Source organism: Fistularia commersonii, chromosome 10 (genome assembly GCF_037954325.1).
Source record: "Fistularia commersonii isolate RoL2024-O1a breed Wild chromosome 10, RoL_Fcom_v1.0, whole genome shotgun sequence".
Taxonomy (NCBI): domain Eukaryota; kingdom Metazoa; phylum Chordata; class Actinopteri; order Syngnathiformes; family Fistulariidae; genus Fistularia; species Fistularia commersonii.
Window position 1 is genome coordinate 18,002,861 of NC_141293.1, and position 143,372 is coordinate 18,146,232.

At 40.5% G+C, this 143,372-nt stretch overlaps 6 protein-coding genes and 1 non-coding gene across 19 annotated transcripts in view; 2 read left to right on the top strand and 5 right to left on the bottom strand.

Moving 5' to 3' along the window:
• Positions 1-1,507: 1,507 nt before the first annotated feature.
• On the bottom strand, positions 1,508-21,417 carry mvp (major vault protein). 3 transcript variants are annotated; one of them, XM_086154171.1, is made up of 17 exons: positions 21,332-21,417; positions 16,170-16,347; positions 13,102-13,297; positions 12,773-12,896; positions 12,537-12,668; positions 12,337-12,431; positions 10,560-10,796; positions 10,343-10,468; positions 7,025-7,231; positions 6,719-6,954; positions 6,438-6,635; positions 5,388-5,532; positions 4,515-4,726; positions 3,589-3,705; positions 3,329-3,455; positions 2,681-2,869; positions 1,508-2,577 (listed from the first exon to the last, which is right to left on the bottom strand). In XM_086154171.1, exons 2-17 carry the CDS (start codon positions 16,331-16,333, stop codon positions 2,455-2,457), a joined length of 2,628 nt encoding a protein of 875 aa, XP_086010297.1. In that variant the 5' UTR covers positions 16,334-16,347; positions 21,332-21,417; the 3' UTR covers positions 1,508-2,454. The 3 variants fall into 3 exon arrangements, with proteins under 3 accessions (XP_086010297.1, XP_086010298.1, XP_086010299.1); XM_086154172.1 differs by lacking the exon at positions 21,332-21,417 and adding an exon at positions 18,818-18,926; XM_086154173.1 differs by lacking the exons at positions 16,170-16,347; positions 21,332-21,417 and having other exon boundaries at positions 13,003-13,136.
• A 1,890-nt stretch (positions 21,418-23,307) lies between these two features.
• Positions 23,308-95,766, bottom strand: caskin2b (CASK interacting protein 2b). 4 transcript variants are annotated; one of them, XM_086154174.1, is made up of 22 exons: positions 95,496-95,766; positions 90,668-90,973; positions 64,501-64,552; positions 54,824-54,921; positions 54,598-54,743; positions 47,547-47,642; positions 47,261-47,391; positions 46,429-46,537; positions 44,424-44,532; positions 41,594-41,688; positions 39,977-40,094; positions 39,599-39,772; positions 37,742-37,816; positions 34,111-34,247; positions 33,309-33,360; positions 33,111-33,208; positions 32,070-32,180; positions 29,538-29,639; positions 29,326-29,464; positions 27,580-29,244; positions 26,422-26,680; positions 23,308-25,956 (listed from the first exon to the last, which is right to left on the bottom strand). In XM_086154174.1, exons 2-22 carry the CDS (start codon positions 90,759-90,761, stop codon positions 25,863-25,865), a joined length of 3,954 nt encoding a protein of 1,317 aa, XP_086010300.1. In that variant the 5' UTR covers positions 90,762-90,973; positions 95,496-95,766; the 3' UTR covers positions 23,308-25,862. The 4 variants fall into 4 exon arrangements, with proteins under 4 accessions (XP_086010300.1, XP_086010303.1, XP_086010301.1 ...); XM_086154177.1 differs by lacking the exons at positions 39,599-39,772; positions 95,496-95,766 and having other exon boundaries at positions 90,668-90,907; XM_086154175.1 differs by lacking the exons at positions 37,742-37,816; positions 95,496-95,766 and having other exon boundaries at positions 90,668-90,907.
• trnak-uuu (transfer RNA lysine (anticodon UUU)) lies at positions 26,953-27,025 on the bottom strand. The gene has a single exon. It is a non-coding gene; the product is annotated as a tRNA-Lys (tRNA).
• Positions 95,767-100,213: 4,447 nt separating the features above from the next.
• LOC147230698 (uncharacterized) lies at positions 100,214-119,905 on the bottom strand. 5 transcript variants are annotated; one of them, XR_015106728.1, is made up of 6 exons: positions 119,651-119,905; positions 113,243-113,837; positions 110,379-110,478; positions 106,240-106,308; positions 103,068-103,586; positions 101,253-102,124 (listed from the first exon to the last, which is right to left on the bottom strand). XR_015106728.1 is itself a non-coding variant. In XM_086154181.1 (5 exons), the coding sequence occupies exons 1-4, from the start codon at positions 119,903-119,905 to the stop codon at positions 106,275-106,277; spliced, it is 984 nt and encodes a 327-aa protein (XP_086010307.1). In that variant the 3' UTR covers positions 100,214-100,367; positions 106,240-106,274. The 5 variants fall into 5 exon arrangements, 4 of the variants coding, with proteins under 4 accessions (XP_086010307.1, XP_086010305.1, XP_086010306.1 ...); XM_086154181.1 differs by lacking the exons at positions 101,253-102,124; positions 103,068-103,586 and adding an exon at positions 100,214-100,367; XM_086154180.1 differs by lacking the exon at positions 103,068-103,586.
• Positions 119,906-123,282: 3,377 nt separating this feature from the next.
• Positions 123,283-129,447, bottom strand: jmjd6 (jumonji domain containing 6, arginine demethylase and lysine hydroxylase). The gene is made up of 6 exons (XM_086154183.1): positions 129,007-129,447; positions 127,347-127,735; positions 126,686-126,972; positions 125,855-125,990; positions 124,768-124,906; positions 123,283-124,132 (listed from the first exon to the last, which is right to left on the bottom strand). Exons 1-6 carry the CDS (start codon positions 129,133-129,135, stop codon positions 124,001-124,003), a joined length of 1,212 nt encoding a protein of 403 aa, XP_086010309.1. The 5' UTR covers positions 129,136-129,447; the 3' UTR covers positions 123,283-124,000.
• Positions 129,448-129,646: 199 nt separating this feature from the next.
• On the top strand, positions 129,647-133,705 carry mettl23 (methyltransferase 23, arginine). 4 transcript variants are annotated; one of them, XM_086154488.1, is made up of 6 exons: positions 129,647-129,877; positions 130,426-130,530; positions 131,023-131,281; positions 131,733-131,817; positions 132,587-132,794; positions 132,894-133,705. In XM_086154488.1, exons 1-5 carry the CDS (start codon positions 129,776-129,778, stop codon positions 132,753-132,755), a joined length of 720 nt encoding a protein of 239 aa, XP_086010614.1. In that variant the 5' UTR covers positions 129,647-129,775; the 3' UTR covers positions 132,756-132,794; positions 132,894-133,705. The 4 variants fall into 4 exon arrangements, with proteins under 4 accessions (XP_086010614.1, XP_086010613.1, XP_086010615.1 ...); XM_086154487.1 differs by lacking the exon at positions 132,894-133,705 and having other exon boundaries at positions 132,587-132,859; XM_086154489.1 differs by lacking the exon at positions 132,894-133,705 and having other exon boundaries at positions 131,044-131,281; positions 132,587-132,859.
• A 393-nt stretch (positions 133,706-134,098) lies between these two features.
• casc3 (casc3 exon junction complex subunit) overlaps positions 134,099-143,372 on the top strand; it is a 13,736-nt gene continuing 4,462 nt past the window's right edge. The window contains exons 1-8 of the mRNA XM_086154184.1: positions 134,099-134,296; positions 136,110-136,134; positions 136,267-136,322; positions 136,471-136,692; positions 136,979-137,127; positions 138,731-138,904; positions 139,215-140,089; positions 142,987-143,160. Coding sequence (XP_086010310.1) covers positions 134,111-134,296; positions 136,110-136,134; positions 136,267-136,322; positions 136,471-136,692; positions 136,979-137,127; positions 138,731-138,904; positions 139,215-140,089; positions 142,987-143,160 — 1,861 coding nt within the window. The 5' untranslated portion in view covers positions 134,099-134,110. The remainder of the gene's footprint in view (positions 134,297-136,109; positions 136,135-136,266; positions 136,323-136,470; positions 136,693-136,978; positions 137,128-138,730; positions 138,905-139,214; positions 140,090-142,986; positions 143,161-143,372) is intronic.

Consider the following 143,372-nt stretch of genomic DNA (forward strand, 5'->3'; position numbering starts at 1 on the left):
TGCTCTTAATTTCTTATTATTTTGCATCATGTTAGCCCGAGTGCTTGCTAAATTTGCACGACTTTAACTACAGTTTTGACAAGTTTAAATTGTTTATTTTTTTTAATCTTAGCCACGAACAGCCGCGTTTACTTGGAACAAAATAAAAAGCGCAGCGGATGCAACAGAAACGTCGGCCATCTTCACGCAAGACCTTCCGCAGGCTGAAACTTTCAGCTTCTTTCCCTTTCCAGGAAAAAAACGGTATATTTCAGAGAAAACCAAGGCGGAGAGGTCAAAGCGGAGGCCGCAGATCAGGGGCGATAAGGAGGAAACTGGATGAGAGGGGACGGCCGAGGGGAGGGCGGCCAACCTGGAGGGATTTCATTAGTTGCGCTGACTGAATTATCCGATCAATGGATTGAATTAAACGGGAGTCGCCTCCTTTTGCCCGATCTGGATCTGCATCTGGATCTGCATCTGCATCTGCTCGCCCTCCTGCCGTCCTGACGCCTGAGCAGGGGACGGTTTCACTTCGACCGACCCCTCGTGCAGATGGAGAAACACTCTTTTTTAATGATTAAAATCTACATTATAAACTTCGGTACGGGATCAAGATGGTAAGCTAATCATTTAGGCAACATGTTATTGCAAGAGATTCTATTTGCATAGTGTTTGCTGCAGAAATATTCAACTATTACGATAAGTTATGTGTGAATACGCTGCTTTTAGTTAAAATATTTCCTTTACATAATAATATCTGCTCATATTTTCACATGTAATAATTCCATTCATTTAAATATAAATTTCATTTGTGACTTTTAAGCAACTATGTTGTTATATAATTACTTTTAGCTCATGACCTAAATATTGATAATCACTACTAGCTTATTCAATTTTGGATTTTAGTTGTCAATGAGTAGTTGTGATCTGAAAATTAAGGAGAAAATAATTACTGGAAATAAACAATGTAAAATAAATGAAAAATATTTAAAAAAAAAAAAAGTACAGAAATTGGGTTATTAGTATGCATTTCTTTCATTTTTTTTTTAAAGAAAAAGAGCTTCATCTAGTGGACAAGGAGAAAAATGCAGGGTTTGTTCAGATTCAGTTTCAAACTGCAGCCAGGAGGTTAATCAAATTATTCTTGGAAAATGTACTGCAACCACAACATGGATGAATGAATGTCAATTTAAAGAGAGCACGATTTATTGGATTAGGGATAAACACATTTATCCTGTTTTTATATTATGATGGAAATATCAATTTTTAAGGTCAGTTATGTCAAAACAACACAGATGTCACTTCTGGTTATCAGGGTTATCATGAGGGAACGTTTTATCCTGAGCGAAATCTGCCGCCGTTCACTGGATCTAATTTCTCTTTTCAAAAAACTTAAACTTTGTTTTATAGGAAATTTGTGTCTTGTTTGAAACACTGGAAATATGTCAAAAAAAAAACATGTCACGATTGTCAAGCTCCTCGACGGTAACCTGAACGATGAATTCTCTGACTCTTCACGCACGCAGAAGGCTGAAGAATTCTTTATTTTTATTTCTCTGACACAGAAACAAAATCCTTCATATGCAAACGTTTTTCCCTCGGTTTTATCCATAAACTGAATGTTCATCGATAGTTTCAGACAAAGTGTTTATAGGCACTTCTTATTTCTCTATATCTATATCCATATATTCTAAAGCAGATATACACATTATATATATATATGTGTGTGTGTGTGTGTGTGTGTGTATGCATGGCTTTATATATGGCTATATATATATATATACATATATGTACATATATATGCATAGGTATGTATATGCATATCTATGCATATATACATATATATGTCTGTGTGTGTGTGTATATATATATATATATATATATGTGATTCGCTGTGGCGACCCCTGAAGGGAAAAGCCGAAAGAAGAATGTGCATATATGCATTAGTATAATATGCACATATGAGTATATATGCATATTATATAAATATACATATACATATATATATATATATACACACACACACACATATATATATATTATATATGCACATTCTTCTTCTTTCGGCTTTCTTCATCTTCTTTCGAATCTATCTATCTATCTATCTATATATATATATATATATATACACACACTGACATTTATAATGTGTGTATATATATATATATATATATATATATATATATGTTTGCAGCCATAATTGAGTAATAATTAATTCCATTCATTGAATTCTGTTATTTCCTTATTTCCCGTCAGTTTTCACTGGGTTCCTTTGCGGTTCCATTTCGGGTCAAACGACATGCGACCCGAGAGAGACGTTAAAAGAAGCGGTAACCTGTTTGAACGCTAATATACAGACCAGCAGCAGTTTGAAAACATGAAAACATTCCCAGTCGGATTCGCCACCTCCAGAAACGGCACGTGTGTTTTCTCGTTAAATCGCGTTACGAAACAAAGAAAACCTTTCTAGGGTTAAACCTGGCCCTGGTCCTGGAGGGCCCCCAGGAGCCCGCTGGCCGTGGCGAACAGGTTGACGGGCGCCGACCCGTCGGTGATGAGCGTTGACTTCAGTCCCAGAGCCTGAAGCATCTTCACCTGGGGTCCAGAGAGCCGGGCGTTACAAAAATCGTATCCGACCCCGACGGTTTCCTATTTCGGTGTTTTTACGCGATGCATTTATGAAAACGTTTCTCGGCACCTGCATCTCGGGTCCGGCTCGCGCCATGGCGACCAGCGTGTCGCCTCCCAGGCTCTCCACCAGCTGGCTGAAGCGGCCGCTCTCGATCTGCGCCAGACGCTGCTGTTTCTCCACCTCCAGCTCGTCCATTTGCTTCTTGTAGTTCAGCTCCTGCTGGCGGGCTTTGGCCAGACGCTCCAGCTCCGCCTCCTGCACGCCACAGCGTTGCACGAAAAAATATGTAATATTTCCCATCATTTTCCTGACGTTTTTTTTTTTTTTTTTTTGGTTATCATTTGACTTGTCTGATTTTTTTTGAGGTGATTTCATACATTTGGAACTCACTCAGTTATTCTAGTTAAAAACAACCAACAACTTTTTGTTTGCAAACTTCAGTTTGATGTATTTTATCTTGTAAAATCCACATTGTTGTAGCTTTTTTTTTTTTTTTTATTTCAACGATTGTCGAACAACTTTCTTTGTAATTTGAAAAACAGGAATTTAAAAAAAAAATTTATTAAGAAATTGGAATTTGCTGCCAGTAAAGGAGTATTAAACAGACGAAGAAGAGAAAAATAAACCGGTATTGTTGCACCGATTCATGATTCATATTTTTCCCTGATTTATTAGCTAATGTGACTTTTCAAGGTCGGCGTTGATGCGACGCACCGCTTCGATCCTCTGCGCCTCAGATTTGAGTTTGGCCTCGTTCACCGCCGCCTCCCCCTGGATCCGAGCCGCCTCCGCCCGCGACTGAGCTTCGGCCTTCGCGGCGCCGGTGCTTTCCACCGCCGCGCTTCAACACACCAGAGCCGATCACTCACTCCCGATCATCAATTCCCAAATCCTCCCAGTGACCCCGTGCTTTTTTTTTTTTTTTCTTTGTCCGGAAAAACGTCTTTCGAATCGTGACGGGTGACTCCCTCTACCTGAGCGCCTCCAGCTCCAGCAGCTCCTTCCTGGCTCGCTCGGCCTCCGCCTGGTCGGTGATCTTCTGCCGCTCCAGCTTCCCTCGAGCCTCCTGCTCCAGACGCTCCGCCTCGTGGCTGCAAACCAGCAGACGGAGACTCTTTTTTTTTTTTTTTTTTTAACACCGACTGGAAAAATGTCGGGATTAATTTATCTAAAACCGCTTGGCTGTGTGACATTCTAGTAATCATATTAAAACTGGTCTTAACAATATCATTTACGGATTTAAATTTCACAGTAAACAAAAGAGCTGACAATCAGGGACAGTGCGGCTTTTTTTTTTTATGTAAAAATTTTCAACATGAGTGTTAAATCATGTTTGTATGCTAGTAATAAGTGGAAGTTAGCCTTCCGGATAACTAGCACTTATCTCGTTAGTTAGTATAATTAACTATTTTGCATCAGGACTGCATCTCCAAAAAGCGCAGTTGTCTTGGTGAGGTAATATCATATTAAAAAAGTACCTCTTTACAATTCTTATATAAGTTTTGTTTTGCAACTAACAGGATATTTAAAGCCAACTGAAATAATCTGTTTTTTTAAGGTCATTAAACTATGTTTCAGATAGTACAGTAAAAAAGCAAAACATGTATTGAACATGAAGGAAGAAATTGAACTTGAAATTGATCTATAAATAAAAAAAAAAAACGATACGAAAAAAAGATCAATCACCTCATTTCTAAGTCGAGGAAAATAACAGGAAAAAAAAGAAGACATGAAATCATTCGATAAAAATTCAAAATCAAACCAGCAATTTTTGTTATCATACCTCATTTCTACAAACAGTCAAACCTCATTTGTTCGTTATAATTGTGTCTTCCGACTCAAATGCACGTTTTGCTAAGAAACCACAGGGTGTGAATGCGTGTGTTTGTGCGCGTCGAACCGAGCGGCGGCCTCCTGAGAGTTGGTTGTGATCTCGATGGCGAGCTGGACGCTCTTCTGCAGGGCGTCCCGGGTCCTCTGGTCGACGGGCTCCACCGACTGGATGTCCACGCTGCTGATCACCAGGTGATTCTGCGGAAAGCTCAGGCTGGGACGGACCGCCAGCTTCTCGTCGAAGCCGAACACGGCCGAGCAGATGATCCGGTTGGAGTTCTGACGGATGTACGTTTGCAGGACGGTTGCAAAAAAAAAAATTGTAAAGCACGACGTCTGATTGGGATACACAGGACTGTCTCCGAAGTTTTGAATATTGTGCTTAAAGTTCTTTATCTTCTGTAATGCAATTAAAAAAAAAGGTGTGTGTTACACCGGAGCACACACACACGCTGATGCTTGAGCTGCCCCAGATCAGGTTAGGCACCAAGTTAGGCTATGCAGTGTGTGTGTGTGTGTGTGTGTGTGTACATATGTGTACATCTTTGTCCTAAAAAAAAAAAGAAAAACTAACCCCATCTTACTGTTCTGTATATTTCCTGTGCATCTTGTATTTGCAAGTGTTATTTGCAGTGTTTATGTCCTCTATTGTAAGTTGCTTTGGATAAAAGCGTCTGCCAAATGTAATGTAATGTAACAAAAATACTTTTTCATGATATCCTAATATTTAGAGATGGGATTTTTCAGTTTTCTTAAGACGTAAGTCATAATCGGCAATATTGAAATAATAAAAGCCTTGCAATATTTCAGTTGTAATGAATCCAGAATGTATGAAATTTTTAGTTTTTGTAATTGCATGACAGAAGATAAAGAACTTTATCACAATATCCTAATTTTCTGAGACAATCCTGAATTTAGAGATGGGTTTTCTTGGACGAACCTTGTGGAAATCATCAAACTGCACCGCGGCGACCGCCCCTCTGATCCGGGAGGCGATAGCTTTGCAGGCGTCTCCCACGAAGTCCGGCACGGAGAACAAGGCGGCCGCGACTGCGTGCTCCACCGGCTGCTTGATGTCAAAGTGCCTGCACCAACATTGTTGTTATTATTATTGCAAAAAAAAAAAAAAAAAAAAAAAAAAAGCAATTAAAAAAAAAAGCGGGGGGGGGGTCTGAAATGTTGCTAAACTTATCAATTAAGTGTTTTTATTTTTTAAGATTTATCAATTAAGTGACATGGAAGCACACATTTTGATTGGCTGGCAGCGTCACATGGGCCGAGAAGCAAAGAAGCGCCGTCTCAACGTTGCCCATTGAAGACAGCAGGAAAACAGACACGGATAAACTAAACTTTTAGTCCTTTTGCATTTACACACAAGCCAGAGAGAGGAGAAACAAGTTTCCGTAACAACTTGAGCATTTCCTGGACATTTTTTTCCCCTCTATTTCCATGTTTTCCACAGCTGGAAACGCATGGGAGCACTGCATTGTGATTAAAACAACATTCTGATTGGTCTTGAGTTTGATTTTCATTTTACCGTATTTTCACGACCATAAGGCGCACCGTACTAAAAGGCGCAGTGTCAGTTATGTGTGCCATTATTGCATTAACACACACATAAGGTGCACCTGATTATAAGGCGCACCTGATTATAAGGCGCGGGCTTTATATTCAATCCACGCCCACACTTCCCCCTTTAATGTTCTCATGGTGTCCTCTACTACGTCCACCTTACAACAACACACACAAGCATACAAGTGTGCGTATTTAAAAACAGAGCTGGAGCTAAACTGAGTTCGGTATTTACATTTTTTTTACTGGTAATCGTCATCAATCAAACCCATCCAAGTCCTCATCCTCTGTTTCTGATTTGAACATCTGCGCTAAATCTCCATCCAACATGCCGGGTTCACTTTCTTCACTGTCAGAGTCACAAAATCCAATTTATGAACATTTTAATTCTTGTTTGATTAGCCTGAAAGTAGGTTACCAGTTGTAAGACAGCTGCAGCTGCAGCCGGGCGTGGTCGGCCGTCTCTATGGTGATGATGTCGGTGCAGAAGTCGGGTCCCAGGAGGAGGCAGACGGCCTTGATGACGTTGGCCCTCTTGGGTTTGTCCCCGGACAGCGAAAGCACGGTGAAGTGCTCGTCGGGACCGAGCATCACCATTTCGGGCCCGAACACCACTCTGAGGGGCGACCGGGTCAAACGGCGGCTCGCTCAAAAAAAAAAAAAAAAAAACGACGGCGGACGAGAGAAGCCGGAGCTCACCTGGCCTTCTTCTCTCGGTAGTCGTACACCTGGACGGCGGCGTTGTGGGGGACCCTGTAAGACACGACCCGGGTCTTGTCTCTCGGCGAGACCTCGCCCGGCGCCCCCCGCCTGGAACGATCCGCCAGCGGGTCGTGCGGCGACGCCAGCAGGGCTTCTACGTTGGCGGGAAGCTCCTTCTGCCACAGCTCCTCGTCCTGAGTCAGCATGTAGGTGTGACCGATGACGGCGCGCACCTGAGGGCCGGGGAAATGACGGCGTTCACGTCAACGAAGCGATCCGAGACCAGGGGGTTTTTCCCGTTACCTTTCCGGTCTTGATGTCCCGGACGTAGATGCCCTCGTTCTCGTCCAGCGGGATGGCCTGACGTCTCAGCATCACCTCCACGGTGGCGGGGGGGACGTACTCGATGGGGCCGCGCAGCATCCAGCGGTCGCCGGGGCGACGTAAGACGCCGCTGCGCCGCGAGCGCTTTGCTCGCTCCGCCTCATCGGCCTCTTCCTCCGCCTCGCCCTGGTGGAGAGCGGGGAAGACGGACGCGTCTCTGAAAGGAAGCGCCTTCGGACGGCGTCGGATTGTATAACAACACACGACTCGGAGCGACCTGACGTGCATCTGTGCTGCTTCCACGACCTCAATACATCACTAACTAACTCTGCTGTCTTTCTTTATACTCGCTGGTCTCAGCCTGCCTGTTTTTCTTGATTTATTTTATTCTTGTCATTGCTATTGTCACTATTTATATTGTCATTTAGTTCTGATTCACCCTTACTGTTCCTTCACGTTGTCCATTATTATCCCTGATGTTGCCGCTTTTTATTTATTCGTGGATGTCTCGCTATCGGTCTATTTATATCTATTTTCATATCTATTCATTTATTCATTTATTTTATTTTATTTTTTTTGATGTAACTATTACGCTGCTGTGACAAAGGAATTTCCCCTATGTGGAGCAATACATTTTTACCTTATCTGATCTTATATTAAATATAGTTATAACAGTCGTCTCATGACAATTTACATTAAAAGCATGTATTGAAAAGCAGTCATACATCTATATACACTGCTCGAAAAAATAAAGGGAACACTTAAAAAACACATCCTAGATCTAAATGAATGAAATATTCTTATGAAATACTTTGCTCTTTACACAGTTGAATGTGCTGACGACAAAATCACACAAAAATGATCGATGGAAATCAATTGTATCAACCCATGGAGGTCTGGATTAGGAATCACACTCAAAATTAAAGTGTAAAAACAAACTCCAGGCTGATCCAACTTTGATCTAATGTCCTTAAAACAAGTCCAAATGAATCTGTGTTGCTTCCTGAGTGGAAACTATGATTTCACACAAGTGGGATTGACTTGGAGTTACATTGTGTTGTTCAAGTGTTCCCTTTATTTTTTGGAGCAGTATATTAATATTCACAATAATTCACTTTTTTTAATTCATTTTTTCATACCAAATGAAGGTGGTTAGCACCTCCACCCAACAGCAAGCCTGACCGTGCAATAAGCAGCAAATATGATGAATCAATATTTAAATCAATTGGTTGTGAAATGTAGGGTAAATATGGTAAATACTAAGCAAAACATTAAAAAATAAACAAATAAAATAAAATAAAACAAATAAAACAACAAAAAGCAGCATAACAATGGATACCATTTGAAATGTACACTGCTCAAAAAATAAAGGAAAAACTTAAAAAACACATCCTAGATCTAAATGAATGAAATATTCTAATGAAATACTTTGCTCTTTACACAGTTGAATGTGCTGACAACAAAATCACACCAAAATTATCAATGGAAATCAATTGTATCAACCCATGGAGGTCTGGATTAGGAATCACACTCAAAATTAAAGTGTAAAAACAAACTCCAGGCTGATCCAACTTTGATGTAATGTCCTTAAAACAAGTCCAAATGAATCTGCGTTGCTTCCTGAGTGGACACTATGATTTCACACAAGTGTGACTGACTTGGAGTTACATTCAAGTATTCCCTTTATTTTTTGGAGCAGTATATTATCTGGCTAGACAAGCTCACAGATCTTTTTTGAGTCGGTAAAATTCATGAATGAAATTCTCCCTTTGGTCGACAAAACCATTTGAACGAACCGCTGAAAAGACTTCACATTAGCTTTATCTGTTTTATTTCCAATAAGACAGTTGTATCGTCTTACTTTAGCAAATAGATCCAACACACTTCAACTGCTTCGCACTCGGATTTAGTGCCACCGATTATCCATTTAAGCGGTTTATTCTCTGGATACATGCAGGAAATGTGTGTTTTATCTGTCACTCGACTCAGTGAGCTCATTCGACAGCGGCAATAACTGTGCAGAGGAAATACAGTGACCTCACTGCATTACTTTGCATGTCAATGACACACATTTGAATCAAATACCGATCTTCCGTGAAGAGAATGACCAAATGTAATCGTGAATTTCAAACAGTTGTTGGTCAAACTTCGATTTAAGGCAATTAGCGATGGCTCGAGATGACGGATTCGCCATTTTTCTGTATAAAACACCTGGAAACAGACGTAACAGACTAATAACCGGATACGTTTCGCTGCCTTCGACCGCGGGAGCATGAAAATCTGCGATCTCATCCGGCCAGAACCCTTGAACACACACACGGCGTCTAAACTCTAACCCTGTGACACACCTTTACTTCATACATACATACACCTTTTGTTTTCCAGGACAGGTTGGCGGGCGGCCCGACACACCTCAATGTGAAGACAAAGTCTGACTTTCTTTCTTTTTTTTCCAGCAAGTCATTGTGAGTCACACAAGAACCGCAGGGAATTCTCAGTTGATGGAGCTGCTCCTCTAAAGAAACTTTATTGTAGTTTATTGTAGTTTTGTATTGTATTGTAGTGTAGTATTGCAGTTATTGTAGTTTATTGTAAACTTTATTGCTCCTCGAAAGAAAGTTTATTGTAGTTTTGTATTGTAGTTTTGTATTGTATTGTATCGTATTGTATTGTATTGTAGTTTATTGTAAACTTTATTGCTCCTCTAAAGAAACTTTATTGAAAACTAAAGAAACTTCAGTGCAAAGGCAGGCACAAAACCAATGCACTTTTCTGCTCAAGACAATTGGAAAAAAACAAAAAACAAAAAATCTTTTTTCTTTTTTTTTTTTCTCCCCCCAACCCATGGATTCCCATTCATCTTGATTAATTCCACCATATCTTATTTTAAAATAAAAACGGGAGCAAAACCGAGCAGAAGCATTTTATCGAATTACCGGTAAGTGCATGTCGTCTTAAACGAATTGATTTGACATATTGTGTATCCTGCTCACATCTGTATTTTACTCAGCAAATTCATAACAAAATTCATGAATATATAAAAGATTAATTACCTAAAATTGTAATGACGATTCGGCGTGAAATAAAAAAAATTTAAAAAAGGGGAAAAAACACAGAAATGAGCAAAAAATTATCAAAAAAAACAAAAAACAAAAAAAAAAAAAAACTCAAGGATATTAGGTAATATTACGATTGCAAAATCAGTAAAAGCGATGAAGTGACGACAGCGGTACTTGGTGAATTTAAATGCATTTTTCCAAGCACCGGTCTTAACTCCCTGTCTTAGAGTGTTTGTACCTCTTCGGTGTCATGGAAGGCCTGGACGGCTCGGAGGACAAGCCCTTCCTCCTCCGACAGCACGTACACGTCCTGGATGCCTTGTTCCAGGTGCTCGCCGGGCTGCAGGAAGAACGAACGCTCTCCCTGAAGGAGACGAAGCCGTCAGACCCCCGGAAGGCTCGGACCGCATCGGGCCGAACCTCGAACCCCGAACCCGAACCCGAACCCACCCTACCTTCACCACCCTCTTCTGGCCGAGTTGAGGCTTCCCGTCGAGTCCGACCGGGTCCAGGACCACGCAGTACTGCCTGCTGCTCAGGGTGGTCACGTTCACCACGCCGACCACTTCCTCGGCCACGGATGGGATGTGAGCCTCCCGGTCCGCCATGGTGACCAGCCACTCCTCCCCCGTACGCCGATCCCGCCCGCCGGCGTCCTTGAAGGGACGCAGGGCGCGGACGTGTAGCGCTTTCTAGAACGGGAAGAAAGTCGAGCCGATTTATGCGTCATCGTATCGTCAAAAAAGGCCTGAATTCTCCTTGTTTGATCTGAAAAGTTTCGGTGAATTTGCGCTGGATTCCATCACGACTACGGATGGAAATTAGCGATGAGCTATAATCTGGTACAAACATCTCTGCCTCTGTGCTTAATGTGATTGTACACTGTCTTAATAAACTTCTAAACAAACAAACAAATGTTAAAAATGACGATAAAAGACGGACATAGAGGTTGATCAAATACGACAGGGATACTTATTTTCCCGTTTGCGGTGATTCTCCCATTTATCTATTCTTCTGGATAACTTCCGTGTCCACCTTGTTCTCAGACTTTAGATAAAAATCAGATAAATATGGTGCCAAATCCCAACATAGTTGTGTCTCAACACTTTTTCCCCAAACTCTTGAAAATGATTGACAGAAACCCGCCAAGCTCAATGCGGAAGGCCTTCTGTCGTGATCAGTTTGTGTAAAAAGATAGAAGTGCATGATGGGATATCCCTCAGAAGAGTACAGCCCGAACTATACGTTTTCTCAAAAAGTAAAGATTCAAGCCTTTTCTTAAACAAAGAGATATACACTATAGGGCCAAAAGTATACGTTCACCTGCCTTGACTTGCATATGAACTTAAGTGACATCCTGTTCCTAATCCATAGGGTTCAGGATGACGTGGGTCCACCCTTTGCAGCTAGAACAGCTTCCGGTCTTCTGGAAGGCCGTCCACAAGCTTCAGGAGGGTGTTGATGGGGATTTCTGACCGTTCTTCCAGAAGCACATAAGTGATGTTGAACCAGAAGGCCTGGCTTTCGGTCCCGGGTTGAGGTCGGGACTCTGTGCAGGCCAGTCGGACTCTGTCATCCATGTGTTTCTGGATCTTGCTTGGTGTCCGAAAAGGAAGGGTCCAGCAAGGATCCAAAGTTGGGAGTATGGAATTGTCCAACATGTCTTGGTATGCTGAAGCCCAGCTCCTGAACCCCACACCATAATCCCCCTCCCACCGAACTTCACACGTGGCACAGTGCGGTCATACAAGTCACGTTCCTCTGGCGACCGCCAAACCCAGACTCGTCCATCAGATCGGCAGATGGCGAGGCGTGATTCTTCACTCCAGCAAAGGCGTCTCCACGGCTCTAGAGTCCAGTGTCGGCGTGCTTTACGCCACTGCACTGCATTGCTTGGTGACGCCTGGCTTGGATGCAGCTGCTCGCCCATAGAGGCCCTTCTATGAAGCTCTCTGCGCGCTGTTCTTCAGCTCATCTGAAGGCCACATGAAGTTTGGTGGTCTGTGGCCATTGACTCAGCAGAAAGTTGGCGACCTCTTCGCGGATACATGGCCTAGCATGTTGAATTGCTGGGCTCACTCCCATGCTTGATTTCATAAACAGGGAAGTTCTTGGAACACCTGATTCCGGTTATTTGGATGGATGAGCGAATACTTTTGGCCATTTAGCGTATTTACAAGTGAACCGCAACCTGAATGGATACTGGATTACAACGGCGATCTTTCGGGTCACCTTGTCGGTCAGGATGAAGGCGTTGACGATGTCGATGACCTCTTCGTGAGCTCCTGGAAGGTACGCGCCAACTTTACTCACCAGCCACTCCTCACCTGCAGCAGATATAGCCCAAAAAAAAAAGCAAAAACATTTAATTAGTGAGTCAGAATGCGCTGATTTAAAAATACACTCCGGATGTACCAATCGGAAAGTCAGACCTGTGACCCTGTGAGTTCCACTGCGGTCCATTCCTTCCTTGCGAGCTCTCAGCCTGATGGCTTGGTTCTCTCGAATCACCGTCGCCTTGATGCTCTCCACAACTGCGACCTCCTTCCTCGGGATGTAGGTCCCTGCACCCCAACATCACGGGGTGACCCTTTTCGAACGCGTCTCGCTGTCGAGTCTTGCAAAGCTCAACTGTGAGGAGATATCTGAGATTTTTCGGAAAACATACCGGGACCTTCGAACAACCACTCATCTCCCGCCACTCTCTTCTCCTCTCCGGCTTCTTGGAAGTCCAGCAGCGCCTGCAGGCGCAGGGCAGTGTCGGGGTACACGATCTGCAGAGGCGTCACCTCCTGACGCCGAAAAGACAAGAGAAGCAAAAGCAACATGTACGTCATAATTTCAGAGACTTTTATTCAGGAGACTGTAGTTTTAAAAAAACAAAAAGGAGAGAAACACCGATAAACAGAATGAGTCCGGCATCGTCCGATGGAGTTTTTGCCGAGTTTGAGCTCCTCAGTTTCAGCCGAATGCTACGTGATGGGGGTTTATCTGCACCTCCTGGATCTCCTCTCCTGGATAAAGCGGGAAGGGCTCCTGGGTCAGACGGATCTCCAGGTCGGCGTGACGGAGCTTGGCCTGGCCCGACTCGTCGAACAGGACCTCGCCTTGGTGATCGCGGGTGACGGGGTTGGAGACGACGCAGTAGTGACGAGGCGGCACCGTAATCATCCGAATCGGGGAGAAGAGAACTCTGGGAACGACAGATACCGGCCGGCAAGAGGTCATCCGGGTGTTCAAATTCCTCCGGAACTTTCCTTCAATCGCTATCTCAGCCGCTTATATACTGGAGTCGATCGATCGCCGACCAATCAGGTATGGACTCATTGATCCGTCCGTTGTCTCGTTCACATCCGTGTCTTATTTTGTCATGTTTTCTGACTGTGGGAGGAAACGCTAACCATTGCACCGCCGTGCCAGCCAGTCGGGACCTGATTTTAGGAAATAAACTGAACGACAGATATTTCAAGTTTGAATATTTCAGCATTATTTTGTTTCGTTGTTGTTGCCACATAATTATGAGGTAAGATATGAATAATAGAGTCATTCAAATTAAAGACATCAAGTTGTTTCTTTTTTTGTTCGAATCCATCTCTTATCCATTAATTTAAATAAACCTGAGAACTGATTGATATCTGAGCTTTTTAACTCATTATTCCATCATTGGGTTCTTCATTCTGCGGTTGTTTATTTTGCTTTATCGGGGGGGATTTTTACCAAATAAAACCAAAACAAGAAACAGAACAGCTACAAAACAGATAAGAAAAGATCTCTGTCTCGGCGCCCATAAAACACTTCCAGGCTTCACCGTGTGTCATTTTAATTCTTGATTTCAGATGTTAAGTTTCAAAAGCAGGCTTTTTCTAACCGAAGTTTGACTTGCTGGGTAAGTTCTGCGGGTTTTGTATTTTTCCAGTGCCCTAAACCAAGTCTTGGTGCTGTAAAATGAGACCAGTTAACGTGACACCAAAGTGTGTGTGTGTGAGCATGTGTGTGTGTGAGCCTCATTCCATTTGTCAGTTTTGAACTTGCACTTTTGAACACTTGTATCAGGACAATATTTCCTGCCGTGTCCTTTCTTCAGCCTCCTGCCCTCAAATCTTCTTCTTTTTCTTTTGTCTTTTCCCTTCAGGTGTCGCCACAGCGAGTCAACCTTCTCCATCTAACCCTATTCTTTGTATCCTCCTCTCTCACACCAACTACCTTCATATCCTCTCTCACTACGTCCATAAATCTTCTCTTTGGTCTTCCTTGAGACCTCAAATTCCAGCATCTTTCTACCAATATACTCACTCTCCCGCTCCTGTCCATGACCCAACCATCTCTGACCTTCTCTCCAAAACATCGAACATGTGCCGTCCCTCTGATAGACTCATTCCTGATCCTCTCCATCCTGGTCACTCCCAAAGAGAACCTCAACGTCTTCATCTCTGCAACCTCTAGTTCTGCCTGCTGTCTTTTGGTCATTGGAACAGTTTCTAGTCCAAACATCATCGCTGGTCTCACCACTGTCTCCTCCACCTTTCCTTTTATTCTGGCTGATAGTCTTCTATCTCTTCATACCCCTGCACTTTTCTCCACCCATTCCAACCTGCTTGGACCCGTCTCTTCACCTCTTTTCCACACTCTCCGTTGCTCTGGACTGTTGACCCCAAGTACCTGAAATCCTCCAGCTTCTTGATCTCCACTCCCTGTAGCCTCACCGCTCCACCCGAGTTCCTCTCATTCACACACATATATTCTGTCTTGCTGCGACTAACTTACATTCCTCTCCTTTCCAGAGCATACCTCCACCTCTCTAGATGTTCCTCTACCTGTTGTCTGCTCTCACTACAGATCACAATGTCATCCGCAAACCTCATGGTCCATGGGGATTCCTGTCTAACCTCATCTGTCAGCCTGTCCATCACCATTACGAACAAGAGGGGGCTCAGAGCTGATCCCTGATGGAGTCCCACCTCCACCTTGAACTTCTCTGTTACCCCTACAGCACACCATACAAATGTCTCACAGCGAGCATACATGTCCTGCACCGGTTTAACATACTTCTCTGCCACTCCAGACTTCCTCATACAATACCAGAGCTCCTCTCTTGGCACCCTGTCATATGCTTTTTCTAGGTCTACAAAAACACAATGCAGTTCCCTCTGGCCTTCTCTGTACTTTTCTATTAGCATTCTCAACGCAAATACTGCATCCGTAGTAGTTCCTCCTGCCCTCAAATCCCTTTGCTCAATCAATCAGACTTGATGCTTTGTGGTCTTTTATCTAGATGCAGATTGAGCGAGAATAAATGTTCGTACTTCCTCTTTATACCGAATTTCCCACATTTCATGTTTTTAGAAACTGAACCTCTGCGGACTGAGAGGTTTATCTGAAGTCTTTGGATGAAGAAGTGTGTAAATGAGAAGGCGGTGCAGAGAGAGGCAGCGCGGAAAGCTCTCCTGTCCGATCAATATTCAAATCAATACTCAATCGCATAATATGTTTCTGGTGATGAAGCAGCAAAATGCAGATTTTCTGTTCAATGTAATTAAATCAATGTGGGAATCAGAGAAAAATAACGGGTTATTTCAGGCCAAAGTTTTCTTCACTTAATGACTGGGTTGCAGGAAAAGAAGACGGAGCGCGTGATAAGTTTTTAAGTCTTCAAAGAGAAGATCAATATTCTGAATCTCCAGTCCCAGTGAGTATAATTTCCAACCAGAATGCCGCGTGGCAGGAAATATGACGATGATTCAGCTAAATGTGTGTTACCGGGGAAGACTCTTCATTTCAATGCCACATTAGCAAATTATCATTTAAAAAAAAGGGTAATTTTATCAACCTTAAGACAAGCAAACATAAAAATGTGAGTGAGCTACCAGCTGACAGCATCAAGGACCAAACTGCTAAAAAAGGAAATTAGGACAACGCATTAATAAACCAAATGTAATCCAAAAAGAATCTTATTTCTTTGAATTTTTTTTTTTGAATTTTTTGTTATTTCAGGTTTTTTTTTTTTTCATTTTTTTTTTTTTTTAAATCGAAATTGAAGAAACTTAACATATATGTTTCCGCCTGACCTCTCGTTGTCCTGGCGGATGTAGGTGAGCGGTCCGATCTCCACGCGGGCGATGTTGGTGTTTTGGTCCAGCACGTGGATGTAGTGGTGGGGAGGGATTCGGATGATGGACGTCTCCACCGCCCACTCCGATTCCATGGCGCGAGTTACGACTTTCTTCGACATGATCTCGGATAATCCTGCGAAAATGACACGGACGTCATGAAACGGGAAAACTTATTTTTCACTTTTCATGTATTTCTCAGATGTGATAAAAAGAATGGAAACCCAAATGGCAGCTACTTTATCCCACTTACTCTGAGTCGAATTTATGTGTTAAATTTTCAGATGGTTTTCAGTTCGGGTTTGTTTTACAGGTGAATGCGGTGTTTTTGAAATAAAGAATGGCCAAACATGTCCTGAAAGACAGTTAAGTCAATGAAAATAAACAACACTAACTAAAATAATGATTATCAAATATACATTTCCTGTCAGGTGTCACCACAGCGAGTCAACTTTCTCCATCTAACCCTATTCTCTGGATCCTCCTCTCTCACACCAACTACCTTCATATCCTCTCTCACTACATCCATAAATCTTCTCTTTGGTCTTCCTTGAGACCTCAAATTCCAGCATCTTTCTACCAATATACTCACTCTCCCGCTCCTGTCCATGACCCAACCATCTCTGACCTTCTCTCCAAAACATCGAACATGTGCCGTCCCTCTGATAGACTCATTCCTGATCCTCTCCATCCTGGTCACTCCCAAAGAGAACCTCAACGTCTTCATCTCTGCAACCTCTAGTTCTGCCTGCTGTCTTTTGGTCATTGGAACAGTTTCTAGTCCAAACATCATCGCTGGTCTCACCACTGTCTCCTCCACCTTTCCTTTTATTCTGGCTGATAGTCTTCTATCTCTTCATACCCCTGCACTTTTCTCCACCCATTCCAACCTGCTTGGACCCGTCTCTTCACCTCTTTTCCACACTCTCCGTTGCTCTGGACTGTTGACCCCAAGTACCTGAAATCCTCCAGCTTCTTGATCTCCACTCCCTGTAGCCTCACCGCTCCACCCGAGTTCCTCTCATTCACACACATATATTCTGTCTTGCTGCGACTAACTTACATTCCTCTCCTTTCCAGAGCATACCTCCACCTCTCTAGATGTTCCTCTACCTGTTGTCTGCTCTCACTACAGATCACAATGTCATCCGCAAACCTCATGGTCCATGGGGATTCCTGTCTAACCTCATCTGTCAGCCTGTCCATCACCATTACGAACAAGAGGGGGCTCAGAGCTGATCCCTGATGGAGTCCCACCTCCACCTTGAACTTCTCTGTTACCCCTACAGCACACCATACAAATGTCTCACAGCGAGCATACATGTCCTGCACCGGTTTAACATACTTCTCTGCCACTCCAGACTTCCTCATACAATACCAGAGCTCCTCTCTTGGCACCCTGTCATATGCTTTTTCTAGGTCTACAAAAACACAATGCAGTTCCCTCTGGCCTTCTCTGTACTTTTCTATTAGCATTCTCAACGCAAATACTGCATCCGTAGTAGTTCCTCCTGCCCTCAAATCCCTTTGCTCAATCAATCACACTTGATGCTTTGTGGTCTTTTTATCTAGATGCAGATTGAGCGAGAATAAATGTTCTTGAGCGAGAATAAATGTTCTAAAACTTCTTGCCTGGCAGCTCCAATTCCAGCATCCGTCTACCAATATATTCTCTATCCCTTCTCTGTCCATGACCCAACCATCTCAGTCTGGCTTCTCTGACCTTCTCTCCAAAACATCTAACATGTGCCGTCCCTCTGATAGACTCATTCCTGATCCTCTCCATCCTGGTCACTCCCAAAGAGAACCTCAACATCTTCATCTCTGCAACTTCTAGTTCTGCCTGCTGTCTTTTGGTCACTGTAACGGTTTCTAGTTCATACATCATCGCTGGTCTCACCACTGTCTTGTACACCTTTCCTTTTATTCTGGCCGAAAGGCACTACATCCTTTGCTTTCCCTTAATCCATATTCATTCATTAAGACACAGGACAAGGTGTTACAACAAGGTGTCAACAAGCCCGATACCAGCGGGTTGCCACCTCACCAGCCAGACACTGTTTACCTAAAGTACACTAACCAACGACTGCCTGATGCATATCTTCGGGGGTTTTCAAGAGGGCACCTAAAGAAGGCTTGTCCATGAAATCCAGCGTCCTGGAAACACCCCCCTCCATGCTACATGACCGTTCCAAAAGCTAACTATCTTTCTTCAGCAACCCCCCCAGCTACCATGCATCCTCTTTAGCCACAACCATCCCGATACATGTTGCTGACTCGCTCAGTCCGCGAGCACCCGACTCGGTCAGTAAGGCAATAACAGACTTTGCCACAAACCCACGACAGCCCACGTCTACAGGCCGCACCCGAGCCGTCCAAACCTCGCTGCTCTGCCTCTGCTGCCATTTCACACTCACTCATCAACTCCACCCTCGCAGGAGACAGTAAGTTTGATAAAATATACTATCCTCTCTACCCCAGACCACAGCAACAAATCCGTCCGTAGCCGGGTGCTAACTATGTATGCTGGTACCACCAGGCCCCGCCTACACTTAGCTGCCCAAAACCTGCTGTAAGTCCTTTAAATCTCGGTCTCCCTGCCTTACCTATCAGTTCAGGTCTCTCTCCTTCCTTTGAGTCCACTTTCTCATCCAGTTCACCTTTGTCACCTCCCTCTTAGACTCACAATGCATCTCTTTGGACTCCAGACAACTTTGCTGTCCTTTTCCCTGATAATGCTCTGCAGAACCTCCTCATTCCGACCTTTGGTCTTTTTTTCTTTCTTCCACCCAGATGACACACCAAACCTCTTCATACCCGCCCCCATTTATCATGCAAATATATACACTGCTCAAAAAAATAAAGGGGACACTTAAAAAAAACATCCTAGATCTAAATGAATGAAATATTCTTATGAAATACTTTGTTTTTTACACAGTTGAATGTGCTGACAACAAAATCACACAAGAATGATCAATGGAAATCAATTGTATCAACCCATGGAGGTCTGGATTGGGAATCACACTCAAAATTAAAGTGTAAAAACAAACTCCAGGCTGATCCAACTTTGATGTAATGTCCTTAAAACAAGTCCAAATGAATCTGTGTTGCTTCCTGAGTGGACACTATGATTTCACACAAGTGTGATTGACTTGGAGTTACATTGTGTTGTTCAAGTGTTCCCTTTATTTTTTTGAGCAGTATATATATGTGCATATGTATACATGGATATAGGGTATATTCATATTTATTGCTCATCTCATAGCTTACCATTGCACCACAATACCTGCTGATCGAGTTTTTTGGGGATGCAACGATACACACCAGGTATTAAACGGTCAAAAAAGCAGAATGTTAAAGTAAGAGAAAGACAAAAAAAAAAAAAACTCAAAAAGGTCTGACGCTCTAGGAGGCCACTTGGGAGGGACGTCGAAAGTTTGAAAACAATGGCAAAATGAAACGACACACCTAAGACAAATAAAGTGGACAAAGAACAGTTTTGACAAAGTAATTCATAGGTTTGATTCATAGGTTTTTACTTCACAAGGAGACATATTGGTAACGACATGTGGGGGAAAATAATAATAACAAAAAAATTGATTTTAGTATCTCAAATCTACTTTTTAGTCCTCTGATACCAAACTAGAGTTGGACAAAAATAAACAAGATGTCACCCACCAGTGCACCATCCTGACTACACTTTAAATCTATAAGTTTACCATAAGTTTTAATAGTGTGATACTGCCTTTCTATTCTTTTTTTGTTTGTTTCCAAGTGTGAGAACTGGATTCTTGGAAGTGCGATTAGTCAGGAGCTGGTTTGAGGCTATCTGTGATGACACAAATAATACTTTGTTTTTTGAAGACTTTTTTTATTCTCGGTGAAAGATGTGAGAAAAAAATAACAACAATCTCGGCAGTGATGTGACAGGAGGCATTTTTAGCAGCATCTTTCCATTCGGTGCATTGCAAGCGTCTGATATATTTTTAGTTGTAGACACTAAGAAACATGGGGGAGTCACTTTGCGTTTTGGTAACTCTAAATTTCCATTTTTTCATTTTAGTCCTTTTATGACAGATATGACCTCCTATACCTGCCCATCAGGCAGTGGTTGGAGGCAAGAGAAGGCTTTCACAACACCGCAAGATGATTGAGAGCACAAACCAGAACAACGCAACTGACCGGGCAGGTTTAAAACAAACAAAAAAAAAAAAAAACACAACAGCAAAAACGGGGTCTGGGTGTTCTGTAAATGCAAGAGAAAAGGTCCCAGGCCGAGCAGGCATAGGTAACAAACTCAAATTTAAAATTCACAAACGTCACCCTCCGTGTTGTGGAGATTAAAACATCTCACAGGAGATGTGGTTAACACCCACGCACGCGCACGTGCACGTGCACGTCGGTTTGACGTCAGCTGCCCAAATTCAGGAAGACAAAACAGCAAAGTTATATTTCTGTTTGTTTTAGGCCTGGCCAAGTTCTTCATTCACAAAAACAGAATGCATAGGTGTTTTCCCAATTTTACGTTCTTTATAAACGATATTGAATTAAACTGAAAAATACTTAAAACTTATGTAAAAATCCAAAAACTAAAAAACATACAGTTTGATGTCTGAGATTCCTTGTGAACCACCAAGTTAAATACATATTATATTCCCCTTGCAATTTACTTATGTTTTTTTTTTATTTACCTATTCATTTATTTATCTGTTTTCCTGTATTTTCTTTTTCTTAGAGCATTTAACATTGCTCACAAACCCTTAATACTGTTAACTTGTACAGTTAAGTGATTACATACGTACATATGTATATCTGTTTATACTATTTATGTTCAATAAAAATTAATTTAAAAAAAATCTGTACATTGTTACGATTCGGATGAGCGACGATTTCACGTTCTATTTCTATCAAATATAATTGCACGTAAATCGGTTAAAAATAAGGACAGTATTGAGATTTTCAAATGGACTTTGACGAGCGACGTCAGGAATTATTCTAATACAAGCAGATTAAAAATACATAAAATGAAAGACATTCGAGCTTAGCAAGAAAACAAAAAATAAAATCAAATATATATTTTTAATTGTCAACTTCTCGAGAGAATCGGTCAAACGTCTTGCCTGTGCGATCCCGATCTTGCAGCGTTTGCTGGGCTAAAGTTTCTTAAGATGGGCAGTGCCGCCGCGATGGGATCCCGGAAATATCCACGTGGCCACGTGACTACTACGTCATACGATCACGTGGTTGTTTCCAGGAAGTAAGTGCTTTTTTTAACCTTTATTGAACTTAATGTGTCAACAAACAAAACATAAACAAACAAACAAACGTGGTTAAATTCAGTCGTATGTCAGTGATATTTAACAGGCACGGGGAAACATAAAGACATTTATTTTGTTTACCGTCGATTAAATGTAATGTGAGAAGCAATGTATAATTTCAGAAAAAAAAGGAGAATATGTTTAACTCAGTGGATCTAAGGAAATGTCGTTCATAAAACGGTATATTTTTTGTTTTTCGGACTTTTCCAGAAGTTATAAAGATTTTTTTTATATATATAATTAAAAAATCGTTTTTGAAGAAGGTAAAATTGGGGGGGACATTTTTGCATTCTGTTTTCATGTACGAAGAATTTGGCCAAACCCCAAATAACATTGACATGGAGTTCATCTCTTTCGTTTCCTAAAATTACCCCAAATGTTATATAATTTCTTGAGATAGAAATTGCTGATGATGGAAATTTTTCTTTGATCCGTTTTTGAGTTTTAGCCCAAAAACTTTTGCGCATGAGAAGAATATATGGTCTGTGGTTTCAAAACTGTCTTCACAAAATGGACAAATATTGTCTTCGATGTTAAAGCACAATCTAAAATAATACTTTAGATGGTAGATGTGGTTCATTATTTCAAAGTGCACCTCTTTTGCCCTAGGTGGTATAGGTAAAATGAAATACACAGTATTCAGTTTGGCAATCGATTCCTTATCAAATTAGTTTAAAATATCATTTTTGTTTTGACGTCCAGGGAGTCAGGAAGTAAGTTTGCATGGGTGACACAGATCTGTTCCTGTCTGCTGTTTAAACTTGCCTCACAATTTTATTTTTTTTCATATAAAATGTCAAATGTTTACAATAATCAAGGACATTTTAATCAATCTCATCTTGATTTTGCACCCAATTCTAAAAACAGTCATGATAATACAAGTCTTTGCTTTGTTTTCCTCTTTGGCCCATTTGTTATCTATTAAACAGAAGTATTTAGTATTCAGACGTGTTGTAGATGTAGAAGTATTCTGCTGGAATGTAAAAATGTTTCCTTTGGGATGAATAAAGTGAACACCCCACCTAACTTTATGTTTTAGTTCTGCCTCAGGAGACCTGAGTTGTGGTATTTAGGACCCTCTTTTTGTTTTATTACTTTCCTTGTTTCAGGTAGCATCCACCTGCGCTTTTCCTTGGTTTTGTCTCAGAATGTAACTTTCTTTAACAACCCTTAATAATGAATGGTTTTATCGAATTACCAATTGCATCTGGTTGTATGTCGATTCCCCATATATCAAGTGGGAGACAACAAATGTAAGGGCACCAATTTATCAGGTTTAAAAGGTTGCGTCAATGTTTTATTACCTGAGAAAGTGAGAGAAGGCTGCAGGCCCTCTGTGACTGCAAGTGCATATCCATGGATGTCGTGATAGAGGAGCCTGGGAGTGTGTGCGATGTATGGGTCTCAGCTATTTCACTGCTCTGAAAATGCAGATTGTGGACGAGGATGAGACTTACCACTTTTTCTTCTTTTTTCTTAATTTTTTTAATTTTCGCTTTGGGGTTTGAATAAATTTGTGGGATGTTCAAATGTTTCAAGTTTGAAATGGAAAAACAAAACATATGGCCGCAACCACGTCAAGACCTCTTAGTACGATGCAACAAATACTGTGAGGGTGCCGATGCGGGATCACATTGTGTTTTATGACAGATTAATGATAAAACAGAACTTGTGTAAAGTGCAAAAAAAGTGAAGCCCAGTGCTTCAGAATGCGGGTTCACCTGCATGAAAATGTTTGTGTTTGGCGCAAATGGTATATAGCTTAATAAAATGCAAAGCATCTTTCACCTCTGTTTATTTAGGCTTGAATTAAAAATGACATTAGTTCCTTTCTTTTGCTGCAGACCAGTGGAAAAATGCTGGAGGACTCAGTATTGTTCCCCTGACAGCAGCTTATAAGATAAAGACAAACTTTTCCGGCGCCAAACGGAGACGAAACCTGTGATAACACATTTTCTTTTTTAATTATGACAAAGTAAATACATGTACAGGAAACAATATACAAACTGTCCTGTGTAGCATTTCATTTTCTCCTCTGACACTGATATCTCACATGGACACAAGCGGTCGGAGACAAGGGAGGTTCGCCGGTGAAGCCACGTGATTAGTGTTCAGTCTTCTAATGCAGCGACGCCATGACGATGGGGACCAGACAGAACATTGGATAAAACCATATAAAGACAAAACATGTTTCTGAAAAATCTGTACAAAGACCTTTGGTTGAATATCTACTCCGCTATTGAGTGTACAATATACATATTTAGATACATCTTGTTTTAAATACTCATTTGGCTATGATGAATATCAAAAAATAGAGTGTAAGGGAGTCTGTGTGAGCAGAACAGGCTTCTCTTCCCTTTATATAAACAGGATTTACAGGGTTTTTCCAATACATTTCCGTAGAAAAGCAAGCTGACATCGGTCAGTCATACATGAAATGTTGCGACGAGAAAATCTGAAATGTTCCAACACAAATGGGACCAAAAAATTAAAAAAAACAAAGACCTTGTTCAGTCACACTGGTATGAATAATTAATACCAACAACAAAAACATTTATGCAGTCAACTTTCTTTCACCATTAAACACCCTGAAAATGAGATATATATTTATACGTATATATATATATCATTATATCAAAGTGAAGAAATTATCTTTGAGTTAATTTGTCTGTAAATGAGCACTAAGAGTTACTGCTTTTTATTTTGTCAGGTCAAAATGATTAAAAAACAAACAAACTATATTTACAGGTAAAGGTTTTAGTTTATTTGTCTGATTTTACGGATTAAAAACTTCCGTTGTGGATTTTAATGACTTTCCAGATTTCTATTTCTTGCACTACAAACAGAAGAATTAACAAATATATGTAAGGGTCTAAATAAATAGTCTCTCTCTCTATATATATGCATATAAATATATAAATGTTTTTGTATTCATAACTACAATTTCTTGAAATTTCAAACAGTTTTTACAGCCCAGTTCCACTTTTGTTTTAATTCTAAACAATTTGGATTTCATTAGTTCTTTGCAATAATTCGGGTAGTGTCAAGCCAATATTTGTGACTTTTTTTCTTTAAATACAAAGACGTTTCTTTGCATAAATATGCTTTTCCGTCATATTTTCTTGTAACCAGATCATGGAAAAAAAAAAAAAGGAAATTATACTGCCGTTTTCTTAAATATACTCCTATCTGTTTTAAGATTGCCAAAATCCTTTACTTGCAACAACCCTTCTTTGGAGAGAAAAAACAGGCTCCTAAAACTTTCAAGCTATATTTAATATTTTGATTTTTTTTATGTTTATATGCGGCAAACCCAGGTTTGTCAACCTCACAAGGTCATAATACGCTCTGCTGCCAAATGAAGGGTGTCAAGTAAAAGTAGCCAGACATAAATATGATATACGAAACTTCCAATAAATGTTATAAATAAATATTTGTAATCTGATGGTCCGGTAGTGTATTTACGCATGCAAAGTCAGTTTATATCTAAAATATTCTAAATTACAGATAATGTTTTCTGTAAAGACCTGATATTTTATGATAAATAAATTTATTTGATATCAAATTCAAACTAATATTGAAGTCTAATAACAGCCTAAATAAATAAGGCTTTCTTTCCATTTTAACTACTTGCTGAGACGGTTGAGAAACCTCTCCTACCTCCACCATGGAAGGAAAAAAAAAGAAGAAAATGAAGAAATAATTGATAAATTAACAATGTTATTAAATGTAACACAAATAGTATTAAAATAAATGTAGCCAATCATTAATATATAAAATAGCCGAAACCGATATGTCTAACTTAGTACTCACTAATTTCAGTTCAGTCCCTTATTTATCTTTTTAGTGGTTTGTTTTTTTCCTTAATTCTTTTTCTATTCTGGCAATTTCAGTCCTCCATATGGCAGAAATATTATATTATAGAAACAAACGGATATAAAAAACACAGACGCTCTCGATCAGAAACATTTTTCATCAAAACAGGTATTGGAGCCGAAAAAATAACCGGGGACATCGGCTCTCGATGTCGCTGAAACACACGACAAAAAAAACAAACATCTTTCATTTAAAAGTCATCTGTCAGTGATGATGAAACAAAAGTTCAGTGACGGCAATTCGAAAAGACATTAAAATATCTGTTGGAAACTTGAGCGGAGGACCTTTCCATCTCGTCCTGGAAGCACCGAGAGGCTGATTAAGTGCTGAGAAACAAGGCAAGTCTTTTTGTTTTGTTTGTTTACTCTCTTGCTTGTGGCTTTCAGACGTAAAACAAATTCTCTGCCCTCTGACGTCTCCCTTCCTGAGTTGAAAAGCGTGTTTTATTTTGAAAAGTTTAATCCAACATGGCGTCCAGCTGGTCGGCAAGGTCGTCAAACATGTTGCCGATGTCGTCCAGGATGTTTCCGGCTGACTTCACCGTGTTTGCTCTGCCGTTCGGAAAAGACCAGAGAAAAAAAAAAAAAAAAAAAAAAAATCAACAATGTTCTTTAATTTGTTTTACGTTTAGATGTATACTGCTCAAAAAAATAAAGGGAACGCTTGAACAACACAATGTAACTCCAAGTCAATCCCACTTGTGTGAAATCATAGTGTCCACTCAGGAAGCAACACAGATTCATTTTGACTTGTTTTAAGGACATTACATCAAAGTTGGATCAGCCTGGAGTTTGTTTTTACACTTTAATTTTGAGTGTGATTCCTAATCCAGACCTCCATGGGTTGATACAATTGATTTCCATCGATCGTTTTTGTGTGATTTTGTCGTCAGCACATTCAACTGTGTCAAGAGCAAAGTATTTCATAAGAATATTTCATTCATTTAGATCTAGGATGTGTTTTTTAAGAGTTCCCTTTATTTTTTTGAGCAGTGTATTTATCAATCAAACTCTCACCCCTCGGCGTCTTCCAGGTTCAGCTTCCTCTCAACAGCCTGAAGCGCCGCCTCCAGGGACGTGCTGGTCTGGTTCAGCCTCTGCTGGACCACCTCTGTCCCGCCGGACGCCTCCAGGGTCGGACAAGCCGGCGGCAACGGGCTCTGAGGGGCCGGAGGGCCTCGAGGGACCGGGGGCCCGTGGGAGGGAGAGGACGGAGCAGTGAAGGCCAAACTTTGAACCACGCTGACGGTCACGGCGGCGGAAACTGGGCCCGACGCTGGAAAGACAGGAGACGGTTAAGAGAGCGAAAGCTCCTGAGGGAGGGTCAACAAGTCTGGGTCGGAGAGTTGCGAGTCAAAAATAAACAAGTCACCGGTCGAGATCTAAAACGCCCCGAGTGACGACTGACCGGTTCTTGTCCTCTGCTTCGGAACCGTAATGGACAAACCACGGGCAGCGTGTTACTCCGAAATACTTCCGCAGGTTCGGAGATTTCAAATCCAAGACGGCTGTTGTACCATCTGAGCCGTCCCCCCAAAAAAACACAACCGCCCGAACAGGGACTTGAACCCTGGACCCTCAGATTAAAAGTCTGATGCTCTACCGACTGAGCTATCCGGGCTCTGCGAACACACACTCAATACGCATAGCAACAAGTACACACTCAGCAGCATGACGCAGCTTTGGGTAACCAAAGAAGTACGCAGAAAAAAAGTGTCCATTCAGTTCATTGTGAAGAGCAACAAGTCCCTGGTGAAAGGCGGCACTTTTGAAATTCAGTCCGAAACAACCCACATTGAAATCAACGAGTGCCAAAATAGATAAGAAACACAGGTTTACTGAAAAACCCGACTAGTCTGGGAGCTGAACACAAGCAAGTCCCTGGCGAAGATCGATCAAGGATACGACCACACTCCGGTCAAAAGCAGTCGGTCCGAAGTTGAGATAAACAACTTCCAACACCCCAAAACACCTAATAATGGGTTAAAGTAAAAAAGAACAGCAACAAAAAGAAAACCCAAACAAGATCAACGAGTCCCGGATCAACTCCTGTTTTCCCTCTCAGAAAAATCCAATCCCCTGTGCTGAATCTACAAATTGTGAGATGGACTAAATCACAGCTTGGTCACTTCTTGCCAGGCAGGCCAGTCTTGTGTTGTGCGTGAGGACTCGTACCTTGCGATGCCAACAGACTGTGACGAACCGGTTTGGGCGCAACAACCGGAGGTTTTGGCGAGAGCGGAGGTCTGACGGGGGACCCCGAAGTCGCACCGGCGGGTCTTTCTAGTTTAACCTCCTCCTGGCTCTGCGACGAAGGCCTGCTGCTCCCCGAGTCCGACGCCTCCGTCGTGACCTCCCTTCCCGGGGATCCGCCGTCTTTATCTTTGGGTTTGTGTCTCCGTTTGACCGTGTCCGACTCCTTCAGATTGAACTCGGGCAGGTCGGGGTTCTTGGCGTTGCCTTTCTCGGGAGGCTCCAGCACGGCCTCGGCTCTCGGCGGACCGGGAGCTTTGGGCCGCTGTTTGATGGTGAGGTTTCCCTCCTCGGCAAAGGGGATGCACTCACTGGAACTGTTCTGGGGCGATGAGGACCCTTCCAGCCCACCGCCTTTTGATTCCCCCTCCTCGGAGTACGAATCGATCCCTTTATCTAGCTCAGCGCTAGCTTGGATGGGAACGCACTCGCTCTGGACCCGCCTCCTCGTCCCAGGAGTCTCTCTGGACTCCGCGGGGGATGGTTCCTGATGGACAAGGTCCGGTGTAGATCCCGGCGGGTTCTTGGCTTCGAAGGCGCCTTCCAGACACGCGGCGATGCTCCGGACGCTTCCCGGACTGTCGGTAACCACGCCGCCGCCGCCGCCGCCGCCGCCGCCGGACGACGTGCTGCTGTCGCTCAGCTCGCCGCTGGTGGTGCTGCTCACCGAGCTCAGCCTCTTGGGAGGCGGGGGAGGAGGACCTTTCTTCCGGGCGCGAACGGCGAAGGATTGACTGCGTCCAACGTTGTTCTTGTCGGGACCGGCCTGGAGGCGAGCCAGCTGGCCCCGGCCGGGTTTGCGAGTTAAGGTCGCATACGACGGCACGCATCCGGGCGGGACGGCCGGCTCCTCGTCGTCGTCGTCGTCGGGCTCGCCGTCCGACAAGGCGTAGCGGTTCAGACTGTGGGTGCGCTTCTTAGGCGGCGCCAGAGTCAAGCTGCGGTCTTCGGCTCTCGAGGAATTCAGATCCGTGGAACCACAGTGGGAATGCAGGTAGCTGAAACCCTTCAGGGCCGGGGACCCGTGAGGCGATGAGCCGCGGGACCCGGGAAGTTTAGGTTTGGTCGGGATGGCCGGGTATTTGAAAACGGTGGCCGTTCCCAGCGGAACTTGCTTGGGCGGCAGCTGGTGCGGCGGCGGCGGCGGCCGCTGGTCCCAGCCCTCCGGGAGGTTACGATCCTTGACCGGACTCCCGGTGAGGCTCTCCTGGGACCAACTGTGGGGGGTCACGGAGGCCGTGGGAGGCTCCTGGGAGCGTCCGGACCCTCTGGACCGGGCGTCGATGTTGTCCTGGCTGTGAGATATCCCCACAGCCGTCTTGATGGCCAAGCCGTCCTCGCTGCCCGTGTAGTGACTTGACATGGCGTTCTGGAGCTCGGCGCTCAGCTCGCTATCCTGGAACGTCAACATCTTCGGCGTGTGAGGCGACGAGCATTCCGCGCCCACGTCGGGAGGCTCGATGGCGACCACGTGCAAGGCTCCGGGGCCTTTCCGCCGCAGCGTGCCGTGACCCGCCTCGGCCTGATTGATCGCCCGCTGGATGTCGCACAGTTTCTTCACCGCTAACATCAGCTTCTTTTGGTGGCCTGGAGAGCGAGAAGGAGGAAGAAACGGCGAGCGTTAGCATAACGACGGTAGATCATGAACTTGAGGAACCGCTTCCTCACCGAGCTTCGTGATGCCGATCTCTTGCAGATCCTCCCACGTCAGGTCCTTCACGATGCTGATGGTGTCGTATCCGTTTTCCGAGAGCTTTTTCAGGTACTGCGGTAAACCGATGGCGCTGAGCCACTCGCCCAGATCGGACTGCAAGAAATAGCAAGACGGGTCAAATCCGATCGCGTCTCGAGAGTTTCGTCGCAAATACGACGGGTCTTACGGGGATATATTCCGGGAGCCATTCAGGGATGACCAGGTTGTTGATCTCGATGGATATTTTCTTGCGGTGGCCCGGTTTGGTCACTCCGATGGCTGTCAGGTCCTGGAAATGAGATGAGAACAACTTTATTTGTCCCGAAGGAAATTGTTGTACCAGAGTTTCAAGCAAAAACATAACGGTAATAGATAATAGTAGGAAGGAGGGAGAATAAGAAATACAATAAATTGTCAAGGTTAAGGCTATCAAGTGTTTTAAGGTGTTAAGTACAATGCAAAAATGTAAATGCAAAAAGCGTTACAGTCAGTTGTGGTGTTTAGGGCTTACAGGTTGAAATTAACTGTAAAATAATAACAGAGATTTTTTATTTTTTTTAAATAGCTTAACTTGTAGCCTTACTCCTTTTTTAACAAATGAAGTTGGAAACAATTTTCAGGGCCAGTAAAGTAAAAATATGAATTCTGCTGGTGATATAAATTCTACTCGTGGCAGGGTTTTGGGACAAATAATCCAGATTTTAATCAGTATCCCCATTTACACCCTTATAAAGTACACATTTCAACCAACTATTGAACATATCAGCAAAAGAAAACTCAAATTTCAGCTCTTCACCACCAAGTGGAAACTTCATTTAACAAGAATGTGAAGCACAGCTTTCGAAGGGAGACCTGTTTATTTTTACCAACTTGTATTTTTCTTTCCATGTATTTGGAAGTAGGACATGTACTGTGGTTCCAAAGGGAGCGCATTTCCACAACATTCTGAGCAGAGTGTCTGATGTTTTCTGACTTTTCTGATGCGACTTTGAGCCGGGAAGCAAAAAACAAACGAAAAAAAACGAAACAAACAAACAAAAAAAAAAAACCAAGATGGCGATGTTTTACCAATTGTAATTTCAGACAACTAGAGATCTTGCCAGTGACAAGAGTGTTTCAAATCTCCTTAAAAACACAATCTGAAAATTCAGATTTCTGTTTCCCCCACGATCGTTTTAGATCTTAACGGTCAAAATAACTGAAAATCTTCGGTGGCGACGCGACGTCGAGAACCAAACACATAATTAACACAAACTCTGTCAGAGTGCAAGTCAAATGAGGGCAAAGCGTGAATAAAGTGCATCCTAGTTAAGTGTGAAATAAACCGGAGTTGGCAATAACTGGCTGTGAAATCCCTCTATTTTCGCAGTGGATGAATATTTTAGCTGGCAACTAGCAACTAGCACCATGCTGCTAGTTGCTAGTTGTGTATAACGGAACGTAATGGTTTTTGTTTTTGGTTGAAAATCAGGTTTTGCTGGTTTTGTTCTTTGAACATTTTGTGCACCAATAAAAGGACGATAAGCCGCAACTTTTTTCACGGGTGAGACCAGCGATGATGTTTGGACTAGAAACTGTTGCAATGATGAAAACACAGCAGGCAGAACTAGAGGTTGCAGAGATGAAGATGTTGAGGTTCTCTTTGGGAGCGACCAGGATGGAGAGGATCAGGAATGAGTCCATCAGAGGAACAGCACATGTTAGATGTTTTGGAGGGAAGGTCTGAGATGGTTGGGTCATGGACAGAGGAGGGATGGCGAGTATATTGATAGAAAGATGCTGGAATTTGAGGTCTGGAGGAAGACCAAAGAGAAGATTTATGGACGTAGTGAGAGAGGATATGAAGGTAGTTGGTGTGAGAGAGGAAGATCCAGAGAATAGGGTTAGATGGAGAAGGTTGACTCGCTGTGGCGACACCTGAAGGGAAAAGCCGAAATAATAATAATAATAAGAAGAACCTGCAACTTTTTTCACTAAAACAACGATGCGGCTAATTTATGGATTTTTATGGGGGGACGACGACGAGCTTCACGCTCTAAAACATTTATCCTCGTCCCGTCGGACCGATGAAACGATCGGGGAAATCCTTAATCCGTTCAGCTCCGACACCGAAGAAGACGACTTCGGACGGTTTTAGTGCGCGGGAGGAAAACCGAGATAGCAATGCGGCTTATTTTGAGGTGCGCTAAATAGTTCGGAAATTACAGTATCTTGAATTTGAAAAAAAAAAAAAAAAAAAAAATCACATTTTATTTCTCCAATAAAGAAAGGTTGGGCGAACGCACGTATGAAGCAGGTGGGGTTCGGTTTCTCCAACAAGGTGAAGAACCACTGGTTTAGAGGCTCGCTCTCCTGTCTCTTTGTGCCATCTTCTCCTCTGCTTAAGACACTCCTAAGCCCCTTATTATCCTCAACCCCATCCCCGCCTCCCGAGCCAGACACGCAAGCAGACACAAACGGTATTTTGTGGGTTTGCCGTGAGATTCCTTTTAAGGAAAAAAAAAAAAAAAACAACTTTGTACGAGAAGCCTTGTGTGGACCCCCGGAGGGCAGAAGCTACAGTCTACGTTGACAATCCATATTCATTCTGTTGCCCTTCTTGCGCCATGAGACAAAGCCTTTTGTGTTCCCTACGATTTTCCAAACATTTTCCCGTGGACTCTCGGCTCCACGGGTGAGAACGGAAATTGTATCACATGAACTTCGTGAAGGGCTTCACCTCTGGCGTCATCCTGCTAATGGTTGGGACGTCGTAGCCGGCGTTGATGAAGTTTCCAGTGTACTGCTCCAACTGGAACTCGCTGAGCCACTGGTAGATAGCCTCTGCATCCTACACACACACACACACACACACACACACACATACACACACACAAGATCTTACTTGAGGCGATCACGGCACGCATGAATAACAGGGAAATGTCTCCTCATGTCTAATCTGATTGAGCCACTTGTCGGCTTATTTAAGAATAACAACAACTTTATTTATTCCCCAAGAAAATTGTTGTGCCAGAGTTACAAGAAAAGCATAACAATGATAAATAATAGTAGAAAATTGTATAAACAGTAAAAAAAAAAAAAAAAAATATATATATATATATATATATATATATACATACATACATACACACATAGATAGATAGATAGATAGATAGATAGATAGATAGATAGATAGATAGATAGATAGATAGATAGATAGATAGATAGATAGATAGATAGATAGATAGATAATAAAAGGGGGATAAGATATAGAAATAAACTATAAGGTGTCTTAAGTAACAAGTGAAGACTATAAAGTGTCTTAAGTAACAAGTGAAGACTATTAAGTGTCTTAAGTACGAAGTGAAAGATAAGGAGTGCACAAGAGTATGAAAAAGTATTGTATATGTAGCTGTTATGAAATGATATATTGCAAAGTTATGAACATATATACAGATAAATTATTACAATTTACAGTAAGTGGGTGATTTTTTTTTTTTTTTTTTTTTTTTCTTAAGGTTTAACCCTCGTGCGATCTTAACATTGTGTTTACTCCCCTTGTCCTACGGGTCAAAAATTACCCATAAGACAGTCTTTGTACCTTAGTGGTACAAAACAAAAAAAAAAAGTATAACTTTTTCTAATTATGGGCTCCCTTTAGGAAAATTCATAAAATTTCAAGTTGGAAAAAAATAGGGTAAGGTTTAAACATGGTAGCGGGTCACTTTTGACCCGTAAGACAACACAAGGGTTAAGATATAAGATTTTAAGATTCCTGTACCTTCCCCTCCAGCAGCTGCTGTGGACGTACAAACTGCTGGGAGAAACTCTGCTCGGCCGGTCGCTGCACCGTCACGGTTGTCCGTCGGGGCGTCCCGCCTGCAGGGACATTCAGGGCCACGTCGTTACCACATACATGTTATTGTTTTTAAGGATTCCAGGATGGTGAGCTTCTTTTAGTGAAAAGTGAAAAAAAAACCTGCAGAATGACTGGACTGCTTGAAGTCCACGTCACCAGTAGAGGTCAGCAACTGTAAACAAAGAAATAAAAAGAATGAATCCAGATTTCAGGTCACAAATAAGAAATTGACTGTTTTACGTGGTTTAGTAATTTACAACTGTAAACGGGTTCTTCTCTATTTTCTCAACGCTTGAATTTTTTTTTATTTCACTAATAAAGCTATTTGTAACTTAGTAGAAGTAGCGGTGGTAGTAGTTGTAGTGGCAATATGTTATTACATGATTACATTTAATCATGTAATAACTGTCTGGAAAATTGTTAACTTGCATTTTGGTCTTTTTAGCCAAGCCTTGAGTAGCCCATATCAATAAAATATTATCAATTCATTCTCCATAATATTGAGAAATTGACAAAATACATAGCAAAGACAATTCATATTTCATTTCATTTCATTATATTTCTTATTCTTCCTCCTTTCTACTATTATCTATACTGTTATCTATACTACTTATCTATACTGTTATGTTTTTTGTTTTTTTTTACTTGAAACTCTAGCACAACAATTTCCTTCGGGATTAATAAAGTTGTTCTCATCTCATCTCTCAAATCATTCAAATAGAGGATATTCTCATTTCGATTCACTACTTTAATTATTTTACACGGTCAAATGATTGTATTTTCTTGCGAGAAGCTTTCATTTCAATTAAAACCCCCCCGAAGAGCCCTCGGATCCCACAATAATCTACCCCGACTTGCCTGATTATAAATTCAAACATGAAAACGAAGCAAAAAACAAATAAACGGCGTGGGATTTGTGTACCTTGTTGGAATTGTCATGGTGCCCGCTGTTGTGTTGCAGTCCATTGGTTGCGCTGTTGCTCTCCGTGCTCTGACCGCTGCCGGCGCTGCGAGTGCTGCCGACGCTGCCGGTGCTGCCGACGCTGTTCCTGTCCCCGGCTGCGGCGGAGCGACGTGAGGGTCAGCGGAAAATGAAACGTGACGGTGGCGTTCTTACCGTGGCGTCGGTGGATCAAGTCGCAGCAGGCAGGGATTCGGAGCAGATGGACAGGACAAGATGCAGGGCTCTGGGTGTAAAGCGGCACTTTGGCGATTGGCGAGGAAGGACGGTCACCGATGACCCCGAGGTCATTGTTAAGTGGTGCAATCTGGACCCGACCGGATGAAGTTGGTGAAAATCATCTAGGATACCGTCTTAATGTGTTCAGACCGAATCCGATGCTCAAATTCTATGGAAACTTTACAGACATCCCTGTAAAATGAGTCGATCAAACTGCCAAAAAAAAAAACAAACAAACAAAAAACAAGCATTTTGAAAATAATTTTCCTGCTGTTGAAAAAAAAAATCTTTCAATCTTTTTGGATGTGATCCTATAAAAGCACAATTAAGCACAAATAATGTGCAATATTCAGAACTGTGCAATATTTCATTTCATAACAGCTACACTACAATTTTTCCTTTTATCATACTATTGTGCACTCCTTACCTCACTTGTTTACTAAGACACTTTATAGTTTCACTGAGACACTTTATAGTTTCATTGAGACACTTTATAGTTTATAGTTTATTTTCATTTCTAATGCTGCCTTTTTCTTTTTATTATTTACTACTGTTATTTTTTCTGGAACTCTGGCACAACAATTTCCTTCGGGATTAATAAAGTTGTTCTTATCTTATCTTATCTTATCTTAAATGTGCATCAGAACCCACAAGTAACTTATTGCATGCAAACATTCCCATTTAATGGATCTTTTATCCACTTTTTTGGTTTTGTGTTTTTTTGGAACCAATCTGGGACGTCAGCGGGTAAAAGTGTGTCAGCCTGAGTTACGTTTTAACCCGACAGAATTATCTTGCTCTATGTTTAGCAGTGAAAGTTAGATATTAACTCCAAAAAAATTTGACGGTAAGTATTTCAGCCAGAAGAGGCGTCACTTCCTTCTGTGAAAGAAGGAAAGATGACCATTAATAGATGCATGTAATTTGAAAAAATATTTTTTCAGGTACAATCGTATTTTTCTTTAAGAAATGCAGAATGATATGATTTAAAAATGATACAGTGATTTTTTTGTGTGTCCGTATTGTTGTGTATATTGTGTGCATATCAGTGACGTGGAGTCAGTAGAGGCAGGTGAGGCCGGGCCTCACCTGGCATCATGGAGAGAAAAAAATGTAAAATGAAAAAATAAATTGAATAGTTCTATTTATTCTGTGATTTGTACTGTAAAGCTATTTTGAGTTTTTTTTTCCAAAATCGCTGAAAAAAAGAATCACATTTGATATGAAAAAAAGCCATGCTGTGATACGGCACTATGGATTGTGCAATGATTCTGCTAACTGCTGAGACCGTATCGCTGTCTCTGTGGATGTCACTATTAAAATTTTCAAACACTTCAAGCACTAATATATGAACTAAATTTCCATACTTTAGCTGATGTGTATAATTTCTTTCGTCAACAACTGTAACGTGTTTCTCGTGCCGAGGGATCCTAAAGCGTCAGCGAAGACACACTAAGTGAGGCACGCAGTGGCGGTGCCTCATGCTAGGGGGCACCGCTGATCCCGGGGAGCCTTTTTACTACTCGGCTAAAGAATAATAGAATTTGCAATAGCAAGCTACTGTAAACAGTTAGCAAGTCAAGTGCAGCCATCCAGTCATTTTTTCCTCTTGCTTGGCTTTATTTCCAAAATGGAGGATTACATAGCTAAACTGAAAGAATTTTCTAAACTTGACTTTCAGTCGAAGCAGAAGATAACAAATAAGGGAAGACCGACGCCGGCGCTAACAGATTTGCTTTAGACTACGAGACGCAAGACTCTGACTTTTCAAACCGGGCAGTACACATGAAAAGGCTGTGTGGATGTCCAGTCAGAAAACGCCTTTTCTGCTTTTCCTGCATTCTTTTCTCAACTTCTGACGATCAAACACGAGCGGTCGGCCGCTCACAGTCAAAGTCAAATCGCGCTAAAAACATTGGGGATGTCCAGGATTGATTTGGCTTTGAATGAACAGCAAAGACTCAACATCAGCATCCACAATGCTAAGCTAAAGGAAAACAGCTCAGCTGCGCATGGACTTCATTTATACGTAAAGGTAAGAGATAATAACGTCACTTATTCATTTGTTTGATTATTTCGAACTATGCCTGCTTACGTTGAGACTGACTCAAATCTCCCTTATTTTTTCAATATTATAACCATACACATGTTGTGTTTGTTGTTGATATTTTCTGGATCCCAGGGTCTCTTGATAAGAAGAGGCTTGAATGTTTGCAAAATAAGTATTTGTGTTTCTTCAGATAATCAAATAACATCCCACGAATCCACCAAATAACCATGTGTGATTTGGTTTGAATAAAATGGGACGGTATTCTTCAAAATGCTTGTTTAGATTTCTCAGAAATGTAAACGTCACAAAAATAAGTTTGCGTCTGACAGTGTCTGGATATCACAGGAAAACCCATTGTTCCAAAAAGATATTGCCGTCGTGACGGAGAGGATCTCCGGGATGAGGAATTCCACAGCGACTTGATAAAATATCGAACCGAAAATTTCAACAGATGACATTTAAAACGCACTAACAATTTCTTCTAAGTCTCCCATTCTAGGTGTAAATAAAACAACCTGATCTGCTTCGCAAAACAAAACCTGCTAGTCTTATTAAACGGGCAACGCGTGGGTTGACAGTTAGTTCCACATCGTGATGTTATCAAACGTAGAGGGATGAAGACTTTGGCCTTCTAGTGGCAACGAGGAGCTCTGCAGGTTCAGCCCGAAGCAGACGAGCGTGCCGACCCGACACACCAAGACCACTGAGTTCTCTCCAGGATCTGCTAGACGTCGCCGACAAAAACAATAAAAAGATAACATCTGAGAGTATTTTTGAAAAAAAAATGCGTTCTGTGCTAACTCTGACATCCTATGATACTAGTTTGCACATGTCCATTGTTGAGGCGATAAATTGTATTTAGTCGGGGATCAATTTCAGTACAGTGCTAACAGCATGCTGATATTTCATTAAAATCTAACTCTTCACTTTACAAGCTCTCTTTATTTTACAAGCTCTACCGCTCACAAATTCGAGTTGCACTGGTTAGTATTCATATCAAAAACCCTTTTTAAGTCACAGTCTTTCAGCATCTGACAAGTAACTAGACTCAATCAACCGGATGTTTTCTGCTTCCTTGGATCTCCTCAACTGTTGGGAACAACAGGAGGCGAGTTTGCAAAGGAGAGGCGTTGTGATCGAGGTTAAGGCGTTGGATTCTACTCATGGGACCGGGACTTAAGTCGGGGGTCCGAGCTGGTCTTGGTGCGTTGGTCCAAATGCAGAGCGTTTAGCGCCGGGGGGGGGGGGGGGGGGGAATCGCGGGTGGGGGTGAGGGGTCGGTGGCCGAGGCAGCCGCGAGGCAGCCGGGGAGGAGACTCTTACCATGACATGAGTCCCTGAGCACCCAGATGTCCTGGAAGGGACACCCAGACTGAGACAGGCGGTTGGGAGACACACCTATCGGACACAAAGACGGGCTGAGCTCGGGGGGGCTGGGAGGAGGAGGAGGAGGGGGGGGGTCCTTCTTCGGCGTGGCGTTATCGGGACGCGGGGTTAAAAGCTTACATCCGCGAGGTGCGGCGGTTACGCGAATCGAGAAGCCCGTTAGCCTCGGACGTTCCCGGGAAACGGCGTCCGAAACCCAACTTGTGGATTTCACAGGTTTGTCCGAAGCCCGATTTCGTGGAGTTGTGTGCACCGCAGAGGGAAGAGTCAGGCCGAGCACCGATTTACGTCGGATCGGATCACCTTGGACGACATCTCGGTGCATTCGATGCATTTTAGCGAAATCCAAAACAAACATCAGGGCAGGGGGTTCGAACGGTTTCCGGGGCGGGTGGATCATTGATTGACGTGAAAGGACATTTCATTAATAACCGCATCAGTCACCAAGGAAATGAACACACAGTATCAGAAGTTGTATAGCCAAAATTTCAGCCCATTAACATAACAATGAATTTTGTTAAGAAAAAAAAAAAAATTGCAGTCGGACCCAAAGTGTTATTTGCAATGAACAAAAATTGGATACAGTATTTCCACGACTATAAGGCGCACATAAAAGTCTTAGATTTTCTTCAATATCAGAACTTGTATCGCCAAAAGTTTCACCCCATTAACATAACAATGAATGTTGTTTAGAAAAAAAAATTGCAGTCGGACCCAAAGTGTTATTTGCAACGAACAAAAATTGGATACCATATTTTCACGACTATAAGGCGCACATTAAAGTCTTAGATTGTCTTCAAATTGTGCAGCACGCCCTATAGTGCGGTGCGCCCTGTGTGTGTTGTTGTTGTAAGGCGGACATAGTAGAGAACACCATGAAAACGTTAAAGGGGGAAGTGTTGGCGTTGATTGTATATAAAAGAACGGGTATGTGCGTTATGCAGAACATCGTTGTTTTAACAACCCTGAAAACATCGACGACAAACGCATCACCAACATGGACCAGGTGCCGCTCACTTTCGACATCCCGGTGTCGATACGCACAACGGGGTACGAAAAGTCGTCTTGGAGATTGGAAGGCAGCGCCGGGCGAGTTACGCCACAATTTGCAAATGGATTGTAGACGCTCGGGCTGACGTGTCTCCTGGCACTGTCGTTGGAGCTTTCGCATCATTTCCGAGGAGCCGCGCGGCACGGAAAGTGACTCTGACAGTGAAGAAAGTGAACCTGGCATGTTGGATGGAGATTTAGCGCAGATGTTCAAATCAGAAACAGAGGATGAGGACTTCCATGGGTTTGATTGATGGCGATTACCAGTAAAAAAATGTGAATATCAAACTCAGTTTAGCTCCCGCTCTGTTTTTACATATGCAAAATTGTATGCTTGTGTGTGTGTGTGTGTGTGTTGTTGTAAGGTGGACATAGTAGAGGACATCATGAGAACGTTAAAGGGGGAAGTGTGGGCGTGGATTGGATATAAAGCCCGCGCCTTATAATCAGGTGCGCCTTATAATCAGGTGCGCCTTATACGTGTGTTAAATACAGTAATGGCACACGTAACTGAGACTGCGCCTTATGGTCGTGAAAATACGCTTATTAATATTGATTTTCAAATGACCTTTTGCCTCCCAGATGTGACTTTCACACCGGTGTGATGTGAAACTCACATCAGCCGGAAATGCCGTTTTTCCACGGCGCGCACCCGTAAATCTAACGCGGCGCAAATAACTCCCTTGTTAGAGGTCAGAGGGTTAGAGGTTACCGTGGGCGAGCGCCTCCCGAGGGTGCATGTACCTGTGTTATTGGTCAGCCCGTTGCTGAGCGGCAGCACCACGTGGGTGGGAGGGGCATAGAGTGTGTAGGCATCATCGGTCTGGGGTGCAGGGCTCAGGCCGGAGGACGGGGGGGCTCTGGATAGCAGCTGCTGGCGCTGGGTGGGCAGGGAGGCGTGCCGGGACAGAGTGCCCCCTAAAGGGCGACACAGGAGGAGCGGCGGTCGGGGGTGGGGGTGTTAATGAGCCGATGGTTACAGGTTACGTGTGAACGGAGATGAACGCAGCAGGTCGACGGGAGGGGGAGGGCGGGTTAGCGGGTTGCCGATGATGCTTGGACGCCACCGTCCCCGCCGGTAGGTTGTGTTTCTGCTAGCGGGAAAGAGGCCGTCTCACTGACCGTTCCTTCTGCTGATCACCTCCACGATGGACGGGGGGAAGAAGCCCACGCGGTCGGTTCCTCTCTGGCTGTCGTGGATGTGGCCCTTCCAGCGTCCGTCCACGTGCTGCTCCAACACCTGCGGACGGGGGGGGGGGGATACCGAGCCGTCAACACACTTCGGTCGGGATTCGTGACGTTAGGGTTCGCGGTCGACGCGAGAAGGTTTCCGTTTGTATTTGAACAGCGGTGGATTTTGCACGTTCTCCCCACGGGTTTCCCTCCCGCGGTTCATGAAAGAGTGGACGGATAAGCAGGACAAATAATGACTGAATAAACCAGCTGCTCCACCAGCTGCCTTTTAACAAATATACACTGCTCAAAAAAATAAAGGGAACACTTAAAAAAACACATCCTAGATCTAAATGAATGAAATATTCTTATGAAATACTTTGCTCTTGACACAGTTGAATGTGCTGACGACAAAATCACACAAAAATGATCGATGGAAATCAATTGTATCAACCCATGGAGGTCTGGATTAGGAATCACACTCCAAATTAAAGTTTAAAAACAAACTCCAGGCTGATCCAACTTTGATGTAATGTCCTTAAAACAAGTCCAAATGAATCTGTGTTGCTTCCTGAGTGGACACTATGATTTCACAGATGTGTGATTGACTTGGAGTTACATTGTGTTGTTCAAGTGTTCCCTTTATTTTTTTGAGCAGTATATTTCAAAACGTGTGTCAGTAAAATTTTCTTCTTTTTTTTTTTCCGTTGGTTTATATGGCAAAGAAAAGAGGAAATAACAAACAGCTATAAAAGGCAATTGGCTGGATTCACATACACATTAGGCCATCCTGAGAAGGAAACCTTCTCCACCCCTCCCATAAAATCCCATATTTCTCCTCTTGCTTGCACAGCTGCAGAGGTATTAAGATAGTATTGTTGCGAGTTCCTCCGTTGCTGTGAAAGAGAAAATCGGCCCCAGAAGAGAAAAACCTTTTCTCGCTACAAAAATGTCCCCTTTCGCCAAATCATGGTCCAAATGGTGACACCTTTATGAGGGATTATTATCATGAAGTCATGATACTGTGAAAGACATGCTGCTGCTACAAAACAACAGTAATCGCATTAACTGACGGAAACATTTCAGGTTTCTGATGTTAAACATGTAGCATTCATATTGTTTTTTTTGTTGTTTTTTTTTTAACATAAACAAGGCAGATGGGAACATGTCCTCAGACAATGGCGGTAAGACAGTAACTTGTTCTGACGGCGTCAAACATCTAAAACTCAACCGCAGACTGGATTTTTTTAGCAACACATCAAATGTTTTCATCCCAGCTGCCTCTCTGACGGGTCAAGTCTTGACATGATCTTGAGATTTCTTCACACACACACCCCGAAAGTCACCGACAGGAAGTCTGAGCACCTTCACGGTGACGCTGAGAAGAAACCCAAACACCTTCTTATCCACAAGTTCCATGTCATTTTGATAACAGCAAGTGACGACGGCGAGGTTTATATAACATTTTCCCCTGAAATATAAGTTTCACCCGCTTAGATGGCGTTTTTTTTAAACCGACTTCTCCAATTTATTTTCCAGATCTACATAAAGCAGCGGGCGTCTTACCATGATGACGTCTCCGGCCCGGATGTTGAGAGCCGTGGGGTCGTGGAGATTCCAGTAGTCTTTGAGAGCTCGCACCTGCAGGACGCCCGTCGCATCTGCGTTGATCAGAAGCAGTGATTTTAAGATTTAGGAGTTCATCTCAGGGTGAAAAAACTCACTATTGGGCCAAAAACATTTCCAAATCCACATTTTTTTCCACTTTGGCTAAATCAGGGGTCTCGGACTCGCGGCCATCAGGCCAATTGTGGCCCTCGGAACTATATTTTGCGGCCCCCTGCTTGAAATCAAATCTTTGTGTTTGTACGGCCTGTGTGTTTTTTCCTCACATGCATCTGGGGATTTTATATTGTGGGTTTCAAAAAAAAAAAAAAAACGAAGGAAAAAATGTCAAAGAAATTTTGCAATGTATTTTTTGCGTCAAAATTTGAAAACAAAATGATTTTTTGATGAAAAAATGTCTTGTGACACTGTTAAAACAGTCCTTTTCTTTTCTTATTTCTATAAAAACCACCAAAACTATAAAAAAAAAATAAAAAAAACGGGCAAAATTAAAAAGATTGATTTAATAACCAGAATAGCCACCATTAGCCTTGTAAACATGATACCTCCTCTAACACATGCTAACAATCAATTTTTTTTAACAATAAATTCTAGTGGCAAATTTTCCCACATTAACAAGATTTTGTCTTTTTAACTCAGGTGTAATTTCATCAATTCTTTTTTAATGTTCATTTTTAATATTAATTCATGATGTTTTTTTTAGAGGAACAGTTCATTACATATAAAGATTTTTATAATTTACCTGTTTGCCTCCTTTAAACTAATACAAAGGAAAAATTTGGACTTCGTGTTACTTCTAAGGTAGGATGCCAGTTTATCAAAGTTGAGCCGGTTCAATGATAACACTATTGTTAGATCCGCATCAGTTAAAATTTTTTTTAAAACACCATTTAAAATTAGGCGGATTGTTGTTTTATGTCAGAAAAACACCAGTTTCACCTCAGTGAAATTTTGGATGGATATTTCATTTGAAATCTGGAAAAAAAGCAATAAATAAACAAAAAAAAAAAAATCAAATATCAAAAGATGTCAGAGCGCGTGAATGGTTTAGTTTATCAAAGTAGAGCCAGTTTGATGATAACACTATTGTTAGATCCACATCAATTAAAATTTCTTTAAAAAAACATTTAAAATTAGGCGGATTGTTATTTTATGTCAGAAAAAACACCAGTTTCACCTCAGTGAAATTTTGGATGAATATTTAATTTGAAATCTGGAAAAAAAAGCAATAAATAAACCAAAACAAAAATCAAATATCAAAAGATGTCAGAGTGCATGAATGGTTTAGTTTATCAAAGTAGAGCCAGTTTGATGATAACACTATTGTTAGATCCACATCAATTAAAATTTCTTTAAAAAAACATTTAAAATTAGGCGGATTGTTATTTTATGTCCGAAAAAACACCAATTTCACCTCAGTGAAATTTTGGATGAATATTTAATTTGAAATCTGGAAAAAAAGCAATAAATAAACCAAAACTAAAATCAAATATCAAAAGATGTCAGAGCGCGTGGATGGTTTAGTTTATCAAAGTAGAGCCAGTTTGATGATAACACTATTGTTAGATCCACATTAATTAAAATTTCTTTAAAAAACATTTAAAATTAGGCGGATTGTTATTTTATGTCCGAAAAAACACCAATTTCACCTCAGTGAAATTTTGGATGAATATTTAATTTGAAATCTGGAAAAAAAGCAATAAATAAACCAAAACAAAAATCAAATATCAAAAGATGTCAGAGTGCATGAATGGTTTAGTTTATCAAAGTAGAGCCAGTTTGATGATAATACTATTGTTAGTTTCACATCAATTAAAATTTCTTAAAAAAAAAACATTATAATTCAACATTTAAAATTAGGCGGATTGTTGTTTTAAGCCAGAAAAAAACAGTTTCACCTCAGTGAAATCTCGGATGGATATTTAATTTGAAAATTTTGAAAAAAAATTGAATAAATAATCCAAAACCATATATCAAAATATGTCAGAGCGCGTGAAGGGTTCTGGCTGGTAAACAACACATTGACAGGTGTCGTTTCTCCTCTGCATCAGTCGGCTGGCATCAGACGCGTTGCCGCCGCTGTCGCCGGTGTAAAAATAAACCAGATGTGAACGTGTAAAGCATCAGTGGTTTTGCAACTGTGAATATAAACACGAAAAACTACCCAGATATCGTGTTTAACCATTAAACCTGAAGCCAGAGAGGCTGATTTGTAAATATAATCAAAATAAACTGGTAAAACTGTGACAGGTGATTCTCTCTTGTGCTCCTCTGTGTCGATTTTACATCATTTATTTACACCATTTCTTTTTTTTTTTTTTTTGTTTTAATTCGACGAAGAAGGGAAAAGAAGATGTTTTTTCGTATGCAGTCGTCGGCCGCAGTCGGGAGAGTTATTCCTGACTCCTTCGGTAAACAAGGCAGGAAACACAACAGCTCGTTATTCCCTCCGTCGGTTCCCACAGGAACTTCAAACGGCAGCAGGATTACAGAGCTTGCACACACACACACACACACACACACACACAGAGTACTGGTAGTGTATAATACATGCCGCTCTGCTAAAATTTTGCTCTTTGAAGCTGCATGAGCTGACAGATAAGACTTCCAGGTTACAGACTTTCAGAGGCAGCAGCTTTGCGAGCGCCATGGTGAGTCAGCGGAGGAAAAAAAAGAAGAGGAAGGAGCAGAGGAAACTTGAGGAGGGAGTGGAAGACAGGTGAGAAGAGGAAAAAGAAGAAGAAGAAGGTGGAAGGTGGAAGGTTCTGACCTCGCAACAGCTGCTTGATGTCCTTGCTGGCGTGAGAAGTGGTGAACTGGTTGACGATGTCCAACGCCGTTTGGTTGTAGGTGTTTCGGATGTTCACATCCACGCCGGCCTGGGGAAAACAAAAACACACACACACACACACACACACACACGCGCACATCTGTTTGTTTCGACTCTGAGGCGGAGAAAAGTTTAGATGCTTTTCTTCGGGGGGTTTTATGAAGATGCGGAGCTTTGAAGCGAGGGACGGGTGTTGCTGCCGGCTGGAGAGACGAGATTATTTCAAGTCGAAAAGTCAAGATTTCGCAGCGATCTGAAGACGCCTTTTCCTTTGTGTGAATATCAAATACCTTGTTACGAAACACAGTTCTACTTTTCCACCGGAAAAAAAAAAAAAAAAAAAAAAACCTTCGTCATGAATGATTTAAGTCTTCCCCGAGCTGAAACCGGCACGCCTGGAAATCGGCAATAATATCTGAAAGTTCGGGGGCGACGGCTGAAATTTACTTCGATATATGAAGACATTCTTCAACGTCGGTGATAAATTACCCCGAAAACATTAGTAAGCAGTTGCACAAATAAAACGTCTTTTCACCGAAATCCTTAAAATTAGACACGGTTCAGGTCAGATGACTTGCTTTTCGCAAGCATTTACATGAAAGTGAACCCGAACAACTCTTCATGGTGCAAATTGGATTGATTTGTTCGGAAAAAAGCCCTTTTTTTAGTCCCTCGGAGGGAATAATCCTGTTTTTTTTTTACACTCGATATCAGGAGGAGGACGTGAAATAACGTGTGAAAAATCAGATATGTTCCCCCTTCTTGTTTTTTTTTTTACAGATCCAACCTTTCTGAGCTTCTAAAAATCTGTCTTTATTTCAACTTTAAAGTCATCAATTTAATTTAATTTAATTTAATTTAATTTAATTTAATTTTATTTAAATGTACCAACATTTTGTATGTGCGGGCCAACTCGGTATCATGTAAATTGAGCAAAATGAAAATTGCAATTTCATTATTTGGGCAATTTATTTCAACTTTAAAATCATCAATTTTATTTTATTTTATTTTATTTTGTTTTATTTAAATGTACCAACATTTTGTATGTGTGGGCCAACTCGCGATCATATAAATTGAGCAAAATGAAAATTGAAATTTCCCTCTTGGGGCATTTTATCTCAACTTTAAAATTAATTATTTTATTTTATTTTATTTTTTATTTTTTTATTTTATTTTATTTTATTTTATTTTATTTAAATGTACGGACATTTTGTATGTGTGGGCCAACTCGGTTTCATGTAAATTGAGCAAAATTAAAATTGCAATTTCATTATTTGGGCAATTTATTTCAACTTTAAAATCATTAATTTTATTTATTTACTTATTTTTTTAATTAATTTATTTTTTTATTCTTTTTTTATTTTATCTTATTTAAATGTACCAACATTTTGTATGTGCGGGCCAACTCGGTATCATGTAAACTGAGCAAAATGAAAATTGAAATTTCTTTTTTGGGGCATTTTATCTCAACTTTTATTTAAAGTTTTATTTTTATTTTATTTATTTAAAGTTTTATTTAAAATCATCAATTTTATTTCATTTTATTTTATTTAAATATACTGACATGTATCCCATCATGTATCCCATCTAGAAATGACCTTTTCTTTCGTGGCGCAACCGTTAATTCAGCTCCAGTCCGTGATAAACCCATTAACACACACACACACACACACACACACACACACACACACACACACACACACACACACACACACACACACACACACACACACCCTGGCCGTCAGCCCCCTCCAACCCAAACCAGCCGCCCCCTGCTGTGAGTTTATTGGCGATCAAGCGGATATAGGACGAGAGAACCGGCCGATCAAAAGGGCTTTTGTATCCCTCGCGCTTCCAGACACAACATCTCGACCGGCCAAAAGCCACAACACATCGGGTTTCCAGCGGTTGTCTGGAAGCGGCTTAAGGGAAGTCGTCAACTTACATCCAGCAGCTGTCGCACCACCTCTGTCTTCCCGTACAGCGAGGCCTCGTGCAGAGCCGTCCCGGACTTGGTGGTGGTGTTGATATCGATGCCGGCCTTTAGTAGCAGCCTAGAACAAACACACAGCGTCAGCAGGCCGGTTGCCGGGAATAGCAAAGACGCCGTCGGCCCGCGAGTCTTGAATGGAGCCAGACAGCCAAAGCCTTACTAAGATGCAAAACACAGCGTCACCCTGAGAGGTCGTGAAGCCGGACAAAGAACATCCTGACTGACGGGTTCGACACACCTCCGAGTAGCAGAGTTTTTGCAGCGAGAGATAAAAACATTTGCCTGTGAGTCCCAAAAACCGCATGACGGACTCCACATTTGTTTATATCAGGGGTGGGCAAACTACGGCCCGCGGGCCACATCCGGCCCGCTGGTAGTTTTAATCCGGCCCGTCAAAGAATGAATGATTGAATGATCGGATCAATGCATTCCGGAGCTCAAACAGGAGATTATTTCATTTTTGGAGCTTTTTTGGGTAAATTTAGGGAAGATTTGGCTTTGAGATTTAGCCTTTACTGCGGACAAACTGAAACACATGTATGAGCTGCACGTGAAGCTACAAGGGAAATAACGGTTTGTGCATGAAACGCAAGCAAACGTCAGAGCCTTCAAAAACCAAGCCGGTTTTATTTTCAAAGCAAATGACGAGTCTGATATGTACTGTTAACAAATGCATTTTTTTTTTTTATATGTATCATATCTTGTGCTGACCCGGCCCGTCTGTTAAATTTTAAAAGTCAATGCGGCTGGTTTCTAAGTATTATTTTTTTTGCAGAATGCTCACTTTATGATATCCTTATGTCCGTTGCGAGCGGCGAGATGCAGCGGCGTGGTGAAGGCCGAGTCTGTCGGCTCCTTCCTCTCGCCCTCCAACAAGGCCACCACCATATTGCTGCTGAGCAGCAGCTGAGCCACCTGATGACGCAGCAGGAAGACCAGACCGGGATGATGACATGCGAGTGTTCCTCATGCACGTTGACACAGCATGAGTAACATGTCTAACACACACACACACACACACACACACACACACACACACACACACACACACACACACGGATGAGACCGACCGTGACACGTCCAAACTCGCATGCTAGGTCGAGCGGCGTCTTCTTGGCCTTGTTGACCAGACAGGGGTTGGACTGATGCTGCAGCAGCATCTCCGACTGCAACACACACACACACACACACACACGTTTTTAAACCACCTCAAACAACAAAAAGGAAGTATAAAAACAGAAAGAAAGAAAAAAAGTTGTTTTTTAGGGGGGGGTTTAAGATAAGATAAGATAAGATAAGATAAGATAAGATAAGATAAGATAAGAACAACTTTATTAATCCTGAAGGAAATTGTAAAATGTAACTCAGGCTGACACACTTTTACCCGCTGACGTCCCAGATTGGTTCCAAAAAAACACAAAACCAAAAAAGTGGATAAAAGATCCATTAAATGGGAATGTTTTCATGCAATAAGTTACTTGTGGGTTCTGATGCACATTTAAGATAAGATAAGAACAACTTTATTAATCCCGAAGGAAATTGTTGTGCCAGAGTTACAGAAAATATAACAGTAATAAATAATAAAAAGAAAAAGGTAGAATTAGAAATAAAAATAAACTATAAACTATAAAGTGTCTCAGTGAAACTATAAAGTGTCTTAGTAAACAAGTGATAAAACTATAAGTGTCTTAGTAACAAGTGAGGTAAGGAGTGCACAATAGTATGATAAAAGGAAAGGAAAAATTGCAGTGTAGTGTTTAAGTCTGTTGCGTGTCCATCTCACATTTGAGGTGTTATTGTGTTATTTTCTTGTTCATAGTCAGGTACGTCCAGGCTTTGCTTCACATTACACACACAATTTTTGCAGCAGCATCATAACACGTTAACGCAGAGCAGAATTGGGGTCTGGACCCGCCGAGGATAATTGCCCCCCGAGGCCTTCACATTGTCAAATATCTGGGGATGTCTTGATTCTGTGTTGGTGTTGCATCAGAGGATCCAGATGGCAATAATGAGGAGGATTATATGATATTTCTTAACATGAAGGGGGTTATTTTTCTACCCTGATCACGATTGACCCTGTTTGTTGATTGACATCACAGAAGAACAGATGGGGGCTGAATCAGCAGGGGATGTTTTGAATCTTTTTTTTTTTTGGGTCGGATTAAGTTGAGAACGATTCCATTGTTGACTCCCTTCCGTTAAAAACCGGCATGCCTTTAAATAATAGACACCGGTGCGTAATCAAATTGAAATTTCTCTTTTTATCCTGAATAAAGCCTCCTCAAAACCTGTTTTCTGGGACATTCTTCCTAAATTTATCTCTTGATACGATGCAATCTTCTTCAAAGTGTTTCTCAGAGAGCGGTAGGTTTACTCTTAAAGTATCTACTAAGTATCTACTAAGACACTTTATAGTTTCACTGAGACACTTTATAGTTTATAGTTTATTTTCATTTCTAATTCTGCCTTTTTCTTTTTATTATTTATTACTGTTATATTTTCTGTAACTCCGGCACAACAATTTCCTTCGGGATTGATAAAGTTGTTCTTATCTTATCTTATCTTCTTATCTTGAGATAACCAGGTTAGCACATGAAGCATCGCACACCAGGCTCATTTAAATACCGATAGTCTTTTATATACTGCATTGTTTCATTCATTCATTGTCGATTCCGCAAATCCTGGACTCGCGGTCCGGGGGTTCATCCAGGAATGGTCGCCGGTCGACCACAGGACCTCTTACAGAGGCACAAAACAATCCTCCTTCTTATTTTCCTCACATATTCTGCATGTTTCTGGACAGCGGGAGGAAAACCCACGAAAACAAACTCCGCACAGCGAGGCTACAATCGAACCAGGGACCTGCTCATTTGTCCATTCTTATCCCTGATCTTGTTGCCGTTGTTGTTGTTCTCCCTGCTTTCTATTTATTCATGGATGTCTTCTAACTGTCTCTCTATTTATATTTATATTCATATTTAATTTTAACTGCTACACTGCTGTGACAAAGGAATTTCCCCTTTGGGGATCAATAAAATGTATCTTATCTTACCTCCTTGCTTTGAGGCAGAGGCGCTAACCGCTGTGCTGCACATACTGCATTTAATTAAATCTAAAAATACCATAAGTTATAAGAAGTAGCAACTTATTTTTCTGACAAATCTGTATTTGGGGCCGGCTTGGCGCAGGAGGTAGGGCAATCATCCCTTCCTGGTTTAATTCCCGGTTCCTCCTAGTGTGTCAAAGTGTTGCTGAGCAACACACTGAACCAGGGTTCATCCATCATGGGTTAATTGAACAAATTTCCCCACAGGTATTAATAAAGATTAAATTAATTCATATGAATCTGATTAATTTCAATTAATTATTCATCAAAATTAATGGATTTAACCAATTAATTAAATGAATTCATTAAATGAATTAATTGAAATTAAATTAATTAATTACAATTAAATTAATTAATTGAAATTAAATCCATTTATCAAAATTAATTAACTGAAATTTAATTAATTAATTGAAATTAAATTAATTGAAATTAAATTAATTGAAATCAAATTAAATGAAATTGACTTAATTAATTGAAATTACATTAATTGAAATTAAATTAATTAATTGAAATTGATATAATCCATTGAATTGATCCATTGAATTGATCCATTGAAATGAAGCGGTGGCATGGTGGCGCAGTGGTTGGCCCTTGAGGAGCATCGCGGCAGCCGGGAAAGGCTCCAGCATTCCCATGACCCTGAGAGCAGGATAAGTGGTGAATAATGAATGAATGAAAGGGGTTAATAGTAAAAGATTTGGAGCAGGATTTACGGACAAGCCACCTCGTAGTATCGATAATGATGTAACTCGTGTTTATTACATTATTACAGCTTATTACAGCAGACGCTTTTATCAAAAATCGCAATTCAATAATCGAAGAACAAGAACAAGAAGAAGAGGAGGAATGGGTGTTTGGAAGCAGAGAGAGAGGAGGAAAGGAAAGAGTCTGGGACTGAGAGGAGGGACTTTGAATGTTGGGACTATGACAGGAAAAGGTAGAGTTGGTGGACATGATGCAGAGAAGGAAGGTGGATATACTGTGTGTCCAGGAGACCAGGTGGAAAGGTAGTAAGGCTAGAAGCTTAGGAGCAGCTTTAAGTTGTACTATTATGGTACTGACAAGAAGAGAAATGGAGTAGGAGTTATCTTGAAGGAGGAGTTTGTTAGGAACGTCCTAGAGGTGAAAAGAATGTCAGATAGACTTATGAGTCTGAAACTGGAAATCGAAGGTGTGATGCTCAATGTTGTTAGCGGCTATGCCCCGCAGGTGGGAGGTGAATCTGAAGAGAAGGAGAAGTTCTGGAATGAGTTAGATGAAGTGATGCAGAATATTCCCAGAAATGAGAGAGTGATCATTGGTGCAGACTTCAATGGACATGTTGGTGAAGGCAATAGAGGGGATGAAGAAGTGATGGGCAGATTTGGTATCCAGGATAGGAATGCAGAGGGACAGATGGTGGTAGATTTTGCAAAAAGGATGGAAATGGCTGTAGTGAACACCTTTTTCCAGAAAAAACAGGAACACAGGGTAACTTATAAGAGCGGAGGTAGGAGCACGCAGGTAGACTACATCTTGTATAGACGAGGTAACCTGAAAGAGATCAGTGACTGCAAAGTAGTTGTAGGTGAGAGCGTAGCCAGACAGCATAGGATGGTGGTTTGTAGGATGACTCTGGTGACAAGGAAGATGAAGAGGACAAAGGCAGAGCAGAGGACAAAATGGTGGAAGCTGAAAAGGGAGGAGTGTTGCATGGTTTTCAGGGAGGAGTTGAGAAAGGGTCTGGGTGGTCAGGGTGAGCTTCCAGATGATTGGACAACAACAGCTAGTGTTATCAGGGAGACAGGTAGAAGAGTACTTGGTGTGTCATCTGGAAGGAAAGTAGATAAGGAGACTTGGTGGTGGAATGAGGAAGTGCAGGAGTGTATACAGAGAAAGCGGTTAGCAAAGAAGAAGTGGGATACTGAGAGGACTGAAGAGAACAGACTGGAGTTCAGGGAGGTGCGGCGAAAGGTAAAGATAGAGGTAGCAAAGGCAAAACAAAGGGCTTATGATGACTTGTATGCTCGGTTGGAGGGTGAGAATGATCTATACAGGTTGGCGAAACAGAGAGATAAAGATGGAAAGGATGTACAACAGGTCCGGGTGATAAAGGACAGAGAGGGGAATGTATTGACAGATGCTAGAAGAGTGATGGGAAGATGGAAAGAGTACTTTGAAGAGCTGATGAATGTGGAAAATGAAAGAGAGGCAAGGGTAGAAGAGGTGATTATTGTAGACCACAAAGTAGCAAAAATTAGTAAAAGTGAAGTGAGGAAGGCATTGAAGAGGATGAAGAGTGTAAAAGCAGTTGGTCCTGATGATATACCTGTGGAGGTGTGGAAGTGTCTAGGAGAGGCAGCGGTAGATTTTCTGACTAGATTATTCAACAGGATCTTAGAGAGTGAGAAGATGCCTGAAGAATGGAGACAAAGTGTGATGGTGCCTATTTTTAAGAATAAAGGGGATGTGCAGAATTGTGGCAACTATAGAGGGATTAAGTTGATGAGCCATACAATGAAGTTATGGGAAAGAGTAGTGGAAACTAGACTGAGAGCAGAAGTCAGCATTTGTGAACAGCAGTATGGCTTCATGCCTAGGAAGAGTACTACAGATGCAGTATTTGGGTTGAGAATGCTAATAGAAAAGTACAGAGAAGGCCAGAGGGAGTTGCATTGCGTTTTTGTAGACCTAGAAAAAGCATATGACAGGGTGCCAAGAGAGGAGCTCTGGTATTGTATGAGGAAGTCTGGAGTGGCAGAGAAGTATGTTAGACTGGTGCAGGACATGTATGCTAGCTGTGAGACACTGGTACGGTGTGCTGTAGGGGTAACAGAGAAGTTCAAGGTGGAGGTGGGACTCCATCAGGGATCAGCTCTGAGCCCCTTCTTGTTTGCAATGGTGATGGATAGGCTGACAGATGAGGTTAGACAGGAATCCCCATGGACCATGATGTTTGCAGATGACATTGTGATCTGTAGTGAGAGCAGACAACAGGTAGAGCAAAATCTAGAGAGGTGGAGGTATGCTCTGGAAAGGAGAGGAATGAAAGTTAGTCGCAGCAAGACAGAATATATGTGTGTGAATGAGAGGAACTCGGGTGGAGCGGTGAGGCTACAGGGAGTGGAGATCAAGAAGCTGGAGGATTTCAGGTACTTAGGGTCAACAGTCCAGAGCAACGGAGAGTGCGGAAAAGAGGTGAAGAGACGGGTCCAAGCAGGTTGGAATGGGTGGAGAAAAGTGTCAGGAGTACTATGTGATAGAAGACTATCGGCCAGAATAAAAGGAAAGGTGTACAAGAGAGTGGTGAGACCAGCGATGATGTTTGGACTAGAAACTGTTCCAATGACCAAAAGACAGCAGGCAGAACTAGAGGTTGCAGAGATGAAGATGTTGAGGTTCTCTTCGGGAGTGACCAGGATGGAGAGGATCAGGAATGAGTCTATCAGAGGGACGGCACATGTTCGATGTTTTGGAGAGAAGGTCAGAGAAGCCAGACTGAGATGGTTCGGTCATGTACAGAGAAGAGATAGTGAATATATTGGTAGACGGATGCTGGAAATGGAGCTGCCAGGCAATAGGTCTCGAGGAAGACCAAAGAGAAGATTTATTAACGTAGTGAGAGAGGATATGAAGGTAGTTGGAGTGAGAGAGGAAGATACAGAGAATAGGGTTAGATGGAGAAAGTTGACTCGCTGTGGCGACACCTGACGGGAAAAGCCGAAAGAAGAAGAAGAAGAAGCAATTCAATAATCGAAGATCCAAAGTACCAGTAGACGTTATTCAGAAGTCACCACTCTACCAAATAGCCATCTCAAAACCATATATATACATACATTAATTTCTTCCTTTTTTTTGTTTTTTGGGGTGGGGGGGCTCGGTGCGATTAGTGGGGTAGTGCTTGGTGACGAGGTAATACCGAACTTATACCAAACTTATGCCAAACACAATCTGACAGCGGAACGTGTGGATCTTTATCGAGGACAGGATGAGTGGATCGGACATCTTGCGCTGGGAACGCAAAGTGCAGGGGTTTTAAATGAAAGGATGTTTAGGCTACCGTGTTGAAGTGTGCTCAGGACAGGATACAGTGATCCCTCGCTATAACACGGTTTACTTTTCACGGATTTGCATCGTGCATTGTGTTCTGCATTCTGATTGGCTAAAAAGTCACTCCGCTTCTTTACCTGTGCGTCAGTAATGTTGCAGTTTAATATGTACACGTACGTAAAACAGCTTGCCAAATTTACATTACATTGCAAATTCTCTCGTAATTACCAGTTTCTCTAAAACCCATAATGTTGACAAAACGCTCTGGACCGACAAAAGCGCCTGCGGCAGGAAGATGCTATCTATCGCAGATACAGCTAAACTTCTGGACATGCTAAGGGAAGCTAAAAGCTATGCGGCTGTAGGTCGGCATTACGGAATGAATGAATCTTCCGTTCGTTCCATAAAGAAGGAAGAAAAAAACATAAGGACGACAGCAGGGATAAGTTTTAATAAGGATGCAAAAAGGGTTGCAACTGTCCACAATTTTTATCATTTTAATTTTCTCCCGTTTAATCCAATGACTCGGGTCGCGGTGGGCGGAGCTAATCTCCGCCATTTGAAGCCTTCTGTTCACGTTGACGATTAAAACTATTATTTGACAGTACAGAAGTTATTTGTTGTAAAAAAACGTTTCTAAAGTACAGTACTTTTATTTGTGAAACAAATGATTGAGCCTGTAAAATGGTTTGTTCTTTCTTTTCAATGTATAATAGAGTATTTAATTGTATAATAATTGTAAAAAAATAGAAAATAAAGGTTTCTACATCACGGATGTTGCCTATCACGGATTCTTTTTGGAAGGTAACCCCCGCGAAAAACAAGCGTCAACTGTATATCAACTTGTCGCCTCACACTGTCCAAACTAAGGAAAGGACATGCGGACTTGCTACTTCCTTCCAGTTCCAGCAATGATGACGGAAAGTCCGAACACGAGGCCTTTCCGCCACGAACGGGAAGGTGTGCTTGTTGCGTGCACTCACCACCTCGTAGTGTCCGTACTGGGCGGCGAGGTGCAGCGGGATGTGTCCGTCCAGGGAAACGCCGTTCACAGAGGCTCCCGAGCGCAGCAACATAAGGACCGACTCCGCTTTTCCCTGCCAGGCGGCGTAATGCAGAGGACGCATTCCTGCACGTGCAGCAGACGCACACACACGTATTAACTCGTCAAAACCCTTCAAATTTCGACGCCGATGAAAAAAGTCTTACCGTTGCTATCCTTGATGTCCACAGTGGCCTGGGCCTCCAGCAGGGCTGCCAGAAGCTCAGCCGTTCCCGTCAGAGCGGCATGATGGAGCGCGGAAAACCTGAGACGCCGATGCCAAAGGTCACGGGAGCAGACGGAGAGGAATTGAAAGAGAGAAAAAAAAAAAAAAGAGAGAGAGGGGTCATGTTTTTGAAAACAAGTCAGATTGAGATTATATAACTACGGGTTTCCTGGATTTAACTGCGGTCACCGGCGGGTTCGAAGAAACGGCAGAACAAAACAAATCATTGCAAAGATAAATAAATGGACTGGTGAGCAATCGCATCCAAAACGCTGTTGATTTATAAATGAGGTGAAAAAAATGGCTTGTAAATTAATCTGTGAATTGTAATTCCTTGTTTATTTATACTGAGGCTATCAGACTTTTTAATTCCTCTTCCTTCAGCCGAAGGGACTATTCATATCTTTGTATTTACGACCTTAAAACACTTTGTAGCCTTGACTTTGACACTTTATAGTTTTATTTGTATTTCTTATTCTCCCTTCTTTTTTTTTTTTTTTTTTTTACTGTTTATACAATTTCCTACTATTATTTATTATTATGTTTTACTTGAAACTCTGGCACAACAATTTCCTTCGGGATAAATAAAGTTGTTCTTATTTTTATTCTTATTCTTATCTACATTCATCAATTTCTTATATTAAAAAAAAAAAATTACTTTGCCAATGTAATATTCTGGTTTATTTTGTCAAATTCTATTCAATCATTTTTAATTTCACTTTGCTCAAACTCATCAATATTCCTCCAAAATCTATCAAATGATGTCATTCCATGATACCATTCTTTTTGCGTTGCTTTTTCAGACCGTTATCTAACAAAATAAGGAAAATGCATCCGTACAAAAGTCAATTCCAGTCAATCTGCACATCAGACCGGGTTTGAAATGTATTTCAAAATGCCGGCCGTCTCGGGCCGCGGGTCGACGTCTGACTCACTTTAACTTCCATCAGACCGAACAAGTCTGGACACGGCTGGTACCAGATAGCTCGCTGACACACACACACATGCGCGCACGTGTATGTGCACATACACACACACAGGCAACAAAACTGCAGATTCCCCCCAGTCTGCGGTCAGAAAGTCACTTTGTCCATGTGGCTTCTTTCATGCATGTTAGAGGCAGATAATTGGAAAAAAAAAAAAAAAAAGGCACAAAGGCAGGCAAGATACTGAAAATCAAAACTAAAAATGAAAAACAAAATTAGTTTATGGGATAATGAATAGTGGATCATTTTAACCTTCAAAACCCTGAGTTGTTTTTTTTTTTTTTGGCTGCACGGAGAGAGAATTTTATATCGCAATTTCTTAACAGAAGGAATTATTTTATAGGATAATAAATGGAGTTTATAAGATAAGATAAGAACAACTTTATTTATCCCGAAGGAAATTGTTGTGCCAGAGTTTCAAGCAAAAACATAACAATAATAGATAATAGTAGGAAGGAGGGAGAATAAGAAATACAATAAAATATAAATTGTCAAGGTTAAGGCTATCAAGTGTTTTACGGTCTTAAGTACAAAGATTTGAAGATTCCCTGCGGCTGAAGGAAGAGGAAATAAAAAGTCTGATATATATCAATATCAGTATTGATAAATGCACATAGAAATTGTCAATATTAAGTCGGGCTACCAGATCAGGATGGATTGGGGTCAATATATTCTATAAAACCATTTAAAAACAATTCAAAATGCATGCATTTTTAAGATATAAACAGGTGAGTTCAATACACGGTCTTACAAAGGAGAAACGGTCAGGCCGAAGACTAAACCCGCTACTATAAATATTGTCAAATAAAAAACAAAAATGCCTCAAACCAAACACGTTCAGGGATTCTTTTTGCAGACTATTCACGTTCTTCGGGGACCCGAGCGGTAAAAGGCATCAGAGACACGAGACTCCCAGACGGCCGCGGAGGGAGAGTGACGCTCCGGGGCGGCCGGGAGATAAAGCAGCCGTCGGGAAGAACAAATGATCCCGAGCGCCGCTTCTCTCCCGCTGTTACGTAACGTCAGCGGGGACGGAAGGAGCGGCGCCGAGGGCTGCCATGCTAATGGAGCTACGGAGGGGAAGGTTGATGAAAAAGTCGCAAAAAAGCTACGACAAAGGTCGGGAGGAGCGACGTCATCGGGCTGAGAGAATCGGGGGAAGGGACGGACGGCGGTTAGCTGACGTTCAAGTTGGATTCTGTGAAATATACACTTTTCATTACATTACGTTACATTTGGCAGACGCTTTTATCCAAAGCGACTTACAATAGAGGACATAAGGACTGCAAATACACCTGCAAATACACAATGCACAGGAAATATACAGAACAGTAAGCTGGGGTTAGTGAGTTTTTTTTTGACAAAGACATACACAAACGTACACACACACACACTGCATAGCCTAACTTGCTGCCTAACCTGATCTGGGGCATCAGCGCAGTAAAAAGTCCTGAAAGAGAGATGTTTTTACCTGTTTCTTGAAGGTTGAGAGAGATGATGCCCCAGATCAGGTTGGCAGCAAGTTAGGCTATGCAGTGTGTGTGTGTGTGTACGTTTGTGTGTCTCTGTCCAAAAGAAAAAAAAAAAAAAAACCCTCACTAACCCCAGCTTACTGCTCTGTATATTTCCTGTGCATCGTGTATTTGCAAGTGTATTTGCGGTCCTTATGTCCTCTATTGTAAGTCGCTTTGGATAAAAGCGTCTGCCAAATGTAATGTAATGTAATGTAAAAAATGCAATGTAATGATGCTAGTCTTGTTGCTTCCGGAAGTTTGTTCCACCACTGAGGTACCGTATTTTCCAGACTATAAGTCGCGTTTTTTTTCATAGTTTGGTGGGGGGTGCGACTTATACTCTGGAGCAACGAGACCAGCATCATCTCTCTCAACCTTCAAGAAACAGGTGAAAACTTTTCTCTTTCAGGACTTTTTACTGTGAGCTGCCCCAGATCACGTTAGGCAGCAAGTTAGGCTATGCAGTGTGTGTGTGTACGTTTGTGTACGTCTTTGTCAAAAAAAAAAAAAAAAAAAAAAAACTAACCCCAGTTTACTGTTCTGTATATTTCCTGTGCATCTTGTATTTACAAGTGTTATTTGCAGTGCTTATGTCCTCTATTGTAAGTCGCTTTGGATAAAAGCGTCTGCCAAATGTAATGTAATGTAATGTAATGTGTGTGTTCTGGTCCGGATCGGGACACACAGAAATCGAAGCATCTTTCGCGCTCCAAGACGCATTGTGTTTTTCCCGTGGCTGCTTTTAGTTTCCGAACCCTCAAAAACCGGGCGCTGAGGTCTTTCCTGCGCCATCGGTTTGAATTCTAGCGTCGAAACGACCTCCGCTTTTGACCCCTTACATCACCGCCAATGCTGATTTTTCTGGGGTATCCAAGGGAGACGGCGATGATGTCACTCCCGGTGACAAACACGCAACCCTGCGGCGGCGTTCGGATCGTTCGACCGTCTTCTCGACAAATTTCCGGATCATTTCTGAAGTCTAGACAGGAGCAAAACACCCGATGACGTTCAGGCGGGTTTGAAAACAATTACTTCTTGTTATATAAATCATGTTTGGAGTCTTACGATGACTTATTATTAGTCACGGGCGGGATTACGATTGCGGATTCGGCCGGAAGTTGTTTTTTTTTTTTTTTTTTTTTTTAAATGGTTACGAAGGTGTTTTTTTTTTTAAGAATAAGCACCCGTTTCTACCGGCGGATTTCGATGTGGTCAGGCCGGCGGCGACGGAGGAGTTCCAGACACACGGTGTGTTTTCTCCTCCTTTTTTTCTCCGGCTGGAGTTTAACAGAAGTATTTGACGAAGCGGCGCGTTGTGTCAGGACCTGAAGAACCTGGAGGAGGAGGAGGAGCGGCACCGCCGGTCGTGTTTAATCAAATAGAAAGGCATGTTCCAGGCTGTTCGTTGCCCAAACAATGGCCGACGTGCTTTTCTCTCCAGGTGCGTCTCCAGACCTGCCGTCGGACGATCGGAGGGAAGAAGCTTCCCGTTCAGACACGCTCAGTCACACGATCCGGACTCGTTAATATGAACCTTTTTAAAAAAAATGCAACCTCAATGACTCGGAAAGTATCTCTCTGGCTTGAGGTCTATATACACTGCTCAAAAAAATAAAGGGAACACTTAAAAAACACATCCTAGATCTAAATGAATGAAATATTCTTATGAAATACTTTGCTCTTTACACAGTTGAATGTGCTGACGACAAAATCACACCAAAATGATCGATGGAAATCAATTGTATCAACCCATGGAGGTCTGGATTAGGAATCACACTCCAAATTAAAGTGTAAAAACAAACTCCAGGCTGATCCAACTTTGATGTAATGTCCTTAAAACAAGTCAAAATGAATCTGTGTTGCTTCCTGAGTGGACACTATGATTTCACACAAGTGGGATTGACTTGGAGTTACATTGTGTTGTTCAAGTGTTCCCTTTATTTTTTGGAGCAGTATATTTTGTTTTTTTTTTCCAATTTTTTGGGGGGTTATATCTTGCATTTTTTTTTCCGTTGACTGACGTTTTGCAGAACAAATTTTCGTTGATAGTTTGACATGATTTCTGCCTAATTCTGAAATAATTTATGCTGATAGATTCTACTTTTGTGGAGGTCGTGTGAGTCATTTTGTATTTTCCATCAGGTTTTAATGCGTCTGTTTCTTTTCAGACGATGTCTTACGGCTCTATCATTTCTTTCATTTCTTATCCTGCACTAAAGGCTCTCTAAGGGCTGGACGTCCGATTCTCCGACGAACCCGCTGCTTGTTTTTTGGACGGCGGCCGGAAACCGGAGAAGATACCACAGACACCAGGAGACACCATCATCACGCCGCCGGCTTAGACGATGAATTAATGAATTTCCGAGGAAATTATGATTGAAAACCAGCGAAAACACCTGTTTTAAACCTGTTAAAACCCGAGAGTCAATGAAAATGACGTCGGTTGTTAAACCCACTGCCCTTAAAACAAGAGGTCCGCGGCTTCTTCTCTCAGAGGACCTTCTTTTTACCGAACAGAAACAAACACGGCGGGTATAAAAGGAGGATTGTGAGGCAAATAAGTTTTTGGCTTCTCCGCCGGCCCGTTGGCTCGCAGCTTGGATGCGTTTCCTCGGAGACCAGAGCTGGAATGGCTGCGTATAAATGGAGGAGTCGACGCCGGGCATCATCGGGAGGAAGAAGAAGAAGAGGTGGAAACAGGATGAGCGACGGGAGGATTCTCCATCAAACGTTCGGGTCTCCTGACGGGTCCTTTGAACGGAGCTCAGGAGTGACAGTCCGGCTCCGGACGTCGATTTCTGAGTTCACGTTTAGCATTTTTGAAGTTGCTCAAAGTTTCGTCTGGAAAAAGTCAAAGAGCCTTCGTCTACTCTCCTTTCCGGAGCCTTGACTGTCAGCAGTTTTTGGGGAGAAACTATATTCTCCCCAAATAAAAGTCCTCGGACTGTCTTACGAAACCAGGCCGACAGACGTTTTTCTCAAGTTCTGCTCATAAAATCTTCTGTCACTTGAGCTCCGCGCGGGTTTCATTTATTCAATTATGAATGAACGGATGAATAAAAACGGAGTCTCTATTATCCGCTCGTCTACGAGGCGAATTTCATCGCCCGATTCTTTGAAGTCCGGTTTTTGTGAACCCACGTGCACGGCGCCGCTGCCCACTGGTGGCCGACGCGACATCCTCCGACATCACAGAAAGCCTCGGCGTGGTTTGATGTGTCGCTGCCTTTAGAAGCGGCGACTGAGGATCTTGCCAACTTATCAATGGTGCTAATGAATAAAAAAAATGTCCTCTGCATGAGATCTACAGTCCCTGAAGAGACCATTAGCGCACACACACACACACACACTCACACACACTCTTCACTGGGGTATCAGCGCTGCAATCTAAAGCCCCACCAATCATCCGCTGTGATAAAACCACAGCCAGAAATAATACTTATTGCACTAAATATACGAATAACTGCATGACTATTTTGAGAAAAGTATGTTTGCGTGTTGCCGTGGGAACTGGATTACTTCTCTTTCTAATGATTTCTTGAATTTTTTTAGTTATTTCATGAGTGGAGATTGTGAGCGTTTTCTTAAAATGGGCCACAGTTTGAATAAATCCACCATTTGGTAAAACATTGATGATTAAAAATTGACAAGTGATCGAACAATATGTGGTTAACGCTGATGACTTGACAACAAATGTTCACAGATTAGCAAGGATTATAGAAATATGTAGAAATACCTTCATGAATAATTTTTGCACAAAAAAGGAAGTAAGAACTAACCTTGGAATTTATATCAGTGTGTTTCTTAAAATGTATATGATCTGCTTTTTTTTTTTTAATTTCTCAGAAAGATATCAAGTACAATCTGGTGAAAATGTAATAAAATGTGAGTGTTGAAAAATGAAGCTTTTAAAAAAATCCCCAAAAGAAGGGTCAAGATAAAATCAAAACAGTTTTAAGAAAAATGAGGCAGAAATCCTGGGTATATTTATGCTTTTTCACAAATGTTGTGCTTTTCCAAACTTTCATTAAATCAATTTTTTTTTTCAGCTAAGTAACTGTATGAAAATCTTTGTTATTATTTTAAATTACTATCAGAAAATAGATGAAAAAAAAATCAAATTATTTTAATAAATAAATAAATAAATAGATAAATAAATAATTTAAAAAAAAAAAAATAATAATAATAATAAAAAAAGTGCTTGATGCGGTATTCAGAGTTCTCTGGAGCTCTTATTCCATTTGATCAATTCAAATTGATCCAAAAAATCTATTCAAATGAGAGTCGGAGGCTTAACTTACCCGAGAAAGGCGGAACTCAAATAGTTATTAAAGAGGAGTTGACCGTGTTTTCCCTCGAAATACAGCGACAATAAAATCTGCGTCGAGCGCGAGGATCGGGCGACAAAACAGACACTTGCTGATTCCGGAGGCGAATATATTCTCCGTCGGTCTTTTAGCTTTAAAAGCGTGATTTTCCCGGTCGAGCTTAAACATCTATCAGCCGCTTGTCTCGGGCTGTCAGGCTCGCATTAAGTCACTCCAGCTCTTTATAAACACTCTTATCTAATTGTCCTCGGTCCGCTCGCTTCGGCCCCTGACCTCTGACCTCTGACCTCTGACCTCTGCGTGCCCTCCTCCACCTCCTCAGCCCAACAAAGGAGGCAAAAGTTGTCTGTGTCTCCGAAACGAAGCGGCGTCCTTCAAGACCGCCAGGACCAGCTCAGGTTTGCGTATACAGTGATCCCTCGCTATAACGCGGTTTACTTTTCACGGTTTCGCTACTTCACGGATTTGCATCGTGCATTGAGTTCTGCATTCTGATTGGCTAAAAAGTCACTCCGCTTCTTCTCTACCTGCGCGTCAATAACGTTGCAGTTTAATATGTACACGTATGTAAAACAGCTTGCCAAATTTACATTACATTGCGAATTCTCTTGCAATTTTGAGTTTTTCTAAAAGTTGACAAAACGCTCTGGAGCGACAAAAGGGCCCAAAAGGCAGCGGAAGATGCTATCTATGGCAGATACAGCTAAACTTCTGGACATGCTAAGGGAAGCTAAAAGCTATGCGGCTGTAGGTCGGCATTACGGAGTGAATGAATCTTCCGTTCGTTCCATAAAGAAGGAAGAAAAAAACATAAGGACGACAGCAGCGATAAGTTTTAATAAGGATGCAAAAAGGGTTGCAACTGTCCGCGATTTTTTTCATAATCATTTTTAATTTTCTCCCGTTTAATCCAATTACTTGGGTCGCGGTGGGCGCTGCTAATCTCCGCAATTTGAAGCCTTCTGTTCACATTGATGATTAAAATTATTATTTGACATTTGTTGAAAAAAACGTTTCTAAAGTACAGTACTTTTATTTGTGAAACAAATGATTGAGCCTGTAAAATGGTTTGTTCTTTCTTTTCAATGTATAATAGAGTATTTAATTGTATCATAATTGTAAAAAAAAAAAAAAATGGTTTCTTCTTCACGGATTTTGCCTATCACGGGTTCTTTTTGGAACGTAAACCCCGCGAAAAACAAGGGTTTACTGTAAAATCGAATTTTGAGAGGCGGGAGAGAGCAAGACAACATCTGACCTTTGACCCTCGACTCCAGAACCGCCTTTTACGGGGAAAATAATGGAAGAAACCTTCGGAAGGGTGTCAGGAGGATCACTCACCCGGAGGGGTTCATCTTCTGAGGACAAGGAATGTCTGAAATTTCATCGGGTTTCCATCTCGCCCTTGTAAAGATATTTCAGAGAGCGATCCGTTGTTGACCGTGTGAAGCGTGCCGCTCCGCCGTTTTACTTTACGCACATTAAAAGGGGTGACATTTTAAAAATCACACCCTTTTCACCTCATTCAAGTCCTGCTCTAATGCCGGGGAATTTAAACTTTCACCTAAAATATGACAAAAATATCATTTTATTGGTACCATGGCAACATAAACCAAATAAAATACTTAAATAGAAGACGCGTTTCCGTCGTCACACGGTATATTTAGAAAGATGTCATTGTTTTTCCAGAACAAATGCTTGTCGCTTTCCATTGTTTACCAGTTGCGCTTTTCATTCGTGTTTATTTATGATGTTTGACTGGCACAAGAGAATACAATGCCTATTCTTTAGCGTGATATTCCGCATTATATTAAATTATTTTATATTGATTTAGATTTTTTTTTCTTTCAAAAAAAAAAAAAAAAAAAATGGAAATGAGCTTTTAAAAATACTATATCCGCTTGGAGATGTCCAGCTATGTAAACACAAAAAGCGCAATGGCCGAGTCCTATAATCACGATATTGTATTTTGAAAACACGACAATGTTTCGGCCAAGCATGCCGTCAACAAAATGACCACGAGGCGCCATCTTGCCCAAACTATGTGAACTAATGTGATGGAACTATACTGCTCCAAAAAATAAAGGGAACACTTGAACAACACAATGTAACTCCAAGTCAATCCCACTTGTGTGAAATCATAGTGTCCACTCAGGAAGCAACGCAGATTCATTTGGACTTGTTTTAAGGACATTACATCAAAGTTGGATCAGCCTGGAGTTTGTTTTTACACTTTAATTTGGAGTGTGATTCCTAATCCAGACCTCCATGGGTTGATACAATTGATTTCCATCGATCGTTTTTGCGTGATTTTGTCGTCAGCACATTCAACTGTGTAAAGAGCAAAGTATTTCAAAAGAATATTTCATTCATTTAGATCTAGGATGTGTTTTTTAAGTGTTCCCTTTATTTTTTGGAGCAGTGTAGTTATAGTCCAGATACCCAGCAGCTAATCTTAAGCAATCTATCGGTCTTAACTCAATTTTCAGCTATTAGGAAAAGCTTTCTACTGCAGGATGAAATCCTAAAGGACCCAGAAGTCTCGGGATTTTGGAGAAGCGGAAATAATCCGCTAAAGTGTACGAAGGAAGGAGGAAGACGGACGTAAATCTAAGCATCATTTCACACGCGGGAAAAAGTGGATGAATTGTTCTTTAACTGTATTCTGCTTTCTCGATGAATGAAGATTTCATTCTGGTAACTTCTCTGCAAGCTAATGGAGATCCGGACCAAAGACGACGGGGGTCGGAATATTTGAAAATTTGGAAAGCGAGCGGCGAAATCACTCACCCGTCTGAGTCCTGGTAGTTGACGTTGAGTCTCTTGGTGGAGCCCAGCAGCTCTGAAAGACACAAAAACGCGGTTTTAGCCTCATCCGGCTTTCAGGAACACGACGCTCAACATGTCTAGAGAAGTAAAACGCACCTGGATAATGCTAGTTTCAGAATTTGTTCATCATGCATGCATTTTGGACTCGGGAGGATGTGGGAATGAACCCGCCTAGTTTGGAGAACATGAACCTGCACGGTGAGGCTCTTTTCCACCCTTGTTAATTCTGTTAATTTGATCGGGTTATTTCATTTATTTCTAGCAAATGCTGTCATCTTATATCTTCTTTTTTTTTTTTACTGTTCATACAATTTCCTACTATCATTTATTATTGTTGTGTTTTACTTGAAACTCTGGCATAATAATTTCCTTCGGCATAAATAAAGTTATTCTTATTCTATTCTTATTCTTCCCCTAATGTTGAGCCATCAAGTAAATGATTTGATCAGTGGCAATTGCACACACCCCACACGCACAAACAAAACACACACACACACACACACACACACACACACGCCACCAAGTAAGTGGTAGGAATATATGGAAATTCCACATATATTAATCTAAGGGTCGACTCGAAGCTGGGGGTTAAAAGATTAATGAACCTTTCAGCGTTTGAAAGAATTAATAGTAATATTTGATTTATCATTTATTTACTTGTTTGATAAGAATTGAGTCGGTCAGCAGAGAATTAGTAAACATTTACACAGAACATAACCCCAGCAAAAATATCTTGATAAGAGGATCCAGATTGATAAAGGGAATTTACAGCTTAGCGAGAGTGAATTTAGAGATCCAGGCGACAGAGAAGGCGGAGAAGCTCTGTTTAATAATGTAGATAAATGGGACAGATGCTAAACGTTGCGTATTCAACGTCAACAATACAAATGCGCCTTTAAATAGGTCATAATCGAAGACTGAAGCGGTGACCTTAAGTTTCTCAGCCCGTTGGCGTCCCGGAGGCCATTAGCCTCTGACCCGGCTCACCTACCCGGGTCGGGGGACGCTCTCCCGCTGGAAGAATAAATCTTTGGTCTCAGACAAAGACCCGTTGCGATCCCGGCCCCCGATTCGGACGCCTCCTCAGCGGGTCCTTCGTGCCGACGGACCCCCGGACAGTCGGTTCTGTGTTCGCGGCGCGTCATTATAAAACCACGCTCACTGAATCTGCATTCGGTCACACAAGTGTAGGTCTGTGCGCACACACACACACACACACACACACACACACACTGACGGACGCACACTTACCGCTCATGATATTCCCCTGGTTTCTCTAACATAATCTAACTTTGATTGGCTGTGGTTTTAATCAAAGAACGGGGCAGTTATTTACTAACTCAGCATTGTTTGTTTAAAAAAAAAAAATCTTAAAATATTGTGGGAAAAAAAAAGTAGAAAATAAAAAATAACAATAAATCCATTCATTCATGGTTCATGGTCAAAGATGTTTTTTTTCTGATTTTTCTTCTGAAAATCGACCCAGACAGTATCTGTAATTCATTAAAAACGAGGCCCCGAAATACCCCCAAATTACTGGCGGTTGACATTGAGGTTTGCTGGTCTGCATTGGGGCGGTAAAATTTAAAGATTCAATACTGCATTCGGGTTTAGGGAATGTCGAAAAACAAACCAAATGGAAACAGAGAGATTTACTTTGCTTTCAGTCTCTTGATTTTGAACAAAATGTCAGAACTAGACACGGGTCTAGATTGCGGCGGGTGACTGTCAGGCTTCTCCGGGTCAGTTTGAGCTCCGGCGCGGCCGCGGCGTTGCGGTTTGAGTGACTTGTTTGGTATCTTGAGCTCTGAGAGGAAGCAGCTCTGGCTTCCTCTGCTCGCCGGGTCCAACTTTTCCTCCTTGTGCTGAATTATTCCTTCATTATGAAATCGAGGTCATTATCAAAGCAGCTTCAGGCCCCCGGAGGGAAAACCTCCCCACTTCAAACACTCTATTGTTTCGGGGGGGGGGGGCGGGCGGCTACCCGGCTGCGCTTACACTCCCGCGGTTACACTCCGTGTACTGGTGTGGGTTTGCTAGCCTGCAGGCACTTTCAATGTCTGGCGTCTGACCTTTGACCTCCAATAGTAAACACAGCGGCTACGCAGTTACTCTCCAGAGACAGGTCACGGGGAGATAATGACTGAGATGATCTGAGGTGTTAGTCCGGTATGAAGTTCCGACTCGCGGGCCGATTGCGGCCCTCAGAATAATATTTTGTGGCCCCTTGACTGAAATCAAATCTTTGTTAGTACCACACGCGTGTTTTCTCTCACATGCATCCGGGGGTTTTTATACAGTGGGTTTAAAAAAAAAAAGGTATCTTTGCATATCTTTGTATATTTTTTTTTTTTTTTTTTGATTCAAAATTTGAAAACAAAATGTTTTTCGGATGAAAAAACGTCTCGTGACGTTGTTAAAACGATCTTTTCTTTTCTTTTCTTTTTTTCAATAAAAAACACAAAAATGCTAGCAAAAAAAAAAAACAAAAAAAACAAAACGGGCAAAATTAAAATGATTTCATAACCAGAATAGCCACCATTAGCCTTTTAAGCATTATACCTCCTCTTATACACACACACACACAAACACACACACCTCTTCAACACGAATTTCAGGAGAAAGAGAGAAACCTTGTCTTGCCACTATGTAGATATATTCACAATAATAATCCTGGGGTGAAATGACATAACTTATACTGAAACTGACCTATCAATTCTATGATAAATTATGCATGCAAAAATCCAAGTGCAATGTTTTTTAAATCCATAACAGGGGTAAAATGCCAAAATAAAAAATATTATATTATGAAAAAAATAGCAGTAGCACAACATTGTGAATTTTGGAAATATAACTGCCTAGAAATCAATTTATAATATATATATATTTTAATGCAACTCTAGTCCCTTGTAATATTTCAATGATAAGTTTGTCAAAATTGTTATTTCAGTTGATTTCCATCAATTTATATAAAAGCAGTTGATGCTGCAGAATTTTTCTTTGGAAAACTGATAGCAGGATCATAAATTCTAACTATTTAATGATTTACATAAAAACAATTGTTTTGTTTGTTTTTATCACAGGATAGAAATTTAAAAAAAAAAGAAAATTTGAAATTTGGAGGCAATTTCCTTCAATTTTTTATTTCTTTTACACACCTGATTTTTTGGTTATTTTCTTTGTATTAATTTATCTGTCAGATAATTTCATTTCATTTCTATATATTATCTGGTTGAAGCTTTTTTGAACATTTCCAAGTAGTTTTTATTTAATAGCTTATGTTAGATACATATGCACATATATATATTTTTACAACTGATGTCATGCTTGATGCGTTCAGTCTTTAAGTTATAATATTGAGTTATTCCATTGACCTGGAACGTGACAAAGGGGTAAACAGACCACATGTTTGGGCTTCAGAGAGTTAAAGGCCAAACTGATATTAAACTCCAGCAGTTGACGCTAAATTTCATCTTCATCTGCTGCCCATTTGTTCAAAGTTATTTTTACTGCCGCTACTGGAGCGAGGCAGCGGGCCTGACTGCGCTCCAACACCAGCAGACGCTCGGCCTCTTTCGGAGTTGGAACTTTAACGTCCCGGGATCCGCGGCCACAAGAATGCAGGAGTTTCTGCAGGAGTCTGCAGATCTCAGAGGTCTGGTCGGGATCCTGGACCGGAGGCTCCTGCTGAAAGGGAATCTGATGAGAAAAAACTGCCGGCTAAAATTAGACGACCGCCGCGAGTATCAAAACTATGATTAGTCGTCTGCAGGCAACGCCTCGTGCGTCTTTTTGTTTCAGGCCCGGAGTCGTAAACAAAAGGGGGCGAGAAAGACTCTCTGGCCGGATGTCCGACTGAAAACGTCAAAAGACGAGCCTCGGATTCACACGCGCCTTCTACTGTCAGCGGCGATAAAAACATCTTTGTCGGCCAATTCGCGAAAAAACGGTCCGGCTGAATTTGGAGGTGCGTTTCACGGTCCGACGTACAGCACAAGGGTTAAAAAATGTCTGCGTCTGGCCGATAGAACTCGTCTGTCTGCTGCTTCTGACAATTTGGAACAAACAGGATGTAAAAACCACAAGTTTCTGCTGCATGAAATCAATCCGATTTCCATAAATCTCCATTAAATCCTCGTGTTTCCTACCGAGCGACCGGGGCGACTGAAGGCCCCTGGAAAGAGCTCCCGCAGTTTCCATGGGACGAACCTTGTTAAATGGTTTAATATTTGAATAAACAAATAAATACACAAGTCGTGAAGCGCGCGGGTCCGACGGTAAAGCGACGGACCGCCGGTGTGTGTCGGCTCGCTGCTGGCGTTTACATTTCCTGGCTGAATGAATTCCCTCCGACGCGTGTGGTGGCGCGCGTGACCGCAAAACAGGCTTCGTTTAAAATGTTTCCGAAAATACGACGTTCAAACCCGACAAATAACATTGCGACTGCCGAGACGTTACGAGAATCCCAGTCGAAAAAAAAACCAAAAAACGATCCATTTACGCAAACAGAAAGTACCGGTAATACGGAATCGTCTGATTTTTGTTTTAGTCCATGTATGAAAAATGACTTCGATGTCAGAACCGCTAAGCCAGATAAATTCCAAGATCTGAGTTTTTACATTTATCTACTTCTTTTTTTTTTTTTTTTTTTTTGTTCAGAAGGATTTTTTTCCGTCACCGTTGTGACGCCTAGTTTCTCGTCAGTTTCCTCATCGTGGTTATTTTGAATGATGTGTTTTACATCTGAAAAAGCCGCGTCAGGAATGCAGACTTCTATATGTCTGTACGTCAAATGAGCGCATCTTTTTGTATTTTGCTCAGCAACAGCGTTAATTTTTAATTTTTTTAATTTTTTTTTTTTTTTTTTAAACCAAAAATTTTTTTTAGGGAAAAAAAAAAACCAAAAAACAAAAAACAAAAAAACGCTCCCCATTCTCGCTCATGCCGCTGCAGCTACTGCCTCCGTTCCGACTCCTTTCCTATTTTACTTTTTAAAAGCAAATTCACGGCTTGGCCTTGACGTCAGACTCAGCCCTCGGAGAAAATTGTCAATTTCTGACGTCGCTTTCAGGTCCTGAAGATTTGACTTGGAATCGCTGAGCGGCGGAGATGGAAGGTTTGATGCGGCAGGTTTGCTTGAGAACTGACATCTCAGAGGGAAACTAGCACAGTTCAGCAGTGTTTCCACCCCCCGACCCCCCACCTCCCGCTGGCACAGGAACACAAGAAGCAGAGTAAGTGTTCGTCCAAAGCGGTTTCTACCCCGGTGACTGAAGGAGAACGATGATGGCAGACTCTCGAACCCCCTCCTCCACCCCCGGACTGGAAATCGCAGCTGTACGTTAGGAGAGAATCCGCCTCGGAGTCTGCAGCCGCAAAGATTCCACCCAGCCTCGGATGCAAGAACGGTGCAGGATATTTACATTTTTTTTATCAAAATAGTTCACCTGGTTAGTCTCCACCTCGTCGTGACACGTCAACTGTAACATACCGACAAGTAATTCGGTTGACATACTTTACCAGCATTGGTGAATTTAAAGTATTTACAGTATCTCATGTGAAAAAGAGGATATCTTATGTAATCCCTGCATTGCCACCGTTCTATTGCATTATAAGATAAGAACAACTTTATTAATCCCGAAGGAAATTGTTGTGCCAGAGTTACAGAAAATATAACAGTCATAAATAATAAAAAGAAAAGGCAGAATTAGAAATAAAAATAAACTATAAAGTGTCTCAGTGAAACTATAAAGTGTCTTAGAGTGCACAATAGTATGATAAAAGGAAAAATTATAGTGTAGCTGTTATGAAATGAAATATTGCACAGTTCTGAATATTGCACAGTGAAATGAAATATTGCACAGTTTTTTGTTTTTTTTTAGGTTAAAGATAGGTTTTTATGGTTGCCGGCGGAATTGCTAATCATATTTAAAATCATTTTTACACGCTTCCTATCGGCACATATCAGAATGTAAAGTAGGAAAGGAAACACGTTTCGACGCTGTACATGTGACAAAAAAAACGCTTTGAATCTGTGACTCTTGACTCACACCGTAACTGCAAAAAGGATTTTTAAATATAATTACTGTGACGTCGTAATCAAGTTATAGTTCTTATGTTATAAATGACATAAATGACACGTGTGCTGCATGGAATACAAAGGAGTATCCAGTTAAACCCCTGAAGCATATAATCTAGACAATATGATAACTTAGATTGGAGAGACAAAACCATAATCTGCCCAGATTGGAATAGAACAATGTAAAAAAGAAAAAAAAAACAGAGAGGAAAAGTATGAGAATAGGATTAGAAAGCATATGAGAAGTTGAAAAAGGGGAAGAAAAAAACCCAGGGATATTTTTACAACGGTATGTAGATGGTAAGACCGAGGACAAACGTCAACAGTGACTTTAACCAGGCAAGAGGCTCCGAATATAAGCTTCCCAGTTCTTCCATTTCAGCGTTTTCAAAAAAAAATAAAAAATCTACATTCATATTCATAAGTCTAGAAGAGTTTTTCCAGGGAGCAGAGATTCACGGGCGGCACAAAGGGACTTTGGACCGTCTTCAATTCACTTGATTTCTCTTTTTCTGCAGCGGAATTCGGGTATTTTTTTCACGCATCGCCTCCAATTTTGGATTAAAAACAGTATAGAATTGCTAAAATGACTTCGTGCTGTGTAAACTTTTTAATTCCTCTCCATTCAGCCGCCGGCAACCATAAAAAACCTATCTTTAACGTAAAAAAAAACAAAAATTGTGCATTATTTCATTTCACTGTGTAATATTCAGAACTGTGCAATATTTCATTTCATAAAATCTACACTACAATTTTTCCTTTTATCATACTATTGTGCACTCCTTACCTCACTTGTTACTAAGACACTTATAGTTTTATCACTTGTTTACTAAGACACTGTATAGTTTCACTGAGACACTTTATAGTTTATAGTTTATTTTTATTTCTAATTCTGCCTTTTTCTTTTTATTATTTATTACTGTTATATTTTCTGTAACTCTGGCACAACAATTTCCTTCGGGATTAATAAAGTTGTTCTTATCTTATCTTATCTTATCTTAAAACACAGCATTTGAGCGGTCAGGATGTGCTTTTCCCGACACCGACACCTGCGAGATTGACCTCTGACCCCGGCCTGAGGTCGGAAACGTCTGAAGAAGGTCTGCATCCCAGAGGGTTTCAAGGTAAAAAGCAAATCTGAGCGCGTCCCTTCGACACTTCCGTCACCTTATCGGTACATTCGGGACTACAGATGGAAATTAGCTATGAGCTATAATCTGGTACAAACATCTCTGCCTCTGTGCTTAATGTATTTGTACACTGTCCTAATAAACCTCTAAACAAACAAACATTTTTGTCCGACGGGAATCCTTAAGATTCACCTTTTTTTCAAAGAGCGATCCCGACTTCGTGGTCGGACTCAAAAAAAAAAAAGGACGCGTCTTCCCTCCTTCCCTCCACCGCCAGAGAGTTATCGACGTCGGACGGTTTCAAACGTGCGCAGAAAATGAAATCGCTGGAACCGAGTGAAACCCGAGGTGCCGGTTTGGAGATTTTGGCAGAAAATCCGGGTGGGAGGGGGTTTGTGGCGTGGAAATACAGAAGCTGCGGCCGCCGCAAAAACACCAGGCGGGACGACTTCTGAGCGGCTTTCGCGCACTTTAAACAGAAACAGACACTTTTAATATCAGGTTGGGGATGTCATTTCTACCCGTTTATTTTGCAAAATGAAAATATAAAACCTTGGGAGTGCAAAAACACGTGTAAATGTCATTTGGTGTCCTGAAATATTCAGCTGGACGAATCCGTCACCGACACGACCGACGCCTCTCGAATATCCCGAAAAGCCGACCTGCTCCGCCGCGTCTGGGTTTTTTTTTTTTTTCGCCGCAAAAAATGTTCCTTGAGGAGAATGTGAGATTTGTTTGCAGTCGGGGACCGACGGGCGCGTTAATCACCGTCGGCGGAGACGAAAAACTAAGGAGACGAAAGTCCAAGTGCCAGAAACGTGTCATCAAAGCGGCGGGGATTAGAACCGAAGGAACAGGCTTCGACATGAAACTCCATGTTTTAAAACCTTTTCTTTTGCGCCTTATGTGGAAAAAAAACACTGCACTATGGAAGGCGTGATAAATGATCTTTCATTAGTTTGTTGGGAGCATTGCAGGTGACAGACATCAAAACAGTTTGACCAGAAAAAACATTTTCGCCGAGTGATACGGTTCAAATTTTTAATTTTTTTTTTTTTTTTTGCAATCAATCGTCTAGATTTTTTTTTTTCCCGGAAATATTTTTTAGGTCCGTTTCCGAATCGCCTTGATCAGATTTGGAATTCCGGGGAAAATTACTTTTAAAACAAGTCACTCCCACACATAAAACATATTAATCCAAATCTCCCAGCCTGGTTTTATCACTGAATTTGACATTTTTGCCATTTTTTTTCTGCTTGTTTTATTTCTATAATCCCCTTCTGCTCACACAGAGCAACTGTCAGAGGTATTTACGGTCCAACCCGTTTCTCTGCAGGCCATTTTTACCACAAATCTTTGGTCCCGGAGGTTGATGAAATCATAGACAAGGGAAGTAACAGGCATTGCGAAGATAAAAGAAGAACCCGGCGAAACAACATGCGTCGTCTATCTGCATTTCTATCACGGATGGAAACCAAAGCTTCTCTTCAAATCCAGATTCTTGCAGGGCGCCTGCAGGGGGATCGACACACCAAAAGAAACTAAACTCGCTTTTAACAGGTCTCATAAGAAACAGCACTGATCTAAGCGGAGTTGACATTTATGATCAGAGGTCTTTCATCATTCTAGAAAAATATTTAGATGCGAACGGTCGTCTCTCTCTCTCTCTCTCTCTCAGACATTTTTTTTTTGAGCCGCGTATTCGGGTCGGCACGATCGACTTCGTCAGCGACAAATCTGTTGACTCGCAATGTCCGACGATACGTGACATCAGGCTGCTGGGATTAATTCTCCTTTAAGGGGAAAAAAATGAACATCTAAAGCAGGTTTCCGAAGATAATCGATCGCCTAGAGCCGGAGTGTCAAACACCTTTTGGTCCGGCCTAATTTGACGTCAAGGGGGCCGAAGCGGTAATATCAGTACCGAGAAGTAACACCAAGTCCAAATTTTTCTTTTGTTTTAGTGTAAAGGGGGTAAACAGGTAAATTATAAAAATCTTTATATGTAATCAACTGTTCCTCTAAAAAAAAATACATGACGAATTAATATTAAAAATGAATATTAAAAAAGAATTGATAAAAATATTGTTGAGTTAAAAGAGAAAATTGTGAGAAAATTTGCCACTCGAATTTATTAGAAAATGGATTTTTAGCATGTATAAGAGGAGGTATAACGTTTACAAGGCTAATGGTGGCTATTCTGGTTATTAAATCAATCTTTTTCATTTTAACCTTTTTTTTTGCTATTGTTTATGTGTTTTTTACAGAAATAAGATTGTTTTAACCATGCCACTAAAATTATTTTGGTATCAAATTTTGAAGCAAAAAATACCTGCCTTTTTTTTAACTCACTGTATAAAACCCCCAGGAGGTAGACAATTAAATTATAAAAATCTTTATATGTAATCAACTGGTCTACTAAAAAAATACATGACAAATCAATATTAAAAATGAATATTTAAAAAGAATTGATGAAATTACACCCTAAAAATATTGTTGAGTTAAAAGAGAAAATTTGCCACTCGAATTTATTAGAAAATGGATTTTTAGCATGTATAAGAGGAGGTATGACGTTTACAAGGCTAATGGTGGCTATTCTGGTTATCAAATCAATCTTTTTAATTTTACCCGTTTTTTTTTTTTTTTGCTATCGTTTTTGTGTTTTTCACAGAAATAAGATTGTTTTAACCATGCCACTAAAATTATTTTGTTTTCAAATTTTGAAGCAAAAAATACCTGTCTTTTTTTTAACGTCACTGTATAAAACCCCCAGGAGGTAAACAATTAAATTATAAAAATCTTTATAAGTAATCAACTGTTCCTCTAAAAAAATACATGACGAATTAATATTAAAAATGAATATTAAAAAAGAATTGATGAAATGACACCCTAAAAATATTGTTGAGTTAAAAGAGAAAATTGTGAGAAAATTTGCCACTCGAATTTATTAGTAAATGGACTGTTAGCATGTACAAGAAGAGGTATAATGTTTACAAGGCTAAAGGTGGCTGTTCTGGTTAATAAATCAATCTTTTTAATTTTAACCTCTTTTTTTTTTTGCTATCATTTTTGTGTTTTTTATCGGAAATAAGATCGTTTTAACAATGCCACTAGACGTTTTATCATCCGAAAATCATTTTGTTTTCAAATTGTGAAGCAAAAAATACCCGTTTTTTTAAAGTCACTGTATAAAACCCCGAGGGGATAAACAGGTAAATTATAAAAATCTTTATATGTAATCAACTCTTCCTCTAAAAACCAACATTAAAGATGAATATTTAAAAAGAATTAATGAAATTTTACCTAAAAAAATTGTTGAGTTAAAAGAGAAAATCTTGTCACTGTGGGAAAATTTGCCACTCGAATTTATTAGAAAATTGATTGTCAGCAAGTGTCAGAGGAGGTATAATGTTTACAAAGTTAATGGCGGCTATTCTGGTTATTAAATTAATCCTTTTAATTTTTCCAGTTTTTTTTTTTGTTTTTTTTTTTTTTGCTAGCATTTTTGTGTTTTTTATAGACATAAGAAAAGGAACGATGGTTTTAACAATGTCACTAGATGTTTTTTCATCCAAAAATCATTTTATTTTCAAATTTTGACGCAAATAATACATTACAAAGTTACTTTTTCCATTTTTCCCTTGCCGTTTTTTTTTTTTTTTTAACCTACAGTATAAAACCCCCGGATGCATGTGAGAAAAAACCCGCGGGCCACTATAATGCAAAAATTTGATTTCAAGCAGGGGGGCCACAAAATATTATCCCTGAGACCCCCGCTTTAGAACGTATTACTAACAATAACGGAAAAATAAACAAGAGGAACGGTTAAGGATACAAAATATTTCAAGGGAAAAGGTTGAGAATGTCAAATAAAGTTGTGATTTTACTTGAAAAAGACACGATAAGTTTGCAGATTCCAGGTGTCAGTCAAAGAGAGAACAGCAGCAGCAGCTTGAATGTCATGTTTATTCTTGCTATCGTGTTTTCACGTGTCTGGACGTTTATCCTGTCCAGATTTTCCCAACTTCAACTCGAGGTAGACTTTTCAGACGACTTACGAGCTCAGACTTCGCTTGCCGAGGAGAGATTTCCTCAGGATGAAGGAACATCTTTTAACCAGCGACGTTGTTTTTTGTTTTTTTTTTTTGTCTCTCAGCAGCTGTCGGGAGAATTGAGACGTTTACCAGCCTCGATGTCGTGGCGATAAAGCGGTAGAGTCGCGAGCAAACACTTTTTCATGCTTTTCCATCCGCTGGAGACACTTTCCTTCGCCGTGCAGGGAAAAGAGCTTCCAGGCTCGGATGATAAATCAAGAGACCGACGGGTTTTTTCGGGGTCGGCAACTCGCGATCGGCGGCTTTTAACACAAACATGGGTTTTTGATTAGCATAACAAGATCTGAACCGGAGCCGCTGACAGTTTCGGCCTCTAAATAATCTTTGTTAAAGTTGGACGGCTCGACTTTACGGCTGCAAATCACGTCACGTCGACTCAATATTGGTTTTGACTTCAAACCGGCGGTTCGTTAAACTCGCGGTTCATTCGACGAAGAAGGAACGAAAACCAAGACCTTCATTAATTCCTTCTTGTGCCGCGGAAAGGCTCTAGGACGATTGTTCGGTCGCTCAACAAAGATTTATAAAGTCTCTTAAAATTTGAACAGTTGTCTAATTGTCAGTGTGGTTTAAAATCTTGAATAAATCATCAGACAACTGTCTTTTAAGAATAAAAGGCAAAAGACAAAATTCATGTTTTGCTACGAAACATGTTTTTGTCTTGTGAGTTAAAAGGACACAAGAAAAAGTTTACGGAATATAAACCGGTCTCTTTAAACGTTTTTATGTAATTATAATGTTGAATTTTCTGCGTCGACTCGGAGACACGACGGACGAAATGTAATAGCTCAACTTTTTCAAGCTGAAGTTGAAAAACAAGTGGAAGAAACACGGATTGTCCGATCTAAAAACGACCGCCTCATCAAACGTAAACACAGAGAAATCCTTAAAACGAAGTCTGGAGCCAAATTCGCCGCTCCGTATTTACACGTTGGTTTGTTATTTTTTTCCTTTTTCAGACTAGAAACACTAAAAAATTTAGTGCCACTACGGCATTCTCTTACAATAAATCCAGGCGAGAGATGATATTCCTTGTAAATAATGTAGGAAGACGTGGAGATCACAGGTTGGAGCGGAGAAGGGCGCACTTTACCCCTTATAAGTTTAACAAAAAAAGGAAATAAAAGGGAAGAAATGCTCCATTTAGACCGGCTAGAAGAAAGACTTGAGTCATGTAAACAATCCGGGTCGCTTTTTTCCCGCACGTCTTCCATGCGGATCTAAACATGTTGTGACATTTGTTTCAACCTCGGCTTTGTGACGAATATGGATTGAACTTGAACGTTATTTGTTTGTTTGTTTAGAAATGTATTAGTTCAGTAAACAATAACATTAAGCACAGAGGCAGAGATGTTTGTACCAGATTGTAGCTCAAAGCTAATCTCCATCTGTAGTCCTGGACAATACAAATATAAAACTGTACAAAATGGACAATATATATAGAATATCCAGATAGGCAATACAATATATAAACAGGCGATAAAATATGTATTTTGCAAGTTTAAAGTGCTACAATTGGATTCGATGGCTGATTTTAAAGACTTTTCTCTTTCCGCATTCTTCTGCGAAGACCTAACGTGGAACCGATGGCGATCATGATGTTAGCACGCGGCTAACACGACCCACGAGCGGCGGAGACGTCGCGTCCGATCAACGAAAAAGCAGTTTCGCAGGTTCCCGACGAAGAGATCGGAGGCTGCGACCCATCGGACCGGCGACGGAGCGCCGAAGCGGGACGTTCCACGCGTCCGACGCACGAGACGGATGAGTTCGTCTGCAGATGGGAAGTGTGTTCGGTTGCTATTTACAGAATGCTAATGAGGAGCAGGAAGACGGGGTCGGGCGTGTTGATCCAGCTGGAGGTCGGTGACGGCTAATTCATCCATTCACACCGGGGCGGGGAAACGGCGAGGACGTCCCGGTGGACGCGAAAGGCCAGGCCTTCGGCTAATGAGGCCGCGGATTCTTTGTTTTGAGACACCAGCTTGCTAAGAAGAGCTTTGTTGACTCTGAGAACCGGGTAGTGACAATTACTTCTTATCAGTCTGATGTGAAAATACAATGCCAGGAATGCGGAAAGTCAGGGAGCAAATTTACCGTCTAACAAGCAAACACACTGAGCTCAGTCTGGAATATGCGTGAATTTATTCATGTGGGCGAAAGGGGAAACAAGTTCTTGCTCGTGTTTACATAGTTTTTGCCAATTTCTAGGAAGCGGCTTGATTCGTGTGAGTCCTTCCCAGCTAGACTTAAGGTTATTTACAGCTGATTTTAAAGGAATTTCTTTGAAATGTTCGTAAATTCCTGCTTCTATCATTCAAAATAGTATGAAATGTAATGTTTCCAGACAGAATTGAGGCGTTTGGTGTGTTTATTTCATTATAAATGTGCGAGGAGTGCGCCGTGTACAGGGTGCACATAAACTACCGAACGTAGTTGCTCTTTAAATGAGAAAATCTTTAGCTGATTAATTAATTCATTCATAATTAAATCTCATTCACGCCTCTAAGCTAACATTAGCAGATACGCTAATACGGACACCAGATGAGTATTAGCATCTTCGCGGCTATGCAGCTGCAAGGTGATGACACACACGTGACAGACCTTGCTGTGTTTTTTGTTGGATTTTTGAATCATTTTTGTCCATTTGATATATTTTCAAGACGACTCTTCTTTCTAGCTATCAGCTAAATTATTGCTGGTCGACCGTCGATACTGTTAAAGAGTCGGTGCGTTGAGATTTGTGTTCCTGGTCAGGTTGGTCAACGTGTGTTCAGGCAAGAATGTTTCTATCTGTGCACGAGTGTGTTTGTGCGTGTGTGTATTCCTGTTCTTAAAAACAAGAAGGATACATGCATGAAGTTCCCTCGGTGTTTTGAGGATATGACTTCAGGTCCACCCCTTCCTGTGCTCATAATGTTCTTTTCCTCTCGAAAGGACCTTCACACTTCTTGACCTTTGACCCTTTAAACCGGGGGTGGGCAAACTACGGCCCGCGGGCCGATTTTGGCCCTCGGGAGTTTCCAGTGCGGCCCGCGAGCTCTTTTGCTACGAATATCGGCAAAATTTGATCTTAGTCAATATTCGTTATGCACTTTATTCTCATCATTAAAATATGATTTTCTTTGGTGTTTCAACATTGTCGATTCAAAACGAATTAAAGTAAAAAATTAATGTTTTTTTTAATTTTAATGGTATGGTATAAAGCGAAAGTTTTGATTATTGCGGCCCGCTGTCTTAATATGCTATCTCCATGCGGCCCGCGGATAAAAACGTTTGCCCACCTCTGCTTTAAACCCTTCAATATTATGTCAGTTGCTATTTTTTAATGCAAATACGGCGAGTTTAAGCATCATTCTTTTTTCTACTCTTGATTATCTGGTGAAATATTCTTCTGTTCTCTTGCATGTTGCACCCGATTTCTTCGGAAATACCGAGAGCAAATCGGCACGAGACGACAAGAAATTCATCCCAAAAAAAAAAAAAAAAAACACGAAAACCAAAACCGTTTTTTTCAGATCGGTGCAGTTTTCTTGCTGCGTTTAGTTTGGAGGGTCGGTTTTGACGAACGAACGCGTGAACATGGACAGGCTCTCGGACGCCGCTTAGATAATCAGCTGCAATTCGTAGCCAAACCGTGTGATTTTCTTCGAAACAAACGTAATTATGGGACGGCCGGGAGACGATCCCCCTTTTCCGAGGAAGACGACGCCTCTTCTTCCAGTAACCGATAAGGTAACCGACTTCTTCCCAAACTCAGCTGCTCTTTTATCTTCTCGGCGTTTGAAGTCGACTCCAGGAAAGGGCAGAGCGAGCTTTCTCTCTTTGTGACGGCGGCCGAAACCTGCGGCTCGCCGGAGTCGAGTTCCAGCTCCGGAGAGGCTTCACATACCAACGCCATGACATCACCGCCTCTATTCTTCCGGCACATTCAAACGCCCGGACAATGGCTGGCACCGGCGCAACTTCAGGGGGGAGAAAATAACTGACACTTTCAGCTGCCGAGCTGAAACCTCCTGCGGCTGGAGGGGTTTCGGAGTCGGCCGAGGATTCTGGGAAACCTACACCGCCTTCGACCTGAAAAGGCGAACGTCACTCACGCTCGGCGGGAAATGCTACCTGCGGATACAGCAGGACGTGACAAAAGTGGATTTTCTCTGAAAACGTCGTCAGATGTGTTGACGTTGTTATTTTCTTTTATTTTACGGCCATCGATACTCATCAGCGAAAGAAAAATGTACTTATCTACCTTTTTTTGGGTAACTTCTGTAGCCTTAAAGCAGGTTCTGGAGCCCGTCTTAGCAAAGTCTTGCTCATTTGCATGCAATTTTGGGCTACTATTTGGGAGAAAATTAAACACAATCATTCCATTCTAAATGAATTGAATTTCTTTCAACGCGGGACTTCGTATTAACATAAAAAAAACGGCATAAAAATATTAACATAGAGGTTTAACCGGTGGTTATTCAGGGCAAAAGTCGTGCGTCGCAACCTTCAATGCTGTACTTCGTATTAACATAAAGAACTGCATAAAAATATTAACATAGAGGTTTAACCGGTGGTTATTAAAGGCAAAAGTCGTGCGTCGTAACCTTCCGGCTGGGTCATGTGACTCGCGAGCAGCGGAGATAAAGAAGCGCAACCTTTGAAAGTCACAAAAGGGAAAAAGCAAGCGGCGGAAAGAAGCATCGGTTACATAACACGTCGAGAGGAAAGAAGAAAAGCAAAAGCGCCGCGCGCTCGACACAACACTCGGCCTCCGACCAGATTCATTATCCGCTACTTTTCCCTTTAAAGCTTCGACCAAAAACTGGAAGGGGGGCCGGCAGCCGGGAGATCTCATTATACGGCATTAAGGAGACGGCTAACTATCAGCGGCTCTCGGGGCCTTTCTGGACCGCAGACACTCAAACATGTAGGTCAATTTGTTTAGATCAAAACCGGGATCTGTGTTTGGAGTCCACACCGGCCGGAGCGCCTCAAAGAGACTTCTTTTAATTCTCAGTCAGCGAGAGAACTTTCTTTTCCTGAACACCGACTTAACAAGTCCCTTTGAACGGATCGCGGCGTCAAAACCTGCATCTTTCGGCTGAAAAACGGCGCACGTGAATCGATCTAAGCCAGGGGTGGGCAAACTTTTTGGCTCAGGGGCCGCATTGACTTTTAAAATTTGACAGATGGGCCGGGTCACCACAAGATACGATACATATTTAAAAAAAAAAAAAAAAAAAAAATGCATTTGATAACAGTAGGTATCAGACTTGCCTGCCTGCTTTGAAAATAAAGACAGCTTGGTTTTGAAGGCTCTGACGTTTGCTACCATTTCATGCACAAATCGGTTTTTTTTCCCCTTGTAGCTTCACGTGCAGCTCATTCACGGGTGTCAGTACGTCCATTACATTACATTACAGTCATTTCGCAGACGCTTTTATCCAAAGCGACTTATAAAAAATTGCAATTCAATAACCGAAGATCCAGTAGTCATTATTAAGAAGGCTAGAGGCTAAAGGCTAAATCAAAAAGCCAGTCATTCAGTTCAGGATAATTCTCAAGTAGCTCCAAAAATGACATAATCTCCTGTTTGAGCTCCTACATTCATTGATCCAATCATTCAATCATTTAAATCAAGTATGAATTCTGTACCAATCTTTGGCGGGCGGAATGAAAAAGACCAACGGGCTGGATGTGGCCCGCGGGCCGTAGTTTGCCCATCCCTGATCTAAGCTGACTGGTTTACATACAGAAGAAAATATTTTTTGATCTATGAATCACCTTGTTGTAAACATTAACGTAACAATTTCAACAATTTCCTTCGGAATCAACAATTTCCTTCGGGATAAATAAAGTTGTTCTCATCTCATTTCTCATGTCTAACACCAAGTCCAAATTTTTCCTTTGTTATAGTGTAAAGGAGGTAAACAGGTAAATTATAAAAATCTTTATATGTAATCAACTGTTCCTCTAAAAAAAAAAAAAAAAAAATGACGAATTAATGTTAAAAATGAATATTTAAAAAAGAATTGATGAAATTACACCCTAAAAATATTGTTGAGTTAAAAGAGAAAATTGTGAGAAAAATTTTTCACTAGAAATTATTAGAAAATGGATTGTTAGCATGTATAAGAGGAGGTATAATGTTTACAAGGCTAGTGGTGGTTATTCTGGTTATTAAATCAATCTTTTTAATTTTGCCCGTTGTTTTTTTTTGTGGTTTTTTTTGCTATTGTTTTTGTGGTTTTTGCAGAGATCATTTTAACAATGTCACTAGATGTTGTTTTTTTCATCAAAAAATCATTTTATTTTCAAATTTTGAAGCAAAAAAAAATGCAAAGTTACTTTTTCATTTTTTCCTTTTTTGCTATTGTTTTTGTGTTTTTTTAAGAGGGTTAAATAAGATGGTTCTTACAATGCCGGTAGACGTCTGTTCATCCAAAAATCATTTTGTTTTCAAATTTTGAAGCAAAAAAAATTGCAAAGTTACTTTTTCATTTTTTCCTGATTGCTATTGTTTTTGTGTTTTTTAAGATGGTTTAATAAGATGGTTTTAGCAATGCCACTAGACGGTTTTTCATCCAAAAATCATTTTGTTTTCAAATTTTGACGCAAAAAAAATTGCAAAGTTACTTTTTCAGTTCTTACTTTTCCTTTGTTTTTGCTATTGTTTTTGTGTTTTTTTAAGATGGTTTGATAAGATGGTTTTAACAATGCCGCTGGACGTTTTTTCATCAAAAAAAATCATTTTATTTTCAAATTTTGAAGCATAAAAAATTGCAAAGTTACTTTTTCCTTTTTTCCTTTTTCTTTTTTTTTTTGCTATTGTTTTTGTGTTTTTTTAAGATGGTTAAATAAGATGGTTCTTACAATGCCGGTAGACGTCTGTTCATCCAAAAATCATTTTGTTTTCAAATTTTGAAGCAAAAAAATTGCAAAGTTACTTTTTCATTTTTTTCCTTATTGCTATTGTTTTTGTGTTTTTTAAGATGGTTTAATAAGATGGTTTTAACAATGCCACTAGACGGTTTTTCATCCAAAAATCATTTTGTTTTTAAATTTTGACGCAAAAAAAATTGCAAAGTTACTTTTTCATTTTTTCCTTATTGCTATTGTTTTTGTGTTTTTTAAGATGGTTTAATAAGATGGTTTTAACAATGCCACTAGACGATTTTTCATCCAAAAATCATTTCATTTTCAAATTTTGAAGAAAAAAAAAATTGTTTTTTTTAAACTCACTGTATAAAAACCAAAAAAACACAAGGGCCGCACTCAGACAAAATTTGATTTCAGGCAGGGGGCCACAAAATATTGTTCGGAGGGCCGTTGGCTGCTGGCCGTTGACGATCGGACCGCCAACGCATTGTAAGAAAATTCCGAGCCTCCTTCTGTTCATCTCCTCTCAATTCACATCATGTTAGCGAGCTGAGCTAAAGGAAAACGAGGAGGCTATTCTGGTTATTAAATCAATCTTTTTAATTTCGCACGTTTTTTTTTTTGCAATTGTTTTTATGGTTTTTGCAGAAATTAGAAAAAATAAGATCATTTTAACAATGTCACTAGATGTTGTTTTCTTTTCATCAAAAAAATCATTTTATTTTCAAATTCTGAAGCAAAAAAAATTGCAAAGTTACTTTTTCAGTTTTTTCTTTTCCTTTTTTTTTCGCTATTGTTTTCGTGTTTTTTAAGACGGTTTAATAAGATGGTTTAAACAATCCCACTAGACGTTTTTTCATCCAAAAATCATTTCGGTTTCCGATTTTTAAGCAAATAAATTGCAAAGTTACTTTTTCATTTTTTCCTTTTCCTTTTTTTTTTTTATTGTTTTTGTGTTTTTTTTTAAGATGGTTTTATAACACTGTTTTAACAATGCCACTGGACGTTTTTTCATCGGAAAAATCATTTCGTTTTCAAATTTCAGTTTTGTTCGGAGGGCCGTTGGCCGTTGGCCGTTGACGATCGGCCCTCCAACGCATTGTAAGAAAAATCCGAGCCTCCTTCTGTTCGTCTCCTTCCAATTCACATCATGTTAGCGAGCTGAGCTAAAGGAAAACCAAAGCGTCAGGATGGATCCCCTAACGGCCGCGGGTCCTGCGGGGCCCCCGGGGGCCCCGGGCACACAGAGGATCTTTGTTTCCCTCTAGAGGTATGACCCGGGGCCGAGGGGGCCCGCGGGGGGGCTTCGTGGACAAATTAAACATTTAGCGGGGCGGCAACAAAGTTGACGGGCAAACGTCGTCAGCGTCTGAGAGGTTTTTACACCTCCGTTCAAATCCGCTCGTCTGCGGCACGGACGAATCGCCGCAAAACTATTCCGCCTTTTACCGACCGGAGGAAGAAACCTGGACGCCGTCTGTTAGCTCCCCGCGCTGCGAGAGGGGATTATTACAGGAAACATCCGGAATCTCGGTGTCCCAGATAACAATTCCCTTCTGTCAGCAGCAGAAACAAGATGAGCCACGGAGAATGATTTTTTTTTTTGAGTGTCACAAATAAATCTGGGTTTGATTTTATCAGCCGTCTCACTGCAACAAATCACTCCCAGGGAAGTGAACATTTTCTTTTCCCACTTCTATTTTATCATCCGATCTGCTGTTGAGTTCAGCTGGGCTGTAAATACTGAAGCGGTACAAATACGTACAAACTTACAAACCAAACACTGCGGCAAATTACTGTATATGCAAACAAAAAAGAGACATTATAATTAAAAATATTTAACCTGGAAAGAATTGAAAAGGATCTGAATGAAAGATCGTAAGAGTTTCATTCAAATCTTTGTACTTTTTAAGACCTTAAGATAAGATAAGATATGATAAGAACAACTTTATTTATCCCGAAGGAAATTGTTGTGCCAGAGTTTCAAGCAAAAACATAACAATAATAGATAATAGTAGGAAGGAGGGAGAATAAGAAATACAATAAAATATAAATTGTCAAGGTTAAGGCTATCAAGTGTTTTAAGGTCTTAAGTACAAAGATTTGAAAACATTTGATAGCCTTAACTTTGACACTTTATATTTTAATGTATTTCTTATTCTCCCTCCTTCCTACTATTATCTATTATTGTTATGTTTTACTTGAAACTCTGGCACAACAATTTCCTTCGGGATAAATATCTTATCTTATCTAATCTTATTTAAACATCAATTTTTGGTGTTTTGACAAATAGAAAATGTCCGACTTTGTTCAACTAATTAATGTTAAAATGTAACATTTAGATATACATTTCCTAATGACAATTTCTTTTTCCTCATTCATATAGATATTTTTTTAATGCATATAATTTTCCTCATTTTCTAATCCCATGTTATATTTTTGAGGAACGAGTCCATTGCTGATTTTCAGGATATCTTTTTAAAACAATTCTTTTTTTGTAATTCTCATATCATGCTTCTCATTCAAGAAGACATGATGGATCTGTTTCCATAAAGATGAGAAAATTCTGACGACTAAAGTGCATTTTAACGTGACTCCCCGTGGAAGATTCACGGCTAGTTTCATTATTTCAACTAGTTAACTTCTATTTTAGCAATATCGCTACCCTGCTGTTTTAAATGCAGATTTTTTTCAAGTGTTCACCAAATGTAAATGCCGGATATGCAGGATAGTTGTGCTGATTGGCCGGATCTGGTTTGTAGTTCATGAATAACTCATGAGGCAGTTTAATGAGACGGATGCTAACCGGCTCTGTTTTGTTTGTTTAGTTGGATGGAACGCCGAAAGGTTTACGAGGGACCCCCGATGAGTCTCGCCAGTAAATTCAACAGCAATCATAGAGACCTCAGGGCGGCTCGGCTCAAGACCCTTCCTTTGTTTTTCTCTACAAACCAACATCTCCTTAAAATCACTTCCACAGTTTGTTCTGATCCACCACCTGTTGCTGCTTCCACGACCTCGCTAACTCACCCATTCACATGTCCTAACTCTGCTGTGCTTCTTATCCTAGTTGGTTCCAGCCTGCAGGCATCCTGTCTATTTTTGTTTATTTATTTTATTCTGTACCTCTATTTATATTTTTGTTGTCTATTTTTCACCCTAACTGTTCCTTTATGTTGTTGTTCTCGCTGCTGTCTATTGATTTGTGGATGTCTTGCTATCTTCTATCTCTCTATTTACATCTATATTCATATTTATTTGTTGACATTATAACTGTTAACTGCTGTGACAAAGCAATTTCTCCAATGGGGATCAATGAAGTTAATCTTATCTTTACAGATCACTATTTTCATAGGTTCAATATCAATCATTCTCTTATAATAAGATCATCTTTATAATAATAATTCAGTTTTGAATCTAAGAGTACTACAGATGCAGTATTTGCTTTGAGAATGCCAAGAGGGAAGTACAGAGAAGGTCAGAGGGAGTTCCATTGCGTTTTTGTGGACCTAGAAAAGGGGTAGGACAGGGGGCCAACAGAGGAGCTCTGGTATTGTAGGAGGAAGTCTGGAGTGGCAGAGAAGGATGTTAGACTGGTGCAGGACATGTATGCTCGCTGTGAGACAGTGGTGCGGTGTGCTGTAGGGGTAACAGAGAAGTTCAAGGTGGAGGTGGGACTCCATCAGGGATCAGCTCTGACCCCCCGTCAGACATCACCACCGTGTTTACAGTGGTGATGGACAGGCTGACAGATGAGGTGAGACAGGAATCAGATCATGATGTTTGCAGATGACATTGTGATCTGTAGTGAGAGCAGGGAACAGGTGGAGGAAATCTACAGAGGTGGAGGTATGCTCTGGAAAGGAGAAAGTTGGTCGCGGCAAGACACAGTAAATGTGTGTGAATGAGAGGAACTCGGGTGGAACGGTGAGGCGACAGGGAGTGGAGATCAAGAAGCTGGAGGATTTCAGGTACTTTGGGTCAACAGTCCAGAGCAACGGAGAGTGCGGAAAAGAGGTGAAGAGACGGGTCCAAGCAGGTTGGAATGGGTGGAGAAAAGTCTCCGGGGTACGAAGAAATAGAAGAACATCAGCCAGAATGAGAGGAAAGGTGGAGGAGACAGTGGTGAGATGGTCTACAGACAGTGACAATGACCAAAAGACAGGAGGCAGAGCTGGAGGTTGCAGAGATGAAGATGCTGAGGTTCTCTTTGGGAACAACCAGGATGGAGAGGATCAGGAATGAGTCCATCAGAGAGACGACACATGTTAGATGCTATGGAGAGAAGGTCAGAGATGATTGGGTCATGGACAGGAGAAGGAGAGTGAGTATATTGGTAGAAAGATGCTGGAATTTGAGGTCTGGAGGAAGACCAAAGAGAAGATTTATGGACGTAGTGAGAGAAGAAATGAAGGTAGTTGGTGTGAGAGAGGAGGATACAGAGAATAGGGTTTGATGGAGAAGGTTGATTCGCTGTGGCGACACCTGAAGGGAAAAGCCAAAAGAAGAAGAAGAAGAATCCAGGTTTGAATGTAGCAATGAAAGAATTAACAAAATGATAAAGTTAATGAGAAATGACTTGAATTATATTACGCTTGAGTTACAAAAAGAAATTGACAGTCGCAACCTTTCCCGCGCTCAGGCGTAGATTTAAAGATAGCCGGTCAATGCTATGTATATTTCTTCCAATCCCATCCTACAATCTCACGTCTCTTCTCGTCCCGACTGAACGGGGCTGGAAAAAAAAAAAGAAGCGGGAGACACGCGGGACTAGAATCTGATCACCGAAATAATCGGGCGGCGGGCGGCGGGTCGCCAAACCGCCACAAATCTCCCTGGTCGCTTTCTCTGCGAAGACTTTCCAAGGAAACCGAGGTGACGGGATTCCGTTGGAACTGAATTCGGTTCAGTAGCGTTTGATAACACCAGACGGCCCCCCCCCCATCACCAATCCCACTGATACTATAATTCCGTTAATCCCAGCCGGCCGCCATCTGCGAGCTGTAGCAGATGTCGGGAGGACTGGGGGTCACATGACCCGAAAAACCGGGAGCAACATCCTGGAAACAGAGGATGAGGTTGTTTATGCTTTCTTTGTCTGACCTGAGGATTGGAACTGATTACCGTCTGAAAAAGAGGAGAAGAACATCGCCAGGTCGTTTTTTTTTTTTTTTTTTGTTATCTGTTATTGTTGTTGGTATTTGTTGTTTTTTAAAAAAAAATAAATAAATAAATCAAAATCGCTGTTTAAATTCCATCAGTTTCATTTTAATTTGGAAATAATGCCGACTCAAAGGGATCCGTTAGGAAAGCAACGTTTCTGCGGATGCTGAACTTGAGTTGTCATGTCAGAAGACTGACAAAGTCAGGATATTAAACTTTTCCTGGAAATAAAGGCATGCAAATCGCTGATAAAAATAGATAAATAAAAAATAAATAAATAAAAAGTTGACAATCAATTCAAATCACACATTTAGATCCCTATGGGTACAAATTTTTAAACGCTAAAATTAAGATTAATTTAGGATTAGTTAAGATTAATGCTCCTTGTGCTGATGCTGCCCTGGACTCCCTGCTGCCACAGAAGAAACACAAACCTTTAATAGCGTCGGTGATTTTATGGTTGTAAGATAATATCTAGCAAGGAGGTGTTTATGAATGAATGAGTGAAAGTGAGCCGAGCATCAAAAGTATCACCTCAAGATGTGCAAATAAAAGTATGAACAATGTTTTTGTCTTAAATTTCTGATTTCCGATGCAAATTTCTTGTGAAACCACTTGTTCTGTGATGTTTTTGAGATAAAGAGAGTGAATGTAAAAAAAGGATCAATTGAATAATAAGAAAAATGAATAACTGGTCTGCAACTGGTCTGAAGTGACCATTTATATTTAGAAACTGTTGCAAAAATGTTATATCTTATTTTTTTTATGTTCATCATAATCAGACAAATATAATCTCTGGATATAAGATGCCTCTTCAATAATTCTTCAAACTTGGTCATTTCATTAATACATTTTCTGTTTCACTCATGTTTGAAATTCAACATACAGTTGAAACTGAAAGACTAAGCACAAATTCACAAACTTAATTCATGAGTAGTAAAATGCATATAAATATAAACTTAAGTATTTTTTCAAACAAAAGCATCACCAACAATAACATAAGAAGACAAGCTATTTTTTGTCATGATCAGCTCTATTTTCATGCTCAGCAAATCCGGATCAGTGTTGTTAAAAGTAGATGGGAGATTTATCAATTGAAAGTGAATAATACTCTAAATCTTCTTTTCAAAGAACAGATTTTATAAGATCCTCACGATAAAAATGCATCAAATTGCACGACGGCGTAAGCAAAGTACGATGACGTCACCTTATAGCCTTGACTTTGACACTTTATAGTTGTATTTGTATTTCTTATTCTCCCCCCCTTTTCTTTTTTACTGTTTATACAATTTCTTACTATTATTTATTATTATTATGTTTTACTTGAAACTCCGGCACAACAATATCCTTCGGGATAAATAAAGTTGTTCTTATTCTTATGTCGAGGGATCGGTTCATTTATTTACACTCGCTTGTGTAACTGCAAAATCAAATTCGCTGTTATTTCAATTACATCAAATAAAATGTGCAGGAATCTGAACCAGCCTGAATTGGAAGGAGTTTACAAATTTCAGCGCCGCAGACGGCAGATGTGCAGACGTGCGACGACAGCGCCGTCCATCTGCGACGACGACGGCGAGCTCCAGTGTCACGTTAGCTGATAAATTGGGTGTGTTGAGGTGGAGAACAATGGAGGGGTGTCATGTGATCGGCCGCAGGAAGTCCCTCTGGGGACGCCATTTACATGTCTAAGCCCGGCAGGACCCGCGGGCCGACCCACGCCGGACTCACAGCACTGAACCAAAAAAAAAAAAACAAACAACAAAAAAAAACAAAAAAAAGAAAAAAAAAAAACAAACGTGCTTCAAAGCGACACACGATGGCCAGGTTTCATTGGTTAGACAAGAGGTCGGCAACCCGCGGCTCCGGTATTTATTTGTGTTAATTCCTTTTTTTTTTTTATTTTAGTTCTAAATCGGAAGATTATTGTGATCTTGAAATATTAAAATAAAATGATATTCTATATTTTTCGATGCTCAAAATAAACCTCGCAGAAGCCGGTATAGACCCAATTTGCAGATGCTGCCCGCAGAAGTCCCATTAACCAGGTAAAATAAATATTTAAGAAGATATTTTGCAAATATTTATTTTTTATTGTTTATTGACACAGTGATTTTTTTTTCCCAATTTATTTTTGAAATTCAGGTCAAGGCTCCGCCACACGATCTGAAATTCCAAAGCTCAAAATGTCCAATATGTGTTCATTACAAAAATAAAAGTTAATTTTCTCTGTGGCACTGTGGATTTAGTGAGCAACACACGACACACTTGTTTATACAAAGTGTAAAGGTCATAAAAAGCAATATACGCAGCGGTACCTTTAGTTTAAACGTCAAAAAGTAATTGTAATCCCGGTGTTTTCTCTTGTTTGTTTCTTTGTTTGTTTAGAAGTTTATTAGGCCAGTGTACAAATACATTAAGCACAGAGGCAGAGATGTTTGTACCAGATTATAGCTCATAGCTAATTTCCATCTGCAGTCTTCCGCGGAAACTAAGTCCAAATGGCTGATTGGGTGTTAAAGGTAGCCGACCCCTGGATCAGACAGTTAAATGCTCTCTGGAGAACCCAAAGCGGAGAACAAGCCAACTTTAGTTCACGTTGAATGCGTCTGCAGCGAGTGTGTAGCGCCAACCCTGTTGTCGTGAGCTGTGAACCCTTCCCTGCCGGCCATATTGAGCGCGCACCCCTGCTGTGAGGCCCCGCGAACCCCGAATCGGTATGTCTACCCTATGGGGGACCCCCCGCCGCGGCGTGAAGAGCGAGGGGTACTTACTGTTTCTGCCGGTCTTGAGCTTGGATAGCAGCTTCTGAGTGGACGGCAGGTCTCCGCTCTTCACCGCCTGCAGCAGATCCTGCTCTTTCCCCATCGTCCCGTTTCAAACAGCTCGACGCTAAAGTGCCGCCGCCGCCGCCGCCGCCGCCTCAGAGCAACATACTGGGCGCGGCAGACATTCAGGCCTCCGCTGGTGAGACGCCCCACGTCCTCGGCCAGGCGTGGGAGAGCCAGGAGCGTCCTGTGATACTGATTATCAAAAACCTGAGGCGCTCCGTCTGGATCAGGCGGGAGACCAGAGGTCACCTGACGGGGACAGAAAACAAGAGGTCATAAATCACAGCGACTGACATCGCCACGATTCCAGATCGGTCCGTGCAAACATCGTCAGCCGTACACTTTTGTTTCTTTTGTTTTATTATTATTTATTTTAATTATTATTATTTATTATTATTTATTTTAATTATTATTATTATTATCATTATAGTTTTTTTTTATTTAATTTTATTTTATTCATTTTTTTTTTTGTTTAAATTAATTCAAATGTTGTTTTTTTACATATCTGCTGGAAAAAAAATGGCATTTACTGCGCTCGGATATCATTAGCAACAGCTAATGGCTCTCGGTTTAGAAAAAAGTTAAAAGGTCAAATTAATGGCTGGAATGCAAAACCTCCTATCTGAAAAATACACTTTTTTCAGGAAATGAAAAAAACGTTTCATTTGATTATAGTCTTTCAAGAATATTCTATTGTTCATAAACTATATTTCTATGTTATAATTTAAAAATACATAGCATGTATTTTTACATGCTAAATATGTATGTATGTATGTAAAAATACATAGCATGTATTTTTACCACTGACAGTGCAGATGAGTGTTTTTTTTTTCCTCATTTTTTTTGCTTCATTGTGCACATAGGAGTTTTGTCATGTGACATTTATGTCAAAAAAGGGCGGGATTATCTTGCAGATAGACTGAAAATGTGGTGCCGTCCCATTTCTCACCATTCAATGCAAAAACACAAAATCGAAAAATCTGCAGATAGGAGGTTTTACATCGTGCAAACATGTACGACTTGAATCACTTTCTCATTCAGCGGTTTTTGCGGACGCTTGACTGCATGCGGCTCATCCAGTTAAACATCACACGGCGTTTGCGATTTTGGGATCGGGTGAGGAGGGTTTGGACCGAAACCCAAACTGTACGTAGGCAGGATATTCCTTCCGGTTCCCTCCGCTGCATCCAAGTGTCGCAGTGCTTTGCGAGCTCGAACTCCACTCAGTTATTTGATATTTCAGGCCAGCGGGGCGGATCAGCTGACCGGCCCCCGCCGCCCCCCTCGGGGGCTTCGTCCCAGATCAAACGCTCGCTCGCCGTGCATCGAATTCACATCAGCCGCCGAGGACGCTTCCTCTTCCAGGCCAGTGGCCAGGTCAGGGCCGGCGTGGGCCGGGCGGGGGCTGGCGACCGCAACCGGACCCCACCTTCACCCTTTACTACAACAAAATCTCGCTTGTTTACAATGAAATTCAATGTTTCGGTTTCCGGTTTGGGGAAAGAGGTTCTTGGGCTGTAACTAGAATTATTCATTTTTTAAGCTGGAGTCTGGCAACAAGATAAATCCCCCTATCTAATTTCATTTTAGTCTCATGATCCAACAGATCATCCAACCGGCGATCCTGTGAGTGGGGCTGTCCGAGGGCGCAAAATTACCGGGTTTTCACGACCATAAGGCGCACCGTACTAAAAGGCGCAGTCTCAGTTATGTGTGCCATTCCTGTATTTAACGCACGCATATAAGGCGCACCTGATTATAAGGCGCACCTGATTATAAGGCGCGTGTTTTCTAAACAATCCACATCCACACTTCCCCCTTTAACGTTCTCATGGTGTCCTCTACTAGGTCCACCTTACAACAACAACACACACACAAACACGCATACAAGTGCGCGTATTTAAAAACAGAGCGGGAGCTAAACTGAGTTCGGTATTCACATTTTTTTACTGGTAATCGTCATCAATCAAACCCATCCAAGTCCTCATCCTCTGTTTCTGATTTGAACATCTGCGCTAAATCTCCATCCAACATGCCGGGTTCACTTTCTTCACTGTGAGAGTCACTTTCCGTGCCGCGCGGCTCCTCCGAAATGATGCCGGCTTTTGCGAAAGCTCCAACACCAGTGCCGGCAGACACGTCAGCCCGAGCGTCTACAATCCATTCGCAAATTGTGGCGTAACTCGCCCGGCGCTGCTTTCCAATCTGAGTGAAACCGTGGTCTCCAAGAAGACTTTTCGTACCCCGTTGTGTGCATCGCTACCATGCTGGTCCCCTTCTTCTCCACAGTGTGAATCACTGGGATGTCGAAAGTGAGCGGCACCTGGTCCATGTTAGTGATGTGTTTGTCGGCGATGTTTTCAAGGTTGTTAAAACAACGATGTTCTGCATAACGCACATACCCGTTCTTTTATATACGATCAACACCAACACTTCCCCCTTTAACGTTCTCATGGTGTTCTCTATTACGTCCGCCTTACAACAACAACACACACAGGGCGCACCGCACTATAGGGCGCGCCGCACAATTTGAAGAAAATCTAAGACTTTTATTTGCGCCTTATAGTCGTGAAAATACGGTATCAAGTTTTTGTTCATTGCAAATAACACTGCAATTTTTTTTTTACAAAATGCATTGTTATGTTAATGGGTCAAAACTTTCAGCTCAAGTTATGATATTGAAGAAAATCTAAGACTTTTATGTGCGCCTTATAGTCGTGAAATATGGTATCCAATTTTTGTTCATAGCAAATAACACTTTGGGTCCGACTGCAATTTTTTTTTTTTTTAACAAAATTCATTGTTATGTTAATGGGTCGAAAATTTCAGCTCAAGTTATGATATTGAAGAAAATCTAAAACTTTTATGTGCACCGTATAGTCGTGAAAATATGGTATCCAATTTTTGTTCATAGCAAATAACACTTTGGGTCCGACTGCAATTTTTTTTTTTAACAAAATTCATTGTTATGTTAATGGGTCGAAAATTTCAGCTCAAGTTATGATATTGAAGAAAATCTAAAACTTTTATGTGCGCCTTATAGTCGTGAAATATGGTATCCAATTTTTGTTCATAGCAAATAACACTTTGGGTCCGACTGCAATTTTTTTTTTTTTAACAAAATTCATTGTTATGTTAATGGGTCGAAAATTTCAGCTCAAGTTATGATATTGAAGAAAATCTAAGACTTTTATGTGCGCCTTATAGTCGTGAAAATACGGTAACTGAAATATCGGGGGGAAAATAACAAACAGAAATGGTCAAAATTGGACAAAACCAATATCGGGACCAAGCAATAATCAACTTTCAATCATGACCAACAACGGATTCCCTTCACCGACGAGGCCGTGAGTCACATAAAAAAGGATTCTTCTTTTTTGTTTTACACAAAAACAAACAACCGATTCACCAAAAAAAAAAAAAAAAAAAAAAAACAACTAAAAAAAAAAAGGGGTGTTGCATGGAAAGTCTGCAGAGAAGCTCTCCGGGGGGAAACAATTTCAAGCTTGTTAACGGATATTCCCCTCCACCTCCGTGCACGAGACATTTAAAGAACACTGTTGCAACATAAACAAAGAGTGTTTTGGGGAAGGTTCAGCAGGAGGGTGGGCCCGCTACCGCTCAGCCCCGCTCTGTTTTCCTGAGTACAACTAGCCGGTTACATAACCGGGCTGCCTCGGACCGGCGGTGGGCCGGGCGAAGCCGACCTGTCATTCCCATTTACACCCATCACGTCCCTGTTTTCTTCCACTTTCCTCGGGCGCTTTGTCCTCTCGCTGCATCCGTGACAAGAGAACAATGCTCGCCGACGTCACCGTGGCGATCTCTGATCCACGGAGACGCCGGATACCACCGTGTTTTTTTTTTTTCTGAAAGGGAAAAGTTAAAACCGGTGCAGGGGTTGAGTTTCATGACATTTTGTAACAAGTACGGTGGCTTGCTCGCTGCTTGTGAAGCTCTTGTGATGTGTTGATGCTGTGTAATTTGCCACCCCGTATAAAATGTAGTACTCCAGTAATGGTGACCAGATTACACGATAAAAACACATTATTTGAACATTCGCAGGCTCCGGAAACACTTTGGAGACGTTTCAAAAACACCGGATCAAGACTTTTCCTGAACCTGTAGGAATGAGGGTGGAATTCTACGAATTCTAAGCCACTCTCGGTGACTCGTATCCTTTTCTGTTAAAAGGGATTTGTATTAAAGTGAGCAACCAGGAGAAGACACATGTTAAATAAAGTAAACCGGTTTGGGAAAGTTTGGGAAGTTCAATGGCACCAACCACACTCCATAAAAACGATCAAAACAAGTGTTCTCCTACCTTTCAATGCAGGCACAGGCAAAAGGGTTAAACGGGCTGTTTTTTTCCTCTAAATTTCTAGATTTCCGTTTTGAAAATGTCTTTATTTACAATATTCTGGGAACTTTGTATCCCCTGTCACGTTTTAGTTTTAAGCATTAACGCTAAATTCTAACCTCCTGTTTGTGCTAAGCAGAGCCGAATTGTCGGGTGGGCCTCGGAGATGCTGTCGATGTTCAATTTTAACGTGTCAAAACCGAAATGAGACGAAATAAAACACGAAATAGAAAAATATATGCGAGTGGCTTCACGGTGAGGCGGAGAATCGAGGGAATTGTGAATGGAGTCTGGCATGTAAACACCCCGGAGACAACTCTGCCGCTTACTACGACCTTTGTACCAAAGTTGGGAAAACCTATATCGCTCGTCAAAAAGAACTTTAATTTAAACGTCGTCTGACGTACTCACCTCTATAAAAAACACCCTATCCACGCTTTTCTTTTGCAAACCACGGTGGCAGTTGCAGAACTCCGGGGAGCTGGCAGAGTATTCCCGGTGCTAATATACCCCGCAAAGTCCGCTTCCCGTACGCCACAAGAACTTCGTCTCCGGGCGTCGCAAGTCCTTATTTTAATTCCGACGCGGATTTTGCGTCACAACAACTTTTCCCCTCGGTCAGAAGGTCGCTGGGGTGCAGCTGCGCCACCTCTTCCTCCTTCGCGCTGAATGCCACATTCTCTCCGCCGGAGTCCGGGAACGAGAAAGTCGTCAAGTTAGACGTTGCAAGATCACTCACTTCCGTTTAATATTTCAAAATAAAACAAAAAACGAGCACACTTCCGGTTCACGCTTTGACGGCTAAATTTAATCTCACGAGAAATGTGTGTTTGCCCTGATGGACGGGGGATACGATTGCTGTTTTTTTAATTACAGAAAGTAAATAATGCAAAACGATGAATACAAAGCAGTCTGGTGATGTAAATTGGTCCCTGTAACCATTACTCACTTTAGAAATGTGCCAACAGTTTATTGTTACTTCATTTGTGGTACTGTTTCGCAAATTGCGGACTTAACACACACACACACGCACACACACACATGTACACGCGTTATCCAGCAGCCTTGAGTTTAGATTTTATTTTCAAATAAACTTTCCCAATGCTTTTCTGCAAGGCGAGCGGTGCAAGTCTTATATCTGAATAATAGAAGAAATAATTTCCCTTTCCTTCTGTTTGTTCTCAGGTGTGTTTCGTCATCACCGTCGTCCCCCTTTTACATCCAGGGTGTGAAGCCCCTCGTTACCATGACAACCAGCTGTAATGATCTACTTGTAAACACGGGTAGAGGATGAAGATGTTGCACTAATAATCCATTCAGGATCTCTCCGTCTTAATATGGGGATTGTCTTAAAATACGATGTAATACGACTTATAACACCGTTAATAGTGTTTTGATTTTTTACTGAACCTGCAAATCAATACGTTTCTTCAAATTCTGAGAATTCTCGGTTTGAGTCTTGGAGCTTTGCTGCCACCCCCAGGTGAAAAAAGATATTACAGGGGAAAAAAAGAGTCGCTTCTAATATCAGACACTAATATCACTAATATCAGATATTGTATCACTAATATCTTATTATTTGTTATTTGTAATATGTTGAAGTGTTTAACAGTAATCCCTCTGAATGCAGCCAAAGGGTCACAAGGTCACCTGCAAAATTATCTGTTTTCAGTCTGTCTGTCTGTGATACAAATGTCTATTTATGTCTGTTTGATGGATTTCCATTATTAGGCAAGTTGTATTTTTGAGGATTCATTATGTTCTTGTACACCTACAGTGCTCTTGGTCAATCCAAAATGTTAATAAAACCTTCAAACCTGAACATTTAAGTCGTAAAAAGGCTTTCTTAAGAGAATATCTACATGCAAAAGCGTATTAGGCAACTATTAGAGTGCAGAATTATTATGCAACCAAATGAAAAACAAAGATTTTTCCCATCTCACTTGCTTATTTTCACATTTTAAAGTGAGAACAACAACAAATAAAAAAATAAATAAAATAAAATAAAATAAAATAAAATAAAATAAAATAAAATAAAATAAAATAAAATAAAATAAAAAAGAATTAAAAAACCCTCAGTGACCAATATAGTCACCCTTCTTTTCAATAACAATCACAAGATTTCCATTCGCGGAGTCAGGCAGTTTCTTAATCTGGTCATAATCAACTTTTTTGCGCAGCTGCAACCACAGCTTCCCAGACACTGTTCAGAGGTGCAAGTTTTACCTTCACTGGAATTTTCCTGCAGAAGAAAGACACAAAAGTTCCCAATCGGGTGAAGAAGGTGGTCATATCGCCTTTCCTGGCCAGCCATGCAAGCCCTGTCTTGCATAAAAATCTAAGTCCTCTTGAAAGATGCAGACTTTTTCCTGCAGCACAGCTTGAAGAAAGTGTCTTCTAAAAATTGGCAGTAGGTCTGAGAATTGATTCGGAGTCTATTTTTTGGCTCATTTTTATGCTAAAAATACGGCAGCACTGGAGGATAATGGGCTCCTGGTCGCTTCATGTTTGATTCTTCTCAAATCTTTGGCGGTTCATTTGCACGTTTCTGTTTGATGGTTCTGTGATCGCGACCTGATATCTTGGATATTTCAAGAGAGACAATTTTTGAATTTTCAGAGTCAGTTAAATCTCTTTTTTGACCCATTTTTACCCGAGGAAAGGAATTTACCTCATAATTCTGCAGACCTTGAGATGGATCCTCAATCTCCTTAGGCCACACATAAAAACATAAAAACACGTCATCTAATATGCATTAAATCCAATAAGCATTCAAGTTTAAACAGTTTGGGATTGGAAAGTATGGATAAAATGATGATATAGTCAAAAAAATCAGTTGCCCAATAATTGCCCACACAGTGTATATTTATTTTAACGTGCACATGGGGGAGCGCTAACATTTTGTAACTGGATTTTTGCACCTTTTATTTAATCTGTTATTTGTGTGCTTAGATATATATTTTCTACTTGGCAAATTCTTACTCAATTTTCTGTCTGGACTACTATTATCTGGAATATAGTTTTTTTAAATATATTTTATTTGTTTTTGGTTTAACTGTCAGTTTTTATATAACAACTGATTTAAAATGTCACTTTCCTAGAGTAAAAATTCACTTGTTAGTTTAGCATTAGCATTTGTTAGCATTTGTTTCCTTGCAATCACTGCAGTTTACCTTTCTTTGTGTCTTCTTGTTGCATCACTTGTATTCATGAAGTAATTTAAAAACACTTTTCACTAAACTAGGTCGCGTAGAAACACAACTGCTGTCTAGATAATAATTGATCGATTACATAAAGAAGTCATGAGACAAGAGCATTTCACACCAAATAACTAAAACAGGTTGATATGATAAAATTCCAAATATTGAACTTAAATCATGCAACAATGAAATAGGAATTAACTTTATAAGGAGTCCTTTTCAGATATACCAAACGAGTAACACTGTACTTTATGCAGTTGAATCATCAGTAAGACTTAAGTGGAATAGTTCAATATTTATATTTTCAAGTAAAATGTTGCTTTTTAACCCCTATTTATTTACTTCTACTTTCAAGATCAATTCAAAACGATATATCTGATTATCCTTAAACAAAGATAGAAATACAGCGAGGGACAAATCCAGTTTCTTGTCAGACCAGCTCAAATTCTAGATGTCTTTACAACTTTACATCTCTCTCTAAACAGTTTTTTAAATTAAAATGAGTCAATTTACATAATTGGTTATTGTCCAATTTACATAATTGGACAATAACACCTATTTATTCCACTTTATAGAGATGAGCCAAGATTCTCCGCCATGTTAGCTTTTCTAATCTTGCCATTTTCTCACAACCACTCGCATTCATCTTTATATTTTGCAAATTTATTTTTTTTCACATTTTGTCCAATGGAAGTGTGATGCGGCTTATTCTTAGGTAATTCTTTGTGAATTTTTTTAGGAAATTTCTTAACATTCTGATTTTTTTTTTTTTAATACTTTGTCATGCTATCTCATCCATCCATTAGATATGACATGATAATGGGTCTTAAAGTCATTAATTCATTGTCCTCATGTCTCATTCTGAGATTAAATTAATTAAAGTTATACATCATACAAAATTACATAATCTGGATAAATAATAGTCGTATTTATTTGAGTTGTTTTGCTGCTCGGTGTGTGAATAATGAAACAGACTTCTCAGATTTTTCCATTAACTTTTTAAAACAGCATCACATTTACAGTACAAATGACTATTTTTTATAAATATAGTATTCACATCAACAAAGATTCATTATTTATAAAATGAACGTGATAAATAATTTTAAATTCACCTCTTTATATCTATTAAAAACACACACACACACACACACACACACACACATGCACACATTTAACTATAGCCTCTTAAAGCACAACGTCACCCAAAATTCTGCAATTATGGCTCTGGAAAAATTATTTGAATTGAAACAGAGAAATTGGAGTACTTGTATTCAAATACTGACTTTTATAATATCTGGAAGGCGGGCTATAAAATATCAAACATTTTATAGAATGACAGCCTTTATAAACAACAGGGTAATTCAATTTGTAAATTCTTCATAAATGGTGATTATTGGAACACAAGTTACGCTACGTTTGGGGGAAATAGATTTTGTAATTTTGTATTTCCGTAACAGGGAGGAAGTACCTAGACAGAAAGCGTTGTAATAAATAATCAATAATGTCTAAATACCTTGAGAATTTCATTGTTAATATTCAGAAAAGGTAAATAAATGCTGAGAAAATTGTTGGCAAAAATGCTATATAGGTGCAAAGTACTACAATAAATAATGAAAATGAAAAATGAAAAATAAATGTGAATTTAAATGGGAAGCAGGGTGGCAAAAAGAACATAACATAATTTCATATGAAACATTATTTGAAACATAACATATGAAACATATTTTCTTATGTAACAACGGAACAGCAGCTTTTTCATTTACAAATGAAATGCAAAGGGTCAAAGGTCAGACTTCTAAAATCCGATGTAAAACATGTAGAATCAAAATCTTTGAGTCCAGAGCGGACGAGAAGCACTAATAAAGAGATGTCTAGCTCGTGAAAAGAGCAGTTTTACAATCATATTTGTTTGTTTTTGTTTTTTTTGGATTGGTTTTATTGGTTTTATTGCGGCGAAAGACGGCGCCTTCAGAAGGAGTAGAGCTTTAGCTGCTCCTCCATGTCTCCCTCCGTCACCTCGCCCAACACCTCCTGGTTCTCCCTCAGCAGGCGGAAGATGGCTGCCAACTGCTCCTGCTGCACCCTGAGAAGTCATACACACACACACACACACACACACACACACACATATACACATTCCTGTGATATGGAGTGCTGCTGACATTTATGAACAAGCTGAAATGTGAGAGTGAATAACATGTGTCGCATGTGTCTCCATGGGAGACCCAGGAACACACACACACACACACACACACACACACACACACACACACACACAAACACAGACAGACAGACCCCTCCAGATTTATAGCAGGATAAATTATTGGCGACTGCTGTGAACCCACTAAGCGGAGAGGTTTATCAGAAACTAGCCTCATCAAAATTACTATCAGCTGACGTCTTTATATATGATATATACATTTCTGCTTCGTATTATATATTTAGATCTATATTTAGATCTAAAAGTTGGCTGGCGGCTACATTTCTTATCTAATTTTTATGCGCTGGCCGACTAGGTATCATGTTAATTGAACAAAATTAAAAATTGCAATTTAAATATTTACATTTTTTGGCATTTTATTTCAATTAGAAAATCATGAATGATTATATAAATGTCCGGACATTATTTAGTATGTAATCATCCATGCAAAATTTAAAAAAAAAAGGGGGAAAATTTTCAAAAATTTCGAGTTTCTAAATTCAATATCGATTGAAAATATTCAAAGAAAATAATCTTGCGAGTCAGATGTGGCCGGATGTCTTCATTGATGCTGAAACTAAAGTTGAGTTTACGTTAATGGTCATTTGAAGAGCTCAAAATATTCAATGTCAAATTTGTTCCTGTTTTGATAAAATGATGAAAACAAAAACACCAACACGTAGAAAATGTAAAGTTCTTAAAGGGACCATCCACAACTGCTGGAGACAACATATTAAATTATATCTAAAATAGATACAACCTACAGCTGGAAGGGAAATAGATTTAATGGTTGAACATTTTTTTTGTCAAGATAATCCATAGGAATTAGAAAAAATTAATTTCAGTGGCATTACAATGTTGTCATGTTAATTTGATTTTGGACAAAGCCCCTGGAAAATTTGGAATATTTTCATAATGTCACAATCCTTAAATACGACAACGTTTATTTATCTTTAAGAGATTTTCAATCCATTACATTCAGCGTTTTGATTTCAATTTTGCTCATCTTTCACTTGCATTACTCCAAATATCCATAAAGGGGCCTCGTCTCCAAACAAAACTAAGCCGAGTCATGGCAAAGTTAAACAACTGTAGATTACCAAAGACAAAAACAAATAAATTAAATTAAAGGTGGCTTCGTTAACAGTCTTAAATTTTGAAAAAATCTTCAAAACCTCTGGAAACAAATACATTTAACACATTTATTCAACGTGAGACATTTCATCTAAAACTAAGACCCGCTGAAAACTAAAAACTGCTTTCAAACAAGACAATTTCTTGAATTGATATATTCTCTCTGTGAGATTTAGCAGATAGTTAAATCCTACATTTCAAACTAAACACAGGCTTTTCTTTTAGTTATTTAATTAAAACTTAGAGTAATACAAACACAATCCCTCAGGTACAACAACTAGGCACCCTCTCTGTTTAATTTAACCTCATATTTCCACAATTGGGAAATCTCTCTTCAGCAGAAAATGTTTTTAAAAAAAAAAAAAAAAAAAAAAGAAGATGAGTGGATCCACGAAGGCACTTTGATAAAATCGATCGTGAAAGTCCGCGGAGGGCGTTTTCTTCGTCTTGATCGTCCCGGGAGGAAGCGAGGAGGGATAAAGAGTCTCCACGTTCACTCAGGCACTCTGGAGGGGAAGAAGACAAACTATCAGCTCCTTCGCTTCCTTTTTGGAAAGAAAAAAAACTTCACACGGCGACAAGAACGCACGCATTGCAGTTGAATTTCTTGGTGAGATGAAATAGTTGTATTTTGATTATATGTTATTTTATATTGGCATATGTCACATTTGTGTATTTCAATAAACGCTCCTTTTTATGGTGATACTATTACCTGCTTTTATTTTGCAGTGCATTGTTTTAAGAATAATGTCTTTCATACTTTGGTTTTATTATGATTATTATTCTCATGATTATGATGATTATGATGATGATGATGATGATTATTATTATTATTATTATTATTGTTATTATTATTATCATCATTATTATCACTATTATCACTATTATTATTATCATTATCATCATTATTATTATCATTATTATTACTATCATTATTATTATTATTACTATTATTATTATTTATTATTTATTATTATTATTATTATTATTATTATTATTATTTCTTTAGTCGCAGGGAATCTTCAAATCTTTGTACTTAACACCTTAAAATGCTTTATAGCCTTGACTTTGACACTTTATAGTTTTATTTGTATTTCTTATTCTCCCCGTCCTTTTTTTTTTTTTTTACTCTTTATACAATTTCCTACTATTATTTATTATTGTTATGTTTTACTTGAAACTCTGGCACAACAATTTCCTTCGGGATAAATAAAGTTGTTCTTATTCTTATTCTTATTCTTATTATTATCATTATTATGAGTCAAAGTTGATCTTAGTAGACGTTCAATGCAAGCAGTAATTGAGTCGTAATTTAATTACTAACTTGAAGTATCTGAACCTTTCACCGACTCACCAAAGAGATGCTTATGGCTGTGTGTTTGAATATGTGTGTGTGTGTGTGCACAGTCACACCAAGCTGTGTTCCTGTGAAAGCATCAGATGACTCACCGTGTGCACGAGGTTAGCGGGCAGCATGCAGCAAAGGTTAGGACGCGGCAGCTGGGCAGAAGCTGGCACGTGACGGGCTGGACCAGCACGGCGGAGCGAGCGCCGGGCCTTCAGCGTCAGCAAACCGCGAAAACTCAAAAGCACGAGCGGGATTTGACGCAACGGTTGCGCATCGTGCTGCAGGAGGCCCTTCGGTGGACTTCGCGCCGGCCCGGTCGGCGATCCTGCTGGTGGGTTCTGGATCAGCGCATGTAAAATGTGCTGGTTCTCAGGTTCCGGTTTGAATCGGACGGATTCTGTATCCATGATGCAGAAGAACGCCGGGGTCATGCATCCTCAGCCTGCCATTCCCGGTGCAAAATAGAATACACGAAATATACCGTCGCTCTCGATGTCTAATGTTCATAAATTTAATTTTTCTGGAGAGTAAAAGGATCTGCTATTACAGGGGTGTCAAACGTACGGCCCGCGGGCCGGTACTGGCCCGCCGGTGCGTCCGATCCGGCCCGTGGAATGAATCTACAATTTGAAGAAAGACATAAAAATCAAATTTTTTGAAATAAAAATGCAGTTCCTATATTGTCTGCTAGGGGTGCACCGTTTCAGTCGGTGTTAGCGACATAGCACGACGCCGTGTGACTCAGAACTTACAGCAGACGGCAGCAACGAAGCTTCCAGGTCTGTAAATAGGATTTTTACTTATTATTAGAAATCGACCTCTAATTGAACGATTCTTCACTTAGTAGTGATTCATTACTACGAAGTCAGAGTACCTTTGAGTCAAAGTACCGATCGGTTAGGAATCAGAGTTCTACGGAGTCACAGTGCTGATCACTAAGGTACCACTGAGTCAGTTTACCGCTAATTACAAATACTTAATTGAAGTGTATTTCATTTGTGTTAATTCCTTTTTTTAACTTTTAGTTCTAAGTTGGAAGATTATTGTGCTCTTGAAATATTAAATAAAATTATATTTATTATTTTTCGCCGCTCAAAATAACGTCACACTCACGGAAGCCGGTATACCCGCCAGCCGGTAAAGTACCGATTTGCAGATGCTGTGCACAGAAATTCAGGTAAAATAAATATTTATGAAGATATTTTGCAAATATTTATTTTTTTATTGTTTACTGACACAGCGATTTTTCCCCGATTTATTTCTAAAATTCGGGTCAAGGCTCCACTACACGCTCTGAAAGCCCAAAGCTCAAAATGAGTTCATTACATAAATCAAAATTTAATTTTCTCCGTAATACTTTGTGAATTTCAGAAGCAACACACTACACACTTGTTTATACAAAGTGTAAAGGTAATAAAAAGCAATATATACAGCGGTACCTTTATTTTAGACGTCAAAAAGTAATCGCGGCTCCCAGTGTTTTCTTTTCCGAGGAAACCGGGTTCAAATGGCTCTTTGGTTGTTACGGGTTACCGACTCCTGAACTAGTCTGAGTCATAAAACTACTAATTCAAACTACTAATGTCGCTGAGTAATGATACCACTGAGTCAAAGAACCGCTGACTCAGCATCTCTGCAGCAACCTGTGCAAACATCTTCAGTTTTGCTGTCTCGCGGAGTTTTACACACACGTCGACAAGGTGTGTGTGTGTGTGTGTGTGTGTGTGTGTGTGTGTGTACAGTCACAGCGGCCGTTTCTTTTGATCTTCCTTTGACCGCAGCGTCGAACAAAGAGCAAAAACACAAGCGCCACGTGTAAATCCTCATCCGCCGCGTCTCGGAGTGTTATTTTTTCAGAGCGTCCGGCACGTGACCCTCCATTAGTGCCCGGGCGGAGAATGCATCCTTTGTGGGTCGTCTTTCTATAGGACCTTTTGTGTTTCCAGAAACGACGCCACGTGACCCGCGCCGACCTTCGTCTCCGGGCCCGTCCGCCCCTCCCGCCCTCGCCAGCTTCCTCGCCACGTCTACTGGATTCTACGGGACGGGCGGCGCGGTGGCGCTCGGCCGGACTTCACAGTAGCGGAGAGAGGAAAAGCGCTGGGATGTCGCGGGTGACGCACGTGAATCGTTTCGCCCGGAAAGCCGTCGGGTTCCGGGTAAAAACGAGGCACGGCGGGTTCGAGGTGTCAAAGGGGAGGATAATAGCGGGTATGAAGGGATTATTGATCAAAATTAATCGGCAGATAGACGACTGATTTGTTTCGTAATCTACCGGCCGATCGCTGATCTGCTAAATAATCAATATGGGGAAAAAAAGTTGACTTTTTTTTTTTTTTTTTTTTTTTCTGGAACGCATTTGGGGATTAAAAACATATTAGCTGGTATATTATTTATAAATTATTACCTTCTAATGATTATAAGTTGGTTATTACAGGATGTTATTACTGCGTTTAATGGCAATTAAATGTTCAAAATCAGAAGTGAAAAGCCATTGCCCTGATCTCGAAGTTCAGAAAAATGCAGAAAAATATCAAAGCCAGATTATTCTTATAAATCACTTTTTTTTTTTTTTTTTTTTTGTTAGATATCAACATTCAGATGATGGAAATTAACAAATTAACAAGTCACCTTTACAAGCAACACAAATACATTATCAACTATTGTTATCAGTATTCCAGTGCTGGTGGACAGCTAGAAATGGTGACTACTGAAAATATGTATAAATATATATATGTATTAGGGATATTTAATATTCAATATAAATATCATTATATTATTATTATTATTATTATTATATTTGAATAAATATATGAGTAATAAATAAAATATTATTCTGTTTATGTTGTGCAAAAATGACAATGAAACTATAGTATTATATCATTGGAAAAACTTCAGCAATAAATAAATATAGTTCAAATTAAAAGTAAAAAAAAAAAAAAATGTCAGGTTTAATGGAAGCAAAGCCGCCAAACTTTCATAAAGACGTGCGTTATTCTGCATTATTTCGTCAGTTTGATTACAACTGTTGAACTTTTGAATCATAATTATGATCATAATTACACATTTAAATTTGCGATTAGATTTCGGGATGTTCAGCAAAACATCCATCCATGTGGAAGGGGGGGGGGGGGGGGGAGGCTCGGGGCCGGGATCCAGGAGGGGGATCCAGGAGGGGGATCCAGGAGGGGGATCCAGGAGGGGGATCCAGGAGGGGGAGCCGGGTGTTATCGGGTTTTTCGGTTTGAGAAAAAAAAAAAAAAATCATCTTACCATCTTTCCTAACACACTGTGTGTGCTGTTGGTGATTAGAGAGAAGTAAAATCTGATGTAAACTCTATCCTGCAAAGATAAAGGCGGTGGCAGTGAGAGACCGTCATGACAAATACATCTCCATGACAACCCAACAGATGTTCTTCTTACGGAGCTGATGTCTGATTCCCGGTGGAGACGTCAATCCTTTTTAAAATGAGGAAATATGATGCGAAATGTTCTAAGGAAGTCCGAAAAAAAAAACCTACGAGGAAGTTTCCGATGCCGTGTTTTGGGAAAAAAATGTGAAATTATGGTTGTTAAAAAAGGGGGGAAATTGTATTTTTTGTAAATTTTGGTGTTTCTTGAAAACTATGATGAGATGATATTATGAACAATTTCTAGAGGCGGAAAGAGCAAGAGTCTAAAAACAAATTTGAAAAACTGGAAAAAAAAAAAATTGATTTAAATTTAACCCTGATTTAAACCTAAAGGACTGAAATAAAATCAGGAGTTAGGTTAAAAAAAAAAAAAAACCAACTATTTCGAAACCACTGAGCAGGATTTTGATTTTAGTTGACAACTTTCAACTCAAACAATTGTTAAATTAAAGAAAAAGTCTGGTATTTAGTTCTACTTGAACTGAATAAAAGTCGTTAAAGATCTTGTCTTTTCTCGCTATTTGAAATCAGATTAAATAAAATCTAAATTTTGAGTTTGTCTGGTGTTTTCTGTGACAAGAAAGTCTGATTTTTTATTTTGCCTTGATGATTTTTCAGGGAAACCCGGCTCCTCCCGTCTCACTTCAAAAAATCCAAAATTACATTTTTATGATATTCTAATATTTTGAGATGGGATTTTTGATTTTTTTTTTAAGATGTAAGCAATAATCAGCAATATTAAAATAATAAAAAGCTTGCAATATTTCAGTTGATTTGTGACAAATCCAGAATGTATGACATTTTTGTTTTTGTAATTGCACTACAGAGGATAAAGAACTTTATCACAATATTCTAATTTTCTGTATAATGAAATCATCCTATTTTATGTGTCGCAAACATTAAGATTTTCACACAAATTTTTCGGCTTTTACAAATGTTAAAATTTGCACTTTTTAACACACGGTTCATGTCAAGGATTCTACATTCCATAGAACTGATCATAAGAACTATAATCCAATAAAAAGAAGCTAAATGTCCTAATTTGAGATGATTTTATTAAAAGAAGGCACCAGGCTCGTGACACATTGAAAAGAATATAATGCAGTTACGTTTTTTTTTTTCAGCGTTTAAATCTGCTCACACTTCAACGGGTCGGCCCATGTGTTTCACTCGGGATAATTCTCACAGTTTTTCACCAGCGATGAATCACGGTTCACTACTTTAAAAGTCACCAAACAAGAAAAAGTGAATTCAAATCAGGCTCCAAAGTCGTTCTCTATCTTAGTACATTTGATTTCCACTGTTAAAATATCTTCTTCACTTGGTTTTGGGTCACTTAACTTCATCTTGAAAACATTTCCAGGTGATTTTTGAGAAGGTTAGCCGCTTTTCTCTGGTTAACTCATACCAGAAATTCTTTAGACCTCGACATTTTATTTGTAGATTTGTAGTATTTGAGATCAGCGCTACATCCCGTCAATTTCCGAGTTCATCACATCCAACAGATGATCCGTTGGAAAATGTCTTCCATGAAGGATGAGCTTGATTTGCAACAATGTTAAACCAATGCGGACTTAAAACTGGAATTCGGGAGGAAAATCTTAAGAGTTTTAGGGAAGTCTTAAGTCTCAGTGCAGTCTTAGCTAAGTTGAAGCTAGGCTTTACCTGGTCTCGGGGTTTCCAACAATATCAGAGTGTTTGATATTATCACAAGTCTATGTGTTACGTCGCCATGCAGACTGATTCATCTCAACTGGAAACCTGGTTCCAGCATGATGGGAAACTTGTAGTTTTCCACGAGTCTTTTCAAAATCTTTGTAAAGTCTCTGGATGTAAAATCCACAGTCTTTAGTCTCAGACTGTGCTGAGACTATGCTGAGACTTAAAACTGGAAAAACTAGCCTTTACAGCCGGTGTGAGGTGACGGTTTCACACAGGTTTTTTTAAAGATCTTTTAAAGTCTCAAGGTTGAGTTCTTCCCACGATGCAATCTGCACCTTGTGTGATCTGCAGGCATTAAAACCAACAGCAACAGTTGCGTTGACACAGCTGTCAATCAGAAACTCTTCTGTTGGATCCGCCGAATGCGACGGCCTTTATTTGCCGACATGCACGTCACAAAAGCGATGGATCTGTTGACATATATCCCTACTTTGGAAAGCTTTCGGTTTTGGAGATGCTCCATATCTTTTTGGCACTCAAAGTTGCTCGTCTCCTCATCCTGGTCTTTTATTTTTCTTATTTCCAGCTCATAATGTTTGGAGACAACACGGTCACTTTCTGCTTCGTGTATCCCATTGCAGGTGATGTTACAAGCTGACCTGAAATTATGCATTAATTCATTATGCATAATGCATTAATTCATTAATGCATTAATTATGCATTAAAATCATGCATAAATTATGCTTTAATTCATATGTACTTATTTTTTGAGCACATCCTTCTACATGTTTTTTTTATTTTATTGTCTTATTTTTTATCTAATAGACAGTTGTTTGCATCGTTGTAATTAAAATGCAGAAATATTTCCATATTTTGGGGCTTTTCTAGAAAACGGTCTTTTTAGAACACCAACGATGATAAACCTAAGAACAAAATCTGCATATGCATAAAAGTGAAAATAAAAATATGGGGAAATTTTACCGAACTGTTACTCTTTGCAGATTTTTAAATTTTCATATTAGTTATAGAGCAACAATGTTTCTTAAAACAAAGATTTTACCAGATATGCTTAAAATGCCTCGGACATGAACCAGCAGCTGATTTAACATGGAGAAATGACATTCCTACATCTTTTCTATCATAAATAAAATATATTGAAAGTAGAAAACTTAAGGGGGTCATTAGATCTCAGTAAGCAGGTGCAAAAGGAAACGTATTTATCAGCACCCTCACATAAAATAAATGAAGAAATCTACAGGAATTATTCTCACAGATATGAATTAACAAAGAATTAACAAAAAATTCAGCAAATTAGATATCGGTATAAAGTGAATGCAACAACAATAAAATGACCGCTTTGAAAAAATGTAAAGAAATAATATCGTTCCCAGAATAACTTGTCTAAATGCATTGGAAAGACTTCCGAGCAACGTTCAAAATAAAAGTGAAAAACAAACTAGAGTTGAATATATTTCCAAATGTTTGGGGTTTTTAAGCCTTCCAAATGCAATTCACACTAAAATTGCCGATGGTTTTTTTTTTTTTTTTTTTTTCCACGAGAAGGAACCAGGAATTTTCCTTTTCGCTTTGTCATGAGACAGAAAGCCAGGAGACACCAGAAGACGTCTGAGATGTTTACTCCCCGGGAGGAAAAAAAAAAACACAGCGTGTTTATATTCTCCTGACTTTACCTTGCCGTTTTAACTCCACGCTTACGTAACATCTCGCTCAGCTCGCCCTGCGGCAGGCTGACGTCGATTGAAGAAATACAGAGGGGTGGACTTATTTAGAAATCTTGCAGACCTGATTTTCAAACTTGGTTATTTAACACAGAAACTGAATTCAGACAAGCTTGCAAAAAAAAAAAAAAAAAAAAAAAAAATTCACCCCCACATCGACCCCCACTATGCTGGGGACCCTTGTTAAAAGGGACTTTACGCAATTATTACCTTACGTGCAGGTCGGTTTCTCATTGATGTTCCTTCAAATTTGAGAAATTTGACCCGGCATTAATGGTTTGATCAGGTGGAGAAATATTCTAAAGCTATCTTTAAAAAAAGCCGCGTGCAATATGGGATCGAAGGTAAATATCAGAAAAAAAAATAGCCAATAATGAGTAACGAGTTGCACCAATTTTGAAATACTGGCATATTAGATTTGCCAAAATCTCAAAATTATTACTGAAATAAAACAAACGGATCAGGCCACGTTGTTGATTTTTTTCCATTTCATGCAAGCAAAGGCACCTCAGCCAGGCAGGTGTGTGTGTGTGTGTGTGTGTTAGCGCGTTAACAGAGCACGTTTCCACGGTAACACAGAAAAAGACGCCCCACTGACCTCTGCTCCTCCTCGATCTCCTCCTTCGTCATCAGCGTCTCGAACTTGCTCTGCTTCTTCCCCGGGATGAACTTCACCTGCTCTTCAGCCGCGGCCACATCTGGAGCAGAACATCAGAAACCGCTTTATCCATCGATATTTACGTGATTATTTTATTATTTTATACGATACAGGGTGATTTTTTGTTAGTGTGGCAGGTCTCTCAGTGTGAGTCGCATTTTAGTCCTGACACAATTCACGGATTAATGGTTTAATGGACTTACAAAACGCTAATGGAGCTCTCGGCCCACAACTGATAAGATCAGTGGGATGTTCAAAAGTTCAGTCGGGCAAAAGAATTTGTTTTTATTGAGCTTCGTTATGAAATATTTGGCTTTTTTTGATTATCTTGTCGGTAAATCTCAAAGTAATACCTCAGCATCTGAAGACTGTAAATATAAATGACAATTTTTAGCATTATTAGGACTGTGTTTCATTACTTTGTGAGATTTTTGCAACTAAAAATAAAAAAAAAATTAAAATAAAAAAAGGAATCAGAAACTTCAAATCCAATCGGATGAATGTATAAATGGAAAAAAAAAGTTTCAATTAATAGGCATCATAACATTTCTAGTGTTCTACATATAAATAAAGTGCAATGTTGTATCATGAAGAGGAATTAGCGTGGATATCAAGGAATTTCAAGTTTGCCGTGATGTTTTAGAACAACAATTCTCAGAGGGCGGCATCATCGCAGCAAGGATCCACATAAGCACTCAAAAGAAATTACTTTTAACCATTTATTGTCACATACGGTGACATGGAGCACAATATTAGCATTTAACCCATCATGGATGCATATTTCTCGGCATATTGGCAAGATTTGGAATTAAGAAAAAGAAAAAAGGTTTGAATTACATGCCGGACCATCAGCTCCAATAGATTTCGATTGGTTGAATTAATTAAGGTTACATTTTTCATAAAGCCCAGTTGTTGATACTCATAATAACTCTTAGAATGTATCACATCGTCTGACTCACACCTCAATTTTTCCACCTGATTTGGCCGTTTGTTTTTTCCTGTAACAGATTCAAACCCCTTTTATTTGTTCGGAATTATAATTTTTTTTTTTTTTTTCAATCTTAGGGGGTTGGGGAAGCTCCAAAGCGTTGAGGATTAGACAAAGAAAACCCTGACAAGTTAGAAGCAACTCCAAAATGTTGCAAATTCCACTGCTGCGACCGAACTGGCGTCAGGATTCCGGCCCTTGATCGCATCCCTAACTGGATTGTGTCGCCACAAACAGCTGTCGTACAGACGGAGCAACGAGCGTGCACGCTCGCACGCTCGCCGGCTCGCTCGCCAGGGCGCCGTCCGTCCACCTGTCCGTCCACCTGCCGAGCATCTCGGCCACCTGAGGCTCGCCGTCGAGCGGCGGGCCGACGTCACTCTGAGGCCCAGAGCTTTATTAACGGCCGTGGATTAAGTTTCATCCCAGTTAAACAGATGGCTGCTGCACCGACACGCATGCAACACACACACACACACACACACACACACATGCACACACACACACACACACACACACATGCACGCTGGCAGCTTGTAAACAACTAACAGGCTTTGACCTCCGATGAAACACCAGTTTGATGAAGTATCAAATCGCCGCATCAACATGGCGATGCTACAAATGGGTAACTTTATATTTGACACGTTGTTATTATATAGACTTTGTTCTTGTTATTTAAAAAAAAAAAAAATCATAATGCTCTGATATTTTTATTTTGTTTCCAAAGTCCTACTTGATTTGACATGTTGTTATTATATAGACTTTGATCTTGTTATTTTAAAAAAAAAATCATAATGCTCTGACATTTTTATTTTGTATCCAAAGTTCTTCTTGATTTGACACGTTGTTATTATATAGACTTTGATCTTGTTATTTAAAAAAAAAAAATCATAATGCTCTGATATTTTTATTTTGTATCCAAAGTCCTACTTGTTTCAGAAAAATTGTTTAAATGGTTCTAAGGCTGTTTCTAATTATTATTATTATTATTATCGATACTAATTATTATTTCAGATGACCGCTAAGGCAAATCCTGCTATTTTTCAGGTTATTTCTGGTTGATATTAAAAAAGTACATCATATCTCCACTAGATACATAACAGTTTGAGTCAGCTCCCTTCTATTTTCGAAGTTTTTAGTTGTTAAACGAATCCTCGGATTCATTATTTTCCTTAAAAGTGTGATGTTGTTTCCGTGGCGGAGCGGGGCTTTCGGGAGCTTTGCTGCCTTCACACACACTTTTCACGGAAACTTGTTATCAGGCCCGAGCAGCCGCCGACACGTGCCTGAGAAGACGCCTTCGCTCGATTCACAGATTAGGCGTCGCGGGGACAGAGAGGCAGGAATCGCACGAGACGAACATTTAAAAACCCCCAAAAAAAAAACGCCGTGTCTCGGTTCAAACGTCTGTCAGAAAGAAAAAAACATCAGCGCGTCGGTCAGAATAGATATAATTTCATTTGTTTTAATTTCTGACACGCAACCAAAGGGCCTTTTTTCACAGGAATAGAGATACCTTTGTTTTCTTTTTAAAGGAATTTAAAGAAACAAGGAGATATACAGAGGATATTGTCTCACTGAGGGACAGTGAATCTACAATAAGACAAATTGTTTTTGTGCAACGTATCTGGATTAAAAAAAAAAAAAAAGATAAATATATAACAGATCACACGGGCCAAACAACAGCTGAGTGGAGACACAAGGTTGCATTAGCAACAAGCATGAAGGCGCTAATGCTAACGTAGCATTAGCCCAGGGTTCCACAAGAACCCAGGAAGAAGGAACAGAACCCGAGGACGGCCAGACGGCGGCTCACCTTCGTTCAGCAGCGCGTCTTGTTCCGGCCCGTCGGCCGAGGCGGGCAGGAGCTCCTCTTTGGGGACCAGCTCGGGCACGGAATCCTCCTCCAGAAGTTCTGGTTCATCCAGCTGCTCCAGGATCACCTGCTCCGCATCATAATCGACCTCGGGTTCTGGCTCTGCCGCCGCTGCTGGCTCTGGTTCTGGTTCGGTTATGGGTTCCTGGACCGCGATCTGCTCTGGGACGGGTTCTGGTTCGGGACTGGGTTCTTGGACTACGATCTGCTCCGGGACGGGTTCTGGTTCAGGCACGGGTTCCTGGACGGCGGCTAGCTCTAAGGCGGGTTCTGCATGAAATACTGGTTCTTGGACCGCCTCTGGTTCTGGGAGAATTTCCGGTTCGGATTCAGGTTCTTGGACAACAACCGGCTCTGGGAGAGGTTCTGGTACAGATACCGGTTCTGGGACGGCAGCCGGTCCCGGGACGGCTTCGGGGACGGAGGCCAGCGCCTGCGTTGCAACTGGTTCTGCAACATATTCTTCTATGACCGGTTCCGCTGCCGGTTTTGCTTGCGGTTCTGGTTCAGGAACAGGTTCTGGCTCCGGAGCAGCCTGGGGGGGAAACAAAGGGGTTCCAATCAAAGAAAAGCAGAACCACTTAAGCCGTTCTTGCGGGTCAAGCCTTCGTAACGAGACAGCGAGGATCTGACCTCCGTCACCTGCAGCTCCTTCGCACCACATGCAACTGACAGACATCAACACAAATAAACCCTTCTCCAGCACCTGTCAGCACACACACACACACACACACACACACACACACACAGAAGCGCACCGGCACGCCATTGAATTAGTTGTGGTGCCTGGTTTAGCTGTTTCAATGCCGTTGAAATGTATAATAAAAGAATCTGCTAGTATGGACAACAGACACAGATATGCATTGATATATATACATATATATATTTATGCACAGATAAATCTCGTATCACCCTGATTCAAAAAAGAATGGTAACTTTTCATGGCGATGATTATATTTATCTTGGAATGGAGCTCCACTGAACGCCACAGGAGGTCTTTCCTACCTGAGGCTATCAGACTTTTTAATTCCTCTTCCTTCAGCCGAAGGGAATCTCAAAATCTTTGTACTTAAGACCTTAAAACACTTTATATCCTTGACTTTGACACTTTATAGTTTTATTTGTATTTCTTATTCTACCCCCCCCCCCCTTTTTTTACTGTTAATTCAAATTCCTACTATTATTTATTATTGTTGTGTTTTACTTGAATCTCTGGCACAACAATTTCCTTCGGGATAAATAAAGTTGTCCTTATTCTTATTTTAGTTTTATTTTGAATGCAAGTTTGAGACTGTGGTTGATTTGAAAGATTTTAGCACCATGATATTGTGCAGCTAAATTCCGACAATGTTTTTTTTTTTTTTTTTTTTTTTTTTAACCAATAAAGCGAGCAAATAAAGCAAAGTCGGATTTGTTCTCCACGTTCAGTCTGTAAAAAATAAAACACAAAATCTTTTACGATCAGTCGTTCAGCTGGTTTTACCGTCCCGCCGCCGCAGTCTGCCACATCGGCGGGGAACAACGCCCTCAGCGCCACATTTCTGCATCTTCTGAGTCACCGCATAAATGTCCTGGGGGGTCAGATGGCGGTGGGTGGGCCTCATAAACCCACTGCGGCCCGACAACTGGAAACAACACTTCCTGAGTTCCTCTACCATGAAACAGCAGAATCATGGAGGGTTGCTGACTCAGCAAAGCCAGACTGCCGAGTCATGAATGACTTAGAGCTAAAAAGAGTGATCTCACTGATTTAAAAAAAAAAAAAAACACACACACACACACACACACACGCGTCAATGCAAATCCTTTAAAATTTGCCAGCAGTTATTTTAAAATTAGCGCACTAATTAGCAAATGGATCTACTTGAGTGACTCGACAAAAATAATAGAAACCCAAATGTGTTTTCAGGTTTCAATCAACAAATGAAGACGGCGGTCATGAGTTTTGTTGGGGGTGAAAACTCTGAGACTCCAGATTAGTAATCTGGATTAGTAATCAGAGAGTTAACAATAATCTCATAGGTCATCTACTGGTCAAACAGTGGCAAGAGGATCATGTGTTGTGATATGATCCTATTATAGAATATATAGAATGTGAGTGTGTGTTTATATAATGTATATGAGTGTGTGTGTGTGTGAAAGAGAGAGAAACGTCAAAATGGTAAGAATTGCTCCAATAAAACTCAAGCGAAGCTGTTCTAGTTTAAAGTACTTAATCCAATGAATGAAAATCTAATTTTCCAGTATTTTGAAATACAAAATAGAGAAAATGTACATTATAAAAGGATCCGCTGTTTACTTTTTTTTTTTAAATATCGAAATATGCAATAACTCACTTTCCGCTTCTTTTGCTACTGTATCACCTTGTGGCATTTCTTTTACACCGGTGTGTATTATTTGAATATTTTTGATTTTTCTAGCTCTCGATTTATGAATATCTTACTTTTTGAAGATATTCCTTCTCCAGTTTCTGTAGACTGGAGTTATTTGATTGATTAGATTATGGTCCAATGTATTTTGCCTTTGACCTCCAGTAACCCTTGTGTATAAAGATACTGTAAATATGGGCACTGATGATAAACAGCTAAAAAACAAAGATGTTTAGACAATTATTAGTAATAAAAGGCAAAAATAAATAAATGATCAAAACCAATCATAACAAATGGTGTTTGTAGCTTTTTTATTGTGACGGACCTCCAGCCAATTCATGGAATGTGAAAAAGTTACCATCAAGTCGTTAAACTAAAAAAATAAAGAAAAGAGAATAAGACTTCACTTTGCAAAGTTTTTCCGCTTTTTTTTTTTGTCTTTTTTCCTCGTCCTGTAAAGGGTTACAATGTTCCCTGACTCATTCTGCACCCAGGGGATTTCGCTAATTACGAATCCAATTAAAATGTTCTCGACGGCCACGATGCTCACTTCCCGTGGCCTTTTGCGCAGAACCCGAGCAGCTGGAGGGGGTCGACCGCTGCTCGGCCATTGGCCGCCGTAAACGCAAATCACCACCCGAGACGGGTCCCATCGCACTTTTGTGTTTAAACACAGACAGCAAATCACTAAAATGACGTCTGTGATAGATACGGATTTCAGTGTTTAATGGTTTGTTCTATTGATGTGTTGTTTTTGTTTGTTTGTTTTGTTTTTTATCTAAAACATTTAAAATTTAAAATCTAAAAATTTAAAATTTAAAATCTAAAAATTTAAAATTTAAAATCTAAAAATTTAAAATTTAAGATTTTAAAATTTAAGATTTAAATTTTAAAATTTTAAAATTTAACATTTTAATTTCAAACAAAAAAAAAGGGGTTGAAAGTTTGTGGTGATGTTCAGGGAATATATAGTTCTATTTATAATTTTTTTATATTTTTATTTTCTTTTAGCTATTTTCAGCAATTAATGTTGGTGGTTTTTAGATCATATATAATTGTCATGTAATTTATGATAATATGTCGTTGTTTTAGGTCAGGGGTGTCCAAACTTTTTCCAAAGAGGGCCATATTTGAACATTCTTCTATTTGACATTCTTTGAACCATTAACATGAAATGCAAATGAACTATTTCATTACTTTTTATTGCAAATGGCATACTTTTCATGTCTTAACACAGAACAAGTCTAAATCTAAAGTTTTGACCAAAATCACTCACAATGACTTTCATATTTGAATACCACATAAAATGAGGGAAAAAGTCTGTTTGGAAAAAAAAAAAAAAATCTGAAAGATTAAACATACCTACCGGATTTTCATTGGAAACATTAATTCACAATTAAATATCTCATTATGAACTTCTAAATTCAAAACATGTGAACAGGAAAATACCAATAACGGTAATATTATTCAGAATTACAAAACATTTCAGGCCATGTGAATCCTTGCATTACTGCAATAATGCAGTGTTTTTTATTATTTCAAGTTTAGACTCAGATCAAAAATATCAAATAGAAGGATGGACTGCCAGACTGAATTCGATATTATTATTGATTTTATGACACAGGCTGCGGGCCGGTGTAAATGTGAGCACGGACTGCTTTTGGCCCGCGGGCCGGACTTTGGACGTCCCTGTTTTAGCTCATTTGTGTCAGGATATACATATAATTTTTGGAAAGGTATTGTCCCATGGGGTCCCTGTCGTTACCTATTGTTTGATGGGGCGGGTCTGATCTCATATTTTCCCTCGCGATCACAAAAGAACATGTTTCTGTGGCTCCCCAACACATTGTGAAGAAATCTGCTGGTGAATGGACGTTTCCTCTGCAGACCTGCCTGATGTCCAGATATGGGGCCCCGATCACATCGCCATGCGTCAGGCTCAAAGAATGAGGAGGGCGGAGGAATTCCGAACGGGCCAAGAGGACTCTCTAACACCGCTTTCCCGACGCTCTTGTTTTAAACTGAACCAGCACTTTTCAGCCTCTGCCTATGCACCCGGTGTGCTTCCTTTTTAGGCCGCGGGACAGGGGAGCTGAAACTCTAGAAGACTAGGGAGAACAACATGCTAAGAACATAAATGTCAGAGTTAAAGCGACAGCTCGGACATGATGAGCAGGACGGCTGCAGGTGAATATTCTGAGAGTCTCCGCCAGACACTGACACGTGTACTGACGCCGCAAAACCTTATGTAAAGAATGGGCGATATATTTGTTATAAACCAATAAGATTGTTATACTGATATTGCTATATGCATTATAACACTATCAAGTCAGGACACGTGTGAGATTTTGATGCACAACTTGCAGTTTCTCGCTTTAAAATTTCATCTATTGATGAATCCATTTCCCATCTTACAATTATAGCATAATATAACCCTGCCTGTCTTTATGCAGTTCTGCCTCTTCATCAGTCGAATAAATAAATAAATCTGTATCGTGATTTTTTTTTTTTTAACATAATTCACAGTATTGTTGGTGTATTGTACATCAAACTGAACTATTTTGCTTATATTTCATGTTGCTCAAACAAAAAAAAAGTGCTGTTTTGTCAAGTAACACCTGTAGCTGCAGACCATGTGTCACGCCAGCTACCGCTATACTGCTGCTGTAAATATAGGATGCATGTTTTCCTCCAAATATAGCGGTCAGGCTTCGTCCCAGCAACGCCGGGTACATTCCTCTGGCCTTTTTATAGCTGGCACCGCCAAAGACACAGGGTATAGGAAGGGGGGGGTCGGGGTCAACATGTAGTCTGATCACCTATTACATAACCATATCAGGAATTTTTTTTTTTTTTTTTTTTGCTTACTTAACTATCACATCATATTGTCTTTTTGTTAATTATCCTTTCAGTCACGAGCAGATGTTGAAAAAAGACTCCAGGATGTTGGATAAATATCAACAAGCACATCGGGAACATTGTGTCTTTTTTTGCAAAAAGACCTGCAATATAAGTTTGAAAGTTTCACGACAGGTAATTTATTCCTGCTGAAGGAAAAAAAAAAGCCTTCAATTCACATAATTTTGAATATTTTTTTAAATATTTAAGCAATTTCAGTTGTACTTGCTCTTCAATTCCCAAAGGTTTTTTTTTAATATCGCCAGAGCATTTTCTAATATAATTCCCAGCTTTTTTTTCCCCTATACATTTTCTACAATTTTATAAACTTTTTGTTCACTTTCCAAGTCACTTTCAGCAAATTACTTGTCACTTTCACATAAATCTCTTGCAGATTTTCAGTAGCACATTGCTGATCGTTGCGGATTCTCTCATGACATATTTCACATGATTGTAGGATTAGTGAACATACTCCTCCACTGGGTGCAGGAGGAAGAACTTGATGCATAAAGCAGCTGCAAAGCTTTTAATGCCGGTAAATAGTTTGCAATTATAGGGTCATACATGATTTTATAGTAATTCTTGGAGTTTTAGTTCATTATTGCTGATTGAAATGAGTGAAAAATGGTTCATCACATTGCTGTGCATGAATACTAATCTTTGTGAACCCTCGGACCTCCAGGACACACTGTCATATCAGTTTTTAACGTGATAATTACACGAGATGAATAGCAGTTGTGATATTCTCAGTACCTCCGTGGAGAAGGAGCAGGAGGAGGAGGGTTAAAATGCGTGATTATGGATTACAGTGACGTCTACAGATTGAGGCATAATTTAGAGATTAACAGTATTAAACCATCCCGGATGTAAACTTTCATCGAGGAAGCAATACAAAAAAAAAGTTCTGCATTTTTTTTACTGTTTATACAATTTTCTACTATTATTTATTATTGTTATGTTTTTCTTGTAACTCCGGCACAACGATTTCCTTGGATAAATAAAGTTGCCTTTATTCTTACTCATGAAAACCCATTATTTAAAAACACTGTTGAATTTATTCCTTAAAAAAAATCAGTCTTACCGTTACCGGGATCTTCTCCGCAGCTCCGAGGTCCTCCACAGCCGGAGCCGGAGGGGAGGCTTCGGGCTCCGGCAGGCGCGGCTTCCCGAGGGCTCTGGATGGAGGAACGTCATCCCCGTATTCCACTTTGCGCTTCTTGCCGGCGGCTGAGGAGGAGGAGGAGGCGTCGGGCTTCTTGAGGAGCGAAGAAGCGAAATAAATGGCCACGACGGTGAAAAGGATGGCGGGAATAACGACGGTCGGGTCCAGATCCATGACGGCGGCTTTGAGAACTTCGAAGCCGGTCGGAGGTGTGTGTGAGAGTATGTGTGTGTGTGTGTGTATGTGTGTGAATGTTAGATGGTGGTCCCGGACACTGAGTGTAATCTGCCTCGGTGCGGCTTTACGTCACCCGCAACCGGAAAGGACCGCGCTTAAAAGGAGGGTTTAAAAAATAAAAAGCGGGAGTAGTTTCAAAATAAAACACCGGACTTGAAAACAACATCCCTTTTTCTTTTTTTTTCTTTTTTTATTTCTGTCAGCTTTATTGCTTTTTTGCGCCATCTGGTGGCATTTTAATACGAGTTCAGTGGACTTACAATGACATACAGGATTCTCAGAAAATTAGAATATTGTGATAAACTTCTTTATCTTCTGTAATGCAATTAAAAAAACAAAAATGACTTTTTCGTAATATTCTAATATCTTAAGATAGGATTTTTGAGTTTCCTTAATATGTAAGCCATTATCAGCAATATCAAAATTATAAAAGGCTTGCAATATTTCAGTTGATTTGTAATGAATCCAGAATGTAGGACATTTTTGTTTTTGTAATTGCATTACAGAAGATAAAGAACTTTATCACAATATTCTAATTTTCTGAGACAGTCCTGTATTTGTGGGAAAACCACAAAATAAACATAAATGAATTACTTTTATATTGTTCCACATTGTGTAAATTGTTGGTCCACTGACTTGAGCTTAAAAAGGGAATTTAAACACCAGGTTGTTTTTTTTTGGTGTCTGTATTTTTGACCATGCATGATTCTTCATAATAATTCCAGAAATACTCCTTTGTTTCATTCTGAGGTTGAAAAACTAGATTTTTTTTTTTCCCTGGAATGTTGAGCATTTTCTAAATGCGATCATCTCTTTCAACAAATATTTTGATAAATCAGACTAAGCTGGAAATAAACAGCAACTGTTTTGAATCATAGAAAAGATTTTATTGATCAACAAAATTAGCTTTGTTTTTAAAATCACATCAGGGTCCGAGTCTCAAACACAGAGAGGCTCCTCCCAACATCCGTCCCACGCGAAGGCACGGCGTGACCCGCCTCAGACCGACCGCTGCCCCGAAAAATCATCTGACAACAGGCAAAGACACAGAACACAACCCTTCGCTCCTGATAGGCACTTCACATGAACACAAACTTCACAGAATCGGCCAGAAATCTTGTCAAACCAAAGCGGAGGCTGGCTAACCTGATTGTTTCATTCGACGGATGACAATTTTAGAAGAAAATAAAACCTAGGATCATTCACAGCAGGGACTATAGTAAAGATTTGAGCTTGAAAGACTTAAGTGATGTACTGTGAGCATCGTCCAGAGCTTTACTCCTGACTATCTCATTGTCAGGAAAAGAAAGAGAGAACGATATCCATCCAAAATGTCTTTTTAGTCAAAGCCAGAACAAAACCCACCCCTTCAAGTAAACTGTTAAACTCACCGCAGCTAATGTTTTTTTTTCCTTTATGAACTCTTCATGAAAAGAACAATGTAATGTCTTCAATGAACAGAACTGAATATTTGAACGTAAGACTTTCGACCTGTAGGAAACAAGGTTGTAAATGTGTAATGAGGCAAACTATTTCTTTTTAATTAAAATCGGATTCCTCATGGCATATGAATATATGATTATTTCATTTATTACCCCTAGCAGCTACTTGAAATTAAGCTCCATATATCTAGACGTTTGAGAAGCTGAAAGTGATTTCCTTTTTCTCTGATCAGAATAATCAAAGTAAAGTTCAGATTCTTCAGTGCAATTTCACAGAAGCACAATCATTGAACTTTGCTCAGCAAAAAAAAAAAAAAAAAGTTTGCAGACTCAATTACATCTTTGACTGAGAGAACCAGAACCAACATTCAAGCGGCAGAAAACACTGAATGCTCTGCTTTTGAAGTGGTTTTGTTTAATTTTTTTTGTAACCACCTTCAATCCAACACAGTGTATGTTGAATTAAGCTTCAGATTCCAGTTGGATCTGAAAAAGGATTGTTTCCTTGGCAACCAGCAGACCAGAGGGAACACATTTCATTCTTGGAATGTGGTAGTTTTGCAAGTTTACCTGAAGAACCCTCTGTGGGAGGGGGGGGAAGGGGGTTGCTCTCGGGGAATTACCCTTGTTAGAGAAACTTCACGACTTGTAGATTCTTGCTCTTTGTAGTTGCTATGGTAACTAACAATTGGGGGCCCATTTGGGATGAGAAAAAAAATATAATGGATAAATGCTAATTATTGGCACTATCATGACAGCAACTGTGACAAAATTTGACACACGCACACACACACACACACACACGCACACACCTTTAAAAGTGCTTTAAAAGTGATCTATCATTCTGGGCTGAGGTTCCGTAAAATTTCCCAAATGAACGGTACCAGTGAATCACTGCACAGAGAGGAAGAAGACACAGTTTTACAGTTTATCTTGCAAGCATCCAGTTTGTTTGTTGTTGTTTTCTATTTCCAGCTGATTTGGATTAATTGGTCAGTAGACCATTTGGGAAAAGAAAAAAAAAAAAAAAAAATCACTATATCTTGGATTGACCTTTTTTTGGACAGAATACACAATTGTTTCAGTGTGAGTTTGTATTTGACTTCCCTCCACCACATGTCACTGTTAGTTGTCTGCAGACAGAGCAGCAATTCAAGAGACACCATAAAGGAGATGATGTGCTTTTGAATTGCATTTCTCATAAATATGTGCATTTCTTTACTAATGTTGAAAAATATGTAGCTATTATGTTGTCCTGAATTTAACTGCCAATGCTTCTTGCTTTGTTGTAATCAGTACAAATTAAAAAGTCAGCAAAATGAGAAAAACAATCCAATTCCAGGTGATGAGGTGTTAAAAACTTGATGTACTACCAGTGTTCCAAAGATGTCTCGGGGTTTCCAGCTGGAAAAACACATCTGGAAATAATGTAATCCTAAGAATTAAACAGGGACGATTCTGGAATGTGATCCCTAGTGTTGACACCCTCCATCACCTCAGTTCCTGTTTTATCTCATGCAGACGCTTAATCAATGACAGAAGATGCTTTATAAGAAAAAAACAAATTGTCGCCTACTGGAGAGCTTTTTTCAAATTGTTTTGAATCAATACAATTGCGTCAACTGCTCAGTCACGATGCTGACTGGACTAAAAAGAAAAAATTGGTGAAAAGAACAGAGGAAGGGAAGATCCAGGTGTGTCCAGTTTTTCAGTTAAATAACCAGTTTGTGTACTTTCTCACCTAACCACCACCCAGAATTTCTTTTTGGTTTATGCTCGGATTTCATTCTATTTGCCTTACCCCCAAATTTGTAAATCCGTGGATTATCTGTATCAGAGCAACAAAACCATTTCAAGCAAAACAAAAATTGCACTGCACTGCCACAGCTGCATATCCTCAGAGGAATACCAATGTGCTGAAAAAAAGCCCTTGCAAATATCAGCAGTAAGCGATGGATACATTCGCTCGAAGAAGTATTGTCCGACATACAAAGCAACTACGTGACGATCCGTCAATTCGTCTTAAATCATCTGAGCTACTTCTCTTCATTCTCATGGCGGGATCTTCAGTTTCACAGAAATTCAGTGTTTTCTCTCCCCTCCTGTTAGTTGGAACATATTATTTTCCCATTAGAAACCATTAAGCGTGTTAACTGTCAGATAGATTTAAATGAACAGTAACAGTCCATGAAAGAATGCAGTTCGTTGTGATCATAACTTACTAGTGTTAGCATGTTGACTGAGAAGATGGTGATATTGTGAAAAAGAATTTAGTGCTGTTTTCTGATGTGACCAGGAAGCTGACATTTGTTGGCCTGCACTGTAATCAAGCTCATGGTTCACATCCTTCGACTTCTCCACGGGTTCACATCAGAAAGCAGCGCCAGGCAGATAGAAGTATAATCCCAGCTTGAACCCGCCCATAACAATTACAAGCTGAACTTCCTTTTCTGCCACAGACAAGTATGTTGACGGTTGTTGAAAGCACAGTGGTGGCATGTCTCTTCTCTGTTCCGCCGTAGCAGTCAAATTTCTACCTCGCTTACACAGCAGCAGGCCACAGGTCTGTGGGAGCCCAGGGCTCCAGGGGTCACCGGGATGAACTCCTCTCCTTGCTGATGCAGTCGTCCTGGCCCCGCGTGACTCCATTGGCTGTCATGCCGCAGGTTCGTCTCTTCTTTCGGCAGTGAGACATGGCATCGCCCTCGGAGCTCGATTCAGCCTGCGGGGACACCAACAAGTCTGTCAGCTGTAAACCAACTTATCGGTACATTAACTGAAACAGAAGGAGATCGCAGATGCTCACGGTTTGTGATGCAACTTTTAAACTAAATTGTTTCAGTAGCAAATAGACTGTATATTTAAGTTGACTTTACATCCAGAAAAATAAATGACACCCAGACAAGACAGTGTGTGTTGGCTTTGAGTGTAATAATGCAGCAAAATGTTCAGTTTCAAGAATCAGTTTGAAAACATATACTGTTTAATAGATTTTTACATTCTATTTTTAAATTATTAATGCAGATCAGTGAACAACGGGGTCAACCCTGGGACAGTCAAAAAGCAATAGCACAGCCTTGTTGCTCGCAATTTGAAAGGCAATATTGTAACAAAGTCTTAAACTTCACAACATATGATTTAACAATAATACAAATCACTAAACTTTCGCAGAAGTTTGATGTCAATGAAGGCAACTATGAGGCACAGGGGTGATAAACTCGTGACTGATATTCAAACTTGTTCATGACACACTTGTATTCAGGAAACAGATATAAATAATGCAATACTATTTAAAACAAGGGTCTATGTGTGTATGTATGTGTGTGTGTGTGTGTGTGTGTGTGTGTGTGTACGTACATCAGAGTCAGAGTCAGACGAGCTGGAGGAGGAGGAGGATGACGAGTCACTGGAGCTGTCCGATGCAATGCCTGTTGATTCCTGCAGGTCCACTTTGTCGGCCAGTGCTGCCAGATCAGGACGTTCCTGCTTCAAGATCCTGAGAATCCACAGTCTACATCAGATACTGATGCGATGATTATCACTTTAGATATTTACTTCTTCGAATTAACAGTCTACCTCCAGTGCAAATCTTTTTTCCTATGACTGAATGAGAATGCCTCATAAACAATTCTTAACCACATGTAGAAAAGGTTAATAAATATCATGACCTCACTCAAAATGTTGGGAGTATCTTCCATTGGTTTAGCACAAAACAATCTTAATTTAATTAATGCAATTATGGTTGTAATAAGTCTTTGGCACTTCTTATTCTGAGTCTGGAGTTCTAGAGATATTTATATCAAACCCATTATACTGTGCTGTAAATGCTGGCCTTGCTTTTGGTGTCAGTCTTGCAGAGAAATGTTTAATTCAGCAGCTGAAGACTGACCTCCTGATTTTCAAATTATCCCCATCGGCCAATCATAATTAAACTTATGACACAAAATAAAATGTTAAACTGCTCAAACATGAAAAGACCAGGGGATATTTTTTTCCCCCAAGTGTACAGTTTGTTCATATTCTATGCCAAGACAAACATAATTTACTCTAAATTAGAGGTTAGTTTTGTATATTCAACCCATCAGCCTAACTACTCAGTGTTTTCCAAGAAAAACAAACCAACAAAAGGAGACGACTTGTTTTATATCATTATCAGAAAACTATATATTCACACAATATTAAAGCTTCTGCATAAACTAAAATGTCTTTATCCACACCTAATTTAAAATAAAATTGAAAAAAAAATAATAATAATAAAAGGAGAGAAAAAAAACAGCGGAAAACACCTGTGGAGTGCTTCTCCTGAACATAAATCAAACCTCTAATTTACTGAATAATTACATTTTTTCAAGCATGGAAACACATTGGAATGGGTCAAACTCCTGGTGTTCCCCACTAAAAGGATCTGTGAACCTGGTAAAAGCAGGAGTGTGTTGATTCTTACCGATACCACTTCCTGGAGAGTTTTGGCCGGCCTCGGACAGTTTTGTGCCAGACGATGGGGAAGTTGGTTGTACTGGCAAAGTTCTGGGTGACGGCTATCGTTGTGTCAAGGTTGAGGACCACATGCCACCACCCGCCTGCATCACACAGCTAGTTACTATTAACATAATTTAAGCAACAAACAAACTGAAGCCAGCATCTCACAAGTGTAGCAAAAATCCCTACTAAGAACAGACTGGAAGGTTAAGAGGGACAGGAGATTAAATGATGGGTTTGCCAACTTCCATGTTGAGCCTTTCCCCAATTTTTCAGGTCAATCTCCAAAATGGATTTAAAGACTTATCAGATCCACTTCCATTTTAGAAACATGAAAATTTAGGAGCATATCCAAATTAAATTGTTATTTGTATCATTTATCGTTTGTAACACTGGTGGCAGGCGATTTCTATTCTATGAAAAATTCTCAATCTTATGAGACACGTTGAAAATTCATATGTGATTTCTTGTGAAAGTTTAAAAGGATTCTCACAATATTTAGGAATTTTTCTGCGGAATTTTATATAATTTAAGGCTGTTAGTTCCGTTATAATTTTTTTTTATCAGCAGAAGCCAGCATGAATTGCATCAGATATGTAGGTTATGTTTTTCTTGCTTTTTAAATTCCACAAGTAAATCACAAAGTCATGCTGACTCGCCGAACTACAACTTTAAGCAGGCCACTCCTTGATCAAACCGGAAGAAAGTTAAATAAAGCTAAATTTGATTGTGCAATCAATGACAATCTTGACATAGATAGCTGAGAATTCCAGCACAATGTTGCTGTTTAACTGACCAGGCACAAAGACGGTCTCTCCGGGTCTCTGCAGGATCTCCAGCGGTCTAAAGTCCTGAGGCCAGTTGGCTTGCTGTGTGCGGGGGTAAACCACATTGAACCAGGTGATGGCCTCGTCCTGCTGGTTGCCCCCATCTTCCCGGGTAACCTTGATCAGCTCACGGGGGGTGTTGGTCGGGAACAGACACCATCTTTTATGGCCCTGGACCAGGGCATTCCAAGCACTGGTCCCCAGTGGGTCAATGTGGATGCCAGTACCTGAGCGAGCAGGACCCATTACGAACCATCTGCAGAGAAGGCATTGTCACAAAGTATTATAAACAGGGACAATAAATAGAACGGAATACAGCACTCTTTTTATTCAAAATTGCAATGTTTGTTACGATGAAATGAGAAAAAAACAAACACATGAAGTAAAATAGTTGAAAATTAGAACAACTTAGAATTATGAAAAAAAACTACATGAAATTAAAAAAAGGTTATTATAACATAATTCAAATGCATTGAGCAAGGATTATAACTGAGAGCTTAGCTTGTTTTCATCACTCTTTGTTCAATAGTCCTTTCAACCACAAGTATTGTATTGTATCAAACCCTGTATAACCCTGAATAATGACACCCATAATAAAACTTTAACGTAAAGAATTCTCAGAAGTCAAACCTGTAAGGCGGTCTGCGCTTTTCCCCAGCAAACTGAAAAAGGTCGTCTATGAAGAAGATGGGCACCTGGTAGTCCTCCAGCAGCTTTCGGCGCTTGGCGTGTTCACCATAGCTGCTGTCAAAGATGTAGAGTGGGCTGTCATCCCGGGTGGATTCCAGGTACTCCACATAGTACTTCATCTTCATCTTCACAGAGTAGCCATCATTGTCTTCGCCGCACTTGAACTTCTGGTTGCGGTATTTGCGTTTTAGGCGCTCAAGAGTCCATTTCTCCCGTGCAGGCCAGGTATCCTGGCAGTTGAGCAGAACTACAGGCTTGTAGGGCCGTTCAAAGCGCTGTATGAATTCTTCAGGGCTGAGATGGCGAGCATCCACTCGCTCAACATTGTCCTACAACAGGAAATGGCTGTACCTTTAGACAACATTCTGGTGACTAAGTAAACTACTAAAGGCTTTCTGACAAATACTGACTTGAAGAAAGCTACATGTATGATACTGATCCCAATGTCACTGCTCAGTGTAAAGGGAAATACAAAAAAGGGTCAGAATTTCAGAATAATCACAACATATAAGAACATAACAAAAAACTGACCCACTGCTTACCGCTGAAGCACACTAGACAAAGAATAATGTATTTAATAATAATATAATTGCTTCTTTTAACTGTTTGTAATATTGTTCTGTCTGTAACTTATTGCTGCCTCTTGGCCAGGACTCTCTTGTATAAGAGGTTTTTGATCTCAATGGGACTTTTTTTCCTGGTAATGAAGGTTAAATAAAAAAATAAAAAATAAAAAAGATTGCGTGTATATTCATAAGTCAGGAGAGAGTAAAGGACTGTCTCTGAAAATTAGAATATTGTGATAAAGGTCTATATCTTATGTAATGCAATTAAAAAACAAAAATGACTTTTTCATGATATTCTAATATTTTGAGATAGGATTTTTGAGTTTTCTTAAGATGTAAGCCATAATCAGCAATATTAAAATAATAAAAGGCTTGCAATATTTCAGGTGATTTGTAATGAATCCAGAATGCATGACATTTTTGTTTTTGTAATTGCATTACAGAAGACAAAGAACTATAGAACTAAGAACTTTATTTTAATTTTATGAGACAGTCCTGTATATCATCCAGGTTCTTCTAAACGGGATTTTTTAAATTTGAAACCACCTCCATATGTACTTGGAAGATACCGGGACGGTTGCTTCACGCTGATAACTCTTGTTTCGAGAAATATATTTCATTTTTAATCTTTCCCCGTTTGAAATCAGCTTGTGTTCAAATCAAATTAACTTAGTTTGATAAATATCTGATTTTTTCTGTATTATTTGTACGTGTGTTGGAGGTATGTATCACAAGGGGGGAAAGGTAGGGTAAAGGTTTCGTTACATTTTCACTGAAAATGTCTCAAGGCAATGTGGCAAAGGAAAATAGCTGGGCGTCTCAAAAAACGAGACTAACTGGACTTAATCCCTTCTTTTCTGAAAATCTGCTTTTTCGTGTGGTGGAAATTCCTGCTCCTGACAAATTTTGGAGAGAAGCCGGCTCGTATCGGTGCTTCTGTGTCTACGTGACAAGTTGCACTGCTCCTGTGAGGCGTTAGCCACGACTAGCTAATGTTAGCTTAGTTACCGAAGCTACATTGACTGGTAACATACCTTCACAGTGCAAGGGGATACGTCGAAAGCGTCGTGATAACCATGTTTTATCCAGTCTAATGAGTCCTTTAGTTCCGGTCTGGCGCTCCGTTTCGCCTCTTTAATCCTCTTCTTACTCTTGTGATTCATTCCTCCTCCTTGCTTTAGAGGGAAACGCGTGTGCTATTGCTGCTCGGGCAGCCAGGGAGCTAACAACAGGAGCTAACAGAGAAACATTCGCCGCTCAATAGCACTGACAACCGGCTTGGCTAGGTTTGCTGTTCAGGCAGACCTCAACAGTTGTTAGACAACACAAAAACAATGGTTTGATAATATGCTAAGCTGAGCATTCACGCCTACACCACCCAATGTGACAGTAACATTTATTCTATCGGGACAGTTTAATTTAGTTACTGCGAACCGATAACTAGCAGGAGGCGATACAATGCTTTTGCAACAAAATGTCGTCATCAGTGCCCGCCCTGAGTGCGCACGTTGACCGGTACCTGGTGACAGCGCTGATGAGACAATCGCTGTCATTGGTTAGAATTAAGAGTGGGACTTCCCGCCAAGACTAAGCGGGTCTTTGATTGGTTGGTATAGAAACGGATGGTGGTTTGTGGAGGCGGAAAGAAGATCGGAAGTGACATAACTAGTGCGCTGCCCATGAGATGAAGGATTTTGTAGTTCTATGGCTCAAGCAAGTCTTTCATCTGGAGACAAATATGCAGAAACCAGTGCGAATGATGGACTCTTTCCCTAGTTAGCAGAGGAGGATTACTGCTCAACGATGGACCACAGTGGCGCCGAAACACCCAGAGTAGCCTACAACGTTTTCACGTTTGAAGAAAACAAAAACACACGGGAGTCACTTTCGGTGTCCATACCTGAGGTTTGTTCAACACCGTTATTACGACTATATTCGGGGTCTAGAAGAAGAAATGCACAAGCAGATGGCATTGACATCAACCGAACATTCATCTTCACCTCGATAAATGTCTCTTTACCTGAAACTGACATGCAAGGAGAACATGGACATGCATTCACTGAGATTATATTTTGACAAGTAAATCTGCCTTGCAGTCACCAACCTGAATCAGATGCTTCATTTTTTTCAAGTAATGTTTTATTCTCTCCACGTAAAAGTCTGACGAATGCTGGCCATTTTTTTATTAGTTTATTTCAAAAGGGGACAATGCAATTTCATAATTCACGTGAATAAAACATGAGTAAAAAAGCCAGAATTAGCCAACGAGGCTATTTTTCATCTGTTGTCCATTTCATCTGTAATTTCCTAACTCTCCAATTCTCCAATTTCGCTAATTCTCCAAACCAAGAGACTATTCATTGCTCGTTTCTGATTACAGGAAATGACTTTTTTAACAGCTTTGTAATCACAACTTGCATCACTGGACTTTCTTGTTTTATGTTCTTGTTCAGGTTCTTGATCCACAATATGGGATGTATGTGTGGCCGTGTGCGGTGGTGCTGGCCCAGTATCTTTGGACACAAAGGGAAGACCTGAAAAACAGAACATTGCTGGAGGTAAGGGTCCCGAGAGCATGAATTACCTGTTGATGTCATTTATTGCAATTGGTTTGTAAATACGGCTTAAGAGAATTTGCTTATCACTATTAGAATTGAGACATTCATTTTTTTCCAATCACAAATCCTGTGAAGGTGCGGTAGTAAAACAAGAGGCGAAATGCAAATTAGTTTCTCAAAGTTTAATAAAAAAAAAAATTTAAAAAATCGGTTTGATTAAAAGACTGACCAAAAACCAGCAGGCTGTTACATGAAAATTTGCAAAAAATCTTACACAAAATCACTCAGGCATGTTTTAAATCATCAAAATATCCAAAAAGGGCAGGAAAAGTACATTGGGAAAATTACATTTTCAACAAAACGTATTGGAGAAAGTGCACTAAAAATGGGAGAGCGTCACCAATAATAGCCGTAAATTACTTGAAAAATCAGCAGTGTCCTTCAAACCAGTTGGACTTCCCAGGAATCACCAAAAAATAAGAAATCTTTCAGTGTCTTTCCTCTCCAATGCAGCTGGGTGCAGGAGTAGGTCTCCCAGGCGTTGTTGCTGCCAGATGTGGAGCAGAGGTGATCTTGTCTGACAGTGCCAACAATCCACTGTGTCTGGAGAACTGCAGGCGCAGCTGTGAAACCAACGGCCTCAAGGATGTAGTGACGGTGGGGCTCACCTGGGGGGAAATCTCACCAGATCTCGTCCTGCTGCCCAAGCTGGACGTCATCCTAGGATCAGATGTTTTTTATGAGCCAGAAGGTAACAGTGTAATATATGATATAAATATGATATGATATAAATAGCATTTAGGTAGTAGTCATTACAAGACATTGGAAACACTGATCAGATTTGTGCATGAGGAAGTGAAAGGTTATTTGTCTATATGTGTCCCTGCGATCAACTGCTCAGATAGGCTAAACCATTCCCGCAACCCTGACTAAAGGATAAGCAGTAGATAACGGATGGATGTCTACGAGGGCATTACACATCCTTATCAACTGAAAATAACCACATAACGGTTCTTTCGGAAAAAAGCAGATGAACAGAAGTTTGTGCCATTGAAAAATCGAAATGATATGTACAACAATATATAACTTTTTCGCTCAGTTGCATTGTAAACCCATAAATCCATCCGTCTTTTGCCGTTGAGGATGAGGCTGCAGATTTCAAGTGCACATAAGACTGACTGAATGGGTCTTGCCTGCGGCAGATTTTGAAGACGTCATCGTGACTGTTGCTTTTCTTCTGAGAAAAAACCCTGCCTGCCAATTCTGGACGACATATCAGGAACGCAGGTACCTTTCATGGTTTTTTCCTCTTTATTTGAAAATGCATTCACAAGTGGCAGATAACAAAACGTTCCAAATGGGATGAAAATTCATAGCGTTGTGCTTAGCATCCGGTGAGTGAATGCTGGCGCAACTGGCTGCTGCTGCTTGCGGTGTCAAGGAAGGCGTGTTCACATAATATATTTATTATTATTATTATTACTATTATTGTTATTACAGCAGTTGTTTTTTTGCCTTTTTAATTTTGTTGACTGTAGATGAAAAAAAATACACCCAAACACCTCACAGGACTTGTGTGTTTTCACTTCCTTATGTTAAGGACCTACATCTGTATATTTTACGGGAATTAAAAATATAATCTATTATAACATTAAGAAACAAAATAAATTCAGTAACATCAGTACAACAGTGCATGTGTGAGGAAAAAATTTCTGAAATGTGACTACCTGAAGATTCAACAAGAGAACTGACAATACAACTCTGAGATGACAATGAATAAATAAATAATACAATAGAGGGCTTCATAATTATTTTATTATGGCTGTCGGGATCTTCACATTCACCTACCCTTGAAGATACAGTTCTTTTCATTTTTAACCCACACTTGAGTGGCAGTATTTTGAGACATACTCATATTTCTGTTAATATTAAAAATGTTAACATTTATATAACTACATTTTCTTCTCAATGGTCCTCACTGCCCCTATACACAAATACGGCTTTTAAGTGTGGATGGTCTGAAATCGGTTTGCTTTCTTTCCTCCTTGTGTTGCAGTGAAGACTGGTCCATCGAGGCGCTTCTCCACAGATGGAAGCTGAACTGTGTCAGTGTCGGCTTGGAAACATTTAATGCCAATAAATCTGAGCTGGCTGGATCAACTCTTCCAGGTCGCCACACCATCCAGATGCTGATTATTACACTGAAGACAGAGGACACTTTCTGAAACACTCACTGTTTGTAGTCAGTGCCCAGTTACTCCATGGTACTTTCTACCAATTAATGTAAAAGCTTTTTAAATATTATAAAATAAAGGAAGTTCAGTTTTCATTTGTGTCATAAAATGTTGGGATTTGTATTTCAGAATGAAGGAGGTTTCAGTTGCAAGCGGTCACCAGGTACCAAAGGTGTGTGAAGGAAAGAGATGTGATTGGTGTGGTGAAAATAATCAAAGAAAATGTGGAAAAGGAGTGTATTCAAAATGTTGTAACTGAAACTAAAGCAGAAATTAATGACAAATGAAACAAGCTGGCAAAAATGTGTAAAGGAGGTGTAAAGCAGAAACTAAACAACCGTGACATCAGTCACCTCATACTTATTAGCTTGAAACAGGAGACAGTCTCAGCTGCGGAAATTATGTGTTCATATAGTCGAAGTAATTCCACCCACAATAACTATATGACTAGTTTTCTTGAAGAAAAACCAAGTCCTGTTTCCATGGCAATATTTGACAGTAATTGGCTGTGACCTGGGTGACTGAACCGTCACAAACAAAACATTGAAAGCTGGACTCAAAAGTTCACACCTGTCCATACAGTTGCCATCTTTATAGCTCTCGCATGGATGAAACAATGAAGGATAAACAAATCCCTTATTTGCATGACTTCATATCTGTAAGAAATAAGTGGCCCGGTTTGAATTTGTCATTCAAAATAACGACAAAGCACTCGGGTAGCAGAACAAGTCATGAATATTGTCTTGTGTATTCTGACTCTCATGTCCAACAAGGAAAATGAGGGACAACCTTGCTTAAAATGAACATTGGAAATAAAACGCTAAATTTCACATCAGCTTCCTTCAGCTGCAGGGAATCTTCAAATCTTAGCACTTAAGACCTTAAAACACTTTATAGCCTTGACTTTGACACTTTATAGTTTTATTTGTATTTCTTATTCTCCCCCCCTTTTTTTTTCACTGTTTATACAATTTACTACTATTATTTATTAATGTTATGTTTTACTTTAAACTCTGGCACAACAATTTCCTTTCTTCGGGATAAATAAAGTTGTTCTTATTCTTATTCTTATTCTTATTCTTATAAATATGAACAGTGTTGGCAGTGACAGGCAACTATTAGTGTTAGATGGAAAATAGGAAAACACATAGACCACAACAATCCATGCGAAACACTGGTTGTGACAGGGAGTCCGTATCAGAGGACTGTCCGTTGTCAGGTTCGCCTGCTGCCCTTCGACACCACGGAAGAAGAAGGGGGGGAAGAGAAGAAGAAGTCGGAAAAAGAAGAACTCACTTGCCCACAATTCAATGCGCTCTTCCGTTTCCAATCATTCCAGTCTTAAGATGGCGGACCGGCGGCGAAGGAGGAGGCGCGCGTCCCAGGACAGCGAGGACGACGACGAGTCCGGTTCGGGTTCGGACAGTGGGAGGTCGGGATCCCCGACAAGCAAACCCCGGGGGAAGGAACCCGAGCCAACGGAGGCCGCGGTGGACCGGGTCGAAGTAAAGAACGACGTGGAGTCCGAGTGTGTGAGTAGCTAACCCCGGGAGCCGCTAACCCAGGCAGCAGCTAACTCCGGGAGCCGCTAACTCCGGGAGCCGCTAACTCCGGGAGCCGCTAACCCAGGGAGCAGCTAACCTCGGAAGCCGCTAACCCCGGGAGCAGCTAACCCCGGGAGCAGCTAACCCCGGGAGCAGCTAACCCCGGGAGCCGCTAACCTCGGAAGCCGCTAACCCCGGGAGCCGCTAACCTCGGAAGCCGCTAACCCCGGGAGCAGCTAACCCAGGAGGGAGCTAACGCAAGCGCGCCTGCCTGGCGGCCGGCGGCCCCAAGCGGCGTCAAATGTCTCCCTTGCTATTTTTTATCGCTGAAGAAGTTCGCCTATTATTTCCCCGATGGGGGGATCGTTGATTTTCAATTTGGTCGTTTGATCCATGAAACCGAGTTTTCTCTAGTTGTGTCCTCGAGTGAAATAACTGAGTTGAATTACCGATTGAACGTTAGCCAGCTGTAAATCGGTTCGACCAAACCAACCAGTGTTTCATATTCGACTCTAATGCGTCATAAAGATTTTTTTACCGCTGAATGCGACATCAAATCGTGTTGGTAATTGTATGTTTCTTTGCTCTCCGTCTCAAATGCTAGACATAAAGGCGCCAGTTGGAAAGCGTTTGCAAGGCAGCGCATTTCGCCATAAGCCCTTCTCTTGACAACCGTCTGCCCGGTCACTGCGTGGACAGTTGTCGCAACGGGGATGGATCGGTCAGACAGACACACAGACAGAAAGGCAGGCAGGCAGATGCAATTTCCGCGGTTGTATGTACGTACGTGTACGTTTTAATCGCTCGGAGGCGAGTTTTGAAACTCCCCGTTTGAGAGGAGAAGCCCGCTAGGCCACGCTTGTGTCGCGGCTCCTTCAGTGCCACGTCCAGCACTTTCTCACCGATACGAGATCCCCCACCCTGCAAAGAACCGAGCTACACTTTTGTTTTACGCAAATAAACAAGGTACATTCGTATCTAATGACCTAGTCCTCTGAACAGTATCGTGCAAAATGTCCAATATCAGTTCATCTGGAGGACTCAAATTGCAGCCACAGCTTTGTAAAAGACATGTCCTTTCAGTCCGTATTTAGGGCTGGACAACTTTTAGATGTATTCATCATGTATCAAGTCATGCTGCTTTAAAATTATTCTTTTTTCATTAAACCTCCACTGATGGGTTTGGGTAAGCGTAAAGAAAAGTGGCCTTGGCCTCCTGCAGAGTTCAACATCATTTTCAGTTTCGTGTGCCTTATTTTTTTTAATTTTTTTGTGCTAGTTGCCAGGGGAACTGTTCAGAGAAATCACGTGACTCAAGTACATAGCTAGTGGTTGCTAGTCTGTGATACAGTGACGCATTTGGACCAGGAGTCTTTTCAAGTCAATACATCTTTTCGTTCATCGTGTTTAACCGAGTTATTATTGGTACCCCCTTTGCGAATTGTACTTACAAACCTCCAAATGGTCATGACATACATGATCAAGACTTTTCAAAGAAACAATGAAACCTGTGATTGCATCCGATTTTTCCTTACCTGTCGTTTAGGTCTTAGTTAATGCTAACAGGTCTGTGTAGTGCATTTCTTAAATATGCACAATGTAATATCACGATACGTACTTTTTTATTATTACTTTCAAGTCGTACGATTAGCTACCATACCATTCAATGCAAATGCATAATAAATGCATAATATTATCAAGTGTTATTGAAAAGGGTTGGCTGCTGAATCATCCCTTGGATTGCTCGTCTTCCCATGTTCAGTGCTAATTATTTCTTTCCATTTTCCTTTTGTCTTTGCAGGAAAGTGAAGACGGTGTCGGAGAAGGTAAGATGATCACATTCACCTGTTACAAATCATTTTTCATTGGTGACATTATTGTGTAGAGTTTGTTCAGGAACTTTGCTGTTAAATATCACCTTGAAGCATTCCAATATTCTTGTCTGTCTGCTTATCCAGCTGTCCTCTCAGATTATGATAGCGCAGATCCCGAGGACAATGGATCTCATTCAGAGGTAAAAGCATATGCTGTGCTAATTAACAACTAAAGTGTTTTTTGAAAATCGTCCCATTAAAAATGCAGTTTCAGCGGCTGACACAAAATTTCAAATTTTTGTCCAACCTCTCAACAACCCAAAATCCCTTTCATTTTGTGTTGCCTAGGGTGCTGAGGAAGAGGAGGAGGAAGCAGAGCAGTACAGCGATGAAGAAGGTCCCCCAGCGGCCAGTGATACCAAACCCCATGCAGGCACCAACATAACTCAGGTTGAGGACGAGGGTGATGATGGTGATGAAGAAGAGGTGGAAGAAGTGCAGAGTAAAGATGAGACCAAGTCTGGGGAGAAGGGAAATTTAGCTGGAGAGCGTCAGAGTGGTGATGGACAGGTAAAACATTTTTAAGAATGGACAGTCAACATTTATCCCTCGCTGCAGGGAACAACTGAACCTTTTAAAAAATTGAATCTATGTGAAGAATTGAGCAAACAAAAGTGAGGGTAAAAAGTTAATCAAAATTAGATAAAAACCTTGATACACCTCTGTTAAATGCTCCTCAAAATCCTTTGCCTTAAACTGTTGTGAGCTCATCTTGGATAAAAGAAGCCAGTTGAATTTAAGGAGGATGATTGTAGGGAGGGAACACACTGATCAGTCTCCCTTTTCCCCCCTGCAGGAATCCACAGATGATCCAGAGACAAAAGCAGGTGGAAAGCCTGGCCATAAGCTGGACGATGACGAAGATCGGAAGAATCCCGCCTATATTCCCAGGAAGGGTTTGTTCTTTGAACACGATGTCAGAGGACATGCCCAGGAAGAGGAGAGGTATGTCAGATACTGTCATCACCTTGGGATTGATTTCAGTCCCATTTAACCTCCAATATATTGTCACAGCCACAACATGGTGGCACACCGATCCGCTAACATCACGATCACTGGCAAGATAGTGGGTTGTATATATCTATACATCCTAAACTGAAGGTCCAATCCTGGTCTTCAGTGGTCCTTCAGTTACCCTCCAAAATGTATCCAGGAGAGGAAAACTGGTGGAGCAGCAACAGGGTAATGAGCTCCCAAGGCGATGTCGCTGCAGACTGGTCACAATCTGCGCTTCTCCATTATCAGTCCTAGCACGACTCTGTTTAGTTGGTTTTCTCTCCGTCCATAATACCGCCTATATGTGGGCGGGGTTGTCAAAGTAAGGCAACATGAATCTGCCTTGATGTCATTTTTTAACGTACAAACAGTAGTAAATATCAAGAGTATGGTGCCCTTGATGATGTATTTATTACTTTTTATACACAAAGCAAGAGAAGAGAACCAGAGAAGGTTACATACTGTGAGATACTGCAGCAACCATGCAAAACGTGGTGCTCTTGCAGTTTTTTTTGTTGTTTTTTTTTAAATGAGGGCTTCTGTCCTTGTGTTGAGCACCATAACATGCACTATATCTAATGGAAACATAAAGAGCCTAGTCATGCTAGAACTGTGTAGTGGAAACGTGCCATGAGCGAGTTGTTATGAGCCCATGCCTCAAGGCTCCATAACCATTTGATCACAAAGGAAGGACCTGCTTAATTATCAAGTGGGTGGTCATTGTGTAATGGCTGTTCATTGTATTATGATGATTGTAAGATGAGCATTTATTACAGGTCTTGGAACTGTATCAGTGTTGAATATAATCCAAGCCTGAGTATCTTCAGCCTTTATTATATAAAATTATTGACTTTTTTTTGTCTTTCCTGTTTTCTTACAAATTCTCATTGAAATGCTTAAAATGTGTGAAACACCGACTGTATTCTCAAAGCTAAGCGCTACAAAAAGGGAAAAACATGCGAATCCACTACCCTGTTAGGGATGGATGCTTGATCAAAAAAGTCGACTAAATAGAGGTTTGAAAATAAATTTAGTTTCAATACATTTGTGGAAAAAGTATCAGTTGCTTGGGTCTGATCTCGAAAAATGGTGAAGATAATGTTACGATGTTAAAATGTTAATATGACATGATATATCTAATGATAGGTGCCAAAAAAAGGGGAATCAATCACATGATCATTCCTTTTAAGTATGGTGCCACAATAACATGTTTAACATATCTCTGGTAAGCATCTGAGGAAGAGCCTATGTTTACTGGACACTCCATGCGAGAATACATTTTTTTTGTACTATATGTAAAATAAAAGATTTTTGGAGCACTTTAGGCATACATATTTATTTTTCAAACCAATATATCAAGGGTAAGTAACATGAACAAAATTTATTTTAGAAGAATGTCTGACATGCTTCACCATATTTTGCCCTGAATGATATTGAAACAAGCTTTCAGTAGTCACTGAACACACCACATACACTGCGTAAAATTGCACCTGTGTTTTTTGTGGAATAGACTTCTCCTCAGCATCTCACGTCTCCGTATCTTCCCCCCTAGGCCTAAAGGGCGAAACAGGAAACTGTGGAAGGATGAGGGTCGATGGGAGCATGACAAGTTCAGGGAGGAGGAGCAAGCGCCGAAGAGCCGCGAGGAGCTCATTGCCATCTATGGTTACGACATCCGTAATGGTGGTGGTTCTGGGGAGCGAGCTTACAGGCAGCGCAGACCCAGGTGAGGCACACTGACATAACCGTCACACAAGTTTTACTTGTTGGTATGCAGAAAAATGTTTCTTCTTGAGGAACCAGCGGTCTGACCTCTCCCACCACAATCTGAGCAAATTTGCATGTAATTGTTAAAAATAAGGACATGATTTCTGAAAGGACACATGCCACACCTATTGCCATTTTATGACTCGTTCGCTTCTGTCTTTGTTATTCTTCCATATTCATCGAACACTTAACAAAAAACTACATGGCCAGACTTTACTGCAATGTAGAAACAGGCTAATCATGTGACTTCCATTCCTGTGTGTCTATAGGCAGAGTTTATCTCCTAGCAGAGACAAGCGCTGGCGGGAACCAGGCGAACGTCCTGTCAGGTCCTGGCAGAGTGGAGGGGGAGGAAATAGAGCCGGAGCGCCGCCGCCTTCATCCTCTCACCCTTCCTCACCCTCCTTTTCAACATTTCCACTCTCCTCCAATCAGCGGAGTTCCAACACCACCAGACCACCACCCTCTCGCAGTCGAGCCCCTCACCAGTACCCCCAGCCTCCGCCCCAGTACAGGAACAGCGAATCGAATGCCACCCATATGCATCCCAGAGAACGTCTTGGTCCCAAAATCCAGCCGGAGCCTGTTGTCAGCAGGGGCGGGCGCACCAGTGTCGGACGCTCTTCCGTGGTTATCGAGGACATCACTGTCAGCCAGGGTAGTGTTGGTGAAGACTACCGCACTTTGAGCGCTGTGACAGGATCAGCTTCACCTCAGCCAGGTGGGTATCAGTCAACGTCGCCAAGACAACAGGAACAACGAGGCAACAGTGACAGAGCTGCATCCGGATTAGCCACCTCCACTTCAGACTCTCCTCTGACTTCAACAACGAATCAGGAAGCCTCACCCCCCACTGAGCGCCCAGTGGAACGTAAATCGTATTCGCGGGCTCGGAGGATTCGACCTCGACCGGCGGACCTGGGCAGCAAACAGCCGTCTGTGGAGGAGTCCGCGCAGGGGGCGAACCCCTCCTCACCTGCCAGCACAGGAGGGAAGAGCTGGGCAGAAAGCGGTGATACAACAAGCCAGGCGGGAGGAGCAGGCGGGCTCACAGAACTGGAACAGGATGTGGCTCGACTTAGTCTGGTTACTGGGCAGAACTGGACCCAGAACCCAACTTCATACATGCGCTCAGAGATGAGAGGTGAGCTGGATGATCCCTTTATACATTTCTGTAAAATGAAACTTGAGATTTTAATATTTCTGCAGTCTTTGGAAACACTCAGTTGGATTTTCCTTCATGGGGTTTGGCACATTTATCGAACATGTCTGTCTGGAATATAACATTTGTCTGGAAGCCCTATCGGAATCCTATTAGTATGTAAACTTTTCTGTTTGCTAAACCACTATTCAAACGTTTACCATTAGTTCCTGCACTCGACTCAGATGTCCCAGTTTGCAGCCACTGATAATGCCGTTCAGATCTGAAATAACCAAACAGCCAAGTGCTAGAACAAATGATTGGCACATTACCCAAGTCACACGTTTCTGTGGCTTCTTATGATCTAATAAAACTATGATAATAACTAAAAGGTATTTTACTCACAAACATATTCAAAAGATTTTCTTTTAGGTGAAGAACAATATTAAACGGTCACCTCCTGTGCCTCCAGCCAGGTTAAGCTGGCACTTCAACATCTCAGGTTTAGGGGTGGCCAACTTAGCCAGTATAAAGGGCCAATAACACAAAGAGGAGCACAAGAAAAGAATGCCTGGACCTCCTTAGCAATAATAACTTTGCTCATCTACTTCTGAACAGTGTTAAATTGTATTTTCTTATCTTTGTTCACTTAGTGGGACACCTAACTGTTTGTTGTCCACAAGCATGGTCAAGTACAGCTTCAATTCAGTAACTCCTTCAAATGTGTCAGTCAGAACAGTGATGTTTTTGCTTTCACTTGTTTTAGTACTCCATGCCACATGATATGATGCCAATGTGACCATAGCTGAGTACTTTGTACAAAAATATGTCTGTTTTCCTGGGTTAGGTTTCAACTTGTTCACCTTGTGCTCGCAAAGATCACTGCCTTTGGGAAACCTCTTGCCGATGGAGCAAATTAGAGTGACAATTCAGGTTAGAAGCTTTAAAACGCTACAGCTAAGTCTGGCATAATAAGCAGGCCACCCATTTCGCTGTACAAAAGAACATGCAACTCCTCAATTCGGTTAAGAATGTACTCGTCTATTTCTATTCCTGGTTTGCCTTGCCTGTCTTCAACTCTGCCATTATAATTGTTACTGTTGTGCCGGTTGGCAGCTAAGCTAATGCTGCATTACGCCTGTGGGAAAAGCCCTCTGAAGTTTGATTCCTGACTTGGGAAGTCAACCACCAGATGCCTGAAGGTCTTTTGGATCGATCACATATTTTTCGAATCTATTGATAGTGCTATGGTGATACGGTCAGGTATACAGTACACATTTTTTCAAATGTAAATTTATGATAAATGGATGGCAAGCCACAAGCTGCAGGGGCGGCAAGCAACTTGTTGGTCTGTCTTGGTGAGGTATGTATAGCCATATTTTATGGCATTGATTAACGTGCACCTACCCAAAAATGTAAATGTATGTTGTTCGACCCGTACCCTACTAATAATGGCATACCCCAAAAGGCAGTGCCTGTCTTACCTGGTAATACTGATTCATCCAGTGTATTTTACACTTTTACAATCCATCAATCCCCCCGCTCCTCTGAACTCCTGGTCATTTCAGTTAATGTATTGTTGGTAAGTATTTGTAACAACACTCTTTTTCAGCCATGGCAGACAGAACTTCAAATTATTGTCCAGTGCTAACCACTAGCTGCAGAAGTTTTGCATTTAGACTAAAAGTGAATTGGCTCTAGACACAACCAAACTCGAAATAAATGTAGACTTTGTCCTCAACATTTCTGTTGACCTTCATCTTGTGTTGTCAAAGTTTTCTTTAAAGTGAGCTCATAGCGCAGGGGTGGGCACTTTTTTTGCTGGCAGGCCACATTTTGTATTTAATTTTTATGCGCAGGCCAACTAGGTGAACAAAAAAAATTACAATTTAAATATTCAAGTTTTTCTGTATTTTATTTCAATTTTAAAATGATTAATGATCATATAAATGTACCAACCAACATTATTTTTTTAATGTAATCATCCATAGAAAATTAAACAAAAAGGAAAAAATACATTTCTAAATTCAATATTGATTGAAAATACTTGTTCAGCTATTCAAAGAAAATAGTTTGGCGGGCCGGATATAAAAGCAATATGGGCCGGATGTGGCCTGCAGGCTGTAAAACTCCCAGGTCTGCTTTAGTGCCACAAAAGTAGGTTGGTTATGTTCAGCACCGAACCTTCTGGGCGACTTAGTGAATTTTGAAAGTTCTTCTCTTAGACTCTCTTATCTTTGTGCATCTATAATGATCTTACCATAGTAAAGTTGTTGATTTTTAGATTTAACAGTCCTTTTTCTGTTGCTGCTGGAGACAATATTCATCGACTTCATTCCTTCTATTTTCCTTTTTTTATGATAAACCTCTTGTTTTTAATGGGTCTGCTGTCAGCTGTTATTTTGAGACTTCTATACTGCTTCCTTCTCTGCACTATCCAATCTTTGTAAATTTGGGGTCTTGAATGATCATCCAAAACATTTTTACTCTGTGTAAGATTTCAGTGTGGTGCAGCATTTGAGAAGAATTATCAATTATCATGTTTTTGTATTTAGTGAGCCTCTTAAATTTGGAGGTAAAAGCTTTACTTTAGCAGAAGGTTGAATCCTAAATATTATATCCAGTGGTTTACTTAAATCTAAAATTATCCGTAATAATGATTGCACTTCCATGTGATCTCTTTTTTTTTTTTTCTTTTTTTTTTTTTTTGCCCAGTATGTTGTGATGTATAAAAGGTCACAGTTACCAAATTATAGCATTTTTCTAACTGGTTTATTGTTATTGTAAAAGCTGTCCAGCCTGTCTCTGTAAAAGCCAAAAAGATTTAACCTCCAATTAAAGAGTAATGCATCTTGTTCTGTGCTCCTCAAATGTGACCAGACCTTGACATTTGTCCCCAGGCCTTCCAAACGCCCTGCACATCCCCGGCGGCCCACCTCAGTTCTCCAGCATGGAGGAGATGGGGGTTGGCTCAAATCGGGCCAAACGCTACTCCTCACAGCGCCAGAGAGCCGTACCAGAACCAGCACCGCCCATGCATCTGGGAGTAATGGAGGGGCACTACTATGAGCCCAGTAAGATGTGACTCGTAGGAACTGTCCCGTAACACACACACACGCACACACTCACTCACAAAACAAATTGTAATATTTCAGAGATGGTCAACGTGATCAAATTCACAGCCAACTTTTTTTTGCCCCTCTCTTACAGTTTAGACTACCCGATTTTGAGTGATGTTCTCATGAGTTTGACTTCTTTTTGTAGTCATGAACAGCCTAAAACACAT

Excerpts from the sequence above, each read along its gene's own strand:
- LOC147230698 (XM_086154179.1), bottom strand. The coding sequence starts at position 119,905 with ATGGATCTGGACCCGACCGTCGTTATTCCCGCCATCCTTTTCACCGTC. Across the intron at positions 113,838-119,650 it reads CGGAGAAGATCCCGGTAACG|GCTGCTCCGGAGCCAGAACC; the intron begins GTAAGACTGATT and ends TTTCCCCCCCAG. Across the intron at positions 110,479-113,242 it reads AGACGCGCTGCTGAACGAAG|ATGTGGCCGCGGCTGAAGAG; the intron begins GTGAGCCGCCGT and ends GTTCTGCTCCAG.
- jmjd6 (XM_086154183.1), bottom strand. The coding sequence starts at position 129,135 with ATGAATCACAAGAGTAAGAAGAGGATTAAAGAGGCGAAACGGAGCGCC. Across the intron at positions 127,736-129,006 it reads TATCCCCTTGCACTGTGAAG|GACAATGTTGAGCGAGTGGA; the intron begins GTATGTTACCAG and ends TTCCTGTTGTAG. Across the intron at positions 124,133-124,767 it reads CGTCTGACTCTGACTCTGAT|GCTGAATCGAGCTCCGAGGG; the intron begins GTACGTACACAC and ends GTGTCCCCGCAG.
- mettl23 (XM_086154488.1), top strand. The coding sequence starts at position 129,776 with ATGGACCACAGTGGCGCCGAAACACCCAGAGTAGCCTACAACGTTTTC. Across the intron at positions 129,878-130,425 it reads TTTCGGTGTCCATACCTGAG|GTTCTTGATCCACAATATGG; the intron begins GTTTGTTCAACA and ends GTTCTTGTTCAG. Across the intron at positions 131,818-132,586 it reads ACGACATATCAGGAACGCAG|TGAAGACTGGTCCATCGAGG; the intron begins GTACCTTTCATG and ends CTTGTGTTGCAG.
- mvp (XM_086154171.1), bottom strand. The coding sequence starts at position 16,333 with ATGTCGAAGAAAGTCGTAACTCGCGCCATGGAATCGGAGTGGGCGGTG. Across the intron at positions 10,797-12,336 it reads CCTTCATCCTGACCGACAAG|AAAGCGCTACACGTCCGCGC; the intron begins GTGACCCGAAAG and ends TTCCCGTTCTAG. Across the intron at positions 2,870-3,328 it reads AGGCGCAGAGGATCGAAGCG|GAGGCGGAGCTGGAGCGTCT; the intron begins GTGCGTCGCATC and ends TGTGGCGTGCAG.
- caskin2b (XM_086154174.1), bottom strand. The coding sequence starts at position 90,761 with ATGGGGAAAGAGCAGGATCTGCTGCAGGCGGTGAAGAGCGGAGACCTG. Across the intron at positions 40,095-41,593 it reads GGGCCGGAGACGTCATCATG|GTGTTGGAGCAGCACGTGGA; the intron begins GTAAGACGCCCG and ends CCCCGTCCGCAG. Across the intron at positions 34,248-37,741 it reads GCTCAGGGACTCATGTCATG|CCGGGGACAGGAACAGCGTC; the intron begins GTAAGAGTCTCC and ends GCTCCGCCGCAG.